Source organism: Neoarius graeffei, chromosome 6, assembly GCF_027579695.1.
Source record: "Neoarius graeffei isolate fNeoGra1 chromosome 6, fNeoGra1.pri, whole genome shotgun sequence".
NCBI lineage: Eukaryota > Metazoa > Chordata > Actinopteri > Siluriformes > Ariidae > Neoarius > Neoarius graeffei.
The window spans coordinates 40,672,186-40,816,364 of NC_083574.1; the positions used below are offsets into that span (position 1 = coordinate 40,672,186).

The 144,179-nt window shown below is 42.5% G+C and overlaps 6 protein-coding genes and 1 long non-coding RNA gene across 9 annotated transcripts in view; 3 read left to right on the plus strand and 4 right to left on the minus strand.

Annotated features, from left to right (window-relative positions):
* meak7 (MTOR associated protein, eak-7 homolog) overlaps positions 1 to 11,352 on the minus strand; it is a 46,869-nt gene extending 35,517 nt beyond the window's left edge. Inside the window, exons 1-3 of one of the 3 annotated variants that reach the window (XM_060922908.1) lie at positions 3,658 to 3,769; positions 3,409 to 3,547; positions 1,667 to 1,894 (exon numbers count right to left, since the gene is read on the minus strand). In XM_060922908.1, the coding sequence (XP_060778891.1) occupies positions 1,667 to 1,894; positions 3,409 to 3,543 (363 nt within the window). In that variant the 5' untranslated portion in view covers positions 3,544 to 3,547; positions 3,658 to 3,769. Of the gene's footprint in view, positions 1 to 1,666; positions 1,895 to 3,384; positions 3,548 to 3,657; positions 3,770 to 11,307 lie in introns of those variants that run through there. The other 2 variants (XM_060922907.1, XM_060922906.1) reach the window with 2 other exon arrangements.
* Positions 11,353 to 18,889: 7,537 nt separating this feature from the next.
* On the minus strand, positions 18,890 to 23,388 carry cotl1 (coactosin-like F-actin binding protein 1). The gene is made up of 4 exons (XM_060923651.1): positions 23,082 to 23,388; positions 22,342 to 22,424; positions 19,288 to 19,445; positions 18,890 to 19,150 (listed from the first exon to the last, which is right to left on the minus strand). Exons 1-4 carry the CDS (start codon positions 23,156 to 23,158, stop codon positions 19,040 to 19,042), a joined length of 429 nt encoding a protein of 142 aa, XP_060779634.1. The 5' UTR covers positions 23,159 to 23,388; the 3' UTR covers positions 18,890 to 19,039.
* Positions 23,389 to 41,803: 18,415 nt separating this feature from the next.
* klhl36 (kelch-like family member 36) lies at positions 41,804 to 52,557 on the plus strand. Its single transcript, XM_060923652.1, has 5 exons — positions 41,804 to 41,982; positions 42,323 to 42,408; positions 42,502 to 43,575; positions 50,764 to 50,921; positions 51,051 to 52,557. The coding sequence occupies exons 1-5, from the start codon at positions 41,961 to 41,963 to the stop codon at positions 51,631 to 51,633; spliced, it is 1,923 nt and encodes a 640-aa protein (XP_060779635.1). The 5' UTR covers positions 41,804 to 41,960; the 3' UTR covers positions 51,634 to 52,557.
* zgc:56622 (uncharacterized protein LOC326033 homolog) lies at positions 51,981 to 67,469 on the minus strand. The gene is made up of 10 exons (XM_060923653.1): positions 67,197 to 67,469; positions 61,834 to 62,004; positions 61,490 to 61,606; positions 60,800 to 60,877; positions 60,593 to 60,709; positions 59,587 to 59,699; positions 59,370 to 59,457; positions 59,200 to 59,283; positions 52,351 to 52,433; positions 51,981 to 52,221 (listed from the first exon to the last, which is right to left on the minus strand). The coding sequence occupies exons 1-10, from the start codon at positions 67,284 to 67,286 to the stop codon at positions 52,188 to 52,190; spliced, it is 975 nt and encodes a 324-aa protein (XP_060779636.1). The 5' UTR covers positions 67,287 to 67,469; the 3' UTR covers positions 51,981 to 52,187.
* LOC132887889 (piggyBac transposable element-derived protein 3-like) lies at positions 54,458 to 57,983 on the plus strand. Its single transcript, XM_060923654.1, has 2 exons — positions 54,458 to 55,197; positions 55,935 to 57,983. The coding sequence occupies exons 1-2, from the start codon at positions 55,104 to 55,106 to the stop codon at positions 56,720 to 56,722; spliced, it is 882 nt and encodes a 293-aa protein (XP_060779637.1). The 5' UTR covers positions 54,458 to 55,103; the 3' UTR covers positions 56,723 to 57,983.
* Positions 67,470 to 73,525: 6,056 nt separating the features above from the next.
* On the plus strand, positions 73,526 to 79,892 carry LOC132887434 (uncharacterized). The gene is made up of 3 exons (XR_009654826.1): positions 73,526 to 74,046; positions 78,197 to 78,336; positions 78,439 to 79,892. It is a non-coding gene; the product is annotated as an uncharacterized LOC132887434 (long non-coding RNA).
* Positions 79,893 to 84,787: 4,895 nt separating this feature from the next.
* On the minus strand, positions 84,788 to 112,896 carry tat (tyrosine aminotransferase). The gene is given in 12 exon segments (XM_060922909.1): positions 84,788 to 84,928; positions 85,108 to 85,206; positions 85,318 to 85,401; positions 86,573 to 86,701; positions 86,897 to 87,049; positions 89,927 to 89,979; positions 90,147 to 90,285; positions 94,840 to 94,998; positions 95,070 to 95,137; positions 97,094 to 97,198; positions 102,619 to 102,906; positions 112,876 to 112,896. Coding segments are annotated over 12 exon segments (1,425 nt in total). The 5' UTR covers positions 112,883 to 112,896.
* Positions 112,897 to 144,179: the final 31,283 nt, after the last annotated feature.

Genomic DNA, 144,179 nt, shown 5'->3' on the forward strand with positions numbered 1-144,179 from the left:
AACTGCTACTATGTTTGTTGTTGTTGTGAACGAGCGAGTCGCCAGAGGTCCGTAACCGGGGTCCATAATGCCTCGGTCACAATCGGCCGTACGTGCTCCTACAGCCGGTCTACGTGCAAAAAACGCAAGAAACGCACGGAGGGCACGTGCGTGTGACGTGCTGATTTTCGAGCCGTAGACTGGCCGCAGAGGTTCTTTGTCATGTCAAACAAACTCTACGGGTGCTTACGTTTTTTTCAGGTTGCAAGACAAACTTACGGCCAACGTGCGTCTTTCTCCACAAACAAAAAAACGCAGCGATTTGGGAAACGTCAAAAATCGCACGGCCAAAAAATCGTACGTCCGGTTGTGACCTAGGCTTAACTGGGGTCCGTACCGTAAGATACTGACCTGCTCACCAGCCAATCAGAGCGCAGGATTTGATGGAAACCGGACCGGGAAAAAATAAATACACTTAACAAGTGTATTACTAAGGTGGTATTGCACGTGTAAATATTGCACAGGTATTATTACCAGTATTACCCAGGTAGTATTGCACAAGTAAGTAGATATATTGCACAAGAGCCATTTTAACCATGTGTAGCTAGCAGATATTAATAAAATGTTAATATAATGTTTTATTAATATTTGTAACATTATATCACAATCATTATTAAGAAATGTATAGCTTATCTATTTGAATTTTTCACAAAACAACAGAATGTGCTTTTTGATTTTTGCACGGTGGTGTAGTGGTTAGCGCTGTCGCCTCACAGCAAGAAGGTCCGGGTTCGAGCCCAGCGGCCGGCGAGGGCCTTCCTGTGTGGAGTTTGCATGTTCTCCCCGTGTCTGCGTGGGTTTCCTCCAGGTGCTCCGGTTTCCCCCACAGTCCAAAGACATGCGGTTAGGTTAATATGGGACGGCCTTGGGCTGAGGTGCCCTTGAGCGAGGCACCTGACTCCCAACTGCTCCCCGGGCGCTGTTAGCATGGCTGCCCACTGCTCTGGGCATGTGTGTGTTCACTGCTTCAGAGGGGTTAAATGCAGAGAGGAAATTTCACAAGTGTGTGATGAATAAAATTGTGCTTTCTTTCTTTCAATTAATTATTTGTTTTCAGAAATAAAAACTTTTTTTTATTATTATTGAATATCTTAGAGTTGAAAAGCACTAATCTGTTTTCATATCATACAATAGCATCATCTGTTTGGGATGACGACAAAAAAAAAAAGAAGCACATTGCTTTCCCCAGTGCCTCCACTAATTCTCAAGGAATCACAAAGAAAATGTGCCTGTAATGAAAGAAAAGAAAAGAAAGCACAACTTTATTCATTACACACTTGTGAAATTTCCTCTCTGCATTTAACCCATCTAAAGCAGTGAACACACATGAGCAATGAGCGCACACACATACCCAGAGCAGTGGGCAGCCATGCTAACAACACCTGGGGAGCAGTTGGGAGTTAGGTCAAGAGCACCTCAGCCTAAGGCCGTCCCATATTAGCCTAACCTGCATGTCTTTGGACTGTGGGGGAAACCCACACAGACACGGGGAGAACATGCAAACTCCACACAGAAAGGCCCTCGCCGGCCGCTGGGTTCGAACCCAGAACCTCCTTGCTGTGACGTGACCGTGCTAACCACTACAAGCGAGAGCCATACAGGGGAAGGAGCTCCAGCTCATACTCACATCTCTTATCTGATCAGTCATGACTGTTGATTTGTTCCCATATGCCATCGCCATGACAATCGGTGCTCTCTCTTCTGCTGTGCCCCGAAGAGTATCTGCCAGGAAGATGACCAGCTGCTCTCGACTTACCCCACCACCAGGTGGCACCATCACACCTGGGTCGACATTGCAGATTCCCTCAAAGACTCTCATAATCATTGAATCTGAAGCCATTTTACCCATAGTTATCTTTGAAAATAAAAGAAAAAAAAATTATGTACAAAATGTAGAGTACAGTAGCTAATAAATTCTTAATTCCTAAGCGCTACTAAATGACATGTCACACCGATTAATTAAGGGTTGTTTTACAATCAGGGTACAAAGTTTGTATCGCAGGGGTCCAAAATTCAAATTGATTCAAACTGGTTCTTGTACCAGTTTTTAAGTGAAGGACAAGTTAAAGAACAGATTTCAGGTAATTTTTTGACATGTGTGTATGGTAGTTTTGTGTAATCTGCTGTAAGATAAAGAAGATTAAGTGTAGCTTTAAGCAGAGCTGGGAGAAACTAATGAAGTGATTCTCGGAGAGGACTTTTTTTTTTGACAATTCAGAATCCACTACTTCCATAGTGCTTTTAAATATAAGGCTGTAAGCTTTGTGTTAGTTGTCTCTAATATTTATGTCCCAATATCTTGACCACATTTTAGGATGAAAATAATCATTTTAGATATGTTATTTTATAGTGAAGCCCCGTGATGACCTGGCGACTTGTCCAGGGTGTACCCCACCTTTCGCCCATAGTCAGCTGGGATAGGCTCCAGCTTGCCTGCGACCCTGTAGAACAGGATAAAGCGGCTAGAGATGATGAGATGAGATTTTATATTGAAAAATTAGCTGTCTCGGAGAGGACATTTTTTTGACACAATTACATACTAATTTGATCAAAAGAGTCTGAAAACTTACTGGCATTCAACATTAAAACTTAACTATGTTTCTAATGATATGGAACCAAATATTTGTTTTATGGTATAAAGAATGATTTAAGTGCATCCCTTTTGGAGCTACCTGTGGTCAAAAAAGCACTTTTTCTAAACAACACGAGTAATTTTGCTAAATATGACATATATTGCGGGCGGCATGGTGGTGTAGTGGTTAGCGCTGTCGCCTCACAGCAAGAAGGTCCGGGTTCGAGCCCCGTGGCCGGCGAGGGCCTTTCTGTGTGGAGTTTGCATGTTCTCCCCGTGTCCGCGTGGGTTTCCTCCGGGTGCTCCGGTTTCCCCCACAGTCCAAAGACATGCAGGTTAGGTTAACTGGTGACTCTAAATTGACCGTAGGTGTGAATGTGAGTGTGAATGGTTGTCTGTGTCTATGTGTCAGCCCTGTGATGACCTGGCGACTTGTCCAGGGTGTACCCCGCCTTTCGCCCGTAGTCAGCTGGGACAGGCTCCAGCTTGCCTGCGACCCTGTAGAACAGGATAAAGCGGCTAGAGATAATGAGATGAGATGAGAGATGACATATATTGCAATACATTCACCAAAAATAACGTTACCACCAAATTTTTTTTTTTGCATGGTAAATAGAGCTATCACAGGGCCAGAATAAACAAACAACCAAGTTTATTTAGTCAAGCCTTTCGATATTGAAGATAATGAGTGTTAAATGTGATTTTGAGCTTGCGTACCCTGATTGTAAAACAACCCTTAATGCTCATCACCCATGCAGAGGGTTTATTCCAACCTTCAGCGTGTCTACGTGTAAAACCTTTGCTTTCCCAGGAGGCACAGACGAGCTGCTGCTGCTCTGAAGTCTGTCAAAAACCCCTTCAATAACGAGCCGCTCATCAGGACGAAAACGGACCAGCCGTTTCTGCACTACAGCACTTTCTGTGTTCCCCATCGACCTGAAAGCCAAAGCAAAAGAAGATGCACAGCTATTATAGGCTTTACAGCACATAACATGACACTGATTCACCATGGAGCCTGTTAAATCGCTCGAAAAAGGGGCTTATACCTGTAATTTCTCGAAAAACAATGCTAACTACGTATCACTGAATCGTACTTTTGAAAGAAAAACCGCAACTTCGGATCACATTTCAGCTCCAGATGTAAACAAACCCATTCACTTCCTGAATCGCGTGACGCGCCTTCCAGGGGGACCAATAAAACTGCTACATCTATAAGCCCATCTCTGATTGGATAGTCAGTGTCCAATCATTTACCGGCTTTCTGTGTTTGCTTTAAACCGATTGGTCAATTCAGTTTTCTGTTCCCGGAAGTGATACGTTCAGTGTTTTTAAACGTGCAGGTCCATAAATGTAGGCTATGGAGGGCTTGCATGTGACGTCACAGCCGATCCAGATTGTGACAGACGCCATCTTGTCGGTCAAACGCCATATTCCGCCTTCTACTTCTACTTTTACTTCTGGAAAACCCTACTATATACAATTCTACTACAACGGCTGCGGCTACAAGCTCTCCCTACCTGTGCACGTTTTTTATGTTTTTTGTGTGTATTTTTGCGTGTTGTTCGTCTGTACCGGACTTCAATATCCACTACAACCGTATGGACTTACTGGACATTGGTTTCCAGCAGAAAATGACGGTTTGTAGCGATTTCCATCGCATGCGCAACATTCCGGACGAGAAAAAAAAAAAACATTCCGGACGAGATAGCGAGACCAGCGGGGTCTCCGTGGATTGTTATCGGAAGCAAAGCGAAGGAGGCGGTGCCGGGAGCGGAAGCAAAAGCGAGGCTGCAGAGCAGGCCTGTTGACTAAGCTCAGAAAACAGCTACTCAAATCTCCACTGCCAAGCCTCTATCTCTCCAACGCCAGATCCATGTAAACAAGAGGATGATTTGGAATTACAGCTGGAATTACCTTATTCTATTCTATAATCGGCTGGTCAGTGCTATACTCAATACTTAAGTGACTTACCCATCCAGTGAGGATTCTTGTTTACAAGATGCCACATCTGAGTCGCTGACAAATCCTGAATTTCTGTAGAAATAACTGTCCAGAGATTTATAGGCACGCAGTGCTTCACCACTGAACAGTGAGGGAAAGTTAATGAGGTAATCATACACGTCCGGGTATTCCGCTGGCAGTTCAAAATCCGGTCGTGAAAAATCCATCCGGAAAGCCATAAGGGTCACTAATCTGTAGATCGTTTATTTTAGACATATATCTAGTTATCTGTTCATTAGAAAAATGAGCCGTGTAGTCCGTCGGTTGAAATTGATCCATTCTGTACACGAGTGCAGCAGTATTCAGCGGTCTTTTTGACCGACAAGATGGCGGTTGTGTACTTTCCGGTCACGTGACTGCAAGATCTCTATTAATGCATATCACAAGCCAAATAAATGATAATGAATCTCTTTTTTTTATTATAGTATCCATTCTGATTTTTAGAGTAAATAAATTAAATGTCCCACTTTAGTAGTTATTGTAAATGTTTCTACACAATTTAATTCAATAAGTGTAATACATTCAAGTGAAGCCCAATGAATAACGAAATGCAGTAGACTATAATGGAATAATGTATAGGCTTTATAATATATGCATTCTATAATATGTCTACGAAATAATAAATTGTCAAACACCACAGTAAATGAATTATCAAAAAGACATTTAAAGATAAACTATAACACATATAAGCTTCTTTATCTCAATATTTATGAGGATGAGCATAAAGTTATCTTCAAAATTAAATATATAACATTATATTTGCATATTTTATATATTTATATTTAATTATAAAATGACTTGAATATAAAATTAACAAATCATACAGTCATACTTTTAACATCGGTCCATGGACAAGAGATGCAAAATAGACATTTTGGCTAATTCTGGAACATTTATATTTTATGTTTATTAATGTGCACTGCGGTGGTGTAGTGGTTAGCGCTGTCGCCTCACAGCAAGAAGGTCCTGGGTTCGAGCCCCGGGGCCGGCGAGGGCCTTTCTGTGCGGAGTTTGCATGTTCTCCCCGTGTCCGCGTGGGTTTCCTCCGGGTGCTCCGGTTTCCCCCACAGTCCAAAGACATGCAGGTTAGGTTAACTGGTGACTCTAAATTGAGCGTAGGTGTGAATGTGAGTGTGAATGGTTGTCTGTGTCTATGTGTCAGCCCTGTGATGACCTGGCGACTTGTCCAGGGTGTACCCCGCCTTTCGCCCGTAGTCAGCTGGGATAGGCTCCAGCTTGCCTGCGACCCTGTAGAAGGATAAAGCGGCTAGAGATAATGAGATGAGATGAGATAATGTGCACTGTCCATGTCAAATAAATCTTAAATACCGAAATGAACAGTCTTGCATGTGTGGCCTGCCCGAGTGTAATTCCTAAGTTTCACCGAAAGAGGGCGGTCTTGTGCAAGCGGGCCACAGAGCACTCTGTCCGAGTTCACAGTGCTTTTCCTCAAACCAGCAGGCGATGAAAAAGCGCCTTTTAAGGGCATAAGATATGGCTGAGAGCTGGGCGTGAATAATGATGGGCTGAGCTTAGCACTGTGACAGCCTACAGGCAGGAGATGTGGGTCATAAGATCTTAACAGGTTTCAGCACAAACTTTAATGAGAGGATGGTTAATTCAATTTGAATAAAACCCAAAGTGACATTAATTACTGATGACCAGTGGTGATACCACACACTAATAATCTCTGAAGCACTTTTGAAGACTTCAGTTGGACATCTTTTCAGCATGACTTGATTACTGATCAGTGGTGGCTCAATGGTTAAGTTTCTGGGTGACTGATCAGATGGTCAGGGGTTCAGGCACCGCCAAGCTGCCACTGCTGGGCCCTCGAGCAAGGCCTTTCCCCTCCAGGACCACCATATCATAGCTGACCCAAGCTGCCTAACAAGCTGGAATATGTGAAAAAATAATTTCGCTGGGGCGGCACGGTGGTGTAGTGGTTAGCGCTGTTGCCTCACAGCAAGAAGGTCCGGGTTCGAGCCCCGTGGCCGGCGAGGGCCTTTCTGTGTGGAGTTTGCATGTTCTCCCCATGTCCGCGTGGGTTTCCTCCGGGTGCTCCGGTTTCCCCCACAGTCCAAAGACATGCAGGTTAGATTAACTGGCAACTCTAAATTGACCGTAAGTGTGAATGGTTGTCTGTGTCTATGTGTCAGCCCTGTGATGACCTGGCGACTTGTCCAGGGTGTACCCCGCCTTTCACCCGTAGTCAGCTGGGATAGGCTCCAGCTTGCCTGCAACCCTGTAGAACAGGATAAAGCAGCTAGAGATAATGAGATGAGAGAATTTCGCTGTGCTGTAATGTACAGTGGTGCTTGAAAGTTTGTGAACCCTTTAGAATTTTCTATATTTCTGCATAAATATGACCTAAAACATCATCAGATTTTTACACAAGTCCTAAAAGTAGATAAAGAGAACCCAGTTAAACAAATGAGACAAAAATATTATACTTGGTCATTTATTTATTGAGGAAAATGATCCAATATTACATATCTGTGAGTGGCAAAAGTATGTGAACCTCTAGGATTAGCAGTTAATTTGAAGGTGAAATTAGAGTCAGGTGTTTTCAATCAATGGGATGACAATCAGGTGTGAGTGGGCACAATGTTTTATTTAAAGAACAGGGATCTATCACAGTCTGATCGTCACAACACGTTTGTGGAAGTGTATCATGGCACGAACAAAGGAGATTTCTGAGGACCTCAGAAAAAGCGTTGTTGATGCTTATCAGGCTGGAAAAGGTTACAAAACCATCTCTAAAGGGTTTGGACTCCACCAATCTACAGTCAGACAGATTGTGTACAAATGGAGGAAATTCAAGACCATTGTTTCCCTCCCCAGGAGTGGTCGACCAACAAAGATCACTCCAAGAGCAAGGTGTGTAATAGTCGGCGAGGTCACAAAGGACCCCAGGGTAACTTCTAAGCAACTGAAGGCCTCTCTCACATTGGCTAATGTTAATGTTCATGAGTCCACCATCAGGAGAACACTGAACAACAATGGTGTGCATGGCAGGGTTACAAGGAGAAAGCCACTGCTCTCCAAAAAGAACATTGCTGCTCATCTGCAGTTTGCTAAAGATCACGTGGACAAGCCAGAAGGCTATTGGAAAAATGTTTTGTGGACGGATGAGACCAAAATAGAACATTTTGGTTTAAATGAGAAGCATTATGTTTGGAGAAAGGAAAACACTGCATTCCAGCATAAGAACCTTATCCCATCTGTGAAACATGGTGGTGGTAGTATCATGGTTTGGGCCTGTTTTGCTGCATCTGGGCCAGGACGGCTTGCCATCATTGATGGAACAATGAATTCTGAATTATACCAGCCAATTCTAAAGGAAAATGTCAGGACATCTGTCCATGAACTGAATCTCAAGAGAAGGTGGGTCATGCAGCAAGACAACGACCCTAAGCACACAAGTCGTTCTACCAAAGAATGGTTAAAGAAGAATAAAGTTAATGTTTTGGAATGGCCAAGTCAAAGTCCTGACCTGAATCCAATCGAAATGTTGTGGAAGGACCTGAAGCGAGCAGTTCATGTGAGGAAACCCACCAACATCCCAGAGTTGAAGCTGTTCTGTGCAGAGGAATGGGCTAAAATTCCTCCAAGCCAGTGTGCAGGACTGATCAACAGTCACCGGAAACGTTTAGTTGCAGTTATTGCTGCACCAGATACTGAAAGCAAAGGTTCGCATACTTTTGCCACTCACAGATATGTAATATTGGATCATTTTCCCCAATAAATAAATGACCAAGTATAATATTTTTGTCTCATTTGTTTAACTGGGTTCTCTTTATCTACTTTTAGGACGTGTGTGAAAATCTGATGATGTTTGAGGTCATATTCATGCAGAAATATAGAAAATTCTAAAGGATTCACAAACTTTCAAGCACCACTGTACTGTATACACTGTCAGAAACAGGGGTAGAGTAGGAGTCCATTTCTGTCCCCCATGGTACAATCTACATTTATGTACCCCCTACGGCTTATTATTGGACCTTAAGGTAACTATGTGTACCTTTTTAGGGCCAAAAAGGGACACATATGTTCCCAAGTAGTATATAAAGGGTATAGATACTGTAAGTACCTTAGAGGGTACTGCTCCAATGACAAGTCACTGTACCACTAACAAATGAAGATTTCTTTTTCTGCTTCTTTTTGTGCTGAGCTGTTTGGATTCCCTGTTGGCCTGTAATGTAACTGCAGGCTGGCTGAAGAGGGTTGGCCAGGCCTCAGTAGGTCTCCACCTGCCACAAAGTAGCTGATATAGCACTATTTACAATATATACTGCTCCATTCTTTACAGATATGTCAAAAGTATCTGGTGGTCCATATTTCTAGGAAAGAACCATACTTGTAATCACAATTAGTGTATACCACTGTGCTGTTGAATTCTTGTGAGAAGATTCTCATCTCATCTCATTATCTCTAGCCGCTTTATCCTACAGGGTCGCAGGCAAGCTGGAGCCTATCCCAGCTGACTACGGGCGAAAGGCGGGGTACACCCTGGACAAGTCGCCAGGTCATCACAGGGCTGACACATAGACACAGACAACCATTCACACTCACATTCACACCTACGGTCAATTTAGAGTCACCAGTTAACCTAACCTGCATGTCTTTGGACTGTGGGGGAAACCGGAGCACCCGGAGGAAACCCACGCGGACACGGGGAGAACATGCAAACTCCGCACAGAAAGGCCCTCACCGGCCCCGGAGCTCGAACCCAGGACCTTCTTGCTGTGAGGCGACAGCGCTAACCACTACACCACCGTGCCGCCCGTGAGAAGATTTTATTTAACATTTATGGAAGAAGTCTCCACTTTGTCAGCACTTTGTAACAGTAAGAGTGAAAGCTGTTCTACAATGGGAAGGGTCTTCAGAACAAAGGAGATTGCACTTTGTGGTTTGTCAGTAACATGACAATTGCATTATTAACTTAAAAAGAGAAGTTGGTGACGGAGCGGCTGCTATAACATAAGTGATAACAGGAACCAACTTGTTTTGTGGAAGTTCAACATTAAATGTAATTCTAAATGAGTAAACAGTATGACATGCAGGGCGGCACGGTGGTGTAATGGTTAGCGCTGTCACCTCACAGCAAGAAGGTCCGGGTTCGAGCCCCGTGGCCGGCGAGGGCCTTTCTGTGCGGAGTTTGCATGTTCTCCCCGTGTCCGCGTGGGTTTCCTCCGGGTGCTCCGGTTTCCCCCACAGTCCAAAGACATGCAGGTTAGGTTAACTGGTGACTCTAAATTGACCGTAGGTGTGAATGTGAGTGTGAATGGTTGTCTGTGTCTATGTGTCAGCCCTGTGATGACCTGGCGACTTGTCCAGGGTGTACCCCGCCTTTCGCCCGTAGTCAGCTGGGATAGGCTCCAGCTTGCCTGCGACCCTTTAGAACAGGATAAAGCGGCTAGAGATAATGAGATAAGATGGGTGAGTATGACATGCCATTCATTAATAAATAGAAGTCATTATCGCTGCTGAGGTCTAAGAAGAATAAAACATTTCAGCATGGGATGGGATGGGATAGGAAAATAATCAGGATAATAAATGCACCTTTGTATATTAGTGCTGTCATTGAGAGGGTGGGTTTGTTTGCTTTTTTCAGTGAGAAACATTAAACAAAGTCGCATCCCATGTGTCATCTCATCTCATTATCTCTAGCCGCTTTATCCTGTTCTACAGGGTCGCAGGCAAGCTGGAGCCTATCCCAGCTGACTACGGGTGAAAGGCGGGGTACACCCTGGACAAGTCGCCAGGTCATCACAGGGCTGACACATAGACACAGACAACCATTCACACCTACAGTCAATTTAGAGTCACCAGTTAACCTAACCTGCATGTCTTTGGACTGTGGGGGAAACCGGAGCACCCGGAGGAAACCCACGCGGACACGGGGAGAACATGCAAACTCCACACAGAAAGGCCCTCGCCGGCCACGGGGCTCGAACCCAGGACCTTCTTGCTGTGAGGCGACAGCGCTAACCACTACACCACCGTGCCACCCACCCATGTGTCATTAAAGTGTTAAAGTTTCTTTACACCTAACTGTAGATACTGTACATAAAAGCCCCAGCAGATATATAGAGCAGCGGTAAGTGCAGTGTTGCATGCAAATTATACCCACCACAAAGAAGTGCCAGTCTTTCTGTTTCATTTTGGGTGAATTGCTCTAGTTTGCATCCTACCTACAATCTATAAGAATGCATGAACTCGAGCACCTCGTCATGAAACAGGTATACCACACCAAGCAGAGTTCTTTGTGAAAGGGAAATAAGATATGCAAGTCTTAGCCATGCCAATCTGAGCCTTATGCAGTAGTTACAGTGCAGTGAAAAAGAAAACACTGTGTTAAGCAGAACACTAAAAGATTTAACTCGATATAAGTGACTTGTAGTAATATATTAACTCTGCTACTGATTCCAAAGCTCAGCCCACAACATATTATAAAACTTGGATCAAACATTATATTATAGGTATCCATGTACACCCATGATAATATCCGACTTTGAATCCCTTTCACATTTTCTTTAGTTTTTACGTTTCACAACATACTTCTTAATCTATTCCTACTTCCTTAATTTTTCTTTCAATACATCCTGAAATTCTAGTCCACTAAGATGACTACATTAAGTTGTTAACAATGCATTAACCTTTAACATATTGATGCGAAAGTCATGCATTACCCTGTGAAAGTCGGTTACTGATAGGCAGTAAAATGTCTTGACTGAGTGGTTAGGTTTTTCTACACTGACCCTTCATATCTGTTTTCAGGCATGTGTCATGCAAGCACAGGCAGAACAACATGTAGCAACATTTCAGCTGTGCACAGGCACACAAGATCATAAAACACTCTTTATGGAATAGATATCTCTGGCAGTAGCCTGACAATCACTACCCACACCAGCCCCAAGGTGCAAGTTGAGACATGAGAGTGGTGTCTTTTTCTTCACTTCTTCTTTTCCTCTTGCTCCGTTTGCCACCTTCACTGCCGTATATGGTAAAAGGTCTTTCTCATAGCAAGCGTACAGGAAATGACACAGAACCTACATGCACATATTCATTCATGTGGAACTTGCAGGATACAAAACACACCAAACTAATTACATATGCAGATTCATGCACCGGCACTGGCACGCACAAACCACATATATAGCCACAGCTGTCTCTGTCTTCAGTCTGTTGTTTCATCAGCAGATATAACAATATGGACAAGTCATAAAACTCAGCAGATGCCACTATTTATTGTAGCCAGGCCAGTACATCTTTAAACATGGAACTGTTTAAAGCTGATAACATTCTCTACTTTTAACTTTCCCAAACACTCTTAACACACATCCTCTGTCTGTATGAATTACAGCATATACCCAATTGTATGTGTCATATATATATACAACCCCGATTCCAAAAAAGTTGGGACAAAATACAAATTGTAAATAAAAACAGAATGCAATAATTTACTAATCTCAAAAACTGATATTGTATTTGCAATAGAACATAGACAACATATCAAATGTCGAAAGTGAGACATTTTGAAATTTCATGCCAAATATTGGCTCATTTGAAATTTCATGACAGCAACACATCTCAAAAAAGTTGGGACAGGGGCAATAAGAGGCTGGAAAAGTTAAAGGTACAAAAAAGGAACAGCTGGAGGACCAAATTGCAACTCATTAGGTCAATTGGCAATAGGCCATTAACATGACTGGGTATAAAAAGAGCATCTTGGAGTGGCAGCGGCTCTCAGAAGTAAAGATGGGAAGAGGATCACCAATCCCCCTAATTCTGCGCTGACAAATAGTGGAGCAATATCAGAAAGGAGTTCGACAGTGTAAAATTGCAAAGAGTTTGAACATATCATCATCTACAGTGCATAATATCATCAAAAGATTCAGAGAATCTGGAAGAATCTCTGTGCGTAAGGGTCAAGGCCGGAAAACCATACTGGGTGCCCGTGATCTTCGGGCCCTTAGACGGCACTGCGTCACATACAGGCATGCTTCTGTATTGGAAATCACAAAATGGCCTCAGGAATATTTCCAGAGAACATTATCTGTGAACACAATTCACTGTGCCATCTGCCGTTGCCAGCTAAAACTTTATAGTTCAAAGAAGAAGCCGTATCTAAACATGATCCAGAAGCGCAGACGTCTTCTCTGGGCCAAGGCTCATTTCAAATGGACTGTGGCAAAGTGGGGAAACTGTTCTGTGGTCAGACGAATCAAAATTTGAAGTTCTTTATGGAAATCAGGGACGCCGTGTCATTCGGACTAAAGAGGAGAAGGACGACCCAAGTTGTTATCAGCGCTCAGTTCAGAAGCCTGCATCTCTGATGGTATGGGGTTGCTTTAGTGCGTGTGGCATGGGCAGCTTACACATCTGGAAAGACACCATCAATGCTGAACGGTATATCCAGGTTCTAGAGCAACATATGCTCCCATCCAGACGACGTCTCTTTCAGGGAAGACCTTGCATTTTCCAATATGACAATGCCAAACCACATACTGCATCAATTACAGCATCATGGCTGCGTAGAAGAAGGGTCCGGGTACTGAACTGGCCAGCCTGCAGTCCAGATCTTTCACCCATAGAAAACATTTGCCGCATCATAAAACGGAAGATACGACAAAAAAGACCTAAGACAGTTGAGCAACTAGAATCCTACATTAGACAAGAATGGGTTAACATTCCTATCCCTAAACTTGAGCAACTTGTCTCCTCAGTCCCCAGACGTTTACAGACTGTTGTAAAGAGAAAAGGGGATGTCTCACAGTGGTAAACATGGCCTTGTCCCAACTTTTTTGAGATGTGTTGTTGTCATGAAATTTAAAATCACCTGATTTTTCTCTTTAAATGATACATTTTCTCAGTTTAAACATTTGATATGTCATCTATGTTCTATTCTGAATAAAATATGGAATTTTGAAACTTCCACATCATTGCATTCCGATTTTCTTGGATGTTTATATAAGCCATATGACATACACTCTCTGACTCTCAGAGTAGAATGTGTAGCATGACTAAAGCATGACTAAGGTATCAAAGTCTGCATATCGTTGCTAAATTTTAAAGGCTATAACATAGTTCAATCATTAGCCTTGCAAACCTTTCTGAGGTAATATGATCTGCTTGCATCTTAGTAAATATACAGGATACTCAAAGCCAGTTTATTATTTAATTCTGGAAATTACATTGTTTGAGGTTATATGTTGCCCAAGATTGAATGTCCATGGCTGTATGAGTCATGTTCACTCCAACGCCCAAAGAGTGGCTTGATCACTCTTGAATACTGAACCACAACAATACTATAGCAGTTGAAACAAATAAATAGTCAAGTCACGGCTGCTTGCATTACCATTAGCGTATTTAGATGAACCGTGACCGAACTGCTTTATGTAGTATCTCTCACACAATCATCCCTGTTCTTTGTAAACACAGGACTCATGTTTTGTGTGCATGTGCTTACATGTATGCTGGTAAGAGCCCTTGGTGTTCCGTGTCACAATACTGTGACTCGCTAGTCAAGCCGTAAAAAACTGAAAGATAGAATTTTAAGACACACGTATAAATAAAATAAACATTGTTTCAGAGGCTGATGCTAAAATACTTATATTACACAATGTCCATTAAATTGATCGGGCCCTTTAAAAAAGACCCTTTTAAAATGATATTTTTGACCTTTCACGTGGAAGCATGTCTCGTGTCTTATTAGCACGATAAAATTGAAGGTAGAATCAATAAATGAATAGCTATTTTACAAAGCTCATTGATCCATACATACAAGAGTTATGGCTTAATTAAATGAGCAACGAGACAGCCGGGTAAATGTGGGTGTAGTGACATTTAAAGGGGAACTACAGTGAATCATATATACTTCTCTATAGGTCAAAGTAGATTTATACCAGGTCAATGGTTAGTTTATCCTTCATGAGGTTTTTCTGATTCCTGACCACCTGAGCCCAATCACCGAACACAAAAAACAAGCTTCAAGGCCATGTTTGAGCTCCCGTTATTACGTGAGCTATTACTTAAATAAGGTTTAAGATGAAAGCCTCAACAGGGATTGCCAAACAAGCATGTTGTCCAATATACATGACTATAATGTACTAATATTTCTTATGATTCATCTATCCTGATGGCCTACTTCTGGTTGGAGTTCTCATCACCTCACTTCGGCTGAAGATGGCCCCATATGGACAGCCTAAAGATGCACTTAGAAACTGTGGAGATGGATTTGGACTGCAATTGCCAAAAACATTCTTGCACTCAAGTCTCCATCAATGAATAGATGTTAAAACTATACTGAATATCCTGGTTACACAATTACACATTTAAAACATACTGGCTGGCGCTGAGTGGTATATCAGATATATTCCATTCAGCTAACATGATATTGAACGAGTGGAAGACGAGTTCAGTATCATGCTAGCTGAATGGAATATATCTGATATACCACAAAAAAAGCCAGTCAATATTATTATTATTATTATTATTATTATTATTATACATCCTTTTCGGGTGTTCAATGCGTCTTTCTCTTTCAAAATTCTCTCAAAATCTGCTTTCAAAAAGAAGCAAACCTGGCGGCCATGTTTGTTTACAAACTGTCACAGTTGCTTGCTAGCATGGAAGTTTTATGTCTCTGACGTGTGACGTCATGTTGTCTTGACAACTATGCAATATCGTAAACCATATTCAACGCTCATTCTCCATTGGGTAGAGTGACGTAATACACGTAGGATAAGCGATATGCTAACAATATTGCATGCTATGAAATCAAATGAATGAAACCCGCTAGAAGGAAATAGAATACATGTTTTTATTCCATCGAAAAAGTGTCCTGTATGTATAATAATTGACAATATAGCACACAGTTATAGAAATGGGTTGTTTATATTCACTCTATCCAGTGCCACCCATACCCCTTTTCAACTAACAGGAAATGGGTTCCGTTCTGATTTGTGCACCAGATTTTGCATTCAGAGCATTTTGACCAAAAATAAATTGGTTCGGAACCTGAAAATTTGGTTCCCAGCTGGAACCAAAATATAACTGTTTTTTCCAGCATGAACCGTGATGACATCACTGGATGTGTCATTAGTTTGGAGAGGAAGTGGAGCACAGCAATGGAAAAGGATACATCTTCAGAAAAAAATGGACTGAAAACAAATATCTGCAATAACAGAACAGATGCTCACAGGTAATCAATACGCTTCACCATCTTGCTTCTACTGATTACTCCTGTTGTGAATTGTGCAACACAATCCTTTCATGATGCATCATTGATTACAATGGTTCCCCTTAAAACTGGTGAAAACATGGGCTAGTTCACTAGCTGGCATCAAGGTTGAAAGAATCCTGAACAGAACCGGATCAAGAACCCGTTCCCCGTTCCCTGTTGATTGAAAAGGGGTTCCAAATGAGGTTCCCTTTTGAGTCTGGTTCCTCTCAAGGTTTCTTCTTCATGTCATCTCAGGGGGTCTTTCTTTGCCATCATCGCCTTCTGGCTTGCTCATTAGGGATACATTTTATAATTCATACAGTATATGTAAAATTTATATATGATATTTATATATTTCTGTAAAACTGTTTTATGAAAATATCCATTGTTAAAAGTGTTATGCAAATAGAATAGAATAGAATTGGATTTACTTGGAATGTGGTGTTGGTTGTTGCAATGCCAAAACCTGTCAGTTACAGGGAAATTCTAGAACATGGTGCTTCAGTCAGGTTGCTGGACTGTGTTTTGGCAGTAGTGACTTGGTCATGATGAAGCCTCGGCACCGATTTGGAGATTTGTGGCTCAGCTCATTAGCTGATGACAAAAGCAGCACTATGCCATTGCTTGAGTGTCACACAGGAGCATTGAGAAATGATCCATTCACTCTAGCATTCTCTCCCCATTCACTCAGCCTCAAAGGACCCCCCCTTGGTTGCCCCAGAACCCTCCCCCTTCATCCTATCCTCAAACCTCAACCAAAAGCCTCTGACTCTGCCTTTGAGTTCATGCCATCCCTCGGTCCAGCAAGGCAGCATAACTGTCCTCACCTCTAATTCTGTGTCCTGAGCACATAAGGACATGTTTTAAATAACTTGCTGCTGGCCAAGCCATACTAAATGTAAATACATGTGTTAGGTGCATGCAAATCCCCCACTGACACTATGAATGGAGAATTACATGTTTCAATAACAAGTACGGTACATGGCAACAGTAGCCTTGTGTGGGATTTCAGGCAATGTCACAGTGGTCATTTGAATCTTTTCCCTTTAACTCGTCTCCACATGTTCTCGGACTTTTCAATTTTTTTTAAATTCACAAACACTGAAATGAGTCTGAGAGCCTATCAGGAGCTACTCCGGCTCAGATATAAATCTGCAATGACACAACTACTCGGATAACAAATTACTAGAATAAGAGTGTATTCACACACACACACACACACACACACACACACACACACACAAACAGCAGCACATGATGATTCCAGAAATGTGTGTGGGCTATGAAATATTTGAGAGGCCCCTGGAATGCAGGAAGGATCTGAGGAGAATAGCTAGCAGGGACTTCCTTGTGACTCTTATTGTAAACAAGACGCTAAGCAATCTTTCGAAATGTGCTCGCTCACACACCATGGAGCCATGGAGCTGTTTGGACATGCACCAGTCTTGAATCTCTACTGTGAGGCACTGAGTCTAGACCAAGGTAGCCTTGAATATGTGTGTGTATATAACCGTGAAGTCAGTACACAGCTTAAGACACTGTGGCAAGAGACGAATCAATCCCCAGCAGTCATTAATCTCATTAATGTAGTCCTAGCAGACATGGAGGAACACCTGTCCCACCCCTAAACACAAGTGCGTCTCATACACAATATACACCTATTCGCCTTCCTGATCAGTTTAGAGAAAAGTCATCTTCAGCAATGCACAGACTTGGGGTTTTGTATCCCCTCAGAGAGCTAGAACTATAGCTTTGCTTAAGCCTTTCCTGGCTGCTCTGTCTCGTTGTTTTCGAGCCAGTTAACACAATCCAAACAAGTGTAAACACTGAACAAATACATAACATTGCATGGGACAAAGAGGAAAATGTTTCCCTTCATGCCATCGCCTACTCCATTCTTTTGTCTCTTTATACTGAGGGTCTTAAAAGCAGCCTGCAAGAGGCTTATAGATTGTAAGTTAAGTAATTATGCAGTCAAGTTCACATCTGTTAGGCCAAACGGTTGATGGGCCATGCAAAGAGCAAAGAGAAGAGTTGGGGGAGGAGTGAGAAAAAAATCAGGGAGAGGAGACAGTGATAGAAAAAGGGGGTTAGTGGACACAGGGTAGAGGAAAGGAGGGGTGGATATTGACAGGCATTAGAGTAGAGCAGCTTGGTTCAAGCCTGTGATTGGCTCTCGGTCTGGCAGCACTGTTGACTATGATGACCCATGGGACTCCCCCAAAGTCCCCAGGGCAGTTAGCGTAAGTGGAATGGCACTGTGATGAGCAGCTTGCATTACATAAACCAGCTTTTCAGCCGCACAAAGCAAATACAGCTTAGCCAAAGACGCCACAGACATCGCTCGACACAATTCTGTTCAAGTACAGTGCAAATAATTATGATACAACACATTTTTGATAAAAAAAATCTTTAATTCTGAAATGATTCATATTGTTGGTGCACATGACATTTCTTTCTTTTATGGACATCTTCTGTTTTCAAACAAAAATCGCTGCATAATTTTTTTCCAGTGAAACAAAATTCCGAAAAATTGACTTAATTTCAATTTAAATGACTAAAAGAAAGCCTACACCAGAGAAATGGCTGCTCCAAAGTCAGGTTGAGCAAAAATAAACCACCACAGCCTGCACAATGAAACTGCTTTCCAGGGCTATAAAGTGTCTGAAATCCCAAAAACCACCTGGAGCGGAGTGAGTCACAGTGCAGCGTCTGCAAACATACAGACTCATACACATACACACAAATGCATACATCCAGTGATGCACCTCTCTCCATGGGAGATTAAGGTTGTAAACACAGTGGTCTGTATTTAGATGAGGAAGAACAATGGCAGAAATAAAAGTGGAAGAAACCTATGAGTGAAAAGAAACTTCACTGTTTGAGGATGTAACATTGTTAGGTCCAATCGAAAACAAAAGGAGCCTCTTTGACTCAAACTCGTTAAAGTCGTTTTACGAAACACAAAAACAAGGTCTGCACTTGAGATGAGTGTGAGATGATGCACAGTACAGCAGATAAATCTATTATGACTATTTTGGAAGAAGGTCAGAAGTGTGTGTGTGTGTGTGTGTGTGTGTGTGTGTGTGTGTGTGTGTCTTTGAGGAGAGTGTGAGATGAAAAATTTCCCCTTACTCTTTCTCCCAGTTTTGATGACCCCACCCCACCCCGCTCCTCTGTGCATGCCCTGCTAGAATCTATTCTGCCTGAGCGTCGTAGTTGGCACCACCAGCCTTCTTTAGCTCATTTCGGATGTAGTCTTCTTCCAGCTCCCGAAGATCGCTCACCATGAACTCTTTAGCAAAGTTCTACATAGAGAAAAGAAGGTCATGCCAAGAACTGCGTACGATGTTCACATTTCAGCTGAAGTTGTACACGTCATCAGTGATTACCATCCAGGTTAAGAAAACATTCAAATAAAGTAAAGAGATGCTCAGAGACCCACCTGACAGACATCTTTCACCAGTGTTTTGTCTGTGCTGATCTTAGCCCTCTGCAGTCCACTCACGTTCTCGCCGATCCAGGTGATGAGGGTGAACTTGGCCCGTTTGCTCATGGCATCTCCTGTTGTGATCCTCACGAAACCAAACAGACGGGCGTCGTCTAGAACAGGCAGCAGACATTAAGACATGGGACTATTCATGTGCTTGGTATATTTAAGGAGGGAAAGTGTTTCCTTATTTATGACCTTGAGAAATAAAGAGCAGAAGAATATCCTGGAGGAGGAGTCACAGGTGAAACTGATAAGAAATCTTGTATAAACAGAGGAAGAGGCAAAGGAATGACATATAACTTATAAATGCCAGAAGCATGAACATGGACACACTGCTGTCTTGTGAAAGCGACAAATCTCTAGACATGCATCCAACTCAAACAAGGGCGAGAGTAGTATTCAAGTCAAGAGACCGAAATGAAGAGAAGAATTTGGATTTCACCCCTAAATACTTGGCTCACTTAAGGATAACGTTTTTTTTTAATACACTGCTCTCTTTCTTAGGAACTACCAGAGTACATTAACTGATTTTTAAGGATTTTTGGCACTGAGGGCCAAAGTTTTCATTAGAGCAGCTTTAATATTAGATCTGATTTGATCATCCTATGACTAACTAATACACTTAGAAATAATCATTTCTAATAGATTCAGCATCACCTTGCCTGAACGACACAGTAGACCCAGGTTAAGTTTACGCCCTGAGTAACACTTATTTCTCTGTAGATCTCACTATTAATCACATCACTCCGGTAGCTTTGGGAAACAAATGAATTTTCAAAAGCAAAGTTAAGACAAATTCAAATTTTTATGCGCTACAATGCAAATCGACGTCTGGTTACGTCATTATACATGACCTATACTCTTCAAACCACACTCAGCTTTACTGAAGGCATCCGATGTTCATTAGAGCCGTCTGTGAATTACGGTACATACAAACAATTATATATGGTGTGAAAATGAGATTTTGTTCATTTTTTAATTGGATATTGATTTATTTTCACCACTTTTGTCTGTCCCCCTAGGGGAACCACTAACGATTTGATCTAGAACCTGTGAACAGTGTTTCCGTGCTTGCTGAAGAAAATGTTATATAATATACTGACAAAATAGCTAGTGTTTCTACTCCAGGTTAAATGGCCGACAAAAGAGCTGAAGTAGATAAAATGCATGTTCAGGTCTTATCAGTTTGTGTCAGCCTTTTGTTCTGCACGAACCTGTGCCGGTCACTAATGGTTCCTGCCAAGAGACATTTGGCCCTTAAGAGAATTACACTTGCACCATGGCTCACTGTGGTACATCAGATATTAAGCACTATTGTTCATTAACTGGGTTTGACGTTTACAAGCAAAATAGTTGGAAAAAAAAGAGAGAGAACCAATTGTTCTACTTCCTTGATAACACTTCACAAGATCAAGCAGCCAAGCTATTAAACAGGAGTCCAGTCCAGGAAGTGAATGAGATGAATCATTAACTAATCTCAATAATCATTAAGATCAACTATAATAAAAAAGAAAGGGATGGAAGGCTTTCCCAGAATGATAATTCGCTGAGAAATAGACCTGTTATGCTTCCTTTGCCCTTATTTAGGGCTTTACTATTTCTACTTCCGTTTGAAATGCGGCATTTTTGAAGTGCTCTTCCTTTTTACGGTCCAGTCAGATTATATGCTGACATTGCACAAGCCTAACCTGAAACCAACACTGCAACTATGACGATGCAGCAAAAAGAGAAATATAGTCCTTTTAAACATTCTTAGTTCCCCATAATGCTCAGTTTCTAGAGGTGGGAAAAATCAAAGTCACATGATTTATCAGCATCTCATACAGTAATGCACAAAATTGCAATTAAAATAGCGAAAGTTGAACCAGAAACAAAATCAGCACACGTCGTCCAGATCGACTCATGGCATTGGAGGTTTAACGTAGCAAATCTTCTTAAGTTTCTTATCAACTCAAAGGTCTTAGAACTAAACATCGAGCTCAACAGCAATCAATCAATAAGATCATGTGCCTTCCTTCACTCAGGCTGATTATCAGTGTCCTTGGGACCTCCAGATGGTCCACATCATCTGTTTTGTTCCAGTTCACAATATACCTGATGATACCATGTGTTCCTGATTATTCAGGTATGCCTGAATCTGGGACAGAACAAAAAAAAAAAAAACCATGTGGAATGCCTGGAAGTACCCTGAGACTGGGATGGGAAACACTGTATTAGTGTATTATAAAGATCACTTAGAATGGACCATTTAGTATAGAAATTAAGCAAATAGGAAAGAGTCTAATTGATACACAGCACCTGTATGCTACTGCAACTCAGCTTTCAGAGAGGCACCACACCCTAATCCACATCAGCAAAGCAATGAGGAGTGACATCATTATCCAAATCCCAAATGGCTCCATTTAAGCTATTCTGAGCCGTAATACACGCAGGGTCCATCAGCCGTTATTTCATGCCTTATACCGTAATGCACCTACTGTATATAGATAGTAAGCAATTTACTCTGAGTGGAAAATGCAATGGCAGAGTGGCAGATTGGTCATGAGAAATTTGAGATACATGAGAAATATTAGCTTTTGTTAAGTTCTCAGCTGCACTTTGTTTTTATTCCCTTCAGGGTTATTGGTTTACAGTAACAGCTAGCTTTCAAATAATTAATAGGCTATATATCCATATAAGGTAACCTGTAGTGTACTGAGTCACTTCCGTGTAGTCAGCACTCTACCAAGCATCAAACTGATGTGAAAACCAATCAGGAAAGCAAAGACTATGCTGTAATAAAATCAAAAATTGGCAATCACAAATGAGAGAGAGAGAGAGAGAGCATTTAAGCCAGGCCAGAGAATTTCACTATCAGTTTGCTTCACGAATAGATAGGAAAACAATCAAATGAGTCCTGAAGAAAGAAAAGCCAAACAAGCAAAGTCAATACAGATCTGAGTGAGTGATAAATCAATTGAGTGAGTGATAAATACTCAAACTGAACATAACTGAGCCATTGCTTACCTGTACATTGGCTTTTGAATTCTTCATAATCAGTCCCATGTCCTGCTGGCACAATAGTTGACCCATCATACTTAAAGGCTGCCCTTGAGTACAAGAGACGCAAACAAAACACATGAATACAAAACCAAGAAGCAAAAACATGCGAGAATGAATCAGTTCTCGGTTTATCTTAGAACTAGGTAGTCATCAAGGAAGCAAAGTACTCTACAGCGAAGCTGTTAGTGCAGGGTTGACCTCAACTGAAGGAACACCACCAGTGTCTATATTTGATTTCCAGAGTCTTAGCACAAATGAACTCGTAGAAGGAATTATGTTGCACGTAGTGGGTGTTACATCAACCTTGGGTTTAGATATGAACACAAAGGCAATCAGAGTTTTGTAGCTTTTGATGACCAAGCTATGTGAGTTGATAGATTTCATGGCGAGGTGGTCACTTGTCAAATGTTTTCATCGTTTGTCAAATTACACACTCAGAAAGAAACAAGCACTTTTCCTTGTCAGCATGAAGGGTGCATGGTTTGTACCTACGTGTCTTTTATCTTTTACCTCATGCATGTGGTGTATCATGTCAAGTCATGGTGCTTAAATTATGGGTCTAAGTACCTCTTTTTTTTAAAGGGTTCCAGGTCAAAGGTACATACAAAAGGTACCGTACAAAAAAAAAGGTATGCCCCCTTAATGGTACCACACCTGAATACTGTAATGAATGAATGAATGAATGAATGAATGATCAGCCTCACCAGTTTATATCTGAGTTATCATCCCGGACTAGGTTGTAGGCATCCCTGCAAGCCTCTTTGTCAATCCGTGTTGCCATTTTGAGAAGAACAGAAGGGAAGACTTGTAGAAAAGGCTGGGTAAAATCCCGGAAAGGGCAATGCAGACAGGACGATGCTGGCAGTGAATGTGGCACTATGGGATTCTCTCTCTCTCTCTCTCTCTCTCTCTCAGCAGCAGACTCCTCTCTCTACACCACTCATTTTCTACTGGCTCTTCATGGGCGTTGGTGATTTTTGTCAGTCATGTTGGTGTCGAAATGGATGTGGCTGATGTCGCCGTGTGCAGCAGGACTCACCTCCTCCTAATGGCCAACTAAGGGATTCAGTAGAATTAAATCCACCCATGTTCATTGTGTCATTTCTGCGTACTATTGTGCCATCTTGTGGATCACATGGCTTGGTTCATCCATTCATCTGAGTACAATGCAGATTTACAGGCTGTTGTACAGTTTCTGGATTAATAATTGGGTGAACAATGGATTGTTTAAATACAAAGGAGGTGATGTGGAAGGCAAAAGAATGATTGGTAGGTAGAATTAATTATGTTTTTAGATATTCTATATGGGGACATGAGAAAATCACAAACATCACACATAAAGGGTGACATTCATTCATTCATTCATTCATTCATTTGTATTAATCTCCTGGAGATGGATCCCAATGTGTCTTACACACACACACACACACACACACACACACACACACACACACACACACACACACACACTTGTCTTGAAGCTGCAGAGAAAAGTAGTGCCTTGACTGCAAATACTGGAATCTTGTCATAATGCAGCAATGCATTTGCACATCCACTACCATTCATTCATTCATTCATTCATTCATTCATTTTCTTTATCGCTTATCCACAGACATAATTCTGGGTCACCTTTTTATTTTAAGGTTAAATTGAAATCAGATACTAACATATTAACCTGTGCCTTTTTTCCTTTTTGAAAGTCTCATCTCATCTCATCATCTCTAGCCGCTTTATCCTGTTCTACAGGGTCGCAGGCAAGCTGGAGCCTATCCCAGCTGACTACGGGCGAAAGGGCGGGGTACACCCTGGACAAGTCGCCAGGTCATCACAGGGCTGACACATAGACACAGACAACCATTCACACTCACATTCACACCTACGGTCAATTTAGAGTCACCAGTTAACCTAACCTGCATGTCTTTGGACTGTGGGGGAAACCGGAGCACCCGGAGGAAACCCACGCGGACACGGGGAGAACATGCAAACTCCACACAGAAAGGCCCTCGCCGGCCACGGGGCTCGAACCCGGACCTTCTTGCTGTGAGGCGACAGCGCTAACCACTACACCACCGTGCCGCCCCAATTTTATATTTATATCCCGCTTTTGTAGTTCAGACATTGTCCCAAAGCAGTGTTATAGGAATCTGGGTATAGATTTAAATCTCTAATGAGAGAGCCAGAGGCAACAGTGGCAAGGAAAAACTCCCTGAGAAGACATGAGGAAGAAACCATGAGAGGCTTAAAAATTACGTGTCCAACTTAATTAAGCCCAAATGTCCCCCTGCTAACACTCACTAGGATGAACACAGGCCTAAAAGTTGCTTCAGGACATCTACTCAAACAATCCATGTTGTGTAAGTTTGAGCTCATGACCTTTAGCCTAGACATTATCTGTATTCAGTACTGATAAATTTAGTACACATGAAAGCCTTAGTGAGATATTTGATCACAGCAAACAAAGAGACTGTGATAAATAATGATTAATAACTATCACCAATGAGTTTAATCATGAAGGCAGATTTTTATCTTAGAGAACATCGGTAACTTGCTCAAGATGAATGATTTTGATTCATCACTTGTAACAGATAGGGCCTTTGTGATTAATTGTGTTTTAGCTCTGCTATTAAATCAGCTGGATGCTATGGATGGGTGGGAGGAACAGACAAGAATGAACACAGATTAATATTCTCTTCTTCTTCTTCTTCTCCTCATAGCCAGCAAGGGTTGTCTTTGTACTGTGGTGGAAACCGGAGCACCCAGAGGAAACCCACGCAGACACAGGGAGAACATGCAAACTCCACACCGAAAGGCTGCTGTTGGTTGTGAGGTTCAAACTCGGAACCTTCTTGCTGTGAGGTGACAGTGATAACCACTGCACCACTGTGCCACCAGATTAATGTTAAGATAATAATAATAATAATAATACATACTCACACACCAATTCTCATAGTCAGTGATTAGGTTATAATCTATACATAATCACTACTTGATCCGCTATACTGAACTGACGATGGCAATGAATTATGGTACTACGCCAGGCTCCTAATATTGCACTACATTTATCTACATTTAAATAATATTGGCTGGCGTTGAGTGGTATATCAGATATGTTCCATTCAGCTAGCATGATACTGAACGAGTCTTCAACTCGTTCAGTATCATGCTAGCTGAATGGAATATATCTAATATACCACAAAAAAGCTAGCCAATATTATTATTATTATTATTATACATACGCATGGGCAGCACGGTGGTATAGTGGTTAGTGCTGTCGCCTCACAGCAAGAAGGTCCGGGTTCGAGCCCCGTGGCTGACGAGGGCCTTTCTGTGCGGAGTTTGCATGTTCTCCCCGTGTCCGCGTGGGTTTCCTCCGGGTGCTCCGGTTTCCCCCACAGTCCAAAGACATGCAGGTTAGGTTAACTGGTGACTCTAAATTGACTGTAGGTGTGAATGTGAGTGTGAATGGTTGTATGTGTCTATGTGTCAGCCCTGTGATGACCTGGCGACTTGTCCAGGGTGTACCCCGCCTTTCGCCCTTAGTCAGCTGGGATAGGCTCCAGCTTGCCTGCGACCCTGTAGAAGGATAAAGCGGCTAGAGATAATGAGATGAGATGAGACACATACACATTCCTTTTGGGTGTTCAACGTATCTTTCTCTTTCAAAATTCTCTCAAAATCTTCCGTCTTTAACGAAGCAAACCTGGTGGCCATGTTTGTTTACAAATTGTCACAGTTGCTCACTAGCATGGAAGTTTTACGTCCCTGACGTGTGACATTATGTTGTTTTGACAGCCATGCAATATCGTTAACCATATTCAACGCTCATTATCCGTTGGGTAGAGTGATGTAATACAACCCCGATTCCAAAAAAGTTGGGACAAAGTACAAATTGTAAATAAAAACGGAATGCAATAATTTACAAATCTCAAAAGCTGATATTGTATTCACAATAGAACATAGACAACATATGAAATGTCGAAAGTGAGACATTTTGAAATTTCATGCCAAATATTGGCTCATTTGAAATTTCATGACAGCAACACATCTCAAAAAAGTTGGGACAGGGGCAATAAGAGGCTGGAAAAGTTAAAGGTACAAAAAAGGAACAGCTGGAGGACCAAATTGCAACTCATTAGGTCAATTGGCAATAGGTCATTAACATGGCTGGGTATAAAAAGAGCATCTTGGAGTGGCAGTGGCTCTCAGAAGTAAAGATGGGAAGAGGATCACCAATCCCCCTAATTCTGCGCCGACAAATAGTGGAGCAATATCAGAAAGGAGTTCGACAGTGTAAAATTGCAAAGAGTTTGAACATATCGTCATCTACAGTGCATAATATCATCAAAAGATTCAGAGAATCTAGAAGAATCTCTGTGCGTAAGGGTCAAGGCCGGAAAACCATACTGGGTGCCCGTGATCTTCGGGCCCTGAGACGGCACTGCATCACATACAGGCATGCTTCTGTATTGGAAATCACAAAATGGGCTCAGGAATATTTCCAGAGAACATTATCTGTGAACACAATTCACCGTGCCATCCGCCATTGCCAGCTAAAACTCTATAGTTCAAAGAAGAAACCGTATCTAAACATGATCCAGAAGTGCAGACGTCTTCTCTGGGCCAAGGCTCATTTAAAATGGACTGTGGCAAAGTGGAAAACTGTTCTGTGGTCAGATGAATCAAAATTTGAAGTTCTTTATGGAAATCAGGGACGCCGTGTCATTCGGACTAAAGAGGAGAAGGACGACCCAAGTTGTTATCAGCGCTCAGTTCAGAAGCCTGCATCTCTGATGGTATGGGGTTGCATTAGTGCGTGTGGCATGGGCAGCTTACACATCTGGAAAGACACCATCAATGCTGAAAGGTATATCCAGGTTCTAGAGCAGCATATGCTCCCATCCAGACGACGTCTCTTTCAGGGAAGACCTTGCATTTTCCAATATGATAATGCCAAACCACATACTGCATCAATTACAGCATCATGGCTGCGTAGAAGAAGGGTCCGGGTACTGAACTGGCCAGCCTGCACTCCAGATCTTTCACCCATAGAAAACATTTGGCGCATCATAAAACGGAAGATACGACAAAAAAGACCTAAGACAGTTGAGCAACTAGAATCCTACATTAGACAAGAATGGGTTAACATTCCTATCCCTAAACTTGAGCAACTTGTCTCCTCAGTCCCCAGACGTTTACAGACTGTTGTAAAGAGAAAAGGGGATGTCTCACAGTGGTAAACATGGCCTTGTCCCAACTTTTTTGAGATGTGTTGTTGTCATGAAATTTAAAATCACCTGATTTTTCTCTTTAAATGATACATTTTCTCAGTTTAAACATTTGATATGTCATCTATGTTCTATTCTGAATAAAATCTGGAATTTTGAAACTTCCACATCATTGCATTCTGTTTTTATTTACAATTTGTACTTTGTCCCAACTTTTTTGGAATCGGGGTTGTACCTGTCGAATAAGCGATATGTTAACATTATTGCATGCGGTCAAACCAAATGAACAAAACCCGCTAGAAGGGAATAGAACACGTTTTTATTCCATCAAAAAAGTGTCCTGTATATATAAGAAGAACAACAACTTTATTCATCACACGCTTGTGAAATTCCTCTCTGCATTTAACCCATCTGAAGCAGCAAACACACACACACAATGAGCACACACACGTACCCAGAGCAGTGGGCAGCCATGCTACAGCAGCCGGGGAGCAGTTGGGAGTTAGGTGCCTCACTCAAGGGCACCTCAGCCCAAGGCCGTCCTATATTAACCTAACCACGTGTCTTTGGAGGAAACCCACGCAGACACGGGAGAACATGCAAACTCCACACAGAAAGGCACCCCACTGGGCTCGAACCCACAACCTTCTCGCTGTGAGGCGACTGTGCTAACCACTTACACCACCATGCCGCCCATAATAATACCTGATATTGCACAAAACACATTTAAACATTCCTGTTATAATTGTATCACATACATTTACTGTATATAAGTTAATATATACAGTATTTATATAACATACAGTACCAGTCAAAAGTTTGGACACACCTACTCATTACTATGAATGTATATCTTTTTTATTTAATATATACGTATAACATAGCTTGCTGGAGGGTGACACAGTGATGCTGTGGTTAACAATGTCACCTCACAGCAAAAAGGTTCCGGGTTTGAACCTCACGGCCGATCGGGGTCTTTCTATGTGGAGTTTGTATGTTCTCCCTGTATCTGCATGAGTTTCCTCCCACAGTTCAAAAACATGCAGATTACATAAAACACCCAGACCTGGAGTTGCACAAGCCAGTGCCCATCCCAAGTCTGGATAGAGTGGCGTCAGGAAGGGCATCCGGTGTAAAACCTATGCCAAATTAAATATGCAGAACAGATCCACTGTGGTGACCGGAAGAACATAGCTTGATGGGGAATGGCACACTAAACCTCATTGTACTTGTACAATGGCAATTAAGATTATCAAGATTTTAGGAGTAGGAAGAAGAAGAATCTTTATTATATTTTATATTTGTGTTATTTTAATCTGAGTTATGTTGAAACTCCAAACATGGATTAATAAATCAGAGCTTAAAACCTAATCTTCTGATTAAATCTTGACCTGTAATTAAAATCTTGACTTGGAATTAATTCTAATAGTCCATCATGATGGACTCATTAATATACAGTACTGTGCAAAAGTTTTAACTGTTCAAGCACCAATCACCAAAGCAAATTCTTTGTATGTGAGAACATACTTGGTATAAACTTGATTCTGATTCTGATTCTGATGTAAAGAAATGCTGTCAACCAAAAATGGCTTTAAAATAATGAAATGAAATGTTTCAACATTTAAAAAAATACTAGAGCGGCGGCTACAATTATCGATAGTCCATAATTATCAACACCCTTTCAGATTTACCAATAAAAAACAATTTTACAAAGGTGAGTTTCAGTTACAGCAGTTATTATTGATTAATTAGTCAACCAGAGGACCCCCCTCGCCCTTTGATCTTGTCGCCTGATGACACAGCTCGTTACCCGAGATGGAATTTTTTTTAGCACGATCAGCAATTTAAGGAAAACCTGGACGTTATCATCACAGGTAAGCATGGTGGAAAGATCATGGACATGTTTTTACTTATCAAAGTAAAACTGGCAGCACGGTGGTGTAAGTGGTTAGTACGGTCGCCTCACAGCAAGAGGGTTCTGGATTTGAGCCCAGCAGCTGGCGGGGGGCTTTCATGTTCTCCCAGTGTCTGTGTGGGTTTCCTCCGGGTGCTCCGGTTTCCCCCACAGTCCAAAGACATGCGGTTAGGTTAATATGGGACGGCCTTGGGCTGAGGTGCCCTCAAACTGCTCCCCGGGCGCTATTAGCATGGCTGCCCACTGCGCTGGGTATGTGTGTGTGCTCATTGCTCACGTGTGTGTGCATGTGTGTGTTCACTGCTTCAGAAGGGTTAAATGCAGAGAGGAATTTCACAAGCGTGTGATGAATAAAATTGTTCCTCTTCTTAAATTCACTGATATTTCGCGATCTCCTTGTCGAAACCTACTTTGTCTTACTTTTTCATTTGACAGTCGCCATTTTGTATCTAAACGCGCGTTTGAGAAGTCTCGTGAGGTGTCGATAATAGTGATCACTTTCACCGGTGTCCACCATTATCGACACCCTGTGAAATTAAGTGACATTTACAACTGTTATAGATCGATCTTTGTGTAACATTGTTGAAGTAGATGAGGTACTTTAAAAAATAAAAGTGCTGTGATTTATAATAATTTTTTTTTCTGATCCATAACAGAACTGAATGTTTATAGAGTATTTGGAATCCGATTGCAATAAACAGAATTAGACCAGAATTAAATTCCTAGCATATAAAAAATTACATGCTTGTAATATTCAGATTTTTCTATTCCATTCAGAAAATAATTTTTTTCGCAGTTTGTTGTAAATATCTATCACATATTACAATATCAGGAGACATTTTATATTTTGGTTCGAGGAATGACATGCAACCTTTGACCTGGATTTTCATGCGGTTACAAGGTCAACTGCCTGTTGACATTTATTGGTAAACTACAAAACTAGAAATTAATACAAACAACAACGAATGATTAACAAAATGTGATCTACGAAAATACTTAGAAAGTGGGTAGAAAGTGGAACAAAAAGATTTTCTGACAGGTGTGAAGGAAATTTAGTGAATGAACATTCCTATTCTCTGTGTTTCTGTGTGTTGAGCTCAACTGGCCTAGTGTACTGAGAAAAGTTGTTTTTCCACATGCTGTAATCGCCTTTCTGTGGCCTTGGCTGGTGATAAGCAGGGTGTCTGGGTTCTCCCTAACCATGCATATGCCTGCACATCCCAGAGCACGCCAGGTGCACACTTTAACAAAGCCTCATAGAAAATCTTGAGCCAATCATGTGAAGACGCGAGCAGTAAGCGAATGCCTTTAGAGTATAATAGATAACAGCCAATAAAACGCAACTCAGAGTGCGCGTACTCTCGGCATCACTGAAGTGGTGTCTTCTTCTCTTCTTCTTCTTTTTTCCTTTCCTATTTTATATATCTGTTTTATATGATCTACTATAAAAAATAACTGAAAAGACAACTGCTAAGCATTCTGAAGTTTCCATTACAATTTGGTGTCCCTGGGTGGACCCTATGCATCTGATCCTCAGACAACGGGACACTCCCAAGGCCACGGTGCGGAGCTGAGAACTCAGACGAGAGACCAGACCATCAGGGCTCACCAAACCAGTAAGTGATAACTTTGCATTCTTGTGTAAAGAAATTAGTGGAAACAGTATTTAAAGACTGATACAAGAGATGGACAGAGATTTGTCCTAGTCAATGAAGACTGATATAAGAGATGGACAGAGATTGTCCCAGTCAAGGAAGACTGATATAAGAGACGGACAGAATTTTGTCCGAGCCCAGGAGGACTGCTAAGCTGTGGTACCATCAATATGTTTGCCGAAACGGATAAAACACAATTTTGAGACAATAAACCGCGAGTAGTTTATTGGGTTGTGTAAGAGAATTATCTGCCTAAGTGACGACTGGGTAATGGCTCACCTACTTGAGCGAGGGAAGTATGGGTGCGTGTTTCGACAGATTCACGTTCAGCGATTCGTAACTGGGAAAGAATTGAATCTTGCTCCCTTTGTTCTGTGTGAACAACTGGCCCGTCGTAGGAACAGGAGAGAGAGGTTCGATCACGAAGTCGCCAAGACACACCGGTGTGCACGCAAAATATTGATGAATTAACAGAATATTGTCCTCTAAATTCTGAAACAGAGAAATAGATTTTGTACACATGCATGAGTTGTCTTTGAGGTTGTTGTGCTAAATGATACCTACTTTAGTTTAAGGCAAATGTCAGATAAATTGTTTACTAATAAGAACATACCTAAAGGATTATTGTGTCGCATTTTTGGACATAGTCCAAGTTTTTCTTCTTGTGATCCTGATAAAAACTCAGCCATTGTTGTCATAACCTATTGATATAACAGTGTACAATGGGGAACAGAAACGGTAAGTTAGGGAAAGAAAAGAAAAAAGCAAGTAAGCCTGAGGCTACATGTGCTATAATAAGAATTGGATGTTCCTATGGGGGCGGCATGGTGGTGTAGTGGTTAACGCTGTCGCCTCACAGCAAGAAGGTCCGGGTTCGAGGCACGTGGCCGGCGAGGGCCTTTCTGTGCAGAGTTTGCATGTTCTCCCCGTGTCCGCGTGGGTTTCCTCCGGGTGCTCCGGTTTCCCCCACAGTCCAAAGACATGCAGGTTAGGTTAACTGGTGACTCTAAATTGACCGTAGGTGTGAATGTGAGTGTGAATGGTTGTCTGTGTCTATGTGTCAGCCCTGTGATGACCTGGCGACTTGTCCAGGATGTACCCCGCCTTTCGCCCGTAGTCAGCTGGGATAGGCTCCAGCTTGCCTGCGACCCTGTAGAACAGGATAAAGCGGCTAGAGATAATGAGATGAGATGAGATGTTCCTATGACAGCCCAAACATCCAGTTTATGAAAACCTCGTATGGCGAGAATTGTTTGGCACAGTTTGACATATAGGTAAAGGACTTAGGATTCCCTGAGAAGAGCAGTTTTAGTCCCAGGCAGATAGAACAGTTAGAAGAAAAGTTGAAATGGAAGGAAAAAGAAGAGTCTGCAGATAATGTTAAGTTCTTAGGGGACTGGAGGGCGTTTTCTGCATGGAAAGAAGAAACACTTAAGAGAGAGTACAAAAGAGAGAAACGACAAGCAGGGCTCTCACCATCTTCTCAGTGTTTGAAATTTCAGATGGACCCTGACCTGGAGTCTGCCCTACCACCCCGACACACACTGCCTCCTCAGCAAGGTGGAGCATCACTCCCACAAGTGCCTCACCCACAGAAAGGGGGAGAAGTCAAGACAAAGAAAAAAAACTGAGCCTCTGGAATCTCTCCCAGCCTACCAGCTGCCTCCAGCATCAGCGCCTCTCCTCGCTTCTCCATCACACACGAGATCCAGTCTTGCATATGGCGACGGAAGAGAAGCACCCTCCTGGACCTGACCACATGCTCACCAGTGGGTCCACAAGGCCGTAACCTAAAGTCTGAAGTCCTTCATCTTCCAGTGGTGGAAGTGGCTGGAGCTGACAGCATACTTCTAGTCCACAGACCCTGGACGACAGCTGACATGAAGGAAAGCATGGCTTCTCTTCCCAATGTGAGAGAGGTAGGAGGAAAGAGATTTGGTAACGAACTGTTGATGTTTTGCAGAGAATTCCAACCGACCACCCATGAACTTCGCCACCTACTCATGACCAAGATGGGTATAGATTGGAGCAAGGTTTCCAGAGAGCGGCCAGAAGCTGACCAGCAGATGGCAATAGTGAGTATAGAAATACCCTCACTGCTCTCTGTGCTCGTCTGATCGAAGCTTTTCCCTTGAACATAGACATTACTAAGATCAGTATGTGTAAGCAAGAAGATAGTGAAGTGGTGTCAGCGTTTCTCACCCGTCTCACTGCTGCCCACGAGAAACACAGTGGCCTGACCAGGCCCATGAACCTGGCTGCAGTGGAGGGCACTCCTGAGCCTCACCAGGATCGAGCAGTACTCTGTGCATGCAGAAAGGCTGCTGAAAGAGAAGGAGAAGACAAAGTCAACAAAAAGAGACCAAGACCTACACGCCGCCGCTCTCACTCTTCTCCAGACTGCTCAGCCTGGACCTAGAGGAAGAGGTTGAGTAGGGGCCGAGGCAGGATGACCTGGGGTGACCCGTCCTGGATAAAAGGTGCAACCTGCTACAACTGCAATCAGAAGGGACACATTGCTCGAGATTGTCTCCACAGTAGCAAACAGAGGCCCTGTGAGGAGTACAGCAAAGCAGACTGACAGGCGGACTCCGGGAACGGGCCCCACACAGAGAACAGGGGAAGTAACACACACACACCTGATGATACACATAGACAGGAACATTCGCATAATGTTAAACACATTAGTAGCAGCACCTGCATGCAACAGCAAGACTACACAGAAACGCCCAATATACCAGTCCAAACCGATACACCTGAAGTTGCATTAAGTTTGTTAAAATACACAACTACTCCCTTCTCTAAACTCCCTTGTATGCCCCTCACTGTATGTGGGCATGTGTTGATTTTTTTTTTTTTTTGTAGATTCTGGAGCAGGACACTCAGTCATACAACATGGGGTACTTCCAGTAGACCCACCGCTCAGCTCAAATTCTATTCAGACGATGGGCATCTCAGGACGACCTGTAACCGAAACTTTCTCAGTCAACCTCCTGTGTAAAAGCGAGGGAGGAATAGTTACGTCCCACTCATTCCTCATCTCACATACATGTCCAGTAAATTTGTTAGCACGCGATTTAATGTGCAAATTAGGAGTAAATCTCACGTCCACTTCAGATGGACTAACTATTGAAGTAAGTGAAATGTGCGGTGTGCAGTATGGTCTTGGAAGCCCCCTGTATGTGTATGTCTGGCGGCTCTGCTCAGATCAACTCACACAAACTCCCAAACACCTTGTACAGCTGTGGCACGGCGGTGTAGTGGTTAGCGCTGTCGCCTCACAGCAAGAAGGTCCGGGTTCGAGCCCCATGGCCGGCGAGGGCCTTTCTGTGTGGAGTTTGCATGTTCTCCCCGTGTCCGCGTGGGTTTCCTCCGGGTGCTCCGGTTTCCCCCACAGTCCAAAGACATGCAGGTTAGGTTAACTGGTGACTCTAAATTGACCGTAGGTGTGAATGTGAGCGTGAATGGTTGTCTGTGTCTATGTGTCAGCCCTGTGATGACCTGGCGACTTGTCCAGGGTGTACCCCGCCTTTCGCCCGTAATCAGCTGGGATAGGCTCCAGCTTGCCTGCGACCCTGTAGAACAGGATAAAGCGGCTACAGATAATGAGATGAGATGAGATAATCATCTGGATGTCAATAACTGTGGACAAAGGTGTCAATACTTGTGGAACGGTGTCACATGATCTGATATGCTAAGTAATCGAGAATCAACTCATTTATTTTCCAATGGACGTTTGAGTAATTATTCATGCACAATTTACGTATTGAAAGTCTTTTCTACTTTTGCAATAGCCAAAAGATTGTTAAGGTGTTGATAATTGTAGCCACCGCTCTAGTAGTCTCAGGTCCAATGAGTGCACCAAAACCCAACAGCCTTCATTATGTTTTCTTTTTTAATGTGAAAAGTGCTCTCTTATGTAATATGCTGCTCAGATATAAACTTTTTTTTTGCCTGTAACATTTAATTTTGTGCTGGAAAATGAACGTTTGGAGCTCTAAAATGTTTTTGTACTGACTCGATAATGTAGAGAAATCTATCACAAAGTTAGTATGAAAATAAAAATAGTGTACCTAAGATTTTTGCACAGTACTGTGTATGAAATAAAGTTCCTGTTAACAGCCATTCCACCGTGACTCGCGTGACTAGGCTGCTCAGTTTTTTAATCTGAGAACTGAGGGTAACATTTCTTTAGGAAGTAAACCTAACTGATATTAAACATCTCATCTCATCTCATTATCTGTAGCCGCTTTATCCTGTTCTACAGGGTCGCAGGCAAGCTGGAGCCTATCCCAGCTGACTACGGGCGAAAGGCGGGGTACACCCTGGACAAGTCGCCAGGTCATCACAGGGCTGACACATAGACACAGACAACCATTCACACTCACATTCACACCTACGGTCAATTTAGAGTCACCAGTTAACCTAACCTGCATGTCTTTGGACTGTGGGGGAAACCGGAGCACCCGGAGGAAACCCACGCGGACACGGGGAGAACATGCAAACTCCGCACAGAAAGGCCCTCGCCGGCCGCGGGGCTCGAACCCGGACCTTCTTGCTGTGAGGCGACAGTGCGAACCACTACATCACCGTGCTGCCCCCTGCTAAGCATCTGATATAACAAATTTAGTAAAATCATAGGTGCATGTGATTGCAAGCTTTTCAACACAAATAATTTATCAACATACCTCTGCAAAGTACATGTAGACCACTTCTGACGATTTTCCTGCCACCTTCACAGCAACCAGTTTATTCCTTTCCGGTTTGAGTCCAGCTGAAATATTTTCAGATTCAGTTACATTAGGCCTTATATCAGCAGTGAGGACTTGTGAGTTCAAATCTTCCTCTGTGTATCTTTTAGTGACATACCCAGCCTCATCTGGTGCAATATAGTGTAGTTGTGAGATACCAGTAATTTGTGTGGCACGTTTGAATGTATCATCCAGATTCAACAGCTTTGCATGATTAAGGATGTTTTCAGTTGTTATCAAGGATATTTGAACAGAAGAATCTTTCACGGCCTTAAGAAAATCACTGGCATTGTTGACAACAAATTTCCTTGTTTGTACAGCCGTTGCCACGGTTCTTTTGAATGCCACACCTACACCGTCTATTGATCTTTTTCCATGGCCTGTTGCACTAAAATTACAGTTAATTCTAACTTCATGCTTGTCACATAACACCTTAAGGGCACCCATAACAAACTTGTTTTTGAACTGGTTTGCTGGTCCTTCAGTCCAAACACACCTCTGTAATGTCACCAGGCATCTTCGACAGAATTTCATCCATGAAGACAATAACAGCCATCTTCTCATGTTTCACGTAATCGCTAATCACAACATGTGGTGTAACCTTTCCACGAAACCAGTACACTGAAGTAAACAAAGTCAGTTGAGTTTGGTTCCAGTGGGCACGCTGAACTTCATCCTGTGCCTTGCAGGTGTAATTCTCTGCAAAATTCATTTGAAGAACAGCAGTAGGGGAGTCTAGTTTAGTTTTGACTGGATTTTGTCTGCTTCAGATCGTTCTTCCTGGTTTCGTTTAACGAAGCAGTGCACCAGGAATTTCGGAGACATAGAGCAAACATCATCAAAAAGTTCTTCTATACTTCCTGGATTTTGCTGCAAATCCACAGTCACTGTGACTACACTCAGAATACCAACAGGAAGGATCATTCTCAGAAACCAAACAAGTTTTTGGAAAGTCTTTGCAGTAAGAGGGGATCTCAGGAATCTGTCGATGTAAGGCATTTAAGGCCAGTATGAAATTCTGACGATGAATGCAAAGGCCGGTGTCTGGGAACAAAGCAGGACGTTTTGTGGTCACAACTGTGCAAATTTACTGACTCCAATCTTTATATCTTGATTTTCTCCTTTGAATGTTGCATAGCATTCCTTAATACTCATCGTCAAATGTCTCTTTTGTAGTTTTCTTTTGCCTTCACCGTCTCGAACGGTAATGATATCCCGTCTTCCAGGTGTAATTCTACTTACAGTTAGGTCCATAAATATTTGGACAGAGGCAGCATTTTTCTAATTTTGGTTCTGTACATTACCACAATGAATTGTGAACAAAACAATTCAGACGCAGTTGAAGTTCAGACTTTCAGCTTTAATTCAGTGGGTTGAACAAAATGATTGCATAAAAATGTGAGGAACTAAAGCATTTTTTAAACACAATCCCTTCATTTCAGGGGCTCAAAAGTAATTGGACAAATTAAATAATTGTAAATAAAATGTTCATTTCTAATACTTGGTTGAAAACCCTTTGTTGGCAATGACTGCCTGAAGTCTTGAACTCATGGGCATCACCAGACGCTGTGTTTCCTCCTTTTTAATGCTCTGCCAGGCCTTTACTGCAGCGGTTTTCAGTTGTTGTTTGTTTGTGGGCCTTTCTGTCTGAAGTTTAGTCTTTAACAAGTGAAATGCATGCTCAATTGGGTTGAGATCAGGTGACTGACTTGGCCATTCAAGAATATTCCACTTCTTTGCTTTAATAAACTCCTGGGTTGCTTTGGCTTTATGTTTTGGGTCATTGTCCATCTGTATTATGAAATGCCGACCAATCAGTTTGGCTGGATTTGAGCACACAGTATGTCTCTGAATACCTCAGAATTCATCCGGCTGCTTCTGTCCTGTGTCACATCATCAATAAACACTAATGACCCAGTGCCACTGGCAGCCATGCATGCCCAAGCCATCACACTGCCTCCGCCGTGTTTTACAGATGATGTGGTATGCTTTGGATCATGAGCTGTACCACGCCTTCGCCATACTTTTTTCTTTCCATCATTCTGGTAGAGGTTGATCTTGGTTTCATCTGTTCAAAGAATGTTCTTCCAGAACTGTGCTGGCTTTTTTAGATGTTTTTTAGCAAAGTCCAATCTAGCCTTTTTATTCTTGAGGCTTATGAGTGTCTTGCACCGTGCAGTGAACCCTCTGTATTTACTTTCATGCAGTCTTCTCTTTATGGTAGATTTGGATATTGATACGCCTACTTCCTGGAGAGTGTTGTTCACTTGGTTGGCTGTTGTGAAGGGGTTTCTCTTCACCATGGAAATTATTCTGCGATCATCCACCACTGTTGTCTTCTGTGAGTGTTCAGGTCTTTTTGCATTGATGAGTTCACCAGTGCTTTCTTTCTTTCTCAGGATGTACCAAACTGTAGATTTTGCCACTCCTAATATTGTAGCAATTTCTCGGATGGGTTTTTTTCTGTTTTCGCAGCTTAAGGATGGCTTGTTTCACCTACATGGAGAGCTCCTTTGACCGCATGTTTTCTTCACAGCAAAATCTTCCAAATGCAAGCACCACACCTCAAATCAACTCCAGGCCTTTTATCTGCTTAATTGAGAATGACATAACGAAGGAATTGCCCACACCTGCCCATGAAATAGCCTTTGAGTCAATTGTCCAATTACTTTTGGTCCCTTTAAAAACAGGGTGGCACATGTTAAGGAGCTGAAACTCCTAAACCCTTCATCCAGTTTTAATGTGGATACCCTCAAATGAAAGCTGAAAGTCTGGACTTTATGTCCATGTCCATTATATAACTATAACTTGAATATGCTTCAGTAAACAGGTAAAAAAACAAAATTTGTGTCAGTGTCCAAATATATATGGACCTAACTGTATATAGTCCTTACAGTAAAACTGTCTTACAGCTCCCACTGTTAACTGATTGATGCCTCGTAGGCGTGTTTGGTTATTTTCAGTTCCTACAGAATCTTCACGAAACTCTGATGCCAAATTTCTTAACACAGCTTGTCTTTTCCCAGGACTTCTAGGTAATAGGTTTCTAAGTCGATTGGTGGCTCGATTTAATGAACTGGAAGTAGAGTCGGGTTTTCTGCCATGTTGACTAACACATGGTTCAGGAGTCAAACTGGCCAAAGCCTTGCGTTGTCTGCATTTCTGTTGCCGTTTTCGCTGCTCCAATCTTTTCTTATTTAAAACAATAGTTATTTCTTCATCTGTCATTCTTTCCACTCTGTTCTGTTCTTTCTGACAACTAACTTTACAGTACTCTCTATGCTTTGCCTTATACAAGTCATAATTATCTTCAGCTTTAAGTTTTGCTCTTCTTCGTTTCTGTCTTTCAGCTGCTGTTAAGGCCATTGTGGTACAGTGAACGGCAAAATAAATAAATAAATAAATAAATAAAATAAATTAATAAATCAGTCATGAATTTTGGCAGGGGATATAGAACAGTTAACATGATGACAGCGTGACTTGCGTGACAGTCTTTGAGGTAGATATTTATATATTAACTAGTCCGAAAAATAAATACATTTATTTGTGACTTTATTTCTTTATCCAGGAGGGTTATAATGTACAACTTTTAATCTTCAGAAAATAGTCTGCTATTAGAGAAAAATTAAACTACTTATGACTCGCGTGACGTCATCAATGAGACTGATTATGGTGAGTTCACTGTCCACTGTCTGAAGCATCTCTGAATCTGGCCACCTATAATACCACCCTTTGTTTGTCTATGATTACATCTGTGGAAATTTTTTTACATGGCAAGGAAAATTCCATTGGAAATTGATCCAAGCTGAGAGCCTGAAAGTGCACTCATTGACCCTACAAAAAGATCCATCCATCATCTGTAGCTGCTTATCCTGTTCTACAGGGTTGCAGGCAAGCTGGAGCCTATCCCAGCTGACTATGGGCGAGAGGCGGGGTACACCCTGGACAAGTCACCAGGTCATCACAGGGCTGACACATAGACACAACCATTCACAGTCAATTTAGAGTCACCAATTAGCCTAACCTACATGCCTTTAGGGAAAACCAGAGGAAACCCACCGAGACATAGCATGCAAACTGCACACAGAAAGACCTTCGTCAGCCACTGGGCTCGAACCCAGGACCTTCTTGCTGTGAGGTGACAGTGCTAACCACTACACCACCGTGCCGCCACTGATGATATTGGTTATCGGAAATCACAGATCCTTTTTATTGTTGTCGGTATCAAAAAAAACCTTATCGTTTCCAACCCTGGTCAGTATCATCCTGGCTGCTGTTGAAGCTATGGATTATTTACCATGATGACTGTAAACGACTTTCACGTTATTATAATATTTGACAGCCGTACAGTATTTGTGATCGGAAAGTCCCAGCAAAAGTGAAAGGTAAGCTGTATAAGACAGTAGTGAGATGTATGGATTGGAGACCGTACCCTTAACAAAGAGACAGGAGGCAAAGTTGAGGATGTTAAGGTTTGTGATGGGAGTGACAAAGTTGGACAGGATAAGGAACGAGCACATCAGAGGGACAGCACATGTGCAGAGTTTGGGAAGTAAGCTAAAACCACCGTGGGTAGCATGGTGGTGTAGTGGTTACCACGGTTGCCTCACAGCAAGAAGGTTCTGGGTTCGAACCCAGTGGCTGGCGAGGGCCTTTCTGTGTGGAGTTTGCATGTTTTCTCCGGGTGCTCCGGTTTCCCCCACAGTCCAAAGACATGCGGTTAGGTTAATACGGGACGGCCTTGGGCTGAGGTGCGCTTGAGCGAGGCACCTAACTCCCAACTGCTCCCCGGGCGCTGTTAGCATGGCTGCCCACTGCTCTGGGCATGTGTGTGTTCACTGCTTCAGATGGGTTAAATGCAGAGAGGAAATTTCACAAGTGTGTGATGAATAAAGTTGTGCTTTCTTTCTAAAAGAGATGAGACTGAGATGGTATGGGCACATCCTGGGAGAATGTTGAGGATACAAAAGTATACAATTGTAATGTTCAGATGTCAAAAAAGATTCTGTCCAATATACTACAACCAGGGGCGGCATGGTGGTGTAGTGGTTCACACTGTCGCCTCACAGCAAGAAGGTCCTGGGTTCGAGCCCCGTGGCCGGCGAGGGCCTTTCTGTGTGGAGTTTGCATGTTCTCCCCGTGTCCGCGTGGGTTTCCTCCGGGTGCTCCGGTTTCCCCCACAGTCCAAAGACATGCAGGTTAGGTTAACTGGTGACTCTAAATTGAGCGTAGGTGTGAATGTGAGTGTGAATGGTTGTCTGTGTCTATGTGTCAGCCCTGTGATGACCTGGCGACTTGTCCAGGGTGTACCCCGCCTTTCGCCCGTAGTCAGCTGGGATAGGCTCCAGCTTGCCTGCGACCCTGTAGAACAAGATAAAGCGGCTAGAGATAATGAGATGAGATGAGATGAGATGAGATACGATACTACAACCATGGGCGGCACGGTGGTGTAGTGGTTAGTGCTGTCGCCTCACAGCAAGAAGGTCCGGGTTCAAGCCCCGTGGCCGGCGAGGGCCTTTCTGTGCGGCGTTTGCATGTTCTCCGCGTGGGTTTCCTCCGGGTGCTCTGGTTTGACTCTAAATTGAGCGTAGGTGTGAATGTGAGTGTGAATGGTTGTCTGTGTCTATGTGTCAGCCCTGTGATGACCTGGCGACTTGTCCAGGGTGTACCCCGCCTTTCGCCTGTAGTCAGCTGGGATAGGCTCCAGCTTGCCTGCGACCCTGTAGAACAGGATAAAGCGGCTAGAGATAATGAGATGAGATGAGATGAGATGTTCATGTAAAGGAATTATTATAAAATCATTTTGATGTATTTCAGTGTCTTCATGTCTTTTATTTTGAAAAGCAAGTGTGCGCGTTTGGCGTCGCAGGTTCTCGCTCATTGCTGCGAGCTTCACTTTTCCTCGCGCTAGAAATTGTTTGCATAACGCTGTTTTAGCCATTTTAAAACGTTAATTTTTACAGGAACAGAATGGCAGGATGATGAAGTGATTCCTCCTTCTCGCAGGGTAGCTGTCATCAGTTCTGCGGAGGGAAACATGCAGCAGTGCTCACCGCCAGGTCTCTGTTCAGATCACTAACCTTAGCAGGATAGTTATTGTACTAGGGTTCAACTCAAAATGGCTCCCTGTCCACAGTATAGTTCACTACGTAGTGTGCAAAAGGCATTGTTTAGTACCTTATGTAGTGCACTAGCGTAGGGAATAAGGAGTTATTTGGGATTCAGTCTGTTGGTCTTTGAGTTTATTTATTCACTAGTTAAACAGGTTTATCAGTCAGGAGTGTAGATAGTAAAGACACTGTTTGTTTGTTTGTTTGTTTGTTTGTTTGTAAAGCCATTATCACTATACACATGAAGTTTGAAAGTGTTTTGTAATTGTTGGCATATTTTTGGACCCAGTCTTACAGGGAGGTGATGAAATGGATGGTGTTAAGGAGAAACAGGGTCGACTTTCTCGATCACACAGACTCAATGACAGTTCAAAGGTATGATTTGAAATCTTTGGTGCACCCATTAATGGTTTCATGTGCCGTCAAGTTGTGATTCACCAATGTCATTGATGTCTCCTTTCCTGGCAGGTGTATCGATGGGCTGACCAAGCCATTTACCTGCTGCAGGGTTTAAATGAGCAGCGAGAATGTGGGCAGTTGTGCGATGTGGTCCTGGTGGCGAACGGGCAGCGGGTTCATGCCCACCGCGCCCTGTTGGCCGTCTCCAGCCCGTACTTTCAGGCCATGTTCACGCTTGGTATGCGAGAAGAGCGCCAAGCTGAAGTGGAGCTTGTAGGTGCTTCGTATGTCGGGGTTAAAGCGGTCGTGGACTTCCTTTATAGTGGCGAGTTGCCCTTGGATGGTGGAAACATTGACTACGTGCTCGAGACGGCTCACCTGCTGCAGGTCTGGCAGGCTGTCGATTTCTGTTGTCAGTACCTGGAGAAAGAGGTAAATGAGGACAACTATCTGTACCTGCAAGAGCTGGCGATGCTTTATAGCTTGGAGCGTCTGGACGCCTTTATCGACCGCTTTGTCCTGGAACGATTCACCGCTCTTTCGTGCACACCCAAGTTCTTGAAAGACGTCGGATTATCCAAACTCTGTTCCTACTTAGCCAGTGAAGACGTGCAGCACGAGAGTGAGCAGAACCTCCTCCAGACAGCCCTCCAGTGGCTCAGCCAGAAGCCCGAGCGCTTGCCGTTTGCCCACCAGCTTCTGTGCCATGTCCGCTTGGCCCTGATCTCACCTGTGCAGCTGGCGGAGCATGTCCTGCCTGCTGTACGCTCTTTATTGCCCCCAGACTCAGGCTGTCAAGCACTCGTGGAGGAAGCACTAAGCTACCATGCTCACGTCAGTGCCCAGCCCGTACTACAGACAGCACAGTCAGCCCTGAGAGGAGGAGTGGCGCGCCTGTTGCTGGTTGGAGGAGAGGTGTATGAGCGTGGTGAAGAGCTGAGCACTGATGTGAGCTGGCTAGATGGAGAAGCAGGAGTGTGGGTGGTAGAGACACAGCTACCTGCTCAGAGGAGCCACCACTGCGTGGCGGTGCTGGGGGGATTCATCTTTATCGCTGGCGGGAGCTCGTTACGGGATAACGGCGGAGATGCAGCAAGTAACATACTCTACCGATATGACCCACGTAACAACACATGGGCCAAGGTAATTAGTTTATAAATGAGATTTGGTACCAGAATAGGGCAAACATAATTAAAGGTTACGGCAGTTTTTAAGATGGAAGACTTTTTCAGGTTTTTTTTATATTCATGTGCTGGAGGCTCACCATAAAATATCTGCTCAAATTAAAACCTCGGGTTTCTGTGACAGCCCAGGTTCTGTCATCGTCACTGCCAAACCCGATCCTGGCTTGAGGCGCACCTTGTTTGAGTGATGTGGTGCCACTTCTCTCGATTTCTAGCAGCGCTCCAGAACACGTTTGCACTTTAAAGGTTAGGTTGGAAGTTGTGCAAGTACCGTATTTGACGACCTTGGTGGGTTTATATATATATATATATATATATATATATATATATATATATATATATATATATACACACACACATAGTTAGGTCCATAAATATTTGGACAGAGACAACATTTTTCTAATTTTGGTTCTGTACATTACCACAATGAATTGTGAACAAAACAATTCAGATGCAGTTGAAGTTCAGACTTCAGCTTTAATTCAGTGGGTTGAACAAAATGATTGCATAAAAATGTGAGGAACTAAAGCATTTTTTAAACACAATCCCTTCATTTCAGGGGCTCAAAAGTAATTGGACAAATTAAATAATTGTAAATAAAATGATCATTTCTAATACTTGGTTGAAAACCCTTTGTTGGCAATGACTGCCTGAAGTCTTGAACTCATGGGCATCACCAGACGCTGTGTTTCCTCCTTTTTAATGCTCTGCCAGGCCTTTACTGCAGCAGTTTTCAGTTGCTGTGTGTTTGTGGGCCTTTCTGTCTGAAGTTTAGTCTTTAACAAGTGAAATGCATGCTCAATTGGGTTGAGATCAGGTGACTGACTTGGCCATTCAAGAATATTCCACTTCTTTGTTTTAATAAACTCCTGGGTTGCTTTGGCTTTATGTTTTGGGTCATTGTCCATCTGTATTATGAAACGCCGACCAATCAGTTTGGCTGCATTTGGCTGGATTTGAGCACACAGTATGTCTCTGAATACCTCAGAATTCATCTGGCTGCTTCTGTCCTGTGTCACATCATCAATAAACACTAGTGACCCAGTGCCACTGGCAGCCATGCATGCCCAAGCCATCACACTGCCTCCACCGTGTTTTACAGATGATGTGGTATGCTTTGGATCATGAGCTGTACCATGCCTTCGCCATACTTTTTTCTTTCCATCATTCTGGTAGAGGTTGATCTTGGTTTCATCTGTCCAAAGAATGTTCTTCCAGAACTGTGCTGGCTTTTTTAGATTTTTTTTTTAGCAAAGTTCAATCTAGCCTTTTTATTCTTGAGGCTTATGAGTGGCTTGCACCGTGCAGTGAACCCTCTGTATTTACTTTCATGCAGTCTTCTCTTTATGGTAGATTTGGATATTGATACACCTACCTCAAGGAGAGTGTTGTTCACTTGGTTGGCTGTTGTGAAGGGGTTTCTCTTCACCATGGAAATTATTCTGCAGTTATCCACCACTGTTGTCTTCTGTGGGCGTCCAGGTCTTTTTGCATTGATGAGTTCACCAGTGCTTGCTTTCTTTCTCAGGATGTACCAAACTGTAGATTTTGCCACTCCTAATATTGTAGCAATTTCTCGGATGGTTTTTTTTCTGTTTTCGCAGCTTAAGGATGGCTTGTTTCACCTGCATGGAGAGCTTCTTTGACTGCATGTTTTCTTCACAGCAAAATCTTCCAAATGCAAGCACCACACCTCAAATCAACTCCAGGCCTTTCATCTGCTTAATTGAGAATGACATAACGAAGGAATTGCCCACACCTGCCCATGAAATAGCCTTTGAGTCAATTGTCCAATTACTTTTGGTCCCTTTAAAAACAGGGTGGCACATGTTAAGGAGCTGAAACTCCTAAACCCTTCATCCAATTTTTATTTGGATACCCTCAAATGAAAGCTGAAAGTCTGGACTTTATGTCCATGTCCATTATATAACTATAACTTGAATATGCTTCAGTAAACAGGTAAAAAAACAAAATGTGTGTCAGTGTCCAAATATATATGGACCTAACTGTGTGTATATATATATATATATATATATATATATATATAACAGGTTCCATCCGGTCACATTTTCGTTTCCGGGCCATATCTTTAAAACTACTGAAGATATCTTCATGAAACTTTGTATATGTATCAAGCAACATGTGAACTGGTGCCTTTTGCTATTTTGGATTTTTGGAAAAAAGTTTTTTTTTTTTTTTTTCCTCAAATTTTTACATAAAAAATAGATTTTGACTTGGTTTCTAAGAGCAATGTCCATTTCCGGAGCATATATCCAAAACTATTCATGATACCGATTTGAAACTTGGTATACATGTTAACAAGGTGATGCAGATGTGCCTTTTCATACTAAGAAACTTGAGAAATTTTAATTTTTCATGTTTCCATGGAAACAATTTCAGACTTAGTCTCTCAGGTTAGTCTTAAGGCCAATTTATGCTGACAACCCAGTCCTCGCAGATAGCGTCGCAGACAGTGTCTGCATAGCCCCCCCACCTTCGCAGACGCTCTGCGCGCACCTCCCAAAAATTGTGACCACCGCAGAAGCCTCGCAGACAGCGTCGCAGACAAGAGGGCTCTGATTGGTCCACTCTACATCCGCTGTACACGCACTTCCGCTTCCCTACTTTCCCGGTTTGGTTTGTTTTCACGACCGGGATTTTTAAAAACACGAGCGAAGATGGAGCAGCATGAAGAGCGGTTGATTGAGGAAGTACGTACATCTATACGACTCCAGTTCTAGTCATTATTAAAAAAAAAAAAAGTTCTAGTCATTATAAGTAACCGGAGGATAAACACTCCACTAACCACACCCACCAACTACTCCTAGCGACTTCGCGCCCCCTTGCGTTGTGCCGGTGAATAACATCGCGCACGCCTATTATCCCCGCTCAACAATAAATTACAACTGTCTGCGAAAAGCTATCTGCGAAAGCCTTGTCGCACGAGCATGCAGAGGCCTTTAGGGGTAGGTTTTGTTTCCGGAGCAGAACTTGAAAACTATGATTGGTGTGGTCTTGAAAGTTGGTATAGGTAGGGCTGCACAATTAATCGAATTTAATCGAAAATCGCGATTTTGGCTGCCACGATTAAATTAAATGAAAATCGCGATTTATTTCCATTTAAAATGCGTGCTCTGCTGCATATCTGATCAAGCACTTTTTGACCAGTACTCCGCCAAACCATTAGGGGGCGAACCGACGCATGTAAGGTTTCATTACTCCGCCTAAATAAGCAAGCAAGCCAAGTGCGCAGAGCTTCAGTGCAGCAGTATCCAGTGTTGCCAGATTGGGCGGTTTTAAGTGCATTTTGGCGGATTTGAACATATTTTGGGCTGGAAAACGTCACAGTGTCTGGCAACACTGGCGGTATCTTCTTCAAGGGGTGATGGCGTGAGAGTAGGTAACAGATTGAGAGTATTTAGCACTGGAGGCAATGTTGTGACCTGCCTTCGCTCATGTTTAAAGCCAGAGCATGTTGATGGGCTGGTCTTTCTAGCTAAAAACTTGTAGGCCTCAGTATAATGCTATGTAATTGTTGCAATTGAGTTTTCAGTTCCTTCATCCTTTGGTAATTTCTTGGATAAATTTCATTTATTTGTCATTTGGAAATCAGAATTTCTCTTTTAAATTTCATTCTGCACTGAAAGCTGTTCATATTGTTTGTTTGAATATAGTGAAATAAAATTTAAGTGATTTTCCCTAACATCAAGAATAATCGTGATTAATAATCGTGATTACAATTTTGATCAAGATAATCGTGATTATCATTTTTTCCATAATCGTGCAGCCCTAGGTATAGGTGTTGATTAAGTAATGTCTATGTGCCTTTTGATACTAAGAAATTTGAGAAATTTTAATATATAGCTCACCTGGACCAAAAGTCTGGTGGGCTTATGTCATGGGCTGCTGAGGTCAGTGTAAAGAGGTAGGGTTGGTTTCCTGCAGCAGAACTTGAAAAATGTGCAAATAATACCATGAAAGTTGGTATATAGGGTCGAGGATATAGATGACTCTGTCGTCTTGTTTTCCATCAAGTCTTCCTCCAAGGCACAATTCTTCTAGTCGTCCTTTCCTTATTTCCTGTCCAATAAACTTAAATTGGCATCGTTCAAGAGTTGTCTGTTTTGGCCTACGCATTGGAGAGCTTGTTTATTTGTAATTCTGTGCATGTATGAGATTTTGAGCATACGGGTCATTCTGAGAAAATGTGACGTGTAACGGTAAAGACATATATTTTAAAAATGTTTGTATACACTAATTTTAGTTACAATCCCTGTAAATATATTTACTAGACAAAAAAGCATATTTCACGAAATCACAAAGCAAGAGATGTCATTATTATGAAAAAATAACGCCCAGTTGTTGTCTTTACCGTTACCCTATCGAGTAACGGTAAAGACATCTCATGGCATTTTTGGGTCACTGAGTGCAGAAAAAAAGAGAAACAAATATTATCCCATCTTAACTTGCTACTTGGCTAACTAAACTTTTTTCAGCATGTAGCATCATCTTTGTCATTTGTGGGTAACGGCAGAGACAGTTAATTTCCCTGATATCTTGAAATTTCATATTTACCTGATCAGTATCCTGGATTCCAACATTCATGCACCAGTGATTCTATTTTATTTTTTTTTCAAAATGGCTGCTCAACATCCTGGTCCTTCCTCCTGTAGCTGCACTGCCGTCTGTTGTCAAAGCCCTGAGTTTCAGCATGATTTTACCATTTGGGTAATGGTAAAGACATCAAGAAAGTACACATTCTTGCACGTATATTTTAGGCTATACACCAAAAACCATTGAAGCAAAGATCATGACATTTTCCACAATAAAAAGTGAAGGTATAGAGGTAATATTTCAGAAAGGAATTGTTTTCATTCAAATTTAGACACATGACGGTAATGACGTTTTGGTATATTTGGGCGAAATAAAAATTTTCCAAATGCAGATAAGTTGTCTCAAATTTTTTTTTAACTGCTCTGTTAAATTCTTTCTTAAAATAAATGTATAATAGAGGATCAGGATTCATGGTGTTTGAGAAAAAACAAAATTCATGTTTAAAATGGAATTTGTCACATTTTTCTGAGAATGGCCCATATACTGATAAAACCACATCTCTAGAGCCGCAATATGCCGCCGCGTTTCTGCTGTGAAGGTCCACGACTCATTCATTCTTCGTTTTGTTGAAAGTGTCCTTAGCGGACACAATTCTCCTGTGTATAATTTCATTTTTGCAACGGCCATGTGAAGTAACTTAACGTGACGGAGTAGTTGAAGGATGATATTTGCTCAGTGTCCTGGTCCCTCTGCTTGAGGTTACAAGCAGTTTTGAGCTCTGGTGCAGATTTTGATACGCTCGTATGTTTGGTCTTCTTGGCGTTGACTTTGAGACCAGGTCTTTCATTTGCAACTACTACAGTACAGTTGTACAGTATTGAAGAGTCATTGAAGACCTTCAGCAGAGTTATTGATTAGGACAATGGCATCTGCATAGCAAATATTGTTAAGTAATATGCCGTTAATTTTAATCCATTCTGGCACTTCCTCCAGTACTCCAATGCCGCTTTTCCACTACAAACGCGGCTGAGTCGGGCTGAGCCGTGCCGTGCTGAGTCGAGCTGAGCGGGGCTGTTGGAGTTGCATTTCGACTACAACCGCGCTGAACCGTGCTGGCTAGAAGTGGGTGGACACATTGGGTGGAGTTAGCGAAAGTGGGTGGACGTCACGTGATGTCGTTAAGCAGCGCAAACAGTGACATCAGTGAGCTTTTAAGCGGTAGTCTCACGACCCGAATAGTAAACAATAAACATGGAGGACATGGAGACGTTAGTGTTGCTGGTCTTGGTTCTGTGGCTTGTTGTCACCGACAACGCCAACAGATACTGGCAAGAGCGTATAGATGAGGCGAGGCGCATAAGGCTTCAGAAATTCTCGTAATTCTTCTTCTTCCGGGTTTGCGGTGTTTACAGCTCCCAGCGTGCTCGCGGGGCGTGTGTGGGCATGTGAGGACACTCCTCCTCACCAATCAGTGCACAGGGGAGTGTCTCCTCACGCCCCCAACCTCACTCGGCTCGGTTTGGCTCACTTCAGCCCCACTCCAAAACGGTGTGAGTTTTAGGGGCTAAGCAGGGCTGAAGCGAGCTGAGTCGTGCTGTTCTTTGGTAGTCGAAACGCGAGCCGTGTCGGGCTGAAGTGAGCTGAAAAAGGGTAGTGGAAAAGGGCCACAAGTTAAAGAAGTTTGGCAACATGACGCAGCCTTGCCTAACCCCTCATTTGAGTTCTACACAAGCCGTTGTTCTTTCTGCTGGCCGAACTACCGCTTTCTGATGTTTTTTTTTTTTTTTTTTGTAAAGATTTTTAATAATTCTGAAATCTTTGTCATCATTCTGGATCTTCTTCAGCATTCTGAGGAGTTCCTTGTGATGAACCTTATCAAACACCTTCTTGTAGTTGATGAAGGCAAGAAAAACTGTTTGATGGTGTGGATGGCACGTTCACTAATCAAACTGAAAATGGTATTTCTTGTGTTTGGCATTGCCAGGTTCTGTAAACAAGATAAAAAAAAAAAAACATCCAGCCAATCAGAACAAGGAGGCATCTCTGTTTGCCCATCAATTCAGAACTTTCCCCGGGGTTGTAGCCTTAACAGTAAGTGTTCATGTGTTTTTCGGGGACTGGCTTTGATTTTGAATTTCAAAGCAGCTAGCTTCACTTAAATTCCTCCAAAATTTCCAACAGATAATTAAAAGTCAAAGTCCCTCTCATGCCAGAATCTGGTCTTCCCAGGCAGTCTCCTGTCCCAGCACTAACCAGCTCTTTAAGCGTATAGGTGCAGCGCTGATCTTCGTTTCCATAGCCCTCGGCCTCTCGCCTGTACAGCTAGGGTTACGGTGGGGAGTTGGTCCTCTGGTAACCGCGAGAGTTTGACTTCCCTGCTTGTATCTGTATTACAGCGTGCCTTGCCAGATGGTACCATTTTTATGACCCGACCACGAGTAGGACTCGCGATCTCCTGGTTGAGAAGCGGACACACTGACCACAAGCTGGCCTAGTGGTTAGATAATTAAAGAGAGAACATTAAGATTTGTTGTGAAAATCCAAGCTGTAACAATGGTGTCGTTTCTAAACCTTGCCACTTCTCTTGCTACAGGGTGCCAGTATGAACCAGCGGCGAGTGGATTTCTATCTCGGAACCATGGGGGACTGTGTGATTGCTGTTGGGGGACGCAATGAAAGTGGTGCACTATCATCTGTTGAGGTCTACCATCCTGTGGAGGATTACTGGACCTATGTAGCAGGGCTGCCAAGGTCTTGTGTCTTTTTGATTTATAGATTTAAGTTTATTCATTCGCATCGAATTAAGGGCAGTTTGTTGTAGTCGTGTGTGTGTATGTTAACTAATTCCATTTTTTTTTTTTTCCATGACTCTTACTTTAGATTAACATATGGCCATGCCGGCACAACACACAATGGTGTAGTTTACATCTCAGGCGGTCATGACTATCAGATTGGACCTTACCGACGTGACATGCTAAGTTATGACCCGAGTGCAGGCGACGCATGGGTTGAGCGTCAAGCCATGACTCTGGCTCGAGGCTGGCACTGCATGGCATCACTGCACGACCGGATCTATGCAATCGGTGGCAGTGATGACCATGAGGACAGCATGGAGCGCTTTGATGTGCTAGAAGTAGAGGCCTTTGACCCGCACACCGAGCAGTGGAGCAGGGTTGCCCCACTGCGCTACCCGAACAGCGAAGCAGCTGTTGCCGTGTGGGACGGCAAGATCTACGTGATGGGAGGCTACACCTGGGAGCACATGGACTTCTCAGAAAACACTCAGGTGTTCACGCCAGAGAAGGGCCAGTGGACGATGGGACCCAACCTGCCCAGGTATATTGCCGGAGCCTCGGCGTGTGTGTGCACAGTCCGAGCTCGGCAGTCCTGCAGCACTGAACAGGACAGGACAGGAGTGAAGGAGAAAGACAAACAAAACACAAGTCAAGGACAAGACAGATGACTGGAAGGGCAAATATACAGTAACGGTTTGGTAATGTGCCCTAACAGGGCAGGTATTCTCCTAACATGCAGGTTACAGCACCGAGGGCACACGCCCTTATCAGATATCAGTATTCGTCGGCTGCTTATGGAGGACATGGACTGAATTGAGCTGATTCGGTTTGGAAACTGCTGGTTGCTGGTGCGTCTTCAGTCATTTAGTCTTCAGGGTTATTCCATGTGTAAGAATAATCTGTAGCATCACTCGATCTTGGGCTGAAGAAGCGTGTGAAATATTTGCATTAGCAATTCTCAGTAATTACATGGACTAACATCATTTTCAGCATTAGATGACAACATTTACAGTGTTGTTAAACATGTTTATTCATTGTCTCTGAGGTTCAGTTCAGTACACCGTATGTTACAAACACACTTTGGCACTAATACTCTTGCGAGTATTTGAATTCAGGCAATTTGTTGAGCACGTTAAATCTCTTTCTTTAAAATCTTGTTCTGTCCTCTGAATAACAGCGCTCGCAATGAGGCACAGTGAGCGTATCCAAGATTAACAACATTTCACTTAAAGGGGTAGTAAGGATGAGATTCCAACCTGTGGGACAAAAAAAAACAAAAACCATACCATAACATTGTGAACAAGTTAATGTGTATTTGTTTTTTGGGCTGCTTTGTTAAACAGTTGTTTGAGTCGTCCTGCAGTGAGACGTGTGTTTGCTCTTACTCTTCAATGGCGCAGGCTCTCCAGCCACGATTCAGAGACCTGAGTGCACTCATGTCCTCCAAGTCCAGGCAGAAATCAAAGATCTACGATTATACAAAACGATATTATTGTTGACATTACTGTAAATGGCTTTATTTTAAAATCCTGTTCATCTAGATCAGCCTGCAGATCATTCTCCTAAAAATAAAACTGAAGGTGAAGACAAAACCCAAGTTCTGATTTTGAATACGAGTTGTTGATCGTGTAAAACTGAATCGAAAACCGCGTCAGTTTCCAAACTGCTTCTTTCTCCTTCTCCAAACAACAATGTTTTCATGCAAATTCAGTAGCGCTGGAAAATAAATAAATATTTTAATTTGCCCAGTCAGGTACTCTACTACAGCGGCGGCTACAGTTCTCGACAGTCCATAATTATCAACACCTTTTCAGATTTACCAATAAAAAAAACAATTTTACAAAGGTGAGTTTCGGTTACAACAGTTATCATTGGTTAATTAATCAACCAGAAGACCCCCCTCGCCCTTTGATCTTGTCGTCTGATGACACAGCTCGTTACCCGAGATCAACAATTTTAAGGAAAACCCGGACGTTATCATCGCAGGTAAGCATGGTGGAAAGATCATGGACATGTTTTTACTTCTCAAATTCACCAATATTTCATGATATCCTTGTTGAAACCTACTTTGTTTCTGACTCTTTCATTTGACAGTCGCCATTTTGTATCTAAACGCGCGTTTGAGAAGTCACGTGAGGTGTCGATAATAGTGATCACTTTCACCGGTGTCCACCATTATCGACACCCTGTGGAATTAAGTGACATTTACAGCTGTTATGGATCGATCTTTGTGTAACATTGTTGAAGTAGATGAAGTACTTTTTTAAAAAATAAAAGTGCTGTGATATTTTTTTTTCTGACTCATAACAGAAAGGAATGTTTATAGAGTATTTGGAATCCTATTGCAATAAATAGAATTAGACCAGAATTAAATTCCAAGCATATTAAAAAAATGACATGCTTGAAATATTCAGATTTTTCTATTCCATTCAGAAAATATTTTCTTTGCAGTTTGTTGTAAATATCTACCACATATTACAATATCAGGAGACATTTTATATTTTGGTTCGAGGAATGACATGCGACCTTTGACCTGGATTTTCATGCGGTTACAAGGTCAATCGCCTGTTGACATTTATTGGTAAACTACAAAACTAGAAATTAATACAAACAACAACGAATGATTAACAAAATGTGATCTACGAAAATACTTAGAAAGTGGAACAAAAAGATTTTCTGACAGAAACATTATCAGTTCATTTGTTTAGACATTAGAATTACTTCCTCATTTACGTAAACGCCAACATCGATATCTTTATATAAAAGATATTTTGTACTAAATAAGTCTATATAAAACTCATCTCATTATCTCTAGCCGCTTTATCCTTCTACAGGGTCGCAGGCAAGCTGGAGCCTATCCCAGCTGACTACGGGTGAAAGGCGGGGTACACCCTGGACAAGTCGCCAGGTCATCACAGGGCTGACACATAGACACAGACAACCATTCACACTCACATTCACACCTACGGTCAATTTAGAGTCACCAGTTAACCTAACCTGCATGTCTTTGGACTGTGGGGGAAACCAGAGCACCCGGAGGAAACCCACGCGGACACGGGGAGAACATGCAAACTCCGCACAGAACGGCCCTCGCCGGCCCCGGGGCTCGAACCCGGACCTTCTTGCTGTGAGGCGACAGCGCTAACCACTACACCACCGTGCCGCCCCTATATAAAACACATTTTGAATAAAAACTATTTTAACATCACATACTGATTATTTAAAAAAAAAATAGTCATCTGGGTAGCGATAATCGTGGAAGTCCTTTCTACTTGTGCAACGGCCGAAACATCATTAAGGTGTCGATAATTGTAGCCGCCCTCTAGTAAGTGAAAGTAAAATGTAATTTTTTTTGTTTGTAATTATATGCAGTTCCTTAACTCTCGCATGTTAAGGAAGTCTGTTATTTTTAATTTGTTTAATCTTGTGTAATCGGGTTAATCAAGCAGGTCTGTTATACAGTCAGATCCATAAGTATTTGAACAGCGACAATTTTCATACATTTGCAAATCAGTGTTTCTCCTACCATTATATGGGGGGTTTTCATGCCTGTCCCCCCCCCCCCCAAACACACGCACACATACACACTTTAAGGTCCGGAAGGGGAAAAAAAAAACAGTAGTGCGGTTCTATTGTAAAAATTGTTATAATTATTGTTATTATTTATTTAACACACTCAGGTCACCGACCCCCCCCCACAGGGGACTTTTAGGACTGTTAGTAAACACGCATATAAAGCTCCGCGAGTTTTTGGGTGAGAAACATTCAAGTAACACCACTAGAAACCTTGAATCTTCTAGTTTTCAAAATGTATATCTTTAAAACAAACTTTTATCTTTAGCACTTTGTAAAGAGAATAAAAACAAATCTTACGAATTTCAGTACTTCAGCCAGCAGCAGCCTCTTAACGACACACCCATCAGCTATTCACGTGTTAAGCGCATGGAACATCAGTGTTGTCATTCGCTCATTGTGTAGCAAGGGGAGGTGAGAACACGCCCCATTTCACCGGTATAAACAAGTTCACTTGTTTCCATACCAACTGAGAAACTTTGAGGAATGGCCAATGCAAGGAAGATGTAGCCTGCTGAAGCTTCACTGCTGATCCTGGATCAACTCGCTCTGGAGAGTGAGTCAGATGATGCAATGTCAGATGTATCCAGTGAGGACAGCGATGATGAACGAATGCATTTTGAACTTCGTCTTGATCCCACCAAGGATATTTTTGATGAGTAAGTAGGCTAATATCTGTCTCACTAGTGGTTGTTGTCATGCTTTTTTGGTTGGCGTATAGGGAGAATTACATTACATTACGTTTAGCAGACGCTTTTATCCAAAGCGACTTACAATTGAGAAAAACAATCAAGCTACAGTAAAACATAGGAAATCATAGAGTAAGAAGAAGAGAGTGCATGTTAGATGGTTAGTGGGTTGTTAGGATAGGCGGTGCTCTTTGAAGAGAAAGAACTATTTGATCGAAACGTGCTGTTATTTTCGTCAAGTTTTGAAAACATTTTTCTGTTGCCAAACTATGTTTCACTGATTTACAGTAATTAGTTACCTAAGTCAACATGCCCTGCATAGTCATAGTTTACAGTATCTTCATTGCTAACTTTAGATTTATTATAGTCTGTGCATAAGTCTATGCATAAGATTGTGAAATGTAGGCATATAGGCTACAGGTGAAGTAATGACAAAGAAATGGCATCAGAATATTGCTGTTTTGATCATTAGTATGCATGCCTTTATGGTCGGTGTGAACCAAAACCGAATCTGAAAAGGTGTAAATTATCGAAACTGATAATGCGTGAACGATAGAGACATTGTATATGCAAATTTGTCAGGTGATGCTAGAAAGATATGTACTGTAGATTTGTGCCATTATGTCTCTGTCTTGTTATGGTAAATTCTATGTTTTATAAAGATAACGAAAGAGCAACTTCTAAATATTTTCTATTGTATTTTACAGCAATGTGGAGAACATCCCACCGGTGCCAGCTAGGAAGAAAGCATGGTGTCAGGCCAAACAGCATCCACTTTCATGGAAGACAGAAAGTGATGCAGATACCACTCTACCACCACTGCGGTTTCTTCGAGCCTGGTGTGCAGCTGAGCACAGAGGACAACCACACTCCTCTGGACCTCTTCAGGCTGTTCATTTCAGAGGATGCTGTGGAAACCCTCTGCCGCAACACCAACAAGCAAGCTGCCAGGAACATCGCAAGAAGGGCAAAGTACAGATGGGTGGATGTTGGAGTTGCTGAATTTTACAGATACCTTGGACTGGTGTTCTATATGGGCATGCTCAAGCTGGGTCACATCACTGACTACTGGAGGAGAAACAACATTTTCTCTGTTCCTTTCCCAGCAGAGGTGGTGACAAGGGACAGGTACAGAACAATCTTTTGGAATGTGCACATGAGTGACCCAAATGAAGACAGAGGGAATGACGCTAAAAGGGGAACCTCAGCACACGACAAACTGTTCCGTGTCAAACCCCTCATGGATACCATCCAGATTGCATGTAAGGCATTCTATCATCCCCACAGGAGCCTTTCTGTGGATGATTGCATGGCGCCTTCCAGAGGCCACACTATGAGACAGTACATGAAGGACAAACCAACTAAGTGGGACTTCAAGTTGTTTGTTCTTGCAGACTCCAGCAATGGGTACACTTTGGACTTTTCTGTATACAAAGGAAAGAGCAACCTCCCCACAGGTCATGGCCTTTCTTATGACTGTCATGTCGCTGATTGACAGAGGATATTTGGGGTCTGGATACCATGTGTACATGGACAATTTCTACACAAGCCCAAAGCTTTTCAAGGACTTGTATGCTGCCAAGTTTGGTGCTTGTGGAACATACAGAGAATCCCATAGGGATTGCCCACGCAGTGACGTCAATGCACTCAGAAAGTGTTCACCCAGAGGAACAATCCGCTGGATAAGAGATGGTCCTCTTGTCTATGTGAAGTGGAAGGATACACGAGAAGTGTCTGTCTGCTCCACCATCCATGCTGCCTACACTGGGGATGCAGTGCAGCGAAGAATGAAAAGCAGACAGGGTGTCTGGTCAAGACGGTCTGTTCCATGCCCCAACCCTGTGGTAGAGTACAAGTTCATGGGTGGTGTGGACTTGTCTGACCAGTTGATCCAGTACTACACAGCACAAAACTGAAGTGGTACAAGAAGCTTTTTCTTCACTTCCTGTACATTGCTGCAACAAATGCCTTCATCCTCCACAAAGAACTCATGCAAAACATGCAGAAGAAAAGCCTGAGCCACAGGGATTTCATAGAGGAGCTCACTGCACAGCTGTGTGGTGTGCCACTATGTTTTGAGGCCCCAAAGGCTCCTCTGAAGAAAGTTGGCAAGGCTCACAAGCCAGTTTGTGAGATTGAGCTGAACACAAATGGGAATAGGGCCAGTGATGGTCACAGAGCCTGTGTGTACTGCAGATTGCAGGGAAGGAAAACAAAAACCCTGTGGAAGTGCAAAACGTGTGATGTTTTCCTTTGCCTTCAACCTGACAGGAACTGTTATGATGCTTGGCATCCAGATGAGGACTGCGATGAGGATTGACAGCAGAGAGCCACAATCCAGGGATGATCATTAGCTATTGAACATTTTATTGAGTATCTTACAGTTGAAGAGGGCATATTTATTATAAGATTTAGAAGAAGCCAGAATATTTAATCTGTGACTGTGATAGCTTTGGCTTTTAGGGCTTCTTTTCTTTGCAGTAACTTTCCAAGCAGAGAGGTGCGGGGGCACGGAGGTACAGTGGCCAGGGTCTTTGTCTTTGACAAATGGACTATTGACAGTGACGGGGGGAGGGGGGATTACAGGTGAATTACACCTACCTCATCAATATTAATTTGAAAGGCCAACTGGCTTTGGAGAAACAAAGGTAGTCTGAAGTTTCTACAATTAGTATTGAAACTACATAACATTTCTGAATACTGTTCTTACTTTTATGTAGCCAACACCTATGTTTACAGGGTTCAGACTTCAAAAGTCTTGTGCAGATATATTTATACTGTTTTTTTTTTTTAAACAAGGTTTGAAGACTCATAGTTTTTTGTAAGGTTGTGTTTGCACTTAATTTAAATAAAAGCAAATTTCATTACATTCACTTTACTCTCATATTATTATTGCTGAAGGTGTCACTTTTGTATGGATGTTTTTAGTTAGATGAAATACTCGGGCGGCACGGCAGTGTAGTGGTTAGCACGTTAGCCTCACAGCAAGAAGGTTCTGGGTTCGAACCCAGCGGCCGGCGAGGGCCTTTCTGTGCGGAGTTTGCATGTTCTTCCCCGTGTCTGCGTGGGTTTCCTCTGGGTGCTGCGGTTTCCCCCACAGTCCAAAGACATGCAGTTAGGTTAACTTGGGCTGAGGTGCCCTTGAGCAAGGTACCTGACCCCTGACTGCTCCCCGGGCGCTCTAGTGTGGCTGCCCACTGCTCTGGGTGTGTGCGCGTGTGTTAAATGCAGATGGGTTAAATGCAGAGGATGAATTTCACTGTGCTTAAAGTGTGCGTGTGACAAAGATTTCTTCTTCTACTTAAAAATGTCAAGGTTTATCACTCTGCCACAGAGTGTCTGACAGGCCCAGGACCTCAGAGTGTTAAAAGTAAGTAGAATGAATGAACGAATGTATTATAAATACATGTGAAGACTTAAATATAACTCCTTCAACTGTTTGTTCAGGTCCAAATGCCCTGTAATAGGAGCCGCGGGGAAAGGTCCTGCAGGTGACCATCCTTATCCAGCAACCCTCCCCCCAGACCAGTAAACTTAGGAGAAACACTGCAAATGGATTTGAAATGAAACCATCAAAATGTGATTGAAGTGTAGAATTTCAGCTTTAATTCAAGGGGTTTAACAAAAATATCATGTTAACCGTTTAGGAATTGCAGCAATTTTACATAGTCCTTCCATTCTTAAGAAACGACTTTCTATAAACTGTATATAGCCTGTGGCCTGTAACTACATATTTTGTGTTGGCCTCCTGACCTTTTGAATTACCCTGACACTACCTTTTAAATCCATGCAGTTTTAAGAAATGTTAAATTCATAATTTTAACAGAGGTACATGAAAATACATGATGCACACTGCTTCTTTAAACTCGTCACTGGATTCTAGTGAGAAGTTATGCAGTTTGGCATGAATAAATGACGGGGAGAATATGCTGACTGGATAAATTTCACGCTGAATTAAGAGGAATGGCTTGCCTTTGTGTTTTCCAGAATATGGTTGGGTTTAACGCTCTTTGGAATCGCTGCAATGTTCTGTTCAATGTGATACCTCAGCAAAATCTGCAAAAACATCCAAGATTCAGGATTTTTAGTAGCCAGTACGTCCAAAATTGTCTCTCCTAGCTGTGCAAGAGAGGATGTATGACCTGTGCAGGAGTCCGCCTGTGTTTTGCAGCGATTCCAGCAACCACAGGGTCCTCCAGCAGCTTCTCAGGATCTCTGTCTCCTCTACGACTGCAGAATTTAGAGGAGTTTAGGTTACTTCAGTACCAGGTAAATGTTCATATACAAATTACTGTACTTTTACCAATTCAGATCCAATGCCAAAATCGAGTTAGTGTTAAATATGAAGTATGAACTCACAGATCCTCAGGCCTTCCTGGTGAGCCAAAGGGACTGTAGGCTGTGAGAGCGATGTTCCTTGATTTACAATATTCAATCAGATCAGACTGTACTAGGTAAGGATGAAGTTCTACCTGCAGACAAAAAGATTCTACTTTCAGATATCACTCGAGCTAGCTCACCCACCATTATGAAAGTTATTATATTTATCACTGTGGTGTTAGTTATTAACCTGTTTGACTGAATGGGTTTAACCCAAAGTTGAGTTGAATCAATAACTCAAAAACATGGACGTTTTTAAATTCAAAGCCTTGATAAACTGTGAGAACTCTGAAAATTTAACATCAGTAGGTTTCAATAAAGCCTATTATTGTACATACCGGACACTTTTTCGATGGAATAAAAAGACGTGTTCTAGTCCCTTCTAGCGGGTTTCATTCATTTGGTTTGATAGCATGCAGTATTATCACTTATCCTACATGTACAGTATTGCATCACTCTACCCAATGGAGAATGAGCGTTGAATATGGTTTACAATATCGCATGTTGTCAAGACAACTCGATGTCACACGTCAGAGCTGATGCAAATATCCAATGAGAGAGATTTCTGTTGCACATGCATAGAAGCATTTCCTTGTTTGCCAGCAGCGCCTGCAGTAAACTGTCGCAGTGAACTGAAAATGCCATAAGATACGTATTACACGTAAAACTACTTCTGTGCTAGCGAGCGACTGTGACAATTTGTAAAACACATGGCCGCCAGATTTGCTTCGTTAAATACGGAAGATTTTGAGAGGATTCTGAAAGAGAAAGGTGCGTTGAACACCTGAAACACCTATAATTGTTCCATCGAATGTGTATTATAATAATAATAATGACTTTTTTTTGTGGTATATCAGATATATATTCCATTCAGTTAGCATGATATTGAACTCGTCTTCGACTTATACAATATCATGCTAGCTGAATGGAATATATCTGATATACCACTGAACGCCAGCCAATATTATTTAAATATTTTCACTACCTGATTGACAGCTGGTGGGATTTTCGCCACAGACAGCAGCCTTTCCAGTTGTTGGATTGAGAAATTGGATACACCAATACTCTTTACTTTTCCAGAGGCCTTCAGGGCTTCCATCCCCTGCCATGTATAACACAGAGTAGCTATGGTAATTCTCAATCACCTTTTTAGTGTGTGTGGGGGGTTAGGATGCCAGATTTCTTTCCTTACCTGCCACACATCCACATAATCAATGTCTGATGTGAGTATCTTTCCATCCTTCATTGGAAAGAGCTCATTATCGACTTTCTGTGGGAAAGTAATTATGATTAGCGGATGGTATTGAAGGGGGAAAAAAAAAGTCAGATTAATCTCGTTCTTAATCAGTTAATGAATATAATGCATACACAAGACAATTATCATTTAAAACTTAAATTGTTGGGGGCGTCGTGGCTCGGGTGGTTAGGGCGCCATGCCATGAATGCGGGCGACCCGGGTTCGATTCCGGCCCGAGGTCATTTCCCGATCCCTTCCCGTCTCTCTCTCTCCCGCTCATTTCCTGTCTCTACACTGTCCTATCCAATAAAGGTGCAAAAAGCCCAAAAAAATATCTTTAAAAAAAAAAAAAAACTTAAATTGTAGTCACACAGTTTAACCATTATCAGTGCTCATCACCCGAAGAACACCATTCCCACAGTGAAGCATGGTGGTGATAGCACCACATTGTGAGTTACCCTTGGGCTCTCTGACTAATGCCCTCCTTACCCGGTCACTGATTTTGTTGGATGGCCTTCTCTAGCACAGTCCCTTTTGTGACATATTTTTTTCCATTGTTTAATAATAGATTCAGTTGTGCTCTGTGGGATATTCTCCACAGTAATGTAAATAACTCATTTACAATATGCAGTTTTATTATGCCACCTGTAGTCCCACAGGAAAGTGCACCAGATACAGGTCCAGGTACTCGAGTTGTAGGTCACTGAGAGATTTATTCAGACACAGAGGGATGTCCTTAGCAGCATGATGAGTGCCCCACAGCTGCACAAATCAAAATGGAGATTCTTCATTAGTTTGTGTGCTGAGGTTAGGCAATTACAGTATGTGCAATTATTACACAAGAATGGCTCAAGAAGACAAGTGTTTATGCTACAACAGCATCCGAGGACTGTGTTGAACGTTTGTGCTATGTGTTGATTCCTCAAACATTAAGCTGTTTTATTCACTCTTACAGCAGTTACAGAAGATTGATTTTTACACACACTCACCTTACTCACGATAAACATGTCCTGGCGCCTAACGATGCCCTGCTGCATTTTGGAACAGATTGCCTTCCCCAGCTCCACCTCATTCCTATAACTATAGGCCGTGTCCAAGTGACGGTAACCAGCAGCGATAGCAGTCTCGGCTGCACCTTGACACACTTCTGAGCTTGTGGGCTGTTGATCAGGTCATAAAACAGTAAAATACTGCCAGTTTCACTATATACACTGATAACGACAGAAAGAACATGTATTACATGCTCCAATCAAGAAGTTTATTTAAATCCTAATTTGGGGCCAAAGTTTGATTTCACAGGAGTCACTCCTATTGTATTCTAACTGCTCATAAATCTGACGAGTGTATGGTGGTGGATGGTTTTTTTTTTGTTTGTTTTTTTCTTCAGGACGCCTTTGTGAGTTACAAAACATCAAATTGCAGAACAACAACAACTCTATCACACATACACAGGGAAATTCCTCTCTGCGTTTAACCCATCTGAAGCAGTGAACGCATGCACGCACGCGCGCACACACGGAGCAGTTAGGGGTTAGTTGCTTTGCTCAAGGGCACTTCAGCCCAAGGTCGCCCCATGTTAACCTAACTGCATGTCTTTGGACTGTGGGGGAAACCGGAGCACTCGCAGGAAACCCACGCAGACAGGGGGAGGCCCCTGTCAGCCATGGGGCTCGAACCCGGAACCTTCTTGCTGTGAGGCAACAGTACTAACCGCTACAACACGGTGCCGCCCATATGATTATTTTATGATTTGATCATAAAATAAGACCTTGCATTTAATCTAATGTGGTATTGCAAATGAGACAAAATCAATTACACCAAAGGTGAATTATTTGAAAATGGGGTTCAGCAAAGATTTTGTAGATGTTTAAGACTTTTATTCTTGTTAAAGAAATTCTACTTGGAACCCTCTCTGACAGAGAAGCCATCGGCTCTACATAAAACCTTTATGGGTTCCTTTACTGGGATAAAATACAGTGGTGCTTGAAAGTTTGTGAACCCTTTAGAATTTTCTATATTTCTGCATAAATATGACCTAAAACATCATCAGATTTTCACTCAAGTCCTAAAAGTAGATAAAGAAAACCCAGTTAACCAAATGAGACAAAAATATTATACTTGGTCATTGATTTATTGAGGAAAATGATCCAATAGTACATATCTGTGAGTGGCAAAAGTATGTGAACCTTTGCTTTCAGTATCTGGTGTGACCCCCTTGTGCAGCAATAACTGCAACTAAACGTTTCCGGTAACTGTTGATCAGTCCTGCACACCGGCTTGGAGGAGTTTTAGCTCATTCCTCCGTACAGAACAGCTTCAACTCTGGGATGTTGGTGGGTTTCCTCACATGAACTGCTCACTTCAGGTCCTTCTACAACATTTCCATTGGATTAAGGTCAGGACTTTGACTTGGCCATTCCAAAACATTAACTTTATTCTTCTTTAACCATTCTTTGGTAGAACAACTTGTGTGTTTAGGGTTGTTGTCTTGCTGCATGACCCACTTTCTCTTGAGATTCAGTTCATGGACAGATGTCCTGACATTTTCCTTTAGAATTTGCTGGTATGATTCAGAATTCATTGTTCCATCAATGATGGCAAGCCGTCCTGGCCCAGATGCAGCAAAACAGGCCCAAACCATGATACTACCACCACCATGTTTCACAGATGGGATAAGGTTCTTATGCTGAAATGCAGTGTTTTTCCTTTCTCCAAACATAACGCTTCTCATTTAAACCAAAAAGTTATATTTTGGTCTCATCCGTCCACAAAACATTTTTCCAATAGCCTTCTGGCTTGTCCACGTGATCTTTAACAAACTGCAAATGAGCAGCAATGTTCTTTTTGGGGAGCAGTGGCTTTCTCCTGGCAACTTTGCCATGGACACCATTGTTGTTCAGTGTTCTCCTGATGGTGGACTCATGAACATTAACATTAGCCAATGTGAGAGAGGCCTTCAGTTGCTTAGAAGTTATGCTGGCGTCCTTTGTGACCTCGCCGACTGTTATACACCTTGCTCTTGGAGTGATCTTTGTTGGTCGACCACTCCTGGGGAGGGTAACAATGGTCTTGAATTTCCTCCATTTGTACACAGTCTGTCTGACTGTTGATTGGTGGAGTCCAAACTCTTTAGAGATGGTTTTGTAACCTTTTCCAGCCTGATAAGCATCAACAATGCTTTTTCTGAGGTCCTCAGAAATCTCCTTTGTTCGTGCCATGATACACTTCCACAAACCTGTGTTGTGAAGATCAGACTTTGATAGATCCCTGTTCTTTAAATAAAACAGGGTGCCCACTCACACCTGACTGTCATCTCATTGATTGGAAACACCTGACTCTAATTTCACCTTCAAATTAACTGCTAATCCTCGAGGTTCACATACTTTTGCCACTCACAGATATGTAATATTGGATCATTTTCCTCAATAAATCAATGACCAAGTATAATATTTTTGTCTCATTTGTTTAACTGGGTTTTCTTTATCTACTTTTAGGACTTGGGTGAAAATCTGATGATGTTTTAGGTCATATTTATGCAGAAATATAGAAAATTCTGAAGGGTTCACAAACTTTCAAGCACCACTGTAACTTTAGGCGTTTTTTTTTTTTTAAATCAACCCCTCTTCCCTTCTCACTTTTTTCCTCTCACCTCTTCTCATTTGCAGTTACACTAAAGACAAAGTGTTTTCACACAGCTACAGTCCAGCTTACTGCATTGATTTTTTTTAAACATTTATACTTGTTCATTTTAACAACCTCTGAATGATTTCTTTTAATAAACATTGAATTATTTACTATAATTTTGCTCCTATACAAGATCCTTATTACTCAGTACTACCTGTATAAGTACACAGCTTTTTGTAACCACCTGAAGACAATGGTAAATGGGAATCCATATTAAGCTATAGTACACCATAAAACAGATGCAGTGTTAAAATCATAGTATATCAATATATTATCATATTAAGTAATTATAAAACCACAATACTATTCTTAAACCATGGTTTCACTATAGTAGTAAGAAAACAATAGGAAAACTAGTTTTACTTTCCATGAGATGTAATGTACTGTTCCATTTGGGGATTTTCTATTAAATATCCACCAGAGATTTTCTTTCCTTGGCAGATGATTGCCATTTAAGTACAATTTGATAAGCCATCATGAATCGTTACGAACAACGCATTTCGTTAAACTACCATCACAGACCTCCAGAAACACATTACAACTGATCAGGAGCAAAACGTTCCGTTAAACCATCACAAACTAGAAGCAGCATGTTCCATTAAACCACACCAACAGATTTCATTGAACTACCATCACAGACCACGAGCAACACATTAAAAGTAATTAGGGCCAACATGTTCATTAAACTGGTCGGCAAAGTGATGTAGTGGTTAGCACTGTCGCCTCACGGCAAGAAGGTTCTGGGTTCGAGCCTAGTGGCCAACGGGGGCCTTTCTGTGTGGAGTCTGCGTGTTCTCCCCGTGTTGGCGTGGATTACCCCCACAGTTCAAAGACATGCAGGTTAGGCTAACTGGTGGCTCTAAATTGACCGTAGGTGTGAATGTGAGTGTGAATGGTTGTTTATCTCTGTGTCAGCCCTGCGATGATCTGGCGACTTGTCCAGGGTATACCCCGCCTCTCGCCCATAGTCAGCTGGGATAGGCTCAGCTTGCCCACAACCCTGCACAGGATGAGCGGTTATGGATAATGGATGGATGTTCATTAAACTACCATCTCAGAGCCCCCAGAAAAATATTAGAAGACAAGAAGCTTTTATTTGTCACACGTACACTCAAGCACAGACTTAAGCACACACTGAAATTTAAGCTCTGCATTTAACCCATCTGAAGCGGTGAACACACATATGCACATGCAAGTGAGCACTGAGCACGCACACATACCCAGAGTAGTGGGTAGCTATGCTATCATGCCCCAGGAGCAGTTGGGGTTTCGGTGCCTTGCTCAAAGGCACTTCAGCCCAACCTTAGGCCATGGTTGCCTCATGTTAACCTAACCGCATGTCATTGGACTGTGGGGGAAACCGGAGCACCCAAAGGAAACCCACACAGACACGGGGAGAACATGCAAGCTCCACACAGAAAGGCCCTCGCCGGCTGCTGGGCTCGAACCCAGGACCTTCTTGCTGTGAAGCGACAGTGCTAACCACTACACCACTGTGGCGCCCAAAACTATCATTAAACTACCATTTATTTTAATTATTTATTTATTTTAACTATTTGATATTAATTTATTTTAACTACCATTTAGTTTAATGAACTACCATTCACTAAACTACCATCTCAGACCCCCAGACAAACATTAACATCCATTAGGGACAACATATTCCATTAAAGTATCCACACCCACTGGAAATCTCTTATAATTTTCTAATCATATTTTTACAGTATGTTCAGTAGAATGTATTTGCATGGACACTGATAACTACCAATAATTCAATTAGCATGTTTATACTGTATGGTCTTATAGTTCTCAAATACCTTCGTCACTGTATTGTTTTTCAACAGTGTAAACATGTAGGACTTTGGTAGTCCATCCAACTACATACCCCATAGAAAATAGAGGAAATCTGGGTGATGCAAGCGATACAACATCTATCAAAGCTAAAGATGACATAGATAGCTGTCTAATTGAAACAAACTTAGTTTTGTTGTTTGTAAAATGAGAGAAGACAGCTCACACACTATCACTAACCAGGCTGGAAGGTAGTTATTTATTTATAAGACGTATAGGTTTCTACACAACATGTAGGTTACTGTCTATCTCAAATTGGGAATACAAAGGAGCGCCTGGAAAAGTAGCCTTGAGTTGAGAGTGTGAGTGAAAGAAACACCCACAGCGGAAATGAAAGAGAAAATTCACTTTCTAAACCATGTTATTTTATAAGTGTAATAATCCATCCATCCATCCATCCATCCATTATCTCTAGCCGCTTATCCTGTTCTACAGGGTCGCAGGCAAGCTGGAGTCTATCCCAGCTGACTATGGGTGAGATGCGGGATACACCCAGGACAAGTCACCAGGTCATCGCAGGGCTGACACAGAGACAAACTTGTTCCTAAATCTTTTGCAGAGTTTTAACAAAGCAATGCATTTTAATATTTACCCACCTCATTTGGTCCATTGCTGTATAAATTCTCTATAAATTATTTTAAAGTGGATTTATTGTGGTCCTCTGTTTTTGAGAAACAGTGCATGAATCAGGATTTGAATAAACCTGCATAACCATTTCCACAGCTGCTGATAGGATTATCTATGTCTAGTTTTATGTAATAATTATAAGGCGTCCTTTCTGCATGTACATTGGAGGAAATGTAATGTGTAATGTTACCTTTTCCTTCCATGTCCCCAGGCCCAGCAGTGGCATCAAGTTGCCATCATTTAGTTCAATCTTCCTGGGCTGTTCACTAGTCTCTTCCATATGGGAATAATTTTGATGACAAATGAAGAAACTGCTTTTTCCTGCTGCTTCTTAAAGTGCGTTTATTTTCAGTCTTTCACTTGTCACTGTTTTACTGTTCTTTCTCTCTGCCCTCTCTACTGTTGTTTGTCACTGACTTTATCTAGACAGTTAATCATTCAACTTTACACTCCTCTCTCTCTCTCTCTCTCTCTCTCTCTCTCTCTCACACACACACACTGTGTGTGTGTGTATGTTCTTTACCACACTTGTGTATGTATAAACTGCAGTCTGTTGGTAAAATTGAGGAAAGTGACCTTAACAACTTCACCCACGTGACATTCCCCCATTTCCTCCTGAACAGTATGAAAATCAGGAAGTGAACTCTTGATCTTTCTCTCTCTCTCTAGGGACATAATTCTGCATAGTTAATTAGATTATTAAAATAAAATTAATTATATGAAAATGTTCAGTCATATTTTATATTCTATTTATACATTATTCATACATATATATATATATGAATAGAGTGTGTGTATAAGAAATATGTCATGGTTGCCATATGAAAAATACAAGTGGTGTATTTCCCAGTAAAACACTTTGTTTCCATATATCTTTATATACATCTGGGAAGTATTTCCAAGACATGGAGATCCAAAACCATGACATAAATCTCTGTCACTCATGAGGAATTGTTTTGATAAATTTGGGTACTTTTTGTTTGTGAATGTGTCTATATACAGTGGTGCTTGAAAGTTTGTGAACCCTATAGAATTTTCTGTATTTCTGCATAAATATGACCTAAAACATCATCAGATTTTCACACAAGTCCTAAAAGTAGATAAAGAGAACCCAGTTAAACAAATGAGACAAAAATATTATACTTCGTCATTTATTTATTGAGGAAAATGATCCAATATTACATATCTGTGAGCGGCAAAAGTATTTGAACCTCTAGGATTAGCAGTTAATTTGAAGGTGAAATTAGAGTCAGGTGTTTTCAATCAATGGGATGACAATCAGGTGTGAGTGGGCACCCTGTTTTATTTAAAGAACAGGGATCTATCAAAGTCTGATCTTCACAACACATGTTTGTGGAAGTGCATCATGGCACGAACAAAGGAGATTTCTGAGGACCTCAGAAAAAGCGTTGTTGATGCTCATCAGGCTAGAAAAGGTTACAAAACCATCTCTAAAGAGTTTGGACTCCACCAATCAACAGTCAGACAGACTGTGTACAAATGGAGGAAATTCAAGACCATTGTTACCCTCCCCAGGAGTGGTCGACCAACAAAGATCACTCCAAGAGCAAGGCGTGTAATAGTCGGCGAGGTCACAAAGGACCCCAGGGTAACTTCTAAGCAACTGAAGGCCTCTCTCACATTGGCTAATGTTAATGTTCATGAGTCCACCATCAGGAGAACACTGAACAACAATGGTGTGCATGGCAGGGCTGCAAGGAGAAAGCCACTGCTCTCCAAAAAAAACCATTGCTGCTCGTCTGCAGTTTGCTAAAGATCAAGCCAGAAGGCTATTGGAAAAATGGTTTGTGGATGGATGAGGCCAAAATAGAACTTTTTGGTTGAAATGAGAAGCATTGTGTTTGGAGAAAGGAAAAACACTGCATTCCACCATAAGAACCTTATCCTATCTGTGAAACATGGTGGTGGTAGTATCATGGTTTGGGCCTGTTTTGCTGCATCTGGGCCAGGACGGCTTGCCATCATTGATGGAACAATGAATTCTGAATTATACCAGCAAATTCTAAAGGAAAATGTCAGGACATCTGTCCATGAACTGAATCTCAAGAGAAGGTGGGTCATGCAGCAAGACAACAACCCTAAGCACACAAGTCGTTCTACCAAAGAATGGTTAAAGAAGAATAAAGTTAATGTTTTGGAATGGCCAAGTCAAAGTCCTGACCCGAATCCAATTGAAATGCTGTGGAAGGACCTGAAGCGAGCAGTTCATGTGAAGAAACCCACCAACATCCCAGAGTTGAAGCTGTTCTGTACTGAGAAATGGGCTAAAATTCCTCCAAGCCGGTGTGCAGGACTGATCAACAGTTATCAGAAACGTTTAGTTGCAGTTATTGCTGCACAAGGGGGTCACACCAGATACTGAAAGCAAAGGATCACATACTTTTGCCACTCACAGATATGTAATATTGGATCATTTTCCTCAATAAATAAATGACCAAGTATAATATTTTGTCTCATTTGTTTAACTGGGTTCTCTTTATCTACTTTTAGGACTTGTGTGAAAATCTGATGATGTTTTAGGTCATATTTATGCAGAAATATAGAAAATTCTAAAGGGTTCACAAACTTTAAAGCACCACTGTAATTAAAAGAAAATCACACGTTGGCTTGAAGATATTAAGTTTATCTTCTCGTGTTGAAAAACTCATATTTTTCATATGAAATACATCACGGATCTGAGTGACATATTTAAATAATATTGGCTGGCATTGAGTGGTATATCAGATATATTCCATTCAGCTAGCATGATACTGAACGAATCGAAGATAAGTTCAATATCATGCTAGCTGAATGGAATATATCTGATATACCAAAAAAAAAAGCCATTATTATTATTATTATTATTATTATTTATTATTATACATACTCTCTTTTCCAGTTTTTCGATGTCCGTTGGTATGTTTTTCTCTTGTAAATATGCACGAAGAATATATAATGAAGTTTTGGTAGCCTTTCGGGTGTTCAACGCATCTTTCTCTTTCCTGGCGGACAAAGAAATGCTTCTACGCATGCACAGCAGAAAACTTTCTCATTGAATATTCGCATCAGGTGTGATGTCATGTTGTCTTGACAACCATGCAATATCGTAAACTATATTCAACGCTCGTTCTCCATTGGGTAGAGTGACGTAATACATGTAGGATAAGTGATATGCTAACAATATTGCATCCTATTAAACCAAATGAATGAAACCTGCGAGAAGGGAATAGAACACGTTTTTATTCCATCGAAAAATTGTCTGGTATGTATAATAATTCCCTATATTTCACTCTGATGACGTCACTCCCAGTGTTTTCTCACTGACTGGATGTGCATTGTTAAAATGGCGAACTGGTTCAAAATTAAAATTCTTTTGATAAGCTTGCATGTTTTCCTTGTGTGTGTGTGTGTGTGTCCCCATATACTGTAAAGAACTGTGGTGCGTAGATATGAAGTTTATCTTCTCATGTTGAAAAATATTTTCACTCATTCACTTCGCTCACTGGTATGTTCACCACTCGAAGATAAACTTCATATCTTTGCGCAACTGTGCAATATCATACATACACTCACTCACTCACCGGCCATTTTAATAGGAATTTGTTCTTGATTCTAAGATCCTGTTCTTGGCTGCAGGAGTGGAACCCAGTGTGGTCTTCTGCTGTTGCATGCTGAGATGCTTTTCAGCTCACCACGGTTGTAAAGAGTGATTATATGAGTTACTCTATCCTTCCTGGCAGCTCAAACTAATCTAGCCATTTTCCTCTGACCTCTCTAATTAACAATATGTTTCCATCCACAGAACTGTTGCTCACTCAGCGTTTTTTTTTTTGTTTTTTGCACCATTCTGTGTAAACTCTAGAGACTGTTGTGTGTGAAAACCCCAGGAGATCAGCAGTTTCTGAAATACTCAAACTAGTCCATCTGGCACCAACACCCATGCCACAGTGAAAGTCACACTTTGAGATCACAATTTTTCCCATTCTGATGTTTGAAGTGAACATTAACTGAAGCTTTTGATTTGTATCTGCATGATTTTATGCATTGTGCTGCCGTCAAGGGATTGGCTGATAACGTAACTGCATAAAACAGCAGGTGGATGGGTGTTCCTAATAAAGTGGCCTGTGCATGTGAAAGTTTTAATTACAATTATGATTTAATTTAAACGTGTATATCATTTGTATAATTCATTATAAAGTATTTATAATTATATATATATATATATATATATATATATATATATATATATATATATATATATTAAAAAAACCATTTATGACCATTCATCAAAAGCCAATAAAAATCTATCCCCCTTTATACAGAACTCTTCTTTCTTGGTGTAATTCATAGATCAGACAGCAGAGGGCAGCAGAGTTATATGTTATAAAGGTCCCCTAATTTCAAAGCCAGAAGGACTAAAGTCAAAGCCTACTGCATTAATTAGTGCCAAATACCAAATACGTTATTGCTAAGTAATATTTTTTTTCCTAAAATATGTCTGTAAATCAATGAGTTTTGAGTTTTTAGCATTTTTAATAAACATTTGAGCACACAAGTAAAATATACCATTGCTTTTGCTCACTGAAAACTTTTATGTCTAGAAGCCAAATGTATACAGGAGCAGGGCAAGCAGTATTCTGTGAGTTGCAATTAAAAACATAATGCTTAGTTAGCAAATAACTACAGCACATGAGACCTTCCCTGGTGGGGTGTCTGGTTTAACTCAAATGAATCAGGTTCCAGTTTGTTTAGATTCGATTTCAGACCTGTTTTACTATTTTATGTTTGATCCTGGTCAACTGGAACCTATACCAGTACACAGCAGAGCATCACAAATATTTACATCTGGGGCAATTTACCAAAGCCAGTCCACCTGTCGGCATGTTTTTGTGCAGTGGAAGGAATCTAGTGTAGCAGGAAGAAATGGGGAGAACATATAAAACCCCCACACATAGGCGGTCTTTCCATTGGGCAAAGTCGGGCAATTGCCCTGAGCCTCGTCCAATCAGGGGCCTCGTCGTCGCGTTACGGTATTCCTGTTTTCCTGCATGCTATACATCATCATTTACTATGTAATAATTCATTGTGATTATACATATTTTCCACTCGACATGAACCACATTGCTACGAAAATAATAAAAGCAATAAAGCATGATTCACGTGTAATCCTACAGCTAGATTCACAAGCAAAACCACCAGTATGTGACGTCACGCACAGCTATCTGGCTTCGCTCTTTCTCAGAGCCGTAGTGTCTGAAGTAACCTAGGCAACGACGCGAGCGGGCTGAAGACATGCACCAGCACCATCTAGCTCTAGCTGCAGAGCCCTCGCACAATGTTTTGTTAAAGTAAAATCAGAATGAAACGATTTCTAACGCTACGTTCACACTGCAAGGCTTAATGCTCAATTCCGATTTTTTTGTGAAATCCGATTTTTTTGTGAGGTCGTTCACATTAACAAATATATGCGACTTGTATGTGATCCTCAGTATGAACGAAAAGCGACCGAAAAGTGTTCCGCATGCGCATTGCAGGATACGACGACGTCACACGCAGTGAGCATGGCCAGTGTTTACGGAAGTAAAACCGCCCGGTTGCGGTATGACCCATCCAATCTAGCTTGAATAGCTGCATCCCCCCAAATGGAAATCAGCTCCCTAACCTCTGCGTCCTTCCATTGAGAAGATTCAGAAACTTCACAGCCCGAAGCGTCCCTCGCATTGATGTCATGCGCAGGGGCGCAGATACGTTTTTTGAACTGGGGGGGGACAAAAAACTGCCAGCAAACCAACCCCAACCCCGATATGCCTGTCAAACTTGTTGTTAGTAACCATAGCAACCAAGCTCGAGCTCGCAACCTGTGCAGTCTGCGCAGCTCAACCAACCGAATATCAGTCTTTGTTTTGTTTTATGTGAGTTGTTGCAACTATATGTATACACTGCTGTGCACCTCAATAAACCGAAAGGAAATTAGTCTTTTGATTTTTCCGTGAGGTTTGCCTTATGCAAAGAAAGACAGCATAGACGTTTTTTCCTCCCTATAAGTGGGGGGGACCGAACGAGGTGAATTTAAATATGACTCGTCCCACCCTCCATCTGCGCCCGTGATTATGCGCCATGTTGTTGTAACTTTTTTTGAGAGACCCGCCGCCTACTTCAGCGCAGAATAGTGACGTTTGTGGCTTGTTGATGACGTGTAAGTCGGATGAATGCGACCTGGCGGTTCAGACTGAAGTCGCATATGAAAAGAGCGGATAGGAATCGGAATTAGGACCACATATCCAAACGGTCTGGGTCGGATTTGAAAAAATCGGATCTGTGTCGTTCATATTGTCAATAAAAGATCGGATACAGGTCACATATGGGCGAAAAGATCGGATTTGAGTCACTTCAGCCTGCAGTGTGAACGTACTTTTATGACACAGTAACTCCGTTACTAACTCAGTTACTTTTTGGGAAAAGTAACTAGTAACTATAACTAATTACTTTTTGAAAGTAACGTGCCCAACACTGCATATGGGCGAAAAGATCGGATTTGAGTCACTTCAGCCTGCAGTGGCAGTGAGAAAAGGAAGAGGAAAAAGGATGGTGCTGATTTAGAACGCGAGATAACGGCTGCAGTTAAAGGCTTCCCTGATTGCATTTCCTCTCCAACAGACATGCTCATACCTGTCAACCCTCCCGTTTTTCCCGGGAAATCCCTTATTTTGACTTATTTCCCGCTGTCTTCCCGTTTTTTATTTTCCCGAAAATATCCCGTATTTTCACAATATAAAAAAGTCGGTAGGTCCAGAATTCATGACGCGCCTCTGACAGGAGTTTACAGCAGGAAGTCGCGCCATGAATTCCCGTCCCCCGGAGGCGAGGCTGAACAAGTGATTAGGTGTCTGAGGTGAAGATGGCGATGCTAATAGCTAAGAAAAACATTAGCCTCTCTTTCTTTGATGATTTCAACAAGTGCGTGGCTGGAATGTTCCCAGACTCTTCCATCGCAAAGAAATTTTCCATGGGGAAAACGAAAGCCTCCCAAATAATCAAAGGTAAGCTACACATGTTTACATTAAGTATGTCCTGGCTAAGACCTCATAAATAGCCTAGTGCAGGGGTTTTCAAAGTGTGGGAGAGTCCGCCCCCCCTCGGAGAGCAAATAAACAACAGCGCCCCCCTTACAATTTTTGTTGTTGCTATACTTAACCCTTTGATGCAAAACATATGCACACCCCTTCTAATGCACAACATGGGTCAAAAATGACCCGCATTCATTTTCCAGGTTATTTCATGCGGACTGAGTTTTTCTTTGCTCTATCTTTTGAAATCAATTTATTTTATGATTGAATATTCCAAGTATTCTTTAAATATCTTGTTTTTAATTACCACAAATAATTCATATAATTTTTTCTTTCCTACTTTATGAACAAAAATACTTTTTATATATATTACGACACATGGGTCATCCAAGTGTGATTTAAAATTAAATGTCTTAATACTATAATAATAATTTGTTTCAAGTAATTACTTTAGCAGTGAATGGGGCCAGTTATTTATTTATTAACTATGTCGTTAGCTAAGCCAACTACAATAAAATTATCTAACTAAAGTAGAATATGTCAACAGCTCGGTAGCTAATAGTAATTACTTGTATCTTTCTGACAAGTAATCTACTCACTCTCAAGGTAACCTAAACTAATCATTTTTTTTCTAAGGTAATGTTAGAACAATTGAAAAACGTTACTTTCACGTATGAGATGGGCAAAGGGCGCTGTGCTGAGCTGTGAAATGTCTGACACAAGCACAATTCACAGTTCCCACCAAACGCTGGAGTAAATGCATGCGGGTCGGTTCTGACCCATGTGTGTAAACGTGATGTAGAATTACAAAAGCTGTGCTTGTTCATAACTTAAGAAAGGAAAAATAAAAATGATTTGTGCTAAACAAAAACAAGATATTTACTGCATATTTGGAAAAGTAAATGACAAAATGAATTTATTTCAAAAGTATCTCATAGAAACACTCAGCCATACATGAAATAACCTGGAAAATGAATGCAGGTCGTTTTTGACCCATGTTGTGCATTAGAAGGGTAGTGATACAAAAAGGGTTTTTATTCAAAAAGTAAGAAAGGAAAAAATAAAATAAGGATTTATGATGATCAAAAACAAGTTAATTGAGGAATACCTTGAATACTGAATGATGGAATTAATTTATTGCAAAGATATCGAAGATAAAAACTCAGCCGGGTCACTTTTGACCCATGTTTTGCATCAAAGGGTTAATGTTCCATTCGTATTAAAAAAAAATGGTTGTTGTACACATTATTTTTTTCTTTTTCACATTTTAAACATCTGTGCTTTTTAAATCATCTTGTTTTACACATTTTAAACATCTCATAGCATCGTTAGCTAGCACCTCTTGGCAGACAACACACTGTGGCAGTGGAGCATCTTCAGATCCAGTCCATGAAAATCCAAACTTTAAATAATCGTGGTCATACTTCCTTCTTTTTCCAGTCCCCCAGGATTCCGCGGGCCTTTTTTGTGATTGTTGCGGGCTAAAATGTCTGATGTTGCGGGGGTTTCCAAAAAAATTGCGATGAAAGTTGCGGTGTTTAGGTTTTTGTTGCGATTACATTGCGGGAGGAAGTGAAAGTTGCGAGAAATTGTTGCGATTTTCTCTTTTTGTGATTAAAATTGAGTGATATGTTAAATATTAAGTTATTACTGAAAAACTATTGATTACAAAAACAAAGACACTGTGAAATGGTCCTATAAACAACTTTACCAATATAAAAGATTACCAGGACTACAAAAATGCAGAAAAATAGGCTTTACTTATCCAAATGCACCTGTTGGTTCAAAAGTTAAAGTGCAGAGAACCTCACAGCACAACATGAAGTTACCTTAAAATATAATATAAATGCCTCAGCTTTCATGTAAGAAAAAAAAACTATTAATACTAGTACCGTGTGCAGGCAGTCTCTCCTGAAGACTAAATTAAACAATAATTATAAACTAATAAAATAAATGGCTCAGGGTTCATAGAAGAAAAAAAACAATTTGAACAGAATCTCACAGTATGATGCTGAAGCTGCCTAAACAATGGAAAATAAAATACCAGTTTGGCAAAAATGTTGGCATCCATTAATTTCTTGTATTAAGTAAAAAAAAAAATAAAGTGCACACAGTCCTTCACTGTAAACATAACACACTTTCAGTAACAGAATTTAAGCCTATATAAACACTGACTCACACATCATGCAATGTTGCCAGATACTGCTGACGTTTTCCAGTCCAAAATATATTCAAAACCCGCCAAAATGCACTTGAAACCGTCAATCTGGCAACACTGCGCGCATGCTGCTTCTCTTGAACATAGACATCCGGAAGTAAGGCGGAAGGTAGTTTGTCGATGTCACCTCAAGACGACGCCAACGATTGGTCAAATTTGCGGGAAAGTTGCGGTGATTGGATATAATTGCAACACCGCTCTGAATTCACGGGGATTGGTTGAATTTGCGCTGAAGTTGCAAATCGCAACATCCTGGAGGCTCTGTTTTTTTGCTTGGCCCAGACTTTGGCCCAATCCCAATTCTAATTTCTACCCCTACCCCTCCCTCTTCCCCTTGGCCCTTCCCCTTGAAACTGAGCTACAAGGGATAGGGCTTGAAATTCAACCCCTACGTATTGGGATAGCCCTTCAACGATCGCATACGTCATCGCGTACCTCCGTCAGCGTTTACGTTAGCAAAACGCGACCAAATGCGTCATTGGCTGCGACCAGCCGCTACAGTCAGAGCCAGAACAGAAATCTCTGCTGGCAGGGTGTGATTTGTTAACTAACACCACTGAATGGGATATCTTTGGCGCTTCGTGCACCACATCCGACAGAATGAGGTGTCAGAACACTCATGTAAACAATAAAAGCGAGAATAACAGAACAAAACGTACGCAGTAAAGCAACCGAAAACAATACTCACTCCCAAAGCTTTTTAGCAGCAGCTTGGATTTCAGAAATCGCTGCTCATTCTCAGCTCGAAAGCGAATCAAGCGGCGTGTTTCCTCTGGATAACAACTTAAAACACGTAAATAATGGAGAAAATACATTTATGACAATCTTTCGCCGCGGGAACCGCCATCTTTCTGAAATCCGCATGAAATCTCGCTGAAATCCGCATGGCATTGTGGGAAATCACTCAAACCCCTTCGTTCGGAGTCAGCTCCAGAAAAATCTCCGTTTGGAGGGGTACAGAAGCCCTACCCCTCCGCGTTAACTGGGATTGGGATACCCCTACCCCTTCACGTGAACGCGCAAAATGGAGGGGAAGGGCCAAGGGGTTGGTCCAAGGGGTGAAATGGGATTCGGCCTTTGTCTCCTCACTCCCTGTAGCTTTAGGTACTAAAAATCGATCCATTTTGTCTCTCACGTTGCGCCCCCCCGAAGAACTCTGGCGCCCCCCAGGGGGGGCGCGCCCCACACTTTGAAAAGCCCTGGCCTAGTGTAAACTAATTGGTGTATTAACTGTTTTATCCACTCATTGTCTATTTTATTTTCTATCTGAAACTTACCCATTTTAAATCACTCTTGGTTTAATATCTTATATTATCTATCTATCTATCTATCTATCTATCTATCTATCTATCTATCTATCTATCTAGTGTTCCGAGGCCATGACTATGGTAAAACCATAATAAATTGCAATGGAATTGAATTTATTGACTGGTTATATAATGACCTTTCTTATTTTAACATAAGATACGTATTTTAGCCCTTAATTTGGGAAATAACTGGTACCACTGAAAGCAAATAAAAATAAATGTATAGTTTATTCACAAATGCACTCTATAAACCATAAGCATATTGAGTTTGGGTCTTGGCTATCACCAACATGCACCAGAGTACAGGAAATCACAAATACTAGATAGAAAATTGCCCCCCATTCAACTACACACCCACTTTTGGTGAAGGGTATGACTTTCCGAAATTTTCCCTTATTTTGAGTTAAAAATCTGGGAAATATCCCTTTTTTTCAAACCTCAAAGTTGACAGGTATGCATGCTTAATTATATATTCAGAGAAAACCTGCTGGATTGTTACCCAAATCTATTCTAAGTATTGCACTTCGAGTACTCCTCACACAGTGGCTTCTGGGGAAAGGAGTTTTTCTGCCTTGAAATTAATCAAGACATATCTCAGGTCCACCATGTGTCAGGAGAGACTGTCAGATCTGGCAGTAATATCCATTGAGCAAGCCGTGAGAAGGAAACTGGACATGGAAGATGTCATCACTGCATTTGCCAATGCTAAAGCAAGAAAAATCAAGTTTTAAGCACACAGTAAGTAAAATTATAATAATAACTAATAATTTCATTTATTTAAATCTTACACTGTATATTAATCCATGTTTGGTTTTTCTCTCTCCCTGTCTTTCTGTGCAGGTCTCATCCACTGTAGCCACCACCACCCATGAGACTGATAGATGGGCACACCGACAGCAGCGCACATAGACAGACAGGCAGACACACACTCTCCTCTACTGACTGACACACACACACACACACACACACACACACACACACACACACACACACACACACACACACAGCTTATATTCAGATATTCAGTGATCTTTATTGGGTTTTTTTCAATCATTTCCATGTGTTCACAATAAATATTGTTTGTCAGTACGTATGATTCATCATCTCATCTCATCTCATTATCTCTAGCCGCTTTATCCTTCTACAGGGTCGCAGGCAAGCTGGAGCCTATCCCAGCTGACTACGGGCGAAAGGCGGGGTACACCCTGGACAAGTCACCAGGTCATCACAGGGCTGACGCACAGACACAGACAACCATTCACACTCACATTCACACCTACGGTTAGAGTCAACAGTTAACCTAACCTGCATGTCTTTGGACTGTGGGGGAAACCGGAGCATGATTCATCATCTCATTATTATTACAGATGTATGGGTTGGGGTCATGGCCGTAACTACCATTGAGGACACCGAGGTCATGTCCTCGGTATTTTTTTCAGAAATTTAAAATTGGTCTATGCTGAATTCGAGCAGTGATCAATGTAAAACGCAGCGTCCACATCCACATGTCATCTGTATTTCCCCCCAATAAAATTCACATTTGTCTAATGTCATCTGAAATCTCTCAGCCTCTATCTCTATTGTTGCCGTGTCTAACGCAGCGTCACGCGACGTAGCCTATACTAGTGTCGGCCGGGGAAGTTGGGTTTTGGTAAAACAGGCAGGGTGTAGTCTACGCTCTATCACACATGCCTACCTAACCTAACATAGGCTAATAGTCACATAGCATTATAGAGCTTTACCTGAGTGCAAAATGAAAACGTTGCAACAAACTAAATTAAGGTTTGGACAGCCAACAGAAGAGCAGAGAAAGAGAAGGAGGGAAGGTGAGAAAATATTGTCAGTGCAGTGGCAGATCGTTCAGCGGTGTCATGCCAACTTTCCAAGGGGAAATGTTTCATTGTCATTGCCTATTACATTTTAGTTAGCATTTCGAGAAACATTCAAAACTACGTTGTCACAGGCAGCCCTGTGCAGGGCTGACTAAACGGACTTGTTTGAGTAACTCTCTCTCTCTCATACTCTCTCTCTTTCTCTCTCACACACACACACTCTCTCTAATACATAGTCTTCACACAGAACTAATAGCCCTACATTCTAATGTAATTTAAGATAATGAAATGTAAATAATGCCAATACTTCAGGTAGCTGAGCAATACACTTAGTTCAGTTTTGACTTTTATGTCAGACAAAACGAGGGTTATGTATATAACCGCGGTTCTATGAGTTTCGGATGACCGCCAGAGGCGGTGCTTTCAGCACATGGATATCCATCACACGAACGTGCAGGTCGAGTAATAGTAACAACAAAGTCACGTGTGACCTGGGTGACGTCACCCCGTGACCCCGGCACAAAAGACCGGTGAACCCAGGAAGTGACCTCTTGGCAAATCTTCTCGTGTACACTCCGAGTGACTGCCAAGCTCTGGCGGTCATCCGAAACTCATAGAACCGCGGTTATATACATAACCCTCGTTCTATTTCGTTTCTCCTGACTGCCAGAGGCGGTGCTTTCAGCACATGGATGACTAATACCAACCAGGTCATGAGGAGTGCCTACCCGTACTCAGTGCTGCTGCGACGGGCCTGGAATGACGGCCGTCGCCACAGGATTATGTGGGACGACATTAAGACGGTAAAACCTGGTGAAGGTGCAGCTGGACGCCCAGGAGGCTGCGCTGCATATGTCTGAAAGGGGTACGCCCTTCAGTGATGCCCATGAGTCCGCCACGCCCCGTGCAGAGTGCGCCCTGACAGCCGGAGGAATCGGGGAGCCACTGTGCCTGTAGGCATGTAATATGGCCTCGACTATCCACTTGGATAGCCCCTGTTTAGAGAGCGCCAGACCCCTCTTCGGCCCTGTGTGGCACAGAAACAGGGCGTCACTCCTACGGAAGCCCTCCGTACGGGACACGTACACCCTGAGGGCGCGAACTGGGCACAAAAGTTCCGACCTCTCACCATGGCCCGCCTCGAACGCCGCAAGGCTAAGGGGCTGGTTGACGAAGGTAGCAGAGAGGGTCTTTGGGAGGAAAGAGGGGTTAGGCCACAGAGTGACCCCACTGTTGCCGGAGTGCCACTGCAGGCACTCCCCACTGACTGATAGCGCATGTAATTCCCCGACGCGCCTCGTCGATGTAATGGCCAGAAGAAAAGCAGTCTTCAGGGAGAGCCATGAAATGTCTGCCGTGAGCAGGGGCTCAAACGGTGCGTCGCAGAGAGCCTGCAGCACCAAGTGAAGATCCCATGTGGGTACCCGGCTCCGACGGGGGGGGTCTCAACCGGAGAGCACCCTTCAAGAAACGCGAGAAGATGCAAGAGGTCACTTCCTGGGTTCACCGGTCTTTTGTGCCAGGGTCACGGGGTGACGTCACCCAGGTCACACGTGACTTTGTTGTTACTATTACTCGACCTGCACGTTCGTGTGATGGATATCCATGTGCTGAAAGCACCGCCTCTGGCGGTCAGGAGAAACGAAATAGAACTCCACAGTTATGATGGCACAGTTTTAGAATTGTTGAAGTAAATATGTTATGAGCCAAACTTACATTACACTCTGTTTCAGAGAATGCATGCAAATGGATCTCAATTCAAGACAGCCAGACTGATGCCTTTACATTACTGCTCAGAATGTCTCTACACGTACAGACACCCACAAATAACACACAAACTCTGTCACTCTCTCACGCACACACACACACACACACACACACACACACGCACACAATTATTATAAGGTGTAATGCTAAAGCTTACAATTCAGCAGTTCACACCCTTTCTGTCATGTGTATGCTGCAATGTAAATAATGCCAATACTTTAGGTAACTGGTACTTTAGGTATGTATACTCAGTTCAAGAGTTCACTACCTTTCTACTTTTATGTCAGATAAAACACCACAGTTATGGTGCCACAGTTGTAGAATTGTTAAAATAAATGTGTCCACCACCAAATCTATCCTTGATTTGTTATTTATTTAAGTTGTGCCGGGGGGGCCTTCGGTGCTGTCAGCCATGCTTGACCTTGGTATTTGAAAAATCCTGGTTACGGCCCTGGTTGGGGTTGAGGGGGGCCTCCAAATTGTCCTTTGCCCAGAGCCTCAGATTTCCTAAAACCGCCCCTGCCCCCACAGAGGCAGTAACCAGAGCTCGGGATTGAACTTCAGACCCTGCAGCAGTAAAGCAGCACCACTACTATATGCTGACCAGTGTGGGCAAATGTATTAAATAAATATTTGTCTTTGGGACTGAAAATAAAGCATAGTCAATTATTAACTATGAGGACTACTGATCATTTAGAAACTAGTTTTTGCAGGGGACAAAAAAAAAAATCACATTCTGTTTTAGAAAATCTTGTGTTAAAGTTCAGTCTTGCAGCTATGCAATATCTTCAAGTGCACAAAGCATTATGATTGGTTTTCTTCATTTTTATATTTACACATGCATCTCAAACAATTAGAATATCATGAAAAAGTTCAGTATTTTCCATCAGTTATTTAAGAAAGTGAAAATTTTTATATATTTTAGACTCATTACATTTAACTAAAGTGTTTCAAGCATTTTTCTATTTTAATTTTGATACTTATGGCCTATGGTGCAAAAAAAAAAAATCTCAAAATATTTGAGTATTTCATTTCAGTTTGAGTAAAACAGTATCAATACCATGTATCCCTTGATCTAATTCAGTCCACACAACCACAATCATGGGGAAAGACAATCAATCATTGACACTCTCCACAAGGAGGGTAAGCCACAGAAGGTCATTGCTGAAAAAGCTGGCTGGAAAAGGTGCACAAGCAACAAGGATGACTGCAGCCTTGTGAGAATCGTCAAGAAAAGTCAATTCAAGAACTTGGGAGAGCTTCACAAGGAGTGGACTGAGGCTGGTGTCAGTGCATCAAGAGCCACCATGCACAGATATCTTCAGGAAAGGGATTACAACTGTCACATTCCTAATATCATGTTAAGGGTGGCGAGATGTGGTGAGTTAGGATCCAATAGCAGAACACAAACCAGAAAATCCAATGAATAAACAATAATTTAATTAAAGTCCAAAAAGAGTCAACGAACAAAAATAGGAAAAAATAATCCAGACAACAACAAGGGAGACAAAGAGCTAATATAAAAAAAACCCCATGAAACATAGTTCTGACAAAAACTGGAGACAAAAAAAAAAAAAAAACAGTGCAAAAAAAATTTAAAACTGACAAAATGTGAGTGCAAAAAACTGTGGCTACGACTAGGCAAAACAGAGATCAAAAATACAGGAAGCAAAAAAAAAATGGTACAGAGACGATGTGAGAAACAGACAAGGCATTCTGGCAAAGTCCCCTTCTGAGAACGGCCTATTTATACACAGCAGAGCAGACCAAGAAGTGAATGCTGGCAAGATGAAAGTCCTGTCCCCGATTGCGCTGAACTGGGAGACAGTAAATCTCCAGAGTGGAAGTCCGGGGAGGATCATGACATATCAAGCTAGTCCTGAACCAGAGACGTCAGAAGCATCTTACCTGGGCTAAGAAGAGAAAGAACTGGATTGTTGCTCAGTGGTCCAATGTCCTCTTTTCAGATGAAAGTACATTTTGCATTTCATCTGGAAAACAAGGTCCTAGAGTCTGGAAGAAGATTGGGGAGGCACAGAATCCAAGGTGTTTGATATCCAGTCTGAAGTTTCTGCAGTCTGTGATGATTTAGGGTGCCATGTGATCTGCTGGTGTTGGTTGTTTTATCAAGTCCAAAGTCATCGCAGCCATCTACCAGGATATTTTAGAGCACTTCATGCTTCTATCTGCTGCCAAGCTTTATGGAGATGCTGATTTCCTTTTCCACCAGGACTTAGCACCTGCCCACAGTGTCAAAACTACGACCAAATGTTTTGCTGACCATGATATTACTGTGCACTGCAAAAAATGATATCTTAGCAACTGAAAATATCTTGAAGAGTTGAAACGATCTAGCATTTCCTATTAGAAGCATACAATTCTGAGATTATTAAACCTGGTTCTAGATTGAAACCAACTTATTCTAAGATGTCTTATCAAGTAAAAACATCTGTCCATGCAGCAAGATAATTTCACTAGTATTAAGTAATTTTCTCCTTAAATTCAGTTTTCAATTTTTTGCAGTGTGCTTGATTGGCCAGCCAATTCGCCTGACCTGAACTCCATAGAGCAGCCTTTCTCAACCAGGGTGCTGTAGCACCCTGGGGTGCCGTCTGGCTTTGTTAGGGGTGCCATCAAAAAATTATATATTCCAACATTGAAATAAATAAAATGAATTAAAATTCCAAAAAACAATAGTTACACTAATGCAGATCATCGCCGCCTCATGCATCATCAAAATTTGTCTCATGGCCCCCTTTCCCATGTCACAACGTCACTGCCGGGGTCAGCGTATGGTCAGCGTGACTGCCTATATTTTATATGGGGGTGCCTTGAGAATTTGCATACTTCTGAAGGGTGCCATGACTGAAAAAAGGTTGAGAAACGCTGCCATAGAGAATCTATGAGGTATTGTCAAGAGGAAGATGAGAAACACCCGACCCAAAAATACTGACGAGCTGAAGGCCGCTATCAAAGCAACCTGGGCTTCAATAACACCTCAGCAGTGTCACAGACTGATCGCTTCCATTCTACGCCGCACTGATATAGTAATTCATGGTAAAGGAGCCCCAACCAAGTACTGAGTGTATAACTGAACATACTTTATAAAGTATAAAGATAAAGAGCACATGGTATGAAAGAAGCAATGCATTCATAGCTGCTGGCAATGTGTAACACAATGAAATATGTGGCATCTCTTTGGCCTCTAAACCGAACCAGGTTTGATTTATAGAACAATCATAAACGTACACAAAATGAATTACTATAGTTTACAAATGATAAGTACAAGATTTATGTAAGACAGTTTATTAGGCCATATAAAAAGCAAAGAAAAGGTGCATAGCATATACTGTATAATATAGTATAAATGAGGTAGCAAGGCGAAGCTCATCCCTGTTTTACAACGATTCATTTCTGGCATCCACATCAGATTGTTTTCTGTTAACAAATTTAAGTCAGATTATTTTGGGCAATTATGAAACCAAGCACAACAGTACAGATGACAAAACCATACTCTTTGTTGAGTATAGTATTATGTTTGGTATTCAAAGCAGGGTATTATGGACAATTTAAAAAACGTATACATTCTTTTACTGGTCCAGGTCATTGCTGTGTTAGATTTGAGGTTTGTAGTGGCATGCACAGAATTCTCTGATCCGTTCACATGCTTGCAACATCATTTCCTCTGGAGCTGTCAGCACAATCCGGAAGAAGTTTGGGTATTCAAATGCCTGTAGATAGAAGTATAACTGTTATATATTGTGTTTATCATCTTCTACAGCTTTGCCACATAGAATGCATAGTTGAAAAGGGACATTTTCACAGTAACTTTGTGAACTACTACTCATTTTTTCTTATATTACAACACAAGTAGAACAGATAACAGATTGAGGAGAGTTGAGTGATGTACCGTGGCAGGTAAGCAGAACACGGACTGTTCCGTAACTAGCCGCTCTGTGAACTCCACATCGTCCTGGAACTCTGGAAAGTGCTCCATTTCAATTCCAACCTAAAGTTGAGCACAGATACATATTATCTTCCTATATGATGACAATTACAAGCTGCTGTAAAAATGACCCCGGTATAACTATAACTTGTTTTGGTCACCAATAAATATTACCATGAGGTACATGGCTCCAGACGGCAATACTGGATTGAGACCAGGAATAGCGGACAACTCTGAGAAGCACAGATCTGCATTTGACTGTAGGAGATGATGAAAAGTTACAATCAAATATAAAGGAGATCAAAGCATTGATAGAGGATATTACACAGTCACGCGAAGATATTAAGTTTATCTTTGAGTGGTGACCGTATATTTCACGAGTGAGCGGAGCAAACTAATTATATATTTTTCAACATGAGAAAATAAACTTCATATCTTCACACCACCATGTAATGTTCTTTATATTATATGGACACATCCACAAAAAAAATGCAAGTTAATCAAAAGAATTTTAATTTTGAACCAGTTCACCATTTTGAAAATGCACATCTAATCAGCAGGAAAACATTGTGAGTGAAATATTTCATCAGAGTGAAATATTGGGAATTATTATACATACAGACCACTTTTTCCATGGAAAAAAACATATATTCTATTCCCTTCTAGTGGGTTTATTGATGGCATGCAATATTATCATATTGCTTATCCTCCATGTATTACACCACTCTCCCCAATGGAGAATGAGCATGCAATATTGTTATAATATTGCTTGTTGTCAAGACAACATGACATCACACATTGGAGCTCAAGCAAAGATCCAAACTTTTCTGCTGCGCATGTGCACAATAATTTCTTTGTCGGCTGGGAGACAGAGAAGACGAGCCTAATCCAGTATTCAGTTTAAGCATGAAATAAATAAACTGAAAACTGAAACTAATGATGCGCTGAACACCCAAAAGGCTACCAAAACTTCATTATATATTCTTCACGCATATTTACAAGAGAGAAACAGACCAATGGACATCGAAAACTGGAAAAGAGACACATCGGAGACATAAAACTTCCGTGCTAGTGAGTGACTTGGACAGTTTGTACATAAACATGGTGGCGAGGTTTGCTTCATTAAAAGTGGAAGATTTAAAGAGAAAGACGCGCTGAACACCCGAAAGGCTACCAAAATTTCACTGGATATTCTTCACGCATATTTGCAAGAGAAAAACAGACCAATGGACATCGAAAAACTGGAAAAGAGAGCAACGTAGCTCGTATGAAAAATATGAGTGGTGTATTTCCCAGTACTCATGTCCATATAATATAAAAGGTTATGACTCCATACAGGTTAAATACATGTTAGAGGTTGATTTTTACAAAGTTATGTTGGCACCTCAACACATTTTCAATTTTTAATCAGTTAGACTTGTTTTCTTACCTTTATGAAGTTGATTGTACTTTGGTAGAACTCTGAGGGGGTGTTTTTAAAGATGCTTTCTAGCGCCCCCTGGATAACTGTAGAGGCTCCTAAAATGCGCTGACTAAGCTTCACAAGACCTTCTCGAATCTTAAAATGATTTGGTGAGAAATGCGTAAGATGAAAATAAAATGCTGTTGATACACTTAATACAAGTTCCTAGTTGTATTAAGGTTCACAAGACCTTCTCGAATCTTAAAATGATTTGGTGAGAAATGTGCAAGATGAAAATAAAATGCTGTTGATACACTTAATACAAGTTCCTAGTTATTACAGTTAGCACACCTCTGGACCAAAGATGTTATTTCGATCGTGGATGAGGATCCAGCCCAGCCTCCATCCAGGAACTAGCCAGCGTTTAGCTAGACCACCACAGGACAGAATGGGTACATCACTGCTGAGAGGAGCCAGGGAATGAAACTCACAGTTGGGAAAGACCTAGGAAAAAGTTTACAACTACATCAGAGATGTGTGCATCATAAGGCTTTACGAAGTTATGTGTTTGTTGGAGCTTTGGGGAGACGAGCGATGCCAGGAACAGTTAGTGAAGAACGGAGATTCGTTTTCTTTGTTTCTTTCTCAACTGCCTCGCGCGTTTTATACAATTCGACTGAATAAATGACCACCAGAAATACAGACTGTACATTGAAAACAAAAAGCACACACACGTTGTTTCATCCGCCATATATTCTCGGAAGGAAGTTACTTGGTAACCATGTAAACATTTCGCGCAAGCGCATTTCAACTACCGTGAAAGAAAACCGCAAACATTTCTCGCTAGTGTGGACAGATGCACTAAACTGTACCGGTATACTTTGTATCGATACAGTTATACCACTATCGTACCGGTATATATGTGAACACAGCTAAAGTGTGCAATGCCACAAACATCTTGCAAACTTAAAAAAAAAATACGAAGTGACAGTAACTGCACCTTAGAACGCATCTCCTGAGTCTGGCATATTGTACCTTTAACTGCAGATATTAAAGAGACAAATCTTAGTATAAAATTATTTTCTGGGACTCTGAGGGTTTATCTGAGTAGTTTAGTGATGAAATAAATACAGTGGCACTGTTAAATTTTCGATTATGATTGGTCAGATGATGTTGATTCATTTTCTATTTGCTCTAATGGAGTGTTACTCAACCACTGGGCCGCAGCCCATTAAGCGCCATTTAGCGGGCCGCAATTTTTTTTTCAAGTTTTAAACCAAATACTAAATAGTTCAGGATGTTGTAGTGTCCCAAATCCGGTAGCTGGTTTGCCGTATACTTTTCAAGTGGAATAAATACATTTGTGGGTAAATTAAGAAGAACAAGCCTTTATTTTGTCACATTTAACCCACACGAATGCACGTGTGCATGAGCATGTGCACACACACACAGAGAGACAGAAAGAGAGAGAGCGAGAGAGAGCACAGTGGGCTGAATAAATAAATACGTTTGTGGGTAAATTATATGGATCTGTGATGCCTGCTGGAAGAGAAGAGCAGGGAGGATTGAGAATCAAGCGGCTGTGGTTTGTTTACACCCGATACTAAAACTTGTAGCGTCCTAGCAACCTGATCAAAGATGCATACAAAAAGTCCAGAAACTCCTATTTACCCGGGCAAAAATGATACAGGATTAATCTTGTAGTGTCCTGATCCGCAGATCTTTAACCCAGCCACATATAAAAAGTTGTACGGCTCCATGCTCTTCCAGGTTTTCATCTGTTTGTCCGTGTAGAACGATGTCCGCAGCACCAGGTAGTCTGAGATGTCGGGGAACTCAACGGATGGATCATTTTCCAACTCATAATGAATGAATGACTTTATTTAAACACAATAAGTTGATCAGCAGAGCTGGCGGGGTCGTGTACGTACAGATACAAATCATTACTAATACAAAAGACGAAAAATATACACGATCTTTTAAAAAAGTCCTTAAAATCTGTTGATTATTTGTTAATTATCTTCACATTAAATTACACATCACATCACATTATCTCTAGCCGCTTTATCCTTCTACAGGGTCGCAGGCAAGCTGGAGCCTATCCCAGCTGACTACGGGCGAAAGGCGGGGTACACCCTGGGCAAGTCGCCAGGTCATCACAGGGCTGACACATAGACACAGACAACCATTCACACTCACACCTACGGTCAATTTAGAGTCACCAGTTAACCTAACCTGCATGTCTTTGGACTGTGGGGGAAACCGGAGCACCCGGAGGAAACCCACGCGGACACGGGGAGAACATGCAAACTCCACACAGAAAGGCCCTCGCCGGCCCCGGGGCTCGAACCCAGGACCTTCTTGCTGTGAGGCGACAGCGCTAACCACTACACCACCGTGCCGCCCACATTAAATTAATTAATAGTAAACATAACTATTGTCTTTGTATTTAGTTATGGCTACAATAGGCAAAATTTATTCTACTAATGTCAAATTTAGCTTGTAAATTTTTCTTTCATAGGAAAAATCCTTCTTTGTTAGCGTGTAAGGATCTAATCCCATTGAGTGGTTTCTATATCTACTTCTTTTGAGTGGACTTCTTGGTTTTAATAACTTGCTTGTTTGCTGTACACAAACATGGCAATAAGTTCTTGTGTTAATGGACCAGACTCCACTTTTGGATCATTAATCCCTTTTGAGTGAGAATGCTGTGCATGCATGGTTTTATGTTGGCTTCTGGCACATCCATACAGTTTTAAATACAATGCCTACAATTAAAAACAGTTGGTTTTTATTGCATTTATTTAATTCCTTGACTCCCATCTGTAACAGGGAGTGATGTCGCATCCCATTAATACATGTTACAGTAAATTATTAGATTCTAATAGAATAGATGAGGCAAAATAATTGGGGCTCTTTTTTAATGGGTCCTGACTCGTAGGTGGGCCTCAAAGCAGAAAAGGTTCAGAACCCCTGCTCTGTATACATATCATTGATATGGTGAAGCTTTCTGTAACATTCTTGGAGGACATCTCCAGTGTCAATGCTTCACAACAGTCAGAATTAAAACTAAGTTATCATCCATATGAGAAAGTTTAAGGGCAGGCTTTTTGGATGTTCCTCAACATTTACATGCAACTATAAACAAATAAAAAGTATGAAGTATTGTTTGTGAATAAATAAAGCATAGTAATCACTGCCAAATTGCTGTGGTATAAGATGACTGTCCTCTATGAGAATGGGGTGTGATGTTATAGAAAAATAATCATCTTTGAGGAGGTAACACAAAACCTTAACACCAACATAACATGCCCCATTAAGGTGACAATACTATGAAAAAAGAACAGATTGCGTAGTGTGATCTCGGTGTTGCTCACTCACCATGTCTCCGTAGATCTCATCTGCTAGGATAGGGACACAGTGTCTTGAGGCAACTACAGCACAGCACAAACAAATAGGTTAATATTCAAGGACAAACAGGTTCATCTAACGTGAAGTACACTTAAAACATTGCATAATCAAATAGACTAAGCTGAATTAATGAAATAATTTTAGTTGAAATGATCTTGCACTCCGTTGAACTGAATCATTCTGTACACACCTGAGAGGATGTTCTGCAGGTGTTCTTTGGTAAATACAGAGCCACATGGGTTGGATGGGTTGTTGATTATCAGGCAGGTTGTCCTCTCATCAATCATACTCTCCAAGTGTTGGAGATCAATCTCCCAGAACTTATCTGGCTAAAAACAAAGAACCATGATAAATTACACATCAGGATAAATGCTTTATCTGATTAAATTCATCACTGAATTGTATTTATTGTCTTAGTTAATGGCTGCCAGAAAACTTTTATTTGAGTCGAGCTGATTTTTTTCTCACATGCAGACTTACATATTCTGATTGGGTTTGGATTGTACTGCAAGAGAAAAATTTTGATCTGTCATGTTTGAGAAACGAAAAATAACTGCACACTTGGCTTCTTACTTGTTTCCTGGACAGCTGTGTTGTTATATAGTCACTTTATTCAAAGAGAAATGACAAATAGTCTAAAATTATGTGTCTGCCATGGGCTGCATTCCAATAGTCTGCCCTATGTCCTTTCCTAACCACTTTCCTTTGACCTCGATGGAAAACATCATGAGGTCAAGGAAAGATGTGAAGGAGAATTCATAAGGATGTAGGAAAAGACAACTTCAGTGCTAAGAGAGTCTGAATGCACTTACATTAGGCTGCGCAATGGTGCATGTTATTGATGTGGGTCTGCCATATGAAACTACAATGTTCTCGAAGGTGGATTACAAAAAGCGCATCTTCACCGTGTGTGTTCTTACCATGTTGTTTTATGCAGGCTATAGAAATGTGGACAACACAATGAAAGATATTACCTCATTACCAAGGTTGGAATTGAAATAACAAAGGAATATCAGCTCACAGTCATGAAACTGAAACGAAATGATTGTCACATTGAGAATGGTTGCTCATGCTGCCCTTCCTGTCCACTTATATTGATTGACGAATACCAATTATTGTATTATTTAAATATTTATTATAAATGTCTCATCTCATCTCATTATCTCTAGCCGCTTTGTCCTGTTCTACAGGGTCGCAGGCGAGCTGGAGCCTATCCCAGCTGACTACGGGCGAAAGGCGGGGTACACCCTGGACAAGTCGCCAGGTCATCACAGGGCTGACACATAGACACAGACAACCATTCACACTCACATTCACACCTACGGTCAATTTAGAGTCACCAGTTAACCTAACCTGCATGTCTTTGGACTGTGGGGGAAACCGGAGCACCCGGAGGAAACCCACTCGGACACGGGGAGAACATGCAAACTCCGCACAGAAAGGCCCTCGCCGGCCACGGGGCTCAAACCCGGACCTTCTTGCTGTGAGGCGACAGCGCTAACCACTACACCACCGTGCCGCCCTATTATAAATGTATTATTTAATAATTTATATAATTTTTTTTTATTTCTGTGAATGGTGTGCTGATCAGAATCAGAATCAAGTTTACTGTCAAGTACGTTCTACATACAAGGAATTTGCTTTGGTGATTGGTGCTTGAACAGTTAAGATAGAAGAATTTAGCAAAGACAAAAGTAGCCATGTCCATTGAATAGAAAATGACAAGAATCTAAAATATACAAATTTGAAACGTGGACATTTTTAAGGGGTGTGTGCATGAGTTGTTGAAGTCCAAGCTGTACAGTATGTCCTGGAATGTGCAAAAATGCATCACATGATGAAGATGGAGAAGAGGCATGATATGTGCAGTGGGTTCAATAAATAGCCAAACTGTGTAGTGTGTGCCAGAATGTGCAATAAAAGTTCACAGTGTGCAAAATCACAGTTCAGAGACAAAGTGCATTAATGTTACAGATAAGAAGTGTGAAGTTAGGGTCAGTGGGAGTCTCTGACCTTATTGATGAGGCCAGCTGCAGTGGGGAAAAGCTGGCCTTATGGTGTGAGGTTTTGATTCTAATGGACCACAGCCTCCTACCAGAGGGGAGTGATTCAAAAAGCTTGTGTCTGGGGTGAGAGGGGTCAGCCATAATCCTTTCTGCTCTCCTCAGGGTCTTGTACAGATCTTGAAGAGATGGAAGGTTGCGGCCATTCGTCCTCTCAGCAGAGCGAATGACGCGCTGCAGTCTGCCCTTGTCCCTGGCAGTAGCAGCAGCGTACCAGATGGTGACAGAGGAGGTGAGGATGGACTCAATGATGGTGTAAAAGTGCACCATCATTGTCTTTTGCAGATCAAACTTCAACTGCCACAGGAAGTATATCCTCTGCTGTGCTTTCTTGGTGAGAGCAGCTATTTGTCTCCCACTTAAGGTCCTGAGTGATTATAGTGCCCAGGAAGTGATGGTGTGTCACTTTAAATGTTGCTACCACAACATTTTGTAAAGGATGGTCCACTGTACCCTATGCTAAAGGAGATAGGAAAGTAAACATTGAAGCACCTTTCCTTAGCATTTAGAGAATTCAAACAGCTCTTACGATCGCTGCCACTTAGATACTTCCCAGTCATTTCCCTCAGTTAGGAACCTTCCTAAGTAAAAAAGACCATTGGATGCCATCCTCCAATCATCCTGTGTTGTGGCTGCAGTTACCTGGGAGATCGAATCCGTGGTTAAGCTATGGTTAGAGAAGCAGCTTTGGGATCAAAAGGTTGCTGGTTCAATTCCCTGGACCAGCAGGAATGGCTGAAGTGCACTTGATCAAGGCACCTAACCCCCCAACTGCTCCCCAGGCTGCTCTGGGTATGTTGTAGCAAAGGGGAGTCCCATATACGATTCGTACATTGGGGGAGTGCCTGTTAGAGAGCGCACTTGTCCTGGGCCATTGGCATAGTGAGGTAGGGTGGCCAGTTCCTTTCCTCGCCGCCTTTAACTTCCCCAGTGTTTCCACCAGGTCCCCATTCACTGCTGGGTGGACAGGGAGCGAGCCCCAGATCCCCGTCGAGCCGAGGCTCGAACCAGGGACCGTTCGCTTAGCGGTCAAGCGCTCTAACCACTTGGCCACCTGCGCTCCTGGGTATGTTGTACTTAGCTCTGGATAAATGCCTCTAATGTAAATACAATTAAATAAACTATTTGGGCAGCACTGTGGTGTAGTGGTTAGCACTGTCGCCCCACAGCAAGAAGGTTCTGGGTTCGAGCCCAGCAGCCAACGGGGGCCTTTCTATGTGGAGTTTGCATGTTCTCCCCGTGTCTGCGTGGGTTTCCTCCAGGTGCTCCAGTTTCCCCCACAGTTCAAAGACATGCAGTTAGATTAACATGGGGCGGCCTTGGGCTGAACTGTCTTTGAGCAAGGTACCTAACCCCCAATTGCTCCCCGGGCGCTGTGTGGCTGCCCACTGCTCTGGGAGTGTGTGTGCATGTGCATGTGTTCACTGCTTCAGATGGGTTAAATGCAGAGGATGAATTTCACTGTGTGCTTGAGTGTGCATGTGACAAATAAAGGCTCCTTCTTCTTCTTCTTAAAGAAGCCTAATGGACCCAACTTGACCCAAGTAATGGTCTCCAATTGCCTCTTTGTGCCTGACCCTGCCTGCTCCTTGGTTCTCCAGTGGGGGCACACTTCCCAGTTTGTCTGCCACCCAGGGATCGGTCGCATCTTGTCCCTCTTGAAGCAACATTTTTGATGGCCCACCACAAATGCTGACACTTGTGCCTTTGTTTCTGTCTGTACCCACAGAAAAGTCTTCCAGGTCCCTGTCCACCCTTGGACTTATGCAGCACTCAACTTTGTCTATCCCCTCATTTGTCTATCCCTTTCCCAAGGTAACACAGTCGTACCCAACCTTGTAGACCATTTCTCCAAAGTTGTGCCCTTTGTGGTTCTTCCCAATTTCCCTACAGCCTGTCAGACAGCCAACCTCCTAGTTCATCACATTTTCTCTATTCGTGGAATCCCCTCAGACATCATCTCAGACCAGGGACCCCAATTCATCTCACAAATGAATTTTGTCTCCTAGTTAAAACCTGTGTCTGTCAGTCCTTTGTGCTCTCCAGCTGATCCCCCTCCACCTGCCTGGGTCGTCAATGATCACCAGGCTTACACCTTCCAGCAGATACTGGATATGCACCATTAGGGTTGGGGTTTTCAATACCTCACGACTAGTAATGATGCAGTCCTGTGGAGTGCACCTGGGTCCCCTGCTTCTTCATCTTGGACCCCTCTTTCATCCAGGACTTCCAATGGGACAATCCAGGCAAACTTGTTTGTTTGTCTGGGGGCTCTCTTGGGAGGTTACCGTCATAATCTTGGCCATGCCTCCTGTTTATTCCTTGTGTTTCCTGTTTATTCCTTGTTTATTCCTCACACCCCGCCTTCATCCCTACCCTGACCCGGTTTGCCACCCACATTCACTACCTGGTGGTCTAGTGGTTAGGACTTTGCATTCTCACTGACATGGTCTTACTATGATTCCTGGTCAAGCTTCTCTCAACCCTCTGCCTTTGTCGATGCAAGTCCTCACCTTCACCTCTGAAACCAAACAGTCAACTTACTCTTATTTTCTCTATCTTTGAGTCCATGCTGTGTGTTTGGATTCCGCTGTTGTTTGCAACAGTGCTTCAGCATTAGTGGCAAGTATCATTGTCAATGTACATGCAGGGTTACAGCAGAAATTATTCCCTATTATGTGTGACAGGGTCATGTGTGACCACTGTATGAGTATTATGTACACCGAAGATATCACACTTTCCTGATTCCTCAAAAAAAAAACACTTCCCTCCTTATTGTTAAACTCTCTTGCACTGTGGCTTTTCACGACAATTACATACCAGTAATTTGTACAGTTTGACCTGGATGCCCATTGACACAGCTAGGGTTTTGTAGAGAGAGAATCCAGGGCAAGGGACCAGGATGTTGTCTCCTGGATTACACAACACATTGATGGCCAACTCGATAGCCTGGCTACATCCACTGGTCAGGATCACATCCTAAGGACAAGACAGATTTAGGAAATACATACATACAATAAAGAAATCTGGAAAATGGCTCACTCACTCACATCAGCTTTCAGTGGAGCACTTGATTGGCTGTAGAAGTTCGCCACAGCCTCTCTGCTCTTATGGTAACCTGATAATATTAAGATCAAAGAAATGACAATCATTTTAATATTACACATTTTCTAATATATGAGAAAAAATGTGAAAATATGATAAAAATCCAATATGGTGGGGCGGAATGTACAGTGGGGCAAAAAAGTATTTAGTCAGCCACCAATTGTGCAAGTTCTCCCACTTAAAAAGATGAGAGAGGCCTGTAATTTTCATCATAGGTACACTTCAACTATGAGAGACAGAATGGGGGGAAAGAATCCAGGAAATCACATGGTAGGATTTTTAATGAATTAATTGGTAAATTCCTCGGTAAAATAAGTATTTGGTCACCTACAAACAAGCAAGATTTCTGGCTCTCACAGACCTGTAACTTCTTCTTTAAGAGGCTCCTCTGTCCTCCACTCGTTACCTGTATTAATGGCACCTGTTTGAACTCGTTATCAGTATAAAAGACACCTGTCCACAACCTCAAACAGTCACACGCCAAACTCCACTATGGCCAAGACCAAAGAGCTGTCAAAGGACACCAGAAACAAAATTGTAGACCTGCACCAGGCTGGGAAGACTGAATCTGCAATAGGTAAGCAGCTTGGTGTGAAGAAATCAACTGTGGGAGCAATTATTAGAAAATGGAAGACATACAAGACCACTGATAATCCCCCTCGATCTGGGGCTCCACGCAAGATCTCACCCCGTGGGGTCAAAATGATCACAAGAACGGTGAGCAAAAATCCCAGAACCACACGGAGGGACCTAGTGAATGACCTGCAGAGAGCTGGGACCAAAGTAACAAAGGCTACCATCAGTAACACACTACACCGCCAGGGACTCAAATCCTGCAGTGCCAGATGTGTCCCCCTGCTTAAGCCACTACATGTCCAGGCCCGTCTGAAGTTTGCTAGAGAGCATTTGGATGATCCAGAAGAGGATTGGGAGAATGTCATATGGTCAGATGAAACCAAAATAGAGCTTTTTGGTAAAAACTCAACTTGTCGTGTTTGGAGGAGAAAGAATGCTGAGTTGCATCCAAAGAACACCATACCTACTGTGAAGCATGGGGGTGGAAACATCATGCTTTGGGGCTGTTTTTCTGCAAAGGGACCAGGATGACTGATCTGTGTAAAGGAAAGAATGAATGGGGCCATGTATCGTGAGATTTTGAGTGAAAACCTCCTTCCATCAGCAAGGGCATTGAAGATGAAACGTGGCTGGGTCTTTCAGTATGACAATGATCCCAAACACACCGCCCAGGCAACGAAGGAGTGGCTTCGTAAGAAGCATTTCAAGGTCCTGGAGTGGCCTAGCCAGTCTCCAGATCTCAACCCCATAGAAAATCTTTGGAGGGAGTTGAAAGTCCGTGTTGCCCAGTGACAGCCCCAAAACATCACTGCTCTAGAGGAGATCTGCATGGAGGAATGGGCCAAAATACCAGCAACAGTGTGTGAAAACCTTGTGAAGACTTACAGAAAACGTTTGACCTCTGTCATTGCCAACAAAGGGTATATAACAAAGTATTGAGATGAACTTTTGTTATTAACCAAATACTTATTTTCCACCATAATTTGCAAATAAATTCTTTAAAAATCAGACAGACAATGTGATTTCCTGGATTCTTTCCCCCCATTCTGTCTCTCATAGTTGAAGTGTACCTATGATGAAAATTACAGGCCTCTCTCATCTTTTTAAGTGGGAGAACTTGCACAATTGGTGACTGACTAAATACTTTTTTGCCCCACTGTACATTAGTATTTTATATGTATATAAATAAATCAAAGCTACACAATGGTAAATCTTTAAAGAATATTTAATTACTAATGGACACTTGCCATCATTCAACAATTTCCATGATTCATTAGAAAATTTCACAAACTTTAAACTTAAGTTAGGGGCAGGGTTAGGTTTTTTAGGATTCTTATGTTATCCTGCCATACTTTGCATTAGACTGAGCAGGCTGGGATGTGTGATGCCTCACCTACTGCAGGGGCATAGCCACTGTATTTGTGTGAATCTACAGCTGTCTTCACAGCCTGTAGCACACTTTCATCTGTCGGCAAGTTTCCAAATACTGTAGGATCACCTGAGGAAAACAAAAAGAGACATAAGGAAAACTGATGGATAATTGACTCTTGTGTGAAGGCAAAGTGGAAATGAATGGCAAAACATTTTGATGTTAAAATAAGTTGCATGTTCTATTCTTCTAATATTGTTCTAATCTAAGGTATTATTATGTGTTATGCAGTATCCAGTATGTTTTTCAGCTTAAACAGGTTTTAATTAATTATATATAACAGCAGCTCTGACAATAGTGTGTGCTGTAATTCATACCATAGGTTTATATTAATGCACTCACTCCAATAGTTATTGTTTCTATAGTAACAGCTTATAAAGCAAATTGTATGGCAAATGGCACAGAATAGGGAAGAGCAGGGAGACTTGGGACAAGTTTTCGGCTTTTGTAGATTGTGTGAAAGTCTTTGCAGGTAGCGTCACATTCATATTACATTCGAGAGTATTTACTATACCCTCTTACCACAACATTAGTTTCTCAGCTTGTCACATTTGCTGGCCTTCAGGCTTCACTTTTTCTGTCATTATTTTTTGCAGGAAGACATGAGACATTGAGGAGAGACATGTGACATTATGCTGGGAGATTTGGGACAAAAATAAAATACCTAGACCTACGTGTTTAATTTTTATTTATTATCAAAACTTGTAACATATGAACTGTATGAACACACCATGCTGGTACAGCGATAGAAAAATGTCAGTTTACCCAAAACCTGACAAGACAAAACAGTTCCATTCTCAAGAAGGAATGAAATAAGTTTAATTCTCATGCAGGGACATGCCACATTTTAAACAAAAATTCTAAACAATTTTATATTTGTAAACCACAAGAAATAACCTGTAACATGAACTATCCCAACTCTCCCTATCTGGCCATTTTGAAAAAAAAAACGTCCTTAAATATTTTCCCCCAGAATTTAAGTTTAATAAATAACACTATACATGGTAGCTCGAGGCTACATACTTTAATTCCGAACAAATCATGAATCCACCAGTGTACATTACACCACAGAATGGAGGTGGAGGCGAAGTAGAAAATACAAGTTTTGGTTGACAAAAATATTAAAGTGCACAGACCTTACTGCAGTGTCCAGCTTCGTGGCTCCAAAGGAAGTCGGTTACTCTAACGCTACGTTCACACTGCAAGGCTTAATGCTCAATTCCGATTTTTTTGTGAGGTCGTTCACATTAACAAATATATGCGACTTGTATGTGATCCTCAGTATGAACGAAAAGCGACCTAAAAGTGTTCCGCATGCGCATTGCAGGATACGACGATGTCACACGCAGTGAGCATGGCCAGTGTTTACGGAAGTAAAACCGCCCGGTTGCGGTATGACCCATCCAATCTAGCTTGAATAGCTGCATCCCCCCAAATGGAAATCAGCTCCCTAACCTCTGCGTCCTTCCATTGAGAAGATTCAGAACCTTCACAGCCCGAAGCGTCCCTCGCATTGATGTCATGCGCAGGGGCGCAGATACGTTTTTTGAACTGGGGGGGACAAAAAACTGGGGGGGACAAAGCTGCCAGCAAACCAACCCCAACCCCGATATGCCTGTCAAACTTGTTGTTAGTAACCATAGCAACCAAGCTCGAGCTCGCAACCTGTGCAGTCTGCGCAGCTCAACCAACCGAATATCAGTCTTTGGCTACGTTCACACTGCAGGCTGAAGTGACTCAAATCCGATCTTTTCGCCCATATGTGACCTGTATCCGATCTTTTATTGACAATATGAACGACACAGATCCGATTTTTTCAAATCCGACCCAGGCCGTTTGGATATGTGGTCCTAATTCCGATCCCTATCCGCTCTTTTCATATGCGACTTCAGTCTGAACCGCCAGGTCGCATTCATCCGACTTACACGTCATCAACAAGCCACAAACGTCACTATTCTGCGCTGAAGTAGGCGGCGGGTCTCTCAAAAAAAGTTACAACAACAAGGCGCATAATCACGGGCGCAGATAGAGGGGGGGACTCGTCCCACCCAGATTTAAATTCACCTCTTTCGGTCCCCCCCACTTATAGGGAGGAAAAAACGTCTATGCTGTCTTTCTTTGCATAAGGCAAACCTCACGGAAAAATCAAAAGACTAATTACCATTCGGTTTATTGAGGTGCACAGCAGTGTATACATAGTCGCAACAACTCACATAAAACAAAAAGACTGATATTCGGTTGGTTGAGCTGCGCAGACTGCACAGGTTGCGAGCTCGAGCTTGGTTGCTATGGTTACTAACAACAAGTTTGACAAGCATATCGGGGTTGGGGTTGGTTTGCTGGCAGCTTTGTCCCCCCCAGTTTTTTGTCCCCCCCAGTTCAAAAAACGTATCTGCGCCCCTGCGCATGACATCAATGCGAGGGACGCTTCGGGCTGTGAAGGTTCTGAATGGAAGGACGCAGAGGTTAGGGAGCTGATTTCCATTTGGGGGGATGCAGCTATTCAAGCTAGATTGGATGGGTCATACCGCAACCGGGCGGTTTTACTTCCGTAAACACTGGCCATGCTCACTGCGTGTGACGTCGTCGTATCCTGCAATGCGCATGCGGAACACTTTTAGGTCGCTTTTCGTTCATACTGAGGATCACATACAAGTCGCATATATTTGTTAATGTGAACGACCTCACAAAAAAATCGGATTTCACAAAAAATCGGAATTGAGCATTAAGCCTTGCAGTGTGAACGTAGTTTTGTTTTATGTGAGTTGTTGCAACTATGTATACACTGCTGTGCACCTCAGTAAACCGAATGGTAATTAGTCTTTTGATTTTTCCGTGAGGTTTGCCTTATGCAAAGAAAGACAGCATAGACGTTTTTTCCTCCCTATAAGTGGGGGGGACTGAGCGAGGTGAATTTAAATCTGGGTGGGACGACTCCCACCCTCTATCTGCGCCCGTGATTACGCGCCTTGTTGTTGTAACTTTTTTTGAGAGACCCGCCGCCTACTTCAGCGCAGAATAGTGACGTTTGTGGCTTGTTGATGACGTGTAAGTCGGATGAATGCGACCTGGCGGTTCAGACTGAAGTCGCATACGAAAAGAGCGGATAGGAATCGGAATTAGGACCACATATCCAAACGGCCTGGGTCGGATTTGAAAAAATCGGATCTGTGTCGTTCATATTGTCAATAAAAGATCGGATACAGGTCACATATGGGCGAAAAGATCGGATTTGAGTCACTTCAGCCTGCAGTGTGAACGTAGCCTAAAAGGCAACATCTAACTTTTGATGGAACCTAAAACCTAACTGGTTGAATTTAATTTATGGGAATTGAAATTGTCCCGTCTCCCTGTTCTCTCCTATTAATAATAAATGAATTATAATGTGTTGCTATTCAACAAAGAAAAAGTTGTAATCATTAGTGTGGTGACTTTTTATGTAAGATGAAGCTTATGTAACGTTAATGGAAGGAGTCTCCAGTATCAATGATTTGTTAAAGTCAGTAAGTTTTCCAGTTTTTTTGGGAACATAACAAGCTGCATTTTTTTGTTGTTGTTGTTGTTGTTGTTGTTGTTTTTTGTCTTATTAACTTAACTAGTGAAAAATGAGAGGTTGGTTAGGGAACAACTGTTTGTAGCTCCCATAATGTAAGTGGTGCAGTGGTTAGCACTGTCATTTCACAACAAGTAGATTGTGGTTTCAAACTTGCCTATCAACTGGGGCTTTTCTATGTGAAGTTTGCATGTTCTCCTTGTTCCTGCATGGGTTTCATCGGGGTGCTCTGGTTTCCTCCCATAGTCCAAAGACATATGACTTAGGTCAACTGGCTACTCTAAATTGCCCATAGGTGTGAATGTGAGCCTGGATGACTGTTTGTCTCTGTGTTAGCCATGGGATAGACTGGTGACATGTCCAGGATGTACCCCACATCTAGTGCTATGTCAGCTGGGATTGGCAATGGACATGCGGCATAGAGAATGAATAAATGAATGAATGAATGATAGTAAGCTATAACAACTAACTATTCATTAGTAGGCTGCTTACAGTGGTGCTTGAAAGTTTGTGAACCCTTTAGAATTTTCTATATTTCTGCATAAATATGACCTAAAACATCATCAGATTTTCACACAAGTCCTAAAAGTAGATAAAGAGAACTCAGTTAAACAAATGAGACAAAAATATTATACTTGGTCATTTATTTATTGAGGAAAATGATCCAATATTACATATCTGTGAGTGGCAAAAGTATGTGAACCTCTAGGATTAGCAGTTAATTTGAAGGTGAAATTAGAGTCAGGTGTTTTCAATCAATGGGATGACAATCAGGTGTGAGTGGGCACCCTGTTTTATTTAAAGAACAGGGATCTATCAAAGTCTGATCTTCACAACACATGCTTGTGGAAGTGTATCATGGCATGAACAAAGGAGATTTCTGAGGACCTCAGAAAAAGCGTTGTTGATGCTCATCAGACTGGAAAACGTTACAAAACCATCTCTAAAGAGTTTGGACTCCACCAATCCACAGTCAGACAGATTGTGTACAAATGGAGGAAATTCAAGACCATTGTTTCCCTCCCCAGGAGTGTTTGACCAACAAAGATCACTCCAAGAGCAAGGCATGTAATAGTCGGTGAGGTCACAAAGGACGCCAGAGTAACTTCTAAGCAATTGAAGGCCTCTCTCACATTGGCTAATGTTAATGTTCATGAGTCCACCATCAGGAGAACACTTCTCGTAACACTTCTCTGTTTAACTGCCAAGTTAAACAGAAATAGTTTAAAGGATCTAAAAGCTAAAGGATGAAAAGCTAAAATATTAAAATCATAAATTCTTAACAATCCTAAATTATATTCTGTAATTATAAAACTAACTTAAAACTATAAAACTAACTTTCAATCCCAAATACACGTTGGATATGCAGCTGTGAGTGTATGTGGGTGTGTCTGACATCATTGCAGACCTTGGCGCCGTTCAGACACATCTCTGATCAAATCAAAATAAGGAAAATGTTCCCAAACAATGTCCAGCCGAGACATAAGGTCATTTTAACTGAACATAAATTAATCCTTAATTTTGTCACAAATAAATTACTGCCTTCTTGGTCAAGAATTACAATTATTTATAAACCTACATAATAATAAAACCTAACATATATTGTACATTAAAAAAATGTAATCATTGGCAAGTAACTATAGGCTGTAAGAGGAAGAGAATGTTTCAGGATGAGCTGTAATAGGAAAACAATCAACTTTGGCATGGAAAGGGCACCACCATGTCACTGACACCATGCCCGCTTACATATTACACATTGTAGATAGCTTTACTCTGATGTAGTGCTGTGTATTGTGCCACATTATGTTTTTTTCTCACCATAGTCCTGAAGAAACAATATTTCGTTCTAATGAATAAACAGAGGAATGATAATAAAACTAGCGACCCATTAGAAGTCATCTGGAATATATCGGTTATGTGTATTCCGTTGTCTTACCAATGGACAGGGCGATCATGGGCTGGTCAGGGTTCGGGGTGCACTTCATGTTGTCCACGATAGCGCGGATAGGATTGAGTGTGTTCTTCGCCATCTCAGACACTCGCACACTCCAGCACTGCCTGCGTGCTCTCAGTTTAATGGGGCTGAACGGAGCATGTGCCAGCGTCCCATCATTCAGAACAGTGACAATGTTTCCACCCGTTCCACTCACGCTGTCGCCGTTCATTTCACTGAACTTTTCATCTCTGTGAAAACCGTTCATTCCCCCAACACGTGACATTTTCTCTAAACAAACAAACAAACAAACAATAAAATATGATTTTTTTAACCACTTTTTGTTTATCACATAAATTCATATGTGTTCCAGATGTTGTATCAGAGTTTTGGTGTCTTCAGTATTATTCTGCAGTGGAGAAAATGGTCAAAATACAGAAAAACCTATAAATGAGTAGAGGTGTACAAACTTTTGACTGGTACGATGAATATACTACAAATCACTGATACTATATGAATCACCGGCAAGGGCCTTTCTGTGTGGAGTTTGCATTTTCTCCCCTTGTCTGCATGGGTTTCCTCCACAGTCCAACGACATGCAGGTTAGGTTAACTGGTGACTCTAAATTGACCGTAGGTGTGAATGTGAGTGTGAATGGTTGTCTGTGTCTATGTATCAGCCCTGTGATGATCTGGCGACTTGTCCAGGGTGTACCCCGCCTTTCGCCCGTAGTCAGCTGGGATAGGCTCCAGCTTGCCTGCAACCCTGTAGAACAGGATAAAGCGGCTAGAGATAATGAGATGAGATGAACCTCTCAGGAACCTTTCCTTAATGTCAGGAGAACACACATGGCAGAAAAGTTCAGTTGAACATAGAAAAGTAAACATCAGCAGATCAATGCTGGATTGATCATTTCCAGCATTCACTGGTCATTAGGTCATTATTAAAGAAGACTCTGTTCTTTTACTCACTTTTAATAAAGCTGACAAGCATAAAAGGAGACGAAGCCCCAAATAACCCAAACAATATGCAAATGCCATAATTCAGAAATCGGCTTTTAAGTAGATAGATAGATAGATAGATAGATAGATAGATAGATAGATAGATAGATAGATAGATAGATAGATAGATAGATAGATAGATAGATAGACTCAAAAAAATAAAACATTGGATTTACTTAACCGAGTTATAGCAACCGGTCCAACAAAACTGTGTTAATTTAGATGTATTGAATACAGTTATGTGTTGAAAAACTCAACATAACTGTATTCAGTACATCTAAATTAACACAGTTTCGTGGGACCGGTTGCCATAACTCGGTTAAGTAAATCCAATGGTTTTTTTTTTTTTGAGTGTAGATAGATAGATAGATAGATAGATAGATAGATAGATAGATAGATAGATAGATAGATAGATAGATAGATAGATTTTATATATAAGACTAGGGTAATAATAAATGGCAGTGGCATCAAAAATAATAAGACAAATTAAGAATTAATAGATCCCATTAATGCAAAACAAGCATTTAAAAAACAACAACAAAACATTTAAAAACTATTTAAAAATTATATATGCCACAATTTTCTATAACTATAGAAACCACAAGGACCAGTTCACCTGCTGCATAATTCTAAAAAATTATTGAATTACATTTCATAAATATGTATATTAGAAGTGCATTAGAAATGCTTGTGAAAAATAATGAGATAAATACCTTTCAGAAGTGCCTCAGATTAAATAGTCCCTACAGGAATATGATTAAATTATGCACTGAAATGTGCGGTGTAGTGATGAGGCTGGTTTTATAGACAGCCACCACAGAAGTACTACCAGTTTTTATTGGTGGAAACTAAGGGCTGTCCCACACACCCCACTTACAACATCTGTTGTACATGGCTAACAGATGTAAAACAGATGTTTGTTTGTTTTTCAGGACTCTAATAGTTAGGTAGTCTTAGCTCTTTCCGTGAACTGGAATTTTTCTGAACCAGGTTCTGATCCATTCGCAATATTTACAGTACAACACTAAAAAACACTGGGCAAAAAACACCCAATCTGGGTTGCTTTTAACCCAGGTGCTGATTAAACATTGGGTAGAACATATAGGGGTGATTCTTAGACTACGGGCACTTTTATGTCCTTTGATCATATTTTATGAAAGAAAGAAAAAAAGGGAAATTTCACACCTTTATAGTTATCTTTACAATGAGAGTGTTTTAGGAAATTTGTACTGGTAGTGTATGATGACTTTTTCACCTTTTTCAACATCATTATATATGCAAATGTTGCTGTTTTGTGGTTGTCCCACACCCAGACTTTTGATCTTCAATGATAAAAATTAATTGTAAAAAAATGTTTTTTCTAATGTTTTAAAATGTCACTGAATAAAGTATCAGTAAAATAATCAAAACATAATTGGGATATTCGAGGTCATTCAACTGTTTGTGTTTTTTTTTAACCAAATGTAGTTGTCCCACACTGTTGCTGTAATTTCCACCACAACACTGTAATGTCCCTTTAAAAAGTTTGTATGAAAGATTGTTTGGGTAGTTTCTATGGAGATGAACAGTGACACCAGAGCACATGTCTGATATGGAGGGAATTTTGACTTCATCCATCAACTTTTGAAGAAAAGCCAAGGTAAATATAGCTTGAAATGAAAATATTTTTATTGTATGTAATTTCCAAACATGCCGTAACGTCAACTGAGTTTGTAAATAAGTTGTTTTTTTAACGCACATAGATGTATTTTGCGTGCACAAAATGCTAGATAACACTTCTTAGCTAATATAAGATGTTAGCGTAGATTTTTCCTCAAAAAACTGTAGGATTGTAATTTCCACCACCGTAATTTCCACCACATTGCATTCTTGGGTGGAAATTACAATGGTGTGGTGGAAATTACATTTATGCATGTAGGCGAAATTCTTAGATCCCCATACACTGCCTTTGCTCTCTCACACACTCATCTCATGCTCTCCCCACACATTCAGCCTATGCACACACTTCACGCACTCAGTCTACTCTCCCCCATCACATCCTGTCCATGCTCTCCCACATCCACATCACTCAATGCTCTCTCACAACACAGACACGCATAGACCCCAACTACCTCATGCCCCTTCACATTACCCCACTCATAGCTCACTTCTCACTGACACACACAAAGTTCATGGTGCCCATCACATCCAGTATAGTCCATGTTGTTCCACACACTCCATCTCCCTTTCACAGAGAGCCCATGTCCAGGCCAACCACCACGGCAGTGTACCCTCACTCTCACACACACACACACACACACACACACAGAGTACAGTCGCACAACTCAAACTGCAATTTATTTATTAAATGATTCAATATTAACCCCATAATACGTGCCGTTCCACCAGTGGAACACTTTACTATTTGCTGAAAACCTGTTACTATAGTACTACAATACTATGACATTAAAGAGTCTTTAGTCATATATCATGACTTGGTCATTGTCATTCCGATAACAACAAACTTATAACAGGGGCCGTGTCTTAATGGGTTAATGTATGTACCCTGACTATGAATTCTATTATTGAAGTAAATTTATCTGTTTTCAAGATGCCACGCAAGTCCACAAAAGAAAGGTTGCAAGCCTACAGGGACAGGATAAAAGAAGACCCTGTGAAATATGAAGAGCGACTGAAAAGAGACCGGGAGAGATACCAGAGAAAAAAAGAGAGAGGTGTGGTAAAAACGATTGGAGAATTAACAAAAAGAGAACAACGCAAAAAAAGGAGACAAAGAAGAAACTATATGAAAAAATATCAGGAGAAGATTAAGAATGCTCTTGGGGTACAGGCCCATAAACCGGAAAAGCTTTAGTGTTATTGTAAGGCCTTCACTGACAGAGACCCAAATGCAGATCAGATTGACATTTATTTTAGTTCTCAGTCAACAAAGGCAGAGCAGAAAAATGCTTGCAGTTCAATAGATTGGCACTGGATCCATCCAGAAAAGTAATACACACACACACACACACACACACACACACACACACACACACACACACACACACACACGTGACAGTAAGAAAAGTAGCACACTTAATTCTTAAATTACATCTTTGAGCTGCCAGGATGAGTAGGATGCCAGTGTATTTGTATCATTTTATACATACAACTAAATTGCATATCATTAAATTGAACTAAATTACATATCAGTACATATAATTTTTGTACATTTCACTGAACTCGTAGATTTACACCCGAGTGTTTTTTTTTTTTTTAACCATCCACTTCCAGCCTGCCAGTACAACCAACCACCATTACTAGGAGAGGTACCACACCATTCCAAAATGTTTGCAGTTCAACAGTTTGGGTACCACACCATGCCAACATATTTGCAGTTCAATGGTTTGGCACTGGATCCATCCAGCCCACAAAATCAGACAAAACAGCTCAAGAAAGCAAAAAACTCCAAACTGGTTTTCAGGTTCAAAGTCACTCGCTGAAATATTTCCAGTCCTCAAAAAATCAAAACACAGGTTCCAAACAGGTTTTCATATTCCAAAAGGCCACTCATAGATCAGAATAACCTCCACAGGCAAAAGTCCAGGAACAGATATAAGCAGAAGCAAGGTCAGCTGCTCATAATACACCTATAATAGCAGACAGGGACATAAATGAGGGGCGGAGCAGACACCCAAAAGCACATGGTACTTAAAAACAAACACCAGCACTACAGCAGCCACCCACGACAACCAAAATTACTAAGAGTTACCGTAAATCCTCTAATACTGGCCTGTATTCCATTACTGGCCGGGACTCTAATATTGGCCGGTCTCGCTGTCGGAGGAGGTAAATAATGGCCGGACTCTAATACAGGCCGGGGCTATAACCAACGATGTTTCTGAGATCATAGTGGCCTTACACAATCGTTCCGATCTGAAAGACAATTGTGATCAGTGGCGCCGCCAGGCGTATGGCCGTAAGCACTAGGCGTACCTTGGGGAGAGAGATATTTTTTTTTAATTATAATTGTTACCTGAATGCTTTGGCAATGCAACATAATTTGAGAAAGAGAGAGAGAGAGAGAGACGTGTGTGTGCCGGCGCATTTGTGTGCTTCAGGAGTGGGCGGGGTGTGCGTGACCAAGAAAGCTCATTGGTCAATGCAGATATACTTTTCTTGCACCACTGAGATTCTCTCCAGTTTTGAGAAACGGAGACAGACAATCGTCAGTAGTCAGAGCTTGTGCGAGAATTTATTGAGAAGCGAGTCAAAAATGAGTAAATGAACCCTGAAACAAACGAGCTTGTTTCAGACTTTTACGAAAAAGTCCAAAAGCAGTGATCCAGGGGTGTCATCTGCTTGCCAGTCCTCTCCAGTATCAGCTAGTAACACGGCACCGGCAGCTTCCACTCCTCCGCAACCTAGCAGCAGTACGCTGCAGCTGGATGCTAGCTCAGTTCCTTTGAGGGAATTGCCTTCATCTACCTCTGAGTTTGAAACTAGCCATACATCCAGTGAATTTCATATAAGAACACCTACATCTCCCCATGTCCCTTACGATCAGAAGTAGATGGTTGCTCCACCTTGCTGACAAATGAGCCATCAGATAGCTTTACTAATGAGCCACGAGTCAGCCCGCTATCACTGACATCAGATTTATCAGACATAGGTAAACTTCAACCAGATGCCTTAAAATGTGCACCGGACTCTGTAAAGCTCAATGTCCTACAGAACCGCTTCAAACCAGACAGAGGGTGGGTGGCTCCTTCTACTCTGATTTTCGGTAAACTCAGAAAAATACCCGAGGAGTTTTTCAACGAGTCTATGTACCCCACGTTGCGCTACAGTGTGTGTCAGAGTTGTGCGTGCGGTAGTGCTGAGCAAGTTCACTAGATTCTAATCGAGGCTATAAAGAGTTTATTGTTTATTGTCGTGTGTAGTTCACATATGTTGTTCAAATATCAGCCTGTGTTCATGGAAGGCTATTGTTCAATTTCAAGTTAAAGTTCTATCGTTGTTTTGTGTATAAGCCTATAGATCGACTCTTCATAGAAACTGCAGCACGCAAGCGTTTTTTTTTTTTTTGTGGGGGGGATTACACCGCTAGTGCGTACCTTACAGTTCAACCCTGCAGGCGCCCCTGATTGTGATTACCGGTAGGTCTGGTGGTAACCAGGCAACCAAGCATCAACCTATTTTATAGGTTCAAATAGACACAAAATCTCGTTTTTATTCATTCCACTGGTAGTCTGTTTTGCTCAAATAGAAATAGAGGCCTGCCTCTAATTCTGGCCTCCTTCCAATAATGGCCTGGACCAAGATGCACTTGAGTGAAATAAAGGCCCCGGCCTATATTAGAGGATTTACGGTATACTTTTTATATTATGATGTCTGTAAACATGTGACTACCATCTTATTACAGCTCCAACATAGTTTTAAAAAGAGAAAGTGTTAATACTCACATTCACTCAGCAACCGCTGAGCTGTATTTGTCCGTGCTTGCGCTGACTGGTTGTTAGCATAATTAGCATGCTTGGAGGAAAAGTGCCATTTGATGTTATATTCCTTTAAAACTGCAACGGTTTCTTTGCAAATAAGGCATACAGACTTTGATCGGACTTCAGCAAAAAAATATTTAGTTGTCCATTCTTTATTGAACACCCTGCACTCACTGTCCACTTTTCTTTTTTTAGGACCACTCATTGTAAAGTTTTATCCTGTGTTCTCGAGATCATCAGTGGCACGGGCGCCAGAATGACTTCCATGGCACGCGCTGCACCACTCTGCAAATGTAATCTCGCGTGAATATGACTGACTGGAAAGACGGATCTCTAGAACACCTGTCTACGTGATAACACTGATGCTTATAGTTTATAGATCTGCTCAATCGTGTTTATATGATTGTCTTCCGCGGGCCGGATTAAAAATGCCAACGGGCCGGATGTGGCCCGTGGGCCGTAGTTTGCCCACCTCTGGGCTAGCTGTTGGGACATGGAATGTCACTTCGCTGGGGGGGAAAGAGCCTGAGCTTGTGCGGGAGGTTGAGAGGTACCGGCTAGAGATAGTTGGGCTCACCTCCATGCACGGCTTGGGCTCCGGAACCCAGCTCCTCTAGAGGGGCTGGACTCTCCACTTCTCTGGAGTCGCCCATGGTGAGCGGCGGCGGGCTGGTGTGGGCTTGCTTATAGCTCCCCAGCTTAGCCGCCATGTGTTGAAGTTTACCCCAGTGAATGAGAGGGTCTCCTCTCTGCGCCTTCGGGTCGGGGAGAGGGCTCTTGCTGTTGTTTGTGCCTACGGGCCAAATAGCAGTATAGAGTACCCAGCCTTCTTGGAGTCCCTGGGAGATGTACTGAGAGGTGCTCAGACTGGGGACTCCATTGTTCTACTGGGGGACTTTAACACTCACATGGGCGACGACAGTGACACCTGGAGGGGCGTGATTGGGAGGAACAGCCTCCCCGATCTGAACCTGAGTGGTGCTTTGTTATTGGACTTCTGTGCTAGTCATGGTTTGTCCATAACAAACACCATGTTCGAGCATAGGGGTGTCCATAAGTGCACGTGGCACCAGGACGCCTTAGGTCGGAGGTCGATGATCGACTTTGTTGTCGTTTCATCTGATCTCCGGCCCTATGTCTTGGACACTCGGGTGAAGAGAGGGGCTGAGCTGTCAACTGATCACCACCTGGTGGTGTGTTGGATCTGCTGGCAGAGGAGGAAGCCGGACAGACCTGGCAGGCCCAAACGTATGGTGAGAGTCTGCTGGGAACATCTGGCCGAGCACTCTGTCGGGGAGGTCTTTAACTCCCACCTCCGGGAGAGCTTCTCCCAGCTTCCGAGGAAGGCGGGGGACATTGAGTCTGAGTGGACCATGTTCTCTGCCTCCATTGTTGACACGGCTGTTCGGAGCTGTGGCCGCAAGGTCTCCGGTGCCTGTCGTGGCAGCAATCCCCGAACCCGGTGGTGGACACTGGAAGTAAGGGATGCCATCAAGCTGAAGAAGGAGTCCTATCGGGCCATGTTGGCCTCCGGGACTCCTGAGGCAGCTGATGGGTATCAGCAGGCCAGGCATGCCGCAGCTTGGGCAGTTGCAGAGGCAAAAACTCGGAACTGGGAGTTGTTCAGTGAGGCCATGGAGGAGGACTATCGGTTGGCCTCGAGGAAATTCTGGCAAACCGTCCGGCGCCTCAGGAGGGGGAAGCAGTACCCTGCCAACACTGTTTACAGTGTGGGTGGGGAGCTGTTGACCTCGACTGGAGATATTGTCGGGCGGTGGAAGGAATACTTTGAGGATCTCCTCAATCCCACCGTCACGTCTTCCATTGAGGAAGCGGAGGCTGATGACTCAGAGGTGGACTCGTCCATTACACAAGCCGAAGTTACTGAGGTGGTTTGCAAGCTCCTCGGTGGCAAGGCACCGGGGGTGGATGAGATCCGCCCTGAGTATCTCAAGTCTCTGGATGTTGTGGGGCTGTCTTGGCTGACATGCCTCTGCAACATCGCGTGGTGGTTGGGGACAGTGCCTCTGGAGTGGCAGACTAGGGTGGTGGTCCCTCTTTTTAAGAAAGGGGACCGGAGATTGTGCTCCAATTATAGGGGAATCACACTTTTCAGCCTCCCTGGGAAGGTATACTCCAGGGTACTAGAGAGGATAATTCGGCCAATAGTCGAACCTCAGCTCCAGGAGGAACAATGCGGTTTTTGTCCTGGTCGTGGAACACTGGACCAGCTCTATACCCTTCATAGGGTGCTTGAGGGTTCATGGGAGTTTGCCCAACCAGTCCACGTGTGCTTTGTGGATCTGGAGATGGGTTGATAATTTACCCCAGCAAGCTGGGTTACGTAACCAAACCAAATATTGGTCCATTATGGCAAGGATAAAAACAAGGTAATCATAAGTCATGCATTTTTTCATTATAAAAAAAATTAGATTCTCAAAAAGATATAAACAGAATGAAACCCTTATATTATTTGGTTGTTGATTGAACCCAACCACAGATTTAATGTTAACTAGACTGCATTTCCACAGAGAAAATGCAAAGTGTGCTTGCTGAGCTGTAGCAGAACAGCTATCATGCTAGCATGCTACAGCTATCATGCTAACAGCTATCATGCTAGCATGCTAGCAGCTAGCATGCTAACAGCTAGCATACGAACATGCTAACAGCTAGCACACTAACGTGCTAACATACTAACAGCTAACATGCTAACAGCTAGCATACTAACATGCTAACAGCTAATATGTTAACATGCTAACAGCTAACATGCTAACAGGCTAACAGCTAGCATGCTAACATGCTAAAATGTTAACAGGCTAACAGCTAGCATGTTAACAGCTAACATGCTAACAGCTAACAGGCTAACATGCTAACAGCTAACATGCTAACAGCTAGCATACTAACGTGTTAGGAGCTAACATGCTAACAGCTAGCATGCTAACAGCCAGCATACTAACATTCTAACAGCTAGCATACTAACACGCTAACAGCTAGCATGCTAACATGCTAACAGCTAGCATACTAGAGTGGAGGAGCTCCTTATGACATCACTCCAAAGTTCTACCCATTCATTTCAATGGCACAGAATTTTGCCAAAAAATGGGAATACCGAACGAACGGCATAGGTAGTGCAACCATTTTAACAAGCACGCCATTCCAGATTGGGCCCTACGTTTCAGCGTTGGAATGGTGTCTCTATCTCGAAAGCCCTAGGAGAAGTAGTGGATCCAAAAAAACGGGTGAAACGGAATAATAAGTCAAGTCAACTTCATTGTCAAATATGCTATACAAGCTTGACATACAGCACAGATGAAATTTCAGTCCTCTCTGACCCACGGTGCAAACAGGCAATTCAATAAATAAAAAATAGAATAATTGAAATAAGAATAATTGAAATAAACAATACAAACAGTATAAATACTCTAAGAACTAGACATAGACTAAATAAACTAGACATAGACTAAATAAACAATACAAACAGTATAAACACTCTAGATAAGAACTAGACATAGACTAAATAAACTAGACATAGACTAAATAAACAATACAAATAGTATAAACACTCTAGATAAGAACTAGACATAGACTAAATAAACAATACAAACAGTAAACACTAGATAAGAACTAGACATAGACTAAATAAACTAGACATAGACTAAATAAACAATACAAACAGTATAAACACTATCTTTCGATTACGTTCATTATGTCTTATATTAAATATAGTTAGTTTTTTTTTTTCTTTTTTATCAGACATCTAATTTATTGGGTTTGTTTACCTGACATGTTTCGACGTACAACTTCCGTCTTCCTCAGAGTGTCACCGGATGTTAATTGGTGACGCATCTTTTATCAGCTGCTGTTTCTGAAGGCGTGGCCTTCCTGTCTGGTTTGACAGGTCGGTCACGCCTTCTACTGTCTGTTTGTCCCCTGCAAGATGGCACTCCAGGTGTGGGAGAGCATGTATGCTCCCTCATCCCGGTTGATGGTCCTCGGGCTTCGCTTACGGATCTCCATGGCCTCCCTGATCCAGCGCTGATGTTTGTTATCTTCTGTGCGGATGACTCTGGCATTCCCCCAGTCCATAATGTGATTTTCCCTTTTACAGTGATCTGTTATAGCTGACTTATAATTTTCCTGTTGTGCCTTTTCTTTTATTGTTCGGGTTTGTCTTGTAGCTGTCTCCTTTTCGCACTCTTTCTTATGTTCATGTTTTCTTGTGTTGAAACTCCTTCCTGTCTCCCCAATATAAGTTTTATTGCATAATTTACATGGAATCTCATATATGGTGTTGCATCTGTTGTCCGGATGTATTCTGTCTTTGGGATGCACCAGGATCTGTGCGAAAAGGAGACAGCTACAAGACAAACCCGAACAATAAAAGAAAAGGCACAACAGGAAAATTATAAGTCAGCTATAACAGATCACTGTAAAAGGGAAAATCACATTATGGACTGGGGGAATGCCAGAGTCATCCGCACAGAAGATAACAAACATCAGCGCTGGATCAGGGAGGCCATGGAGATCCGTAAGCGAAGCCCGAGGACCATCAACCGGGATGAGGGAGCATACATGCTCTCCCACACCTGGAGTGCCATCTTGCAGGGGACAAACAGACAGTAGAAGGCGTGACCGACCTGTCAAACCAGACAGGAAGGCCACGCCTTCAGAAACAGCAGCTGATAAAAGATGCGTCACCAATTAACATCCGGTGACACTCTGAGGAAGACGGAAGTTGTACGTCGAAACATGTCAGGTAAACAAACCCAATAAATTAGATGTCTGATAAAAAAGAAAAAAAAAAAACTAAGTATAAACACTAGATAAGAACTAGACTAAATAAACAATACAAACAGTAAACACATAGACTAAATAAACAATACAAACAGTAAACACTCTCGATAAGAACTAGACATAGACTAAATAAACTAGACATAGACTAAATAAACAATACAAACAGTATAAACACTCTAGATAAGAACTAGACATAGACTAAACACACACACACACATAAATTGGAGCAAAAAAACAGTCAAGGGCACTTGAGGTATAGCAGGTAAACATGAAATAAGCAGTATAAACAATTAACTTATAGCTGTTAAGGTGAGGTAGTGCGGAATAGTGCAAATGAGCGAGGTAAAGTGAAATGTGCAGTCCCTGAGTTCAGTGTGTTAATGAACGTTGAGTATGTGTGTGTGTGTGTGTGTGTGTTGGGGGGGGAAACTGTGAGGGTGACATGTCAGATGCTGAAGGGGGGGCAGGGGGGTGTGCGAGCAGAATATGTGGCAGGGGGCAGAGAGGGGAGGAGGGGCAGAACAGGGAGGGAGTTGAGCCTCCTGACCGCCTGGTGAAAGAAACTGTCCTTGAGCCTGCTGGTTTTGGCCCGGAGACTCCGCAGTCTCCTCCCTGATGGCAGCAGACTGAAGAGGCTGTGAGATGGGTGGGTGGGGTCACCTACAATCCTGATGGCTTTGCGGGTGAGGCAGGAGTTATAGATATCCAATAGAGAAGGAAGAGAGACACCAATGATCCTCTCAGCTGCTCTCACGATGCGCCACAGAGTCTTGCAGCAGGACACGGTGCAGGCGCTGTACCACACGGTGATGCAACTGGTCAGGATGTTCTCGATGGTGCCGCTGTAGAATGTGTGCATGATGGGGGCCGGGACTCAGTTTACGGAGGAAGTACAGACACTGTTGGGCTAATAATAATAACTAGACTGCATTTCTGCAGAGAAAATGCAAAGTGTGCTTGATGAGCTGTAGCAGAACATCTATCATGCTAGCATGCTAACATCTAGCATGCTAACATGCTAACAGCTAGCATGCTAACAGCTAGCATACTAACATGCTAACAGCTAGCATACTAACATGCTAACAGCTAACATGCTAACAGCTAACATGCTAACAGCTAGCATACTAACATGCTAACAGCTAACAGCTAGCATACTAACATGCTAACAGCTAGCATACTAACATGCTAACAGCTAACATGCTAACAACTAACATGCTAACAGCTAGCATACTAACATGCTAACAGTTAGCATACTAGAGTGGAGGCGCTCCTTATGACATCACTCCAAAGTTCTACCCATTCATTTCAATGGCAAGGAATTTTGCCGAAAAACAGAAATACCGAATGAACAACAAGGGGTAATGCAACCATTTTAACAAGCACGCCATTCCAGATCTGGCCCTACGTTTCAGCATTGGAACGGTGTCTCTATCTCGAAAGCCCTAGGAGGAGTAGTGGATCCAAAAAACGGGTGAAACGGAATAATAACTAGACTGGGGCATGAAAAGAAAGGAAAAAATTAGTGCAGGTCAGAACCAAATGCGGGCGGCACGGTGGTGTAGTGGTTAGCGCTGTCGCCTCACAGCAAGAAGGTCCGGGTTCGAGCCCCGTGGCCGGCGAGGGCCTTTCTGTGCGGAGTTTGCATGTTCTCCCCGTGTCCGCGTGGGTTTCCTCCGGGTGCTCCGGTTTCCCCCACAGTCCAAAGACATGCAGGTTAGGTTAACTGGTGACTCTAAATTGAGCGTAGGTGTGAATGTGAGTGTGAATGGTTGTCTGTGTCTGTGTGTCAGCCCTGTGATGACCTGGCGACTTGTCCAGGGTGTACCCCGCCTTTCGCCCGTAGTCAGCTGGGATAGGCTCCAGCTTGCCTGCGACCCTGTAGAACAGGATAAAGCGGCTAGAGATAATGAGATGAGATGAGATGAGATGAGATGAGAACCAAATGCATATATGTGTCTGGGGAGTTGGCCTGAGGTATCACATGAGGCTTGGTGCGTCTGTGATGAAGCGTGCCCGAGCACGACGATTCGATTCGTGAGCCCTATTCATTCTCTATGAGAAAAAATGACAGAAAAATGACAAGAACGAGAGAACAGGTGTGTCAATCCAAAAGCTGAAAACAAGCACGCCATTCCAGATTGGGCCCTACGTTTCAGTGTTGGAACGGTGTCTCTATCTCGAAAGCCCTAGGAGGAGGAGTGGATCCAAAAAACGGGTGAAATGGAATAATAATAAAAATAATAAATGCAAAACGAAGAACAATAGTGTGCTTTGCTTTGCAAGCACACTAATAAACGAACAGAGAACAATAGTGTGCTTTGCAAGCACACTAATAATAAATGCAAAACGAAGAACAATACTAAACTAATAATAAACGCAAGGAGAACAATAGTGTGCTTGCTAAGCAAGCACACTAATAATAATAATAATAATAATAATAAAAAACGCAGGAAGAACAATAGTGTGCTTTTGCAAGAGCACTAATAATAATAAATGCAAGAGGAACAATAGTGTGCTTGCTAAGCAAGCACACTAATAATAATAATAATAATAATAATAATAAACGCAGGAAGAACAATAGTGTGCTTTTGCAAGAACACTAATAATAATAATAATAATTAAAGCCACTAGCAGCCTTGATGGGCCCTCGCACGTGTGGTTCCGCAACCCAGGACATCCCGCCACCCAACAAAGCAGTCACATGTCATATATTCATCAAATGTTCAAAGGTGATGTGCATGTTGCAAATGCCATGACTGCTTGACGGATGAGAGATAGACAGACAAAGACTGTGTGTGTGTGTGTGTGTGTGTGTGTGTGTGTGTGTGTGTGTGTGTGTGTGTGTGTGTGTTTCTGTGGTGTGAAAATGTACATTTATATATGTATAAAACTATACGTGTCTCCTCCTTATCTCTATCTCACGCTGTAATCTTAAGTCATCTTAGCTTTCTTGTGTCTACAGTGTGTGTGTGTGTGTGTGTGTGTGTGTGTGTACATGCAGAGTTTTCATATGTCTGCAACAAAATGCACAATGATGGCAAGTCACTAATATATAGATTTAGGCACTGCCTAAAAGCGGAGCTCCCATCTGTTTCTCATCTCATCTCATTATCTGTAGCCACTTTATCCTGTTCTACAGGGTCGCAGGCAAGCTGGAACCTATCCCAGCTGACTATGGGCGAAAGGCGGGGTACACCCTGGACAAGTCGCCAGGTCATCACAGGGCTGACACATAGACACAGACAACCATTCACACTCACATTCACACCTACGGTCAATTTAGAGTCACCAGTTAACCTAACCTGCATGTCTTTGGACTGTGGGGGAAACCGGAGCACCCGGAGGAAACCCACGCGGACACAGGGAGAACATGCAAACTCCACACAGAAAGGCCCTCGCCGGCCACGGGGCTCAAACCTGGACCTTCTTGCTGTGAGGCGACAGCGCTAACCACTACACCACCATGCCGCCCCCATCTGTTTCTGGGTTGTAGAATTTTCTTACATCCTCGCCAGTCTCTTTTGTTTTATTTCTTTACTGGCTAGCACTGGCCACTAGGCAGCGTGTATGACTGGTAATTACTAACACTGGCCACTAGGCGGCGTGTATGACTGGTAATTACTAACACTGGCCACTAGGCAGTGTTTATGACTGGTAATTACTAACACTGGCCACTAGGCAGTGTTTATGACTGGTAATTACTAACACTGGCCACTAGGCAGTGTTTATGACTGGTAATTACTAACACTGGCCAGTAGGCAGTGTGTATGACTGGTAATTACTAACACTGGCCACTAGGCGGTGTGTATGACTGGTAATTACTAACACTGACCACTAGGCGGTGTGTATGACTGGTGGTAAACCACAAAAAATCGACTCGATGAGTTTATCATTTTTTCTTAGGTATGGTGCTCTGCTGGAGCGCCGCTATTATTGTGTGTGTATGTGTGTGTGTGTGTGTGTGTGTGTGTGTCTGTTTGTCAGAGAGAGAGAGAGAGAGAGAGAGAGAGAGAGAAAGTGTGTGTGAAAGAGAGAGTGTGTGCTCATACGGTTTATGTTGCATGTGCATGTGAGTGCGTACTTGTGAGAGAGTGTATGTGTGTATGCATAAATATTCTTATGACTGTGTGTGTATGAGTGTGCACAGAATTGTATATGTTATATCATCAGACTCACAATATCCAATCTTTTGTAAAGTTACAATATGTGATATATGATTGTAATGCAGTTTAATGAGGTGTAGTGTTTTGTTTTCACCACACTGGGCTACAAGTCACAAGCCTGAAACTCATGTTGTGACACCACATTTTGTTTAGGACATGCCCAGGCATGTTATGTTTGTAAAGAGATGAAAAGAGTTCGGAGTTCTCCCCACAGCGACTAGAGAAGGTGTAAGATCGTGATTGTTAATAAAGATGCCATAACGGCTAAAGAGTATCAGAATCAGAATCATATTATAAGTTATCAAGTTCAACATTCAGCAATATCTTGGCATATTATATGTTCTTGGCATATTATATGTTGTAATATTTCAACATATGACAACATATCAAAAATCCCTTCGCAATTTAACTTCAGCAATATCTTGGCATCATGTTTGCCAAGTTTGACATGAATCTGATGAACCATCTAGGAGGAGTACATTAAAAATGACCATGTGTAATTTCACTCCAAATGGCCATATTATGTCATCATCATTCCAAAGTTCTACCCATTCATTTCAATGGGAAATGGAAAAAGGGGCGTTATGAAGTCCCTGGGCCATGCTTGGGGCCAAACGTCTGTGGCTGAGTAGCGGTTACAATGACTGATGTGTGTATCAAATTTCATGAGTTTTCGTGCATAGGAAATGCCTCAAATAAGGCCAAATGCGGCAGAATAATAATAATAATAATAATAATAATAATAATAATAATAATAAAAGCCGCTAGTGGCCTTGACGGGCCCTCGCACATGTGGTTCTGCAACCCAGGACATTCCGCCACCCAACAAAACAGTCACATGTCATATATTCATCAAATGTTCAAAGGTGATGTGCATCTCCTCCTTATCTCTATCTGACGCTGTAATCTTAAGTCATCTTAGCTTTCCTGTGTCTGCAGTAGTAGTTTCGTATGGTTTATTTCACACCTCTATGTTAGTGCACCATTGTTGGAATATTGGGCCCGCCTCATAAATTGAATTGTAACCTCCAGGTATAGTTGTTTGTGGGCAGTGAAGGACCAGGTGGTCCATGTCTTGTGGTGCCTGTTGGCATTTTGGACATGTTGGAGTGTCACGATACCCCCATTGGTAGAGGTTCACAGCGGTTAGTCCACTTTTTGATAAAATTCTATTGGATTGGACCCACTCACGTCTTGAGAGGGCCGAAAAGCCTGGGAGTGGGTCTGTTGGGTTTGTAATTATTTCTCCTCCCCATAGTATGTTCGAATCCCATTCTCTTTTCCAGGATTCATTTATGTTGAAATTTGGATTACTTGTTTTGAAGAATGGTTTTTGTGATTTTAGTCTGTTGGCGTTAGGGGCAGAGTCAAGTACCCTTCTCACCAGGGTAGATTCGTCCAGCAGTTGTATACGCTTATGTTGGCGCTGGGTTGCTTGTTCCCTGCGCAGGTGTGGAGGGGCAATTGATGCCATCACAGGGAGACAGGCTGTAGGTGTGGCTTTGATGGAACCTGTGATTATTCTCATGGCTGAGTTCAGCTGAACATCTATTTTGTTGGTATGGGAGCAGTGGCTCCAGACTGGAGCACAGTACTCAGCAACACTGTAGCACAGTGCAAGAGCTGAAGTCCGCAAGACAGACTGTGATGCTCCCCAGTTGGTACCAGCTAATTTTCTTATTATTGCACATCACGTTTTAAGCTTCTGTGCTGTGGCCTCGCAATGTTGTCTGAATGTTAGCGCTCGATCTAAAATAACCCCCAGGTATTTTGGGGTTAAGTCTGAAGGCAAAATATTTCCTCCAATGTTATCATGGACTTGCAGTGTCTGATTTGCTAGGTGAGTGTTTAAGTGAAATACAGAGCTAACAGTCTTTGTGACATTCATTTTCAGGTACCATTTGTTAAAAAAGATGTGTAGTGTTTCCACGTCTCTTGTTAGGGTATTTTCTAATATTTCAAATGAACGTGCCTGTGTGGCAATACAGTGGTGCTTGAAAGTTTGTGAACCCTTTAGAATTTTCTATATTTCTGCATAAATATGACCTAAAACATCATCAGATTTTCACACAAGTCCTAAAAGTAGATAAAGAGAACCCAGTTAAACAAATGAAACAAAAATATTAGACTTGGTCATTTATTTATTGAGGAAAATGATCCAATATTAGATATCTGTGAGTGGCAAAAGTATGTGAACCTCTAGGATTAGCAGTTAATTTGAAGGTGAAATTAGAGTCAGGTATTTTCAATCAATGGGATGACAATCAGGTGTGAGTGGGCACCCTGTTTTATTTAAAGAACAGGGATCTATCAAAGTCTGATCTTCACAACACATGTTTGTGGAAGTGTATCATGGCACAAACAAAGGAGATTTCTGAGGACTTCAGAAAGAGTGTTGTTGATGCTCATCAGGCTGGAAAAGGTTACAAAACCATCTCTAAAGAGTTTGGACTCCACCAATCCACAGTCAGACAGATTGTGTACAAATGGAGGAAATTCAAGACCATTGTTACCCTCCCCAGGAGTGGTTGACCAACAAAGATCACTCCAAGAACAAAGCATGTAATAGTCGGCGAGGTCACAAAGGACCCCAGGGTAACTTCTAAGCAACTGAAGGCCTCTCTCACATTGGCTAATGTTAATGTTCATGAGTCCATCATCAGCAGAACACTGAACAACAATGGTGTGCATGCCAGGGTTGCAAGGAGAAAGCCACTGCTCTCCAAAAAGAACATTGCTGCTTGTCTGCAGTTTCCTAAAGTTCATGTGGACAAGCCAGAAGACTATTAGAAAAATATTTTGTGGACGGATGAGACCAAAATATAACTTTTTGCTTTAAATGAGAAGCATTATGTTTAGAGAAAGGAAAACACTGCATTCCAGCATAAGAACCTTATCCCATCTGTGAAACATGGTGGTGGTAGTATCATGGTTTGGGCCTGTTTTGCAGCATCTGGGCCAGGATGGCTTGCCATCATTGATGGAACAATGAATTCTGAATTATACCAGCAAATTCTAAAGGAAAATGTCAGGATATCTGTCCATGAACTGAATCTCAAGAGAAGGTGGGTCATGCAGCAAGACAACGACCCTAAGCACACAAGTCGTTCTACCAAAGAATGGTTAAAGAAGAATAAAGTTAATGTTTAGGAATGGCCAAGTCAAAGTCCTGACCTGAATCCAATGGAAATGTTGTGGAAGGACCTGAAGCGAGCAGTTCATGTGAGGAAACCCACCAACATCCCAGAGTTGAAGCTGTTCTGTACGGAGGAACGGGCTAAAATTCCTCCAAGCCGGTGTGCAGGACTGATCAACAGTTACCGCAAACGTTTAGTTGCAGTTATTGCTGTACAAGGGGGTCACACCAGATACTGAAAGCAAAGGTTCACATACTTTTGCCACTCACTGATATGTAATATTGGATCATTTTCCTCAATAAATAAATGACCAAGTATAATATTTTTGTCTCATTTGTTTAACTGGGTTCTCTTTATCTACTTTTAGGACTTGTGTGAAAATCTGATGATGTTTTAGGTCATATTTATGCAGAAATATAGAAAATTCTAAAGGGTTCACAAACTTTCAAGCACCACTGTAGCTAGGTCATCTACGTATCCAAATTTTAGGGATTCCGTGGGTGGCATGTCACTTATATAAATGTTAAAAAGAGTAGGTGCAAGCACTGAACCCTGGGGGACTCCGTTCTGTATTTGTTTGGGTTTGCTCATCTGGTCAGCAATGCATACAAAGTAGCTACGGTTTCCTGTCATTTTGTAAAGCAGCCTCAGTGTGGCTCTACATTTTACATATGACGACAGCTTGAACATGAGCCCCTCGTGCCACACTGTATCATAGGCAGCTGACAGGTCTACAAAGATGGCACCAATTTTCTGTTTGTTTTCATATCCTGATTCAATGTAGGAGGTGAGAGCTAGGACTTGTTCTACTGTGTCGTGCTGGGTTCTGAAACCTGCTTGTTCTGGTGGAATATGTGCATTTAGGACAGGCTGTAGTCTAGCATGTAGCACTCTTTCGAGTAGTTTGAGTCCACAGCACAAGAGGGCAATAGGCCAGTAGTTACTTGGAATATCAGCCTGTTTTCCTGGCTTTAGGAGGGCTATTATTTTTGCTTGTTTCCAGGGAGTAGGGAGGTCCCTGCCAGCCAGAATAGATGATAGGGCTGTTGCCATCCAGGCTATTGTACTTTTTCCGAGGTGGATCAGCATGTCTGGGTACACGCTATCTATTCCAGCAGCTTTGCCATTTTTTATTTGTTTTATTGCACTTGTGAACTCTGAAACTATAATGTCTCTGGCAAGTTCAGTTCTGTTAGGGCTGTTTCTGAAGTTGTGCTGGTATTTTTTACATATGTTGCTTTCGAAAGGGTAGTTTGATTGGCATTTGCTCCTTTGTTTTATTTCAGCAGCTATTTCATCAGCACTAATTGGGGGTTTTTAAGCTTTTTTCTGGGAGTTATTTGAGTCAAGTTTCTTGATCATGTTCCAGGCATGTCTGCTGGAGTGTCAGAAATCCAGGTCCTCCGTAGCTTCCACCCATCTAGCTCTTCTACCCTCTTCCAATGAGCTGAGTAGCTCGTCAGCATTGTCGGGGTCCTGGGTTCTCTCATATTCCAAGAGGAGCTCATTGCTCCTCTCTGTCCAGCAGGGTATATAGTTTTTCCTGTATCCACGGGGGATGTTAAGTTTTGCGCTCTTTAGGATAAGTTTATTGAAGCGTGATATGTTGTTGGCCGTTGCTGGTATTCTTTTACATACTCTATGTAGGTTGAATATGTCTCCCAGTCAGCTTTTCTAAAGTTCCATCTCGCTTTTGGTAGTGAACTTATAATTGGTATTGTGCTGCCTATTGTTACGAGGATTGGGCGATGCTGGCTGTTTGGGAAGTCTGTCAGTACTTCTCTCCTGATGGGAAGAGGTGATTGGTTCTGGTCTTTGCTTGCAAAGATGAGGTCAGGGTTGTATTCTCTCTGCCATCGGGCAGAGGGAAAAGTGCCACGATCTGTTGGGTTGAAGATTAGTTAGGTGCATATTACTATCATTTGCCCACCTCACAACCGCTTCTCCTGCTTCATTGCAGGTTTGGTAGCCCCACTCATGGTGGTGGCTATTAAAGTCGCCAAGAACTACAGCTGGATCCTGTAGGCTTGGTAGTGGGGGTTTGTATATGCAACCTCCATGCAGTGTTGAAGATGTGTGTCAGCCAAGACAGCCCAACAACATCCAGTGCCTTCAGGAACTCAGGAGAAATCTCCTCCATCCCCGGAGCCTGGCCACCGAGGAGCTTTTTAACCACCTTGGCAACCTCAGCCCCTGTGATGGGCGAGTCCTCCCAAGCACCCTCAGACTCTGCATCCTTCTCGGACAACATGAAGGTGGGATTGAGGAGATCCTCAAAGTATTCCTTCCACTGTCAGACGATGTCCCCAGTTGAGGTCAACAGCACTCCAGCCTCGCTGTAAATAGTAGGGACAGAGCACTGCTTCCCCTTCCTGAGCCGCCGAACAGTTTGCCAGAATCTCTTCGAGGCCGACCGAAAGTCACTTTCCATGGCCTCACCGAACTCCTCCCACACCTGAGTTTTTGCTTGGCCCGTCGGTATCCGTCAGCTGTCTCTGGAGACCCACAGGCTAACCAAGCCCGATAGGACTCCTTCAGCCTGACGGCTCCCCTTACTGCAGGTGTCCACCACCGGGTTCGGGGATTACCACCACGACAGGCACCAACAACCTTCCAGCCGCAACTCTGCACGGCCGCCTCAGCAATGGAGGTGTGGAACATGGTCCACTCTGACTCTATGTCCCCATCATCCCCTGGTATGCAGTTGAAGGTCTGCTGGCTGTGGCAGTTGAAGATCCGACGGATGGGAGCCTCTGCCAGACATTCCCAGCATACCCTCACCACACATTTGGGCCTACCAGGTATGTCCGGCCTCCTCCCCTGCCATCTGATCCAGCTCGCCACCAGGTAGTGATCAGTTGACAGCTCTGCTCCTCTCTTCACCCGAATGTCCAAGACACATGATCATAGATCAGATGAAATGACTACAAAGTCAATCATCGATCTGCGGCCTAGGGTGTCCTCGTGTCACGTGCACTTATGGGCACCCTTATGCTAGAACATGGTGTTTTCGTTATGCCCAAACCATGCATGGCACAGAAGCCCAACAACTGAACACCGCTCGGGTTCAGATCGGGCAGGCTGTTCCTCCCAATCACCTCCCTCCAGGTCTCATTCTCATTGCCCACATGAGCATTGAAGTCCCCCATAGGCCGTAAGGTGAACCCCGAAAAGTCTTTCAGAAACAAGATTCCGCTCCGACGTCTCCGAACTACATAATATCCAATTCTTAAAAATGGATGTATTATGAAATGATGTCATCAAAAAGTTCTCACCTTGTAATGCTGTCAATTTTTCGCACGAAGGCTTGAAAAAGCGAACTAATGTCATCGGCGCGGAATGATATTTTGGCACCGCGGAATAAGATTTTGCTACAGAACAGGTTCCACGGTTGCTGACGTATCCCATAAACACCCGCGACGTAGCCCCATTTCGTAAACAAGAGACCAACATGGCAGCCACCACAGCCTCGTCTAGCAGCAGTGGAGGAGAGGAAAGTTTGGAAATCACGGCAAAAAGGAGAAAACTTCTTGCACGTAAGCAGTGCTATATGCATATAGCTTCTGTGAAGCATGGAGTGACCCAGGAATTTACCTTCAAACGGTGGAATACATACCGGGACAGTATCCGACAGTGGCTGCAGTTGAGCGGTGAGAACAGGAGAGTAGCCGATTAGAGTTTGACAAGATACCCGAGGATGCTGCCTTCCACCCTGCATGTTACCACAGGTTTACGGACAAACTTGCTATTGAATGAGCGGGAAAGCGTATGGTGCGCGAGAAAGAAGGGGGAGATGAAACTCAAGACGCCGCAAGACCCCCCGAAGCTGCCCCCCCCTCCGAAGCTGGCCCCTCAACATCGGGCAGCACTAAGAGATCCAGGTCAGCACTGCCTATGTCCAGCTCAGGTCCCGTCCTTCCTGCCCTGTGCATTATATGTAAAAAAACCCTCAAATTCGTCTTAAAGGGAGGCAAACGACAAAGGGAAGCTCTTTCAAAAGCTGAGACCTTAACAGCAAGTAAGCAACCCCCCCCCACACACACACACACACACTCACACAAAGGGTCACAATCACTGATCAACCCACCAACCCCCCTGCCCCCCCACACACAAAGGGTCACTATCACTGATGACTATCTACAGTGCTATCTCCCTCTGCAAGTGTGTTTGCATGCATGGATGTTATGTTTCAATGTTTGTATGCATGTAACATATGTGTGCCTTTATGTGAATATGCTACTGGCAAACTTAAATTCCTATGTGGTAATAAGCATGTCTTTCTGTCTGGCAAGGCAAGTTGCAGACTGCTGCTGAGACTAAAGATGACCACAGTATTCTGGGACACATTAAGGACAAAGACTGTGTGGCTCTGGAGGTGCAGTACCACAACAGCTGCTACCAGCAGTACACCAGATTTCTGAATGAGCCTGCTAGACAAGAGAAGGACAAGTAAGCCATGTACTAACTTCTCATACATGACCATAGAATGCTACTTGCTACTGTTCAATGTGAAGACAATTAGTCACAGCACTGTGTGTGTGTGTGTCTTCCCCCCCCCCCCTTTCTCTGTCACTGACACCTAGGTCATTGCCTGGATGCTGACCCCTGCCTTTTTGCACTGTGCCACAGGACTTTTTATATATATATATATATATATATATATATATATATATATATATATATATATATATATATTTTTTTTTTTTTTTTTTTTTGTGTATATATAAATTTGCATTTGTAATGTGTATATCACTGTTTTGTTGTTTACATTTTCTATTAAAGTTTGCAATTTGCCACATAGTTCTGTTGTGTGATGTATGATGACTCAGTTTTGCATCTTCTTTGTTGCCGCTGCTGCAGGTGCATAGTGCTGCCTAGTGCGTTTACCTCCCTCTACTGTGCCGCTGCATAGGTAGTGAATACTTGAATCCCTGCCATTGTGCCTCTGAACTGAGCAATAGAACTGCAATATTATATATAGGTTGTATTATTATTATTATTATTGTGTATTATTATTCCTATGGACTCTTCTCCTTCCTGCACAATTTCTTAAATCTTGATCTGAAATCACACGCATTGCCTATATATTATATATGCCATTTTATGGCTAATCCATGGTGTGTATAGCCCACAATGACGAGTCAATACTCTATTCCATTACTGCCTGTGTAACATTGTAGGTCTGTTTTTCAAGCAAATTGTTTTATGGTTGATCAGTACTTTATAGTTAATAACCTAAGAGAATGAATATATGAATGGTCCTAGTCATAGACCATTACACCATATTTTGTACTATAATAATGGTGATAATAAAAATTATTTTTATTCTAATAATAATATAAACACTTCAATATACCACATATATGCAATATTGTCTTAGTGATGTATTTAAAGCACTATTTAGGACTTAGAAGACATTTCACCCACTTTGGAGGGTGTTTTGGAGACTTTTTCTACTAATGTGACTGTAATTACGCAAGCTGTCAGCTGATCTGTGGTCAAAAATCGGCAACGCGATTGGTCCAGACCGGTCACGTGATGTCCCGACACGTCATTTTTAGAGGAAAATACTTCGCCACGCGATCGCTTGGTGCGAGGAATTGACAGGATTATAAGGTGAGAACTTTTTTCGCCACACTTTCTAGTACTCATTCTTAGTTTTAAAATAAATATTTTGTAGTTCGGAGACGTCGGCGCGAGATGAAACGAAAACGGGGTTCACCTTACGGCCTACCAGTAAAACAATGGAGTCCCCTTGTGGTGCACTGTCTAGCACCCCACTCAAGGACTCCAAGAAGGCGGGGTACTCTGAACTACCATTCGGCGCATAGGCACAAATGACTGTCAGAGACCGTTCCCCGACCCGAAGGCGCAGGGAAACGACCCTCTCATTCACTGGGGAGAACTCCGATGTTAGCGCCCTGAGCTGGGGGGCTACCAATAACCCCACCCCTGCTCGGTGCCACTTACCCTTGGCAACTCCAGCATAGGAGAGTCCAACCCCTCTCCAGGAAATTGGTTCCAGAGCCCAAGCTATGTGTTGAGGTGAGCTCAACTATATCTAGTCGGTACCGCTCAACCTCACGCTCAAGCTCCTTTCCCACCAGAGAAGTGACATTCCATATCCCAAAAGCCAGTTTTGTCAGCCGGGGATCAGTACGCCAGGGCCTCCGCCTTTGGCTGCCACCCAATCCACAGTGCACTGGACCCTTAGGGCACCTCTTGCGGGTGGTGGGTCCACAGGAGAGTGGTTCCGTGTTGCTCATTCAGGCTGGACCTGGCTGGGCCCCACGGACATAGGCCCGGCCACCAGGCGTTTGCCGATGAGCCCCTCCCCCAGGCCTGGCTCCAGGGTGGGGCCTCGGTATCTCTGGTCCAGGCAAGGGTACTCTGATACCCGTTTTTCTTTTCATAAGGGTCGTTCTGAACCGCTCTTTGTCTGACCTCTCATCTGGGACCTGTTTGCCTTGGGAGACCCTACCAGGGGCAAATGCCCTGACAACATAGCTCCTAGAATCCCTGAGGCACTCAAACCCCTCCACCACATTAAGGTGGTGATCCAAGGAGGGGTGTTTTACAAATGCAACACGCATTTCTCAAAAAGCAAACACAAGGTTCTATGGACGTACAAAGCATGGCTATCAAAAAATACAATGTGTTTTGGAAATTCAGGGCAGGTTCCACAAATGGAAAGAGAATGCAAATAAATAAGTACCATTTTGCATGTCTGTGTCATCAGTTTTACAAATGCATCACATTTTTTTGACAACTACACAACAGTATATGTCATTTGTAGATCATGTGATTTTTGGCATTGTTATTCCATTTGTACAGTTGCAAATTAAAATACCCTGATTTTCTCACAAATGGGCTGAGTACCAGAACAGCAGTTGGCAGTAAAAAGACATCTACCTTCCATTCACCTTTATGGCGACATGTTAATATCAAAACTAGAGAATGCTAAAACACAAGGTGAAAAATATAAACCTGCAAGTTTTAATGATATTTGTATGTGTAGATATCTCACTTGTGAGCCCACATGTGAACGTCACGAGGACAGAAAGAATAATTGCATAACTGTCCTTTTTCCCTTCCCTCCCTTTGTGTTCCCTGTTTGCTATGTCAGAGTGTCAACACTGAAGCCCTGTGGACAACATTGGGTGTTCAAGACCAAAACATCTTTCAGAAAAGTAGCCACAGGCATCTACTTGGACATCTAATATGATAATGTTGAAAGGAAAATAGTTTGATAAATCAATAACAAGCTCAGCCTTCTTAGCTGTCATGTTTAGAGAGTCAGAATAACAAAATGCTACTGTAATATTTGTCTATTAACAAGCATATTTGATCTATATACAAGTTATTGAACTTGCATTTTGTGCATATGTGACTTGCTTCTTCCAGTGAGTAAATATTTTCATCTACCGGAGACATTTTGCCACTTCAGTAGTGTATAAGATAAAATTTATTTATCCCTCGGTGAGGAAATTTACGTTTACAGTGCTTGCAAAAGTATTCATATCCCTTGAACTTTTTCACATTTTTCCACCTTACAACCACGAACTTAAAAGTTTTTTATTGAGATTTTATGTGATAGACCAACACAGAGTAGCACATAATTGTGAAATGAAACGAAAATGATAAATGGTCTTCACAATTTTCTCATCTCATCTCATCATCTCTAGCCGCTTTATCCTTCTACAGGGTCGCAGGCAAGCTGGAGCCTATCCCAGCTGACTACGGGCGAAAGGCGGGGTACACCCTGGACAAGTCGCCAGGTCATCACAGGGCTGACACATAGACACAGACAACCATTCACACTCACATTCACACCTACGGTCAATTTAGAGTCACCAGTTAACCTAACCTGCATGTCTTTGGACTGTGGGGGAAACCGGAGCACCCGGAGGAAACCCACGCGGACACGGGGAGAACATGCAAGCTCCACACAGAAAGGCCCTCGCCGGCCCCGGGGCTCGAACCCAGGACCTTCTTGCTGTGAGGCGACAGCGCTAACCACTACACCACCGTGCCGCCCCTTCACAATTTTAAACAAATAAAAATCTGAAAAATGTGGTGTGCATTAGTATTCAGCCCCCCTGCATCAATACTTTGTAGAGACACCTTTTGCTGCAATTACAGCTGCAAGTCTTTTGTGGTATGTCTCTACCAGCTTTGCATGTCTAGACACTGAAATTTTTGCCCATTCTTCTTTGCAAAATAGCTCAAGCTCAGCCAGATTGGATGGAGAGCGTCTGTGAACAGCAATTTTCAAGTCTTGCCACAGATGCTCAATGGGATTTAGGTCTGGACTTTGACGGGGCCATTCTAACACATGAATATTCTTTGATCTAAACCATTCCATTGTAGCTCTGGCTGTATGTTTAGGGTCATTGTCTTGCTGGAAGGTGAATCTCCTTCCCAGTCTCAAGTCTTTTGCAGCCTCCAACAGGTTTTCTTCCAGGATTGCCCTGTATTTAGCTCCATCCATCTTCCCATCAACTCTGACCAGCTTCCCTGTCCCTGCTGAAGAAAAGCATCCCCATAGCATGATGCTGCCACCACCATGTTTCACAGTGGGGATGGTGTGTGCAGGGTGATGAGCAGTGTTAGTTTTCCGCCACACATAGCGCTTTGCATTTTGGCCAAAAAGTTCACCTTTGGTCTCATCTGACCAAAGCACCTTCTTCCACATGTTTGCTGTGTCCCCTACATGGCTTCTTATGCCTGTCTTTCAACAATGGCTTTCTTCTCGCCACTCTTCCAAAAAGGCCAGATTTGTGGAGTGTACAACTTATAGTTGTCCTGTGCACAGATTCTCCCACCTGAGCTGTGGATTTCTGCAGCTCCTCCAGAGTGATCATGGGCCTCTTGGCTGCTTCTCTGACCAGTGCTCTCCTTGCTCACTCTGTCAGTTTAGGTGGACGGCCATGTCTTGGTATGTTTGCAGTTGTGCCATACTTTTTCCATTTTTGAATGATGGATTGAACAGTGCTTCTTGAGATGTTCAGAGCTTGGGATATTTTTTTATAACCTAACCCTGCTTTAAACTTCTCCAGAACTTTATCCCTGACCTGTCTGGTGAGTTCTTTGGTCTTCATGATGCTGTTTGTTCTTCAGTGTTCTCTAACAAACCACTGAGGCCTTCACAGAACAAGTGTATTTATGCTGAGAGTAAATTACACACAGCAGGACTCTATTAACTAATTCGATGACTTCTGAAGGCAATTGATTGCACTGGATTGTATTTAGAGGTATCAGAGGACAGGGGGGGCTGAATACTAATGCACACCACATTTTTCAGATTTTTATTTGTTTAAAATTTTGAAGACCATTTATCATTTTCGTTTCACTTCACAATTTATGTGCTACTCTGTGTTGGTCTATCACATAAAACCTCAATAAAAAACTTTTAAGTTTGTGGTTGTAAGGTGGAAAAACGTGAAAAAGTTCAAGGCGTATGAATACTTTTGCAAGGCACTGTAAGGTGGACCAAATTTTTTTGAATAAGATACATGAGCTTTGTGAGCAAATGTCAGACCAATCTTATTAAAATACCACTAATACACTACCGCAGGGCTTTTCAAAGTGTGGGGCGCCAGAGTTCTTCAGGGGGGGCGCAACGTGAGAGACAAAATGGATCGATTTTTAGTACCTAAAGCTACAGGGAGTGAGGAGACGGCCAAGCAAAAAAACAGAGCCTCCAGGATGTTGCGATTTGCAACTTCAGCACAAATTCAACCAATCCCCGCGAATTCAGGGCGGTGTTGCAATTATATCCAATCACCGCAACTTTCCCGCAAATTTGACCAATCGTTGGCGTCGTCTTGAGGTGACATCAACAAACTACGTTCCGCCTTACTTCCGGATGTCTATGTTCAAGAGAAGCAGCATGCGCAGTGTTGCCAGATTGGCGGTTTCAAGTGCATTTTGGCGGGTTTTGAATATATTTTGGACTGGAAAACGTCAGCAGTATCTGGCAACATTGCATGATGTGTGAGTCAGTGTTTCTGTAGGCTTAAATTCTGTTACTGAAAGTGTGTTATGTTTACAGTGAAGGACTGTGTGCACTTTATTTTTTTTTTTACTTAATACAAGAAATTAATAGATGCCAACATTTTTGCCAAAATGGTATTTTATTTTCCATTGTTTAGGCAGCTTCAGCATCATACTGTGAGATTCTGTTCAAATTGTTTTTTTTTCTTCTATGAAGCCTGAGCCATTTATTTTATTAGTTTATAATTATTGTTTAATTTAGTCTTCAGGAGAGACTGCCTGCACACGGTACTAGTATTAATAGTTTTTTTTTTCTTACATGAAAGCTGAGGCATTTATATTACATTTTAAGGTAACTTCATGTTGTGCTGTGAGGTTCTCTGCACTTTAACTTTTGAACCAACAGGTGCATTTGGATAAGTAAAGCCTATTTTTCTGCATTTTTGTAGTCCTGGTAATCTTTTATATTGATAAAGTTGTTTATAGGACCATTTCACAGTGTCTTTGTTTTTTTAATCAATAGTTTTTCAGTAATAACTTAATATTTAACATATCACTCAATTTTAATCACAAAAAGAGAAAATCGCAACAATTTCTCGCAACTTTCACTTCCTCCCGCAATGCAATCGCAACAAAAACCTAAACACCGCAACTTTCATCGCAATTTTTTTGGAAACCCCCGCAACATCAGACATTTTAGCCCGCAACAATCACAAAAAAGGCCCGCGGAATCCTGGGGGACTGGGAAAAGAAGGAAGTATGACCACGATTATTTAAAGTTTGGATTTTCATGGACTGGATCTGAAGATGCTCCACTGCCACAGTGTGTTGTCTGCTAAGAGATGCTAGCTAACGATGCTATGAGATGTTTAAAATGTGTAAAACAAGATGTTTTAAAAAGCACAGATGTTTAAAATGTGAAAAAGAAAAAAATAATGTGTACAACAACCATTTTTTTTAAATACGAATGGAACATTAAGTATAGCAACAACAAAAATTGTAAGGGGGGCGCTGTTGTTTATTTGCTCTCCAAGCGGGGGCTCACTCTCCCACACTTTGAAAACCCCTGCACTACCGTTCAAAAGTTTGGGGGCACCCAGACAATTTTGTGTTTTCCATGAAAAGTCACACTTTTATTTACCACCATAAGTTGTAAAATGAATAGAAAATAGAGTCAAGACATTTTTCTGACCATTTTGAGCATTTAATCGACCCCACAAATGTGATGCTCCAGAAACTCAATCTGCTCAAAGGAAGGTCAGTTTTATAGCTTCATCTATACATCATCATAATAACAGAAATGCAGAAATATAGACAATTCTAAAGGGTTCACAAACTTTCAAGCACCACTGTATTTGTTTATCTTTACTAGTGGTTTGCAAAAGTAGTAATCGAGTCTTCACACTGTTTTAATTTGAAATACCACAGATATTCCATTTATTTATTTTCTAATAAAAATAACATCAAAGCTGTCAAGGTAAGAAACATCTGCCTAGTTGAGGTGATTGACACTGGCAAAGGTGAGTGGAAAATTATAAATTGTAGGTAGGCCTGTTGATATTATTAATAATAATTGTGTGCAGCACTTAATAAAGGTCAAATAAATAGGCCTATAAAATAAATACATTTAAAAAAACAGTGAAATTATAATAATATGAGCAATAGATCAATAGATCACAGCAGTTGTGCTGCGTCCTGCACGTCATTGCTCTCATCCATGGCCAAAGCAAAAAACTCGAATTCTGACGCTCTCTCATTCAGCTGGTCATACACGGTGTTCCCCAAATCTTCGGTTCGCCTGGTCATAGTAGGTGCGGAGAGACTCACCGCGTTGAGCGCATCCTTCTTGTCGGGACACACCTCCTCGGCCACAGCAAGCATGCATACTTTAACAAAGTCCCCATCAGTAAACGGCTTTCCATGGGTAGCTAGTAGGTGAGCTACCTTATAGCTAGCTCGGACAGCAGCCTGGTTGATCTGGGTTTGGCGAAGGAATACATTCTGTTGTGCAGCCAGTCCGCATTTCATCCTCCGAATCCTGTCTTCTCGTGTTTGCCCTCGCAAACTAGCATACTCTTTGTGGCAGGTTTCGTAGTGACAATGCAGATTATATTCTTTGAAAACCGACACACTTTCTTTACATACAAGACAAACTGCACGGTCCTTACACTGAACGAAAAAATAATCGGTGGTCCACTGTTCTTTAAAAACTGCACTCTCTGTCAGCTTTTCGCTTACCAATAGCCATTTTGCTGTCCTGAACACTGACAGTTCTCTGCGCATGCGGTGCCTGTCACTGCTTGATCGCGAGCATATGACGAAAATTCGGAAAATATGAATAGTTCATTTTATAACTAAATATCAATTTTAATTGATAAAATCAACAAAATACAAGATGCAGACATGTTATTATTTGCCAAAAAGCAATTTAAAAAAATAGGCCATGTCCACTTTTGGGGATTGCCTCATAGGGCCAGTTCAAGTGGTGGGGGCCAGAGGGGCTGGGGGGCTGGTCAAAGGAGGGTGGAGGGCTGGAGTCGGCCCGCGGGCTGTAGTTTGATGACCCCTGTTATACAGGTTTGATTGACCAAAGGTTGACATGTATGCACACCAGAAACATAGTTCTGACTGTTCATGTCCAGAGTACTGATTTGTTGTTTCATTATTTTGTGCATATCCAGTAATGCCATATATAAATGCTGAAACAATTAAAAAATAAAATATACATTACACAGCTCCTAGAGACTGCAAATGCCTGCACGAGGATAAATCAAAACTGAGCTGGCCAAATTGTCTAGAATTTGTGTAGAATGCTAAACCACAGTGATTCATCCAATCCCGTGGGTTTTTCTCGGGGTCTGGGTACCTTAACACAATTTCCCCTCCCATTGGTGACACGAAAGGACAGTCTCGAGATTAATTATTATGTGTTAATTCATACAGCGCCCTCTTCCCGTGACAGCTTATTCACAAGGATAAACAAATCGTCCTGTGGCCCCCCACGAGGATAAACAAATCGTCCTGTGAAACCCTTCACAAGGATAAACAAATCGTCCCGTGGCCCCCCACGAGGATAAAGAAATCGTCCCGTGAAACCACTCATGAGGATAAACAAATCGTCCCGTGGCCCCCCACGAGGATAAACAAATCGTCCCGTGAACCCAGTCACGAGGATAAACAAACAAATCATCCCATGACAACTATTTCACGGGGATAAACAAATCTGGGTTTTCGGATACTACCAACCAGGCGGAAGTCCCTCAGACTTACCTGGTCAGTAGATCCCGGACGAGCCCCCAAACTGAAAGGTTTTCTTCACCTCTTGCCCTCACCATCTCGAGATCAGTCCCCCCGTGCCACCCAGACGTCTGGGGGTGAGTCGCGAAGAAAGACAGGAACCCCGCAAAGTAGTTCGCAATCTTTATTCACAAGTCCCCCATGAGATGAGAGAATACAGGAGATTTTATATGTGTGTATTATCTATGTGGATGAAGTGACATCACTGTTTGATTTCTGTCTGTGTGGATATGCAGCTATGGGTGTGTGTGGGTATGTCTGACATCATTGCAGATCTTGGCGCTGTTCAGACACATTTCTGATCAGTAATACACATTTCATATCAAAATAAGCAGAATGTTCTGATGACATGATAGCACAGGGCTGTCCCTGACGCACAGCCTGTTCTCATGATATGATAGCAATGTTCAGACAGAATGGAATTTTTAAACAAAGATACTGTGTCTAGCTGACCAGAAGGTCATTTTTAACTGAACAGAATAAATCCTTACAATTTTGTCACAAAATAAATTACTGCCTTCTTGGTCAAGAATAAATACTTACAATTATTTATCCTTACAAAGGAATAAATCCTAACACCTTCGAAAAACAATAGGGTCTCGCACCGAACGGTGCTCAGGCCCTCAAACACAGGAAGAACAATAGTGTGCTTTTGCAAGCGTGCTAATAAACCCAGGAAGAACAATAGTGTGCTTTTGCAAGCACACTAATAATAATAATAATAATAATAATAATAATAATAATAACGCGTACGCAGGAAGAACAGTAGTGTGCTTTTGCAAGCACAATAATAATAATAATAATAATAATAAATGCAGGAAGAACAATAGTGTGCTTTTGCAAGCACAATAATAAACATGTCTAAGTAAGAAGAGCAGAAAAATAAAAGGGTGGAAAAAAGAGGCTTAAAGAGCTAGGATTGAAACCAGGGCCTTCTTGCTGTGAGGCGACAGTGCTAACCACTATACCACCGTGCTACCCCCACCAAAGATTTAGCTTATCATAAAAACCTGAACATTTAACAGAGCTGTGTAGGTTTTTTTAATATCCATTGCACACTATTTGACCATTTCTTATTTGTGATAAAAGAACCTTTGTGATGCCAAACATAATAAATGTCTTGTTAGTATAAATAAAAAATAATAATTTAAAAAAATTTCTTTTGTTTTTTCATTTTGTCCAAAAAGTATCCAAAACTTTCCTGTGACGCATGATACTCGGTGTGTCAACAAACCTTGTTTAATAAATGTGATAACCCTTAGACTCCCCTGACGTGAGTACAAACGCTCATGACTCAGCAGTACATGTGATCACTCACGGGCTACATACAGATGCTTCAAGCGTGGAGTTAAAAAGCTGCCAAAATGTTTTACAAATTCTCCACAATTTGCAAAAAAACGAGAATATGATTTATAAATGCCCCACAATTCACAAATATACAAGCAGTCTCCTGTTAGTGATTTTGGTGACACTACAGTAAAGTTAATCTTTAACAAAGGTAAAGTTATTGAATTTTTTTCCCAATAAAAATTCCACAAAATTATGCAAAAGCACATTTTTTTCCAAAATAACTGCCGTAGTATAACAAACAGGAGACTGTTGATGTGTGCGGTGATTTTGGTGACACGACAGTTTATTGAATATTTTTGTAACATCTCTTTTCGGTCTTACACTTTTTAGACAGATCCTGTAGACTCATCTCACAGCCAGCTACACAGAGAGACCAGTGTGATTTATCCAGCTTGCAGAATGACTCGTTTTGATTAAAATTAGGTATGGCTCATGGTCTACATTGGTACAGCAGGAAAGAGGCCTCTATTGTGTTTTAACAACGTTTCACTTCATAGTTATTGATCCAGGAAGATTGAACCTGTGAATATACAACCCCAATTCCAAAAAAGTTGGGACAAAGTACAAATTGTAAATAAAAACAGAATGCAAGGATGTGGAAGTTTCAAAATTCCATATTTTATTCAGAATAGAACATAGATGACATATCAAATGTTTAAACTGAGAAAATGTATCATTTAAAGAGAAAAATTAGGTGATTTTAAATTTCATGACAACAACACATCTCAAAAAAGTTGGGACAAGGCCATGTTTACCACTGTGAGACATCCCCTTTCTTTTCTCTTTACAACAGTCTATAAACGTCTGGGGACTGAGGAGACAAGTTGCTCAAGTTTAGGGATAGGAATGTTAACCCATTCTTGTCTAATGTAGGATTCTAGTTGCTCAACTGTCTTGGGTCTTTTTTGTCGTATCTTCCATTTTATGATGCGCCAAATGTTTTATATGGGTGAAAGATCTGGAGTGCAGGCTGGCCAGTTCAGTACCCGGACCCTTCTTCTACGCAGCCATGATGCTGTAATTGATGCAGTATGTGGTTTGGCATTGTCATGTTGGAAAATGCAAGGTCTTCCCTGAAAGAGACGTCATCTGGATGGGAGCATATGTTGCTCTAGAACCTGGATATACCTTTCAGCATTGATGGTGTCTTTCCAGATGTGTAAGCTGCCCATACCACACGCACTAATGCAACCCCATACCATCAGAGATGCAGGCTTCTGAACTGAGTGCCGATAACAACTTGGGTCGCCCTTCTCCTCTTTAGTCCGAATGACATGGCGTCCCTGATTTCCATAAAGAATTTCAAATTTTGATTCGTCTGACCACAGAACAGTTTTCCACTTTGCCACAGTCCATTTTAAATGAGCCTTGGCCCAGAGAAGACGTCTGCACTTCTGGATCATGCTTAGATACGGCTTCTTCTTTGAACTATAGAGTTTTAGCTGGCAACGGCGGATGGCACGGTGAATTGTGTTCACAGATAATGTTCTCTGGAAATATTCCTGAGCCCATTTTGTGATTTCCAATACAGAAGCATGCCTGTATGTGATGCAGTGCCGTCTAAGGGCCCGAAGATCACTGGCACCCAGTATGGTTTTCCAGCCTTGACCCTTACGCACAGAGATTCTTCCAGATTCTCTGAATCTTTTGATGATATTATGCACTGTAGATGATGATATGTTCAAACTCTTTGCAATTTTACACTGTCGAACTCCTTTCTGATATTGCTCCACTATTTGGCGGTGCAGAATTAGGGGGATTGGTGATCCTCTTCCCATCTTTACTTCTGAGAGCCGCTGCCACTCCAAGATGCTCTTTTTATACCCAGTCATGTTAATGACCTATTGCCAATTGACCTAATGAGTTGCAATTTGGTCCTCCAGCTGTTCCTTTTTTGTACCTTTAACTTTTCCAGCCTCTTATTGCCCCTGTCCCAACTTTTTTGAGATGTGTTGCTGTCATGAAATTTCAAATGAGCCAATATTTGGCATGAAATTTAAAAATGTCTCACTTTCGACATTCGATATGTTGTCTATGTTCTATTGTGAATACCAGGCTTTCGTCTAAACGGGGGAACATCCCAGCAACACTACGTGACAATGTGTCTGATCATCAAATACGTTATAATTGCTCCAAAAATATTCCAATCATAGTGGATACACCGCCAGACGGTGCAAAAACAATCCGAATTGGCGTTTTCCAGACTGAGGCGCCATGTTGTTTAGTTGTTTACTTGTCGCGGCTGCTCTCGCGAGATTTGACATGGGTTACATACAAGGTCAGCTGACTTGTAGCGCGAGATTTCTCGAGACTGAATGACCTTTCACCCACCGGCGCGGGAGTTTTTGACAGAAGTAGTTCGCGAGTTGTTTTTGTTGACACTTGGGCATTTAAAGATGTCATCCCGTGGCACGAAGTGGAAGAAAGCCAAAGACTGTCCTGGGCAGAAGAAGATTAGGCCAAATAAAAAAAATAGTGTGTTTCCGGTAACCCGACCGATCGAGAATTTCCGCGTCGAAATTGCCGACCGTAAAGTTTTTATTACAAATTTCCCTCGATATTTTAGTGTAAGCGGCATTAGTTTGTCATAATTTTTTGTTTCAACGCATTCAAGTTGTGAAAGAAACGATAAAAAGTAAAATGTTTCGCCACTTCTATCAGCCCTCCTCCATAAACTGAGCCGAGCCGCCATTTTGAATCCTCATTCAAGGCTGTAATGCAAATTGCTTCCTTTTCAGTATACAAGTGCACTTCCATGGCAGGGAAAAACACTACATTTTGCCGCCTATGTAGTCCCCTATTTATACAAATAGGAGTCATTCAGGATTCAGCCATGTTTTTGCTCGACCCAAGTTCTACAGTAGGCTAGGCTAGGCCGTCTGCTTTTAATGGAAGTAGCCTAGCCTAGGACGTTATTTTCACGTTATTTCTTGATTAAGGTGTTTTCACGTTATTACATGAAAATATCATGAAATATCGCTTCCGTAGATCATAACTCGAACTCTCGCGATATTTTTTTTATTCGTTTAAAGAGTTAAAACACTTATTTTATTATGATGTGTGGTATAAAGGATTCTGTGCCAAAATACTATTTTGTAAGATGTTTGTGTTAATTTTTTCGAACAAAATTAAAAAAAAGAAAAAAAAAAACTTTCCTACCTACCGACCTTATTTTAGTATTTCATGTTACCGGAAACACACTATTTTTTTTTTTTGGCCTTACTTCTTTCTTTTTCAGTGTTGACAGACAAGTTGTTACAATTTCCCTCTCAGATAGCCTCAGAATGTCCCATTGGAGCATTTTTCAAAGGCTTTGCACGGTGGGGGGGGGGGGGACTGCATTCCATTTTTATTTATAATTTGTACTTTGTCCCAACTTTTTTGGAATCGGGGTTGTAGTAGTGGGGATATAGTAGTGGGGATATAGTAGCGGGGATGGCTGTGCCAGGCTAGTAATCTCTACTGCACAATGAGGCCTGCTGGTGGTCATATTTGTCTGGGTCATACAATTCTATGTTATATAGCTGACCCGACCCCGGCCCCCCATCACAGTCAGGAACGACAATGTGGCCCCTAGAGAAAAAAAGTTTGGTGACCCCTGCTGTATAACCAACTTCCAAAATCCTTATTTCCCTTATAAAATCCTTATAAGATGCAAATTAAAATAATTTACCTAAAATTTGAATGATAATTAACAATAATATATGCCAGTTACTTTTTATTCAATATTAATAACAATAAACCTTAAGAATGAATACAAAGCTCCAATGTTTGACAAAAAACACAAAGTGTAAATGTTATGCACTCTTTTATCATCGTGGGAATTGATTATAGCTCTAAATAATAAAGTTTATTTGTATGCCCGTTGTAGGACTCCCTATGTGTGGGTGGAGCACAGAGGACGGCAGGACAGAGATCAGGTTTATCACTTGGCTTTATTGCCACACTTTTCAGCCTAACAATAATCAATCTGGCACAGACACACACACAACCGGCGTCTGGTTCAGGGATGAGCTCCTTCCGCTCTCGCTCTCCCTCCTCATATAGGGCGCGGTCACAGGGAAGACACACAAACACAGGTTAATTGCTCTCAGGTGTAGTGATTCTGCCACTTACCTTCCCTGACTCCGCCCTCCTGTCACAGACCGGCGCTTGACCACGCCCCCGCTGCCACATACCCCCACCGCCCGACTCAGGCCGGGCGGCCGTCCGGCCTGCAGCCGACTCCCCCCGACGAGAGAGGAAGTCCGCCACGACCATCTGTGCCCCTGGCCTGTGGACCACCTTGAAATTAAAGGGTTGGAGCTCCAGATACCAACAGGTGATCCGCACGTTGGTATCTTTCATGCGGTGAAAGGGCGCCCCAGCAGGTAGTACCGGAGGGCGAGAACCGCCCACTTGATGGCCAAACACTCTTCCTCTATTGTGCTGTAGCGCCCCTCTCGCACTGACAGCTTCCTGCTGATATACAGGACCGGGCGGTCCTCCCCCTCCACCTCCTGGGACAAAACCGCCCCCAGCCCTCTGTCCGACGCATCGGTCTGCAACATAAAAGGGAGAGAAAAGTCAGGGGAGTGTAGAACTGGCCCCCCACACAGTGCAGCCTTTACCTCTGAGAAAGCCCGCTGGCATTGCTCTGTCCACTGGACCGGATCTGGTGCCCCCTTTTTAGTGAGATCAGTCAGCGGGCTGGTGACGTCCGAATAATTAGGTATAAACCTACAATAATAGCCAGCCAGCCCCAGGAACTGTCTCACCCCCTTTTTGGTCTTGGGCCTCGGGCAGGCTGCAATTGCTGCCATCTTATTAATTTGGGGACGCACCTGCCCGTTGCCTAAGTGGAAGCCCAGATACCGTACTTCCACCTGCCCAATCGCACACTTCTTTGGGTTGGCTGTGAGCCCCGCTCGCCTCAGCGACCTAAGGATGGCCCTCAGATGTTCGAGGTGCCGCTGCCAGTCATTACTATAGATGATGATGCCATCTAAATACGCGGCCGCGTATTTAGTGGCGTGAGGGCGGAGGACTCTGTCCATCAGCCGCTGAAACGTAGCGGGCGCCCCAAACAGCCCAAACGGAAGGGTGACGAATTGGTGTAAACCAAACGGTGTGGAAAAGGCCGTTTTTTCTCGGGATAGTGGAGTCAAGGGGATCTGCCAATATCCCTTCGTCAAATCCAGTGTTGAATAAAAGCGAGCAGTGCCAAGTCGGTCGAGCAACTCATCAATACGAGGCATTGGGTATGCGTCGAATTTAGACACCGCATTGACTTTTCTATAGTCCACACAGAACCGGACCGACCCATCGGCCTTGGGTACCAAGACCACCGGGCTGCTCCAGTCACTGTGGGACTCCTCGACGATGCCCATTTCGAGCATGGTCTGAAGTTCTTCCCTAACCACCTTTTTTTTGTGTTCGGGTAGCCTGTAAGGGCGGCTACGCACTACCACCCCCGGGGGCGTCTCTATGTGGTGCTCTATGAGGTTAGTGCGACCGGGCAGGGGCAAGAACACATCCGAAAACTCGGTCTGCAACTGGGCGACCTCCGTGAGTTGGGTCGGGGAGAGGTGGTCTCCACAGGGGACCGGAGAGGTACGTGATGCCAATGTCCCTTTTTGAACCTCCGGCCCCAGCTCCGCCTTCTCCGGAACCACCGACACCAACGCCACGGGGACCTCCTCGTTCCAGAGTTTAAACAGATTGAGGTGGTAAATCTGTAGCGCCCCACCCCTGTCTGTTCGTCTCACCTCATAGTCAATGTCCCCGACTCGCCGTGTGACCTCAAAGGGTCCTTGCCACTTGGCGATCAATTTGGAGCTCGACGTGGGCAACAGTACGAGTACTTTATCTCCCGGTGTGAACTCTCTAAGGCGCGTACCCTTGTTGTACAGGCGGGCTTGCCGTTCCTGGGCCTGCTGCAAATTCTCCTGAGTTAGGTGGGTGAGCGTGTGGAGTTTTGCGTGCAGGTCCATAACGTACTGAATTTCGTTCTTACTTTGTGAAGGTCCCTCCTCCCAATTTTTCCGCAGCACGTCCAGGATGCCGCGTGGCTTACGCCCATATAATAATTTGAATGGGGAGAACCCCGTGGAGGCTTGAGGGACCTCTCGCACTGAGAACAGCAAGGGTTCGAGCCACTTATCCCAATTATGTGCGTCCTCACTCACGAATTTCTTAATATTTTTGAGGGTGCAGTTGAACCGTTCCACTAAACCGTCCGTTTGTGGGTGATATACGCTGGTGCGGATCGGCTTAATCCCCAATAACCCATACAGTTCGCGCAGTGTTCGTGACATAAACGTAGTGCCTTGATCTGTCAGAATCTCTTTCGGAATTCCAACTCGGGAGATGACGCGGAAGAGTGCCTCTGCAATACTGCGTGCTGAGATATTGCACAGAGGCACTGCTTCCGGGTATCGCGTTGCATAGTCCACCAGACCATCTAATGGCCCGACGAGATCCATCCCAATTCTCTCAAACAGGGTCTCGATTAACGGTAGAGGGCGCAAAGGCACTTTTTTGGTGTGCGGCATGCCGTACACCACCTACGGACATCGCCACGAATCCCCAGCCAATAGAATCGGGCCATTATTCGGGCTAGTGTTTTATCCTGCCCTAAGTGTCCAGCCATAGGATTAAAGTGAGCCGCCTGGAATACCAATTCCCGGCAGCTCTTTAGAATCAAAAGCTGCGTGACTCGCTCTTTAGTTTGAGTGTCCTGCGTCACTCGGTATAATCTATCCTTCATAATCGCGAAGTAGGGGAAGGACGGGGTGGCGTTCGGCGGGAGCGTTTGACCATCGATTACTCTCACTTGGTCAAACGCATGCCGCAGAGTCTCGTCTCGCGACTGCTCTAATGGGAAATCCGCGAGGGATTCCCCAATAGAGAGAGGAGGAGCCGGCGGCTCCTCACTCTGACGCGGAGATGACGTAGACGGCTCTGTGACAGCTGCTCCCGCCAAAGCGACACCGGGACCTCCCCCTGTCAACTGGCAGGACCCACTCTCTACTAGGCGCGTCATTAAACCCCGAAATCCTGGCCAATCAGTCCCCAAAATTAAAGAGTGGGTAAGGCGAGGATTAACCGCCGCCTTCACTATAAATTTTTCCCCTCTGAAAATAATGTGGATCGACACCAAAGGGTAGCGGTGAACATCCCCATGCACACACAACACCTTCACCCCTTGTGCTCCCCCCAATGGCTCGTTTTGAACCAGGCTTTGGCGAATTGAGGTCTGATTACAACCAGAATCCACCAACGCCTGATATGTAGCCCCTTGGATACTCACCGGTATGCGATACGCTCCGGCCCGATTGAGGGCGGCCTCTGGCGCGTCGGGGATCCGAACCACCGCGCCCACTTCCATTGCTGTGCACTGCTGTTGAAGGTGGCCCGGTTCCCCGCAGTGCCAGCAAACCGGCCCAGGCTTTCCCTCTGCACCGGTGATCTGGGGCTCACTCACCTGAGGTGGGGGAGAGACAGACACAGAAGGGAGAAACGGGAGGGCACCGCGGGTGCGGCGGGCCGGCTGGGGTGGTGCCGGCCCCCGCCTCTGCTGTGGGGGAATGGGGCGAGGACGGGACACAGGAGGAGGGGGAGAGAGAGAGAGAGAGAAGAGGAGAGAAGAGATGATGTCTTCTGCTGTCCTGCCGCCGGGACAGCCGCCAGATGATCCTCCGCCAGCTCGACTGCCTGATCCAGCGACGCCGGGCGGTGGCACTGGACCCACTCTGCGGTTCCTGCTGGTAAGCGGGCGATGAACTGCTCCAGTACCACCTGGTCGACGATTCCCTCGGCGTCACAATCGTCGCCCCTCAGCCACCGCCAGCAGGCGTCCCGGAGCTGCTGGCCGAACGCGAACGCTGTTGTTCCGGTGTGCACCCCACGCGCTGGAGGACGGCCCGGCGGAGGTCCGTGTAGGCCAGCCGGCGGTCGGCGGGGAGCTGTAGTGCGGCCAGCTGTGCCTCTCCCGTGAGCAGGGGGAGGAGGTGCGCCGCGCGCTGCTCCATCGGCCACCCCGAGGCTTCGGCGACCTGTTCAAACAATGTGAGGAACGCCTCGGGGTCATCCTGCGGGCCCATCTTGGTGACAGTGAGGGGAGACAGGCCCACGGCCGGAGCTCTGGTGGGCCCCGCCGACGCGAGGAGATGCCGGAACGCCTTGCGATCTTCCTGCTGGGCCAGCACCAGGGCTTCGAAGCGCTGCTCTTGTTCCTTTCGGAGTGTAACGAGCGCCTGGTGCTGGCTTTGCTGAGCCGTGGCGAGGGCGTGGACCAGGTCGGCGAACGGGGAGGATTCCATGGGGCTGCTGGGTTGGTGCTCCACTTTCCCAGGTTTCGGCACC

Coding starts and splice junctions, on each gene's coding strand:
- LOC132887889 (XM_060923654.1), top strand. CDS start 55,104: ATGATGCAATGTCAGATGTATCCAGTGAGGACAGCGATGATGAACGAA. Junction 55,198..55,934: donor ACCAAGGATATTTTTGATGA/GTAAGTAGGCTA, acceptor TGTATTTTACAG/CAATGTGGAGAACATCCCAC.
- klhl36 (XM_060923652.1), top strand. CDS start 41,961: ATGCAGCAGTGCTCACCGCCAG. Junction 42,409..42,501: donor GACTCAATGACAGTTCAAAG/GTATGATTTGAA, acceptor CTTTCCTGGCAG/GTGTATCGATGGGCTGACCA. Junction 43,576..50,763: donor GTAACAACACATGGGCCAAG/GTAATTAGTTTA, acceptor CTCTTGCTACAG/GGTGCCAGTATGAACCAGCG.
- zgc:56622 (XM_060923653.1), bottom strand. CDS start 67,286: ATGGAAGAGACTAGTGAACAGCCCAGGAAGATTGAACTAAATGATGGC. Junction 60,878..61,489: donor ACTTTCCTGTGGGACTACAG/GTGGCATAATAA, acceptor ACTTTCCCACAG/AAAGTCGATAATGAGCTCTT. Junction 52,434..59,199: donor ATATTCTGGAAAACACAAAG/GCAAGCCATTCC, acceptor GTATAATCGTAG/ATCTTTGATTTCTGCCTGGA.
- cotl1 (XM_060923651.1), bottom strand. CDS start 23,158: ATGGCAACACGGATTGACAAAGAGGCTTGCAGGGATGCCTACAACCTA. Junction 19,446..22,341: donor ATTCAAAAGCCAATGTACAG/GTAAGCAATGGC, acceptor TGCCTGTTCTAG/ACGACGCCCGTCTGTTTGGT. Junction 19,151..19,287: donor TGGTGAAAGATGTCTGTCAG/GTGGGTCTCTGA, acceptor TTCTCTATGTAG/AACTTTGCTAAAGAGTTCAT.